Raw genomic sequence first — 142,126 nt, forward strand, 5'->3', positions numbered from 1 at the left:
TTGAAGTCTCTAAGCCTCTCTTTCCTCGGCCATAAACATGGATTGACGCTCCCACTTCCCTCTTGGGGTTTTGATTCAATGCTGTGAAACTTGTGGAGAGCCTAGAGCAGTGCCTCCTGCATAGAAAGCTACCTGTTATTATTCTTAGGATGAGAATTCCATCAACCAACTAAAAAAACAACCAAGTTGAAAAAAGTGTGCAAAGATGTAAACAGGTCGTTCAGAGAAGTGAAAATGGCTCATAAACATATGACTAATGCTCTAGGTACTAAAAAACAAAGGATGATAAATAAAAATGCTTATAGATGGCAAAAATGTGAAAAAATAGAGACAGTCTAGTGCTGGCGAGGGTCAAGGGGACTTGTGAGCCTAAATTGGTATCAATGAAAATGATAAAGGCACATACCTGCCCTGATCCTGAAATTCACCAGCTCTGGAAACACACATGTACACAAAGATACACACACACACACACACACACACATAAGGGTGTTACCGTGCAGTGTTGTTTGCAGTTGAGAAAGCTTAAAAATGACCTCAAGATATAGCAGGGACGGTGCTTTAGAAAATTATGGTGAATTTGTACTGTGGAATACTTTACGGCCATTTAAAAAGAAAGAAGTGAATCTATAGGTCCTGACATGGGAGGACATTTACAACATGCATTTAACTGGAAAATGGTTTCTGTGCGATATGTTTACTCTGATCCCATTTTTATACAGAAACAAACAGTTATATATGTGTGTGCACGTGTAGATGTGTTTCTGTGTTCATGGAAAGAGCATGGGAAAATACCAGGGAACTGTTAGTGGTAGTTTCATCTGGGGAGTAGAAATTGGGAGGGTGAAGGGGGACTGGTCCACATTTTCCTTTAAATACCTCTGTAGTTTTTAAAAAATATATTTTTAAACAAAGAAAACAAAAAAGAAAGCCCAAGAAAATGAAGAGCAAAGACTAATCTTTATAGCACAGGATTATTGAGAAGATGAAATGAGATCATGCTTGGCAAACATTTAACACAGTGCCTGATGATTACTAAGTACCCAATAAATGCTTCTGTCCTCCTGGCCCTCCCTCCATAGACTCTGGGCTACCCTGCCCCTCTGAGTCCATCCCGGTGTCTTCCCCAGACCGCGAGCTCAATAAACACGCAATGGTGATCACAGGCTGGACAGCACACCAGGCGCTGTGTGCGCCACCCCAGTGCCTGCCCTCATGGAGCCCCTGGTCTGGGGAACCCACCCTGTTTCATTTCCCAGCCGTTCCCTGGGTCCTTTCTTCTTGGTCTCCTTGTAAAAGGCTGCCTTCCTTCACTGGTTGCTGCCGGCCACACCTCCTGTCTCCCAGAAGGAGCCTCTCACCACCTCCCAGCGTGGGGCCGGCTTTGTCACCAAGCACATTCCAAGGGTGAATCTTATCATTTGGGTCAGGTCTGCTCACTGCTTTTGTTTCTTTTCTGTTGCCGCTCACGGCCAGGCCTTCCCACTCCCAGGCGGGTGTGTGGGCTTTCCTGGGTCCCTTCCCCCACTAGCTTCCACCTGGCTTTGATGAATTCCATCATGTCTGCTTAAAATCATTTCACTTCCAATTTGCTAATTTAATTCTAGTCTTACAGAATTTTGGCAACCCTGCCAAATTGGGTGCCAGATGCAGATTTAATGAGCATATTTTCAGTTCTTTTTTTTTCTTGTCTGCATGGAGATGCCGAAGAGAACGGGTTCTGGAACTAGTCCCCAGGGGGCTCCCTGGAACACCCCACCCAACGTTTGACCTTGAGGCCCCGGGCATGACCTTCCAGCCAGGTCTCTCCCAGTCTGACAGGCAGAGTTCATGTCTGCTCCCCTGGGAAGGGAGCTGTTATTGCATCATCCTCCCAGTCCTAGAAGCCTCAACCCAGTTCCCATCGTTTGGGCTTCACAGGAAGTGTATTTGGAGAAAATTACTTATTTCCTTCAGCCCATGTCTTCCAGCAGCCATGTGCAGCTCAACAGATGTTCACGGATTCGTCTCTTTTACAAACACATACCGAGCGTTTTCTAGAGTGATTTCTCAAAGTGTGGTCTGTTGACAACCTGCAATGGAATTCTGGGGTGGGGTGGGGGGAGGGGCGGGTAATGCATATTCCTGGACCCTCCCCACAGTTGTAGCATCGGTCTGGATTCCACCCCTGAGGGGATGCTCGTGCCTCCAGAAATTCCAAGTGTTACCTCATCTCAAACTCATACGGACCCCTTACGGAAACATTTTAATCTCCAAGAAAAAGACTCAGAGAAGTCAAACGGGTGGCTCAGGGCCCACAGTGGCAGGCGTCAAAGCTGGGACGTGGCGTGAGCCTTTCGGGTCTCAGTGTAGGGCTTTGGCCGTCTCTGGTCGCAGTGGCTCAGGGCTGAGAGCTGTTGTTCTCCATCCCAGCGGATTCACAGCAGGCCTGTGCCTGCCCTTGTGCATCCACACACACCCTGCTTCACGGACGAGGACACGGAGACCACGTTCCCACCGCCAAGCCGGCAAGTCTGCAGCGCTGTCAAAGCAGGGGCCACGACTCACACCACATCTGGTTCTGAATTCTGTGCCAAGAGACGCAGAGGGCTGGATGGTGGAAAATGGTTGTTCCCTCGAGGACCAGGAGAAATGGGCAGAGCTCTCCAGTTCCGGCACGGAGGCCTGCCCTGCTGCCGGGCGAGTCACATCTATCCCGAGCCTCGGGCTTGTCGCCAGTACAGGATAGGGTTGGCTACGGTCGGTGATTTCCAAACTTCTTTGGAAAGTTCTCACTTCTCTGTGGCCCCAATAAAATCTTGTACAGTATGTATAGAGAGACAAAACTGGAGAGGCCTGGACTGGTTCAGAGCTTTCCAGGAGGCAATTTGGAACATCTCATTTAGCATTAGCATGGGTCATCTGTGTGCATCCTCCGGCCACCCCGCCCCCCAACATGACAGGTGGCTACAGCCTAGCCTTGGGCTCTGGCACCTCGGGCTCCCGTCCGGGCCCTACCACTTTCTGGCTGTGTGAGCCTGGCAAGTTGTTTCCCTTCTTTGAGTCTCAGTTTCTTCCCTGTGAAATGGGGACCATAGCAAATGAGGTGAGGATGAAATGAACTAGTGCATGCAAAATACTTAGCACAGTGCCTCGCATGTATCAGTAGAAGGTATGGTGACTCTTGTTTTCCTTTGATGGGATAGGATGTAAAACATGAGAAGTTAACAGTCATGGCAGAGATTTCCCAGGGCCCTAGAAACACCATGTCGTATGAGTGAGTGCTGTGGACGGTGAGGCCCGGATATTTATGAGTCTATATATTTCAACAAATTTTTTAGCCCCTGCAGGGGGTGAGATCTTCTAAGAGAGAAACTCCCTGGTGGAGTGAGGGGCATGGTTTCGACCAAGATTCCCAGGTGGGAGTCCCAGAGTGGGAATTCAGAAGAGGCTGGCAGGGCTTACCTGGAGCAGAGGCAGGGCGGGGAGCAGCTGAGCTGCTGTGAGTGGGCCTCTGTCTGCTTGCTTCTGTGAGACCTGCTACCTCAGGGCAGGGCCCAGTCACAACCCAGAGGCCCAAGGACGGGGCAGGATCAGAGTATCACGGGCTTCAAGCCCACGGGGGTGCCCAGTGGTTCCCAGTGCTGGTGGCGAGAGGTCAGAGAAGGAAAGGTTGGGACACTGCAGGGACCTGCTGGAACCTCCCGTGCCCACAGTGCCACAGGGTTGGGGACAGTGAGAGTGAGAGAGTGAGTGGCACCGAGGAGGGGATGTTTTCCATCTCAGTGGGACTATTTCTGGCTCTGCTCCTGCAGTCACTGTGGAAACTGCACGTGCCCAGTTCAGTGTGGAAACATGACGAGTTTTTCAAGAGTGATGTACACTAAGCAGCCAGCCAGGAAGCTGCCGCCACTGCTGCTGGCAGGGTAAGAGTGTGTGTCTGCCCCCCCCCCCGCTCCCCCCCCCCCGCCCCCATCTCCTTCTCTCTCTGCCTGGGCTGCCTTTCTCCTGGAGCTGTATTTGGGGGAGATGTGTTCTGTTCAGCGTGGTGGGTAGGCAGAAAAACGGCCTTCAGAAGACGTCCCCATCCCCATTCCTAGAACCTGTGAATACATTACATGGCAAAGAGGAATTAAGATTGCAGATGGAATTATGGTTGCTAATTAGCTGAATTTTTTTTTTAATAAATTTATTTATTTATTTTTGGCTGTGTTGGGTCTTTGTTGCTGCGCACGGGCTTTCTCTAGTTGCAGCGAGCGGGGTCTACTCTTCATTGTGGTGTGCGGGCTTCTCATTGCAGTGGCTTCTCTTGTTGCGGGGCATGGGCTCCAGGCATGCGGGCTTCAGTAGCTGTGGCATGCGGGCTCAGTAGTTGTGGCTCGTGGGCTCTAGAGCACAGGCTCAGTAGTTATGGCACACGGGCTTAGTTGCTCCGCGGCATGTGGGATCTTCCCGGACCAGGGCTCGAACCCATGTCTCCTGCATTGGCAGGTAGATTCTTAACCGCTGTGCCAGCAGGGAAGTCCCTGGCTGACTTTTAAATAGGGAGATTATCCTGGATTGTCCACTTGAGCCCCGTGCAATCACAAAGAGCTTTAGATGTGGAAGGGGAAGGAGACTCAGCGTCAGGGATGTGACGTGAGGGAGGCTCCACTGCCATGGCTGGCTTTGAGGATGGAGGAGGGGGCCGTGAGCCCAGGAATGCAGGCAGCCCCAAGAAGCTGGAAATGGTGAGGAAATGGACTCTCCCTAGAACCTCCAGAAGAAACAGAACCCTGCCAGCACCTTGATTATTGCCCAGTGACCCGTTTCGGACTTGTGACCTCCAGAACTGTAAGAGAAGGCGCTTGAATTGTTTTAAGCCGCTGCGTTTGATGGTTGTGTGTTACAGCAGCAGCAGCAGGCAGTGACCGGGGAGGCTGAGACTATCATGGGGAGAGGTCCGCAGAGAGGAACGCTGCAGCCACGATCTTTTGTTTTCCTGAGGTCTGATCATTGCCTGTTGCCTCGCTCTGGACACGGGTCCCCTCTGGTCAGCTTGTTCTCTGAGTGGCCAAGTGACTGTGCCCTCTTTTTCCTCCAGGCTCCCTGTCCTGTCCCCTCTAAGTGACTTCTCATTCCTCTGACACTTGGTGCCACTCCTGGGGTTTGTCACTTGGGGACCTTGCGTTGTCTGCTTTAGCCACCAGCGTGCTGCTGCCCCTGCTCCCACACCCCTCCCCCCGACCCCACTCGCTGGGCATTGCCAGCACCTAGGGGGAGCATTAGTGACTTCTGCCTGTTGAAGTCGGTTGTGCTCCCAGCTGGTCGGAGCCACGCTCTGTGCTGTGTGCTGAAAGGGCCTGGACTTGAACACAGGGTGCCTGGGGTTCGGTCCTGGTAACTCCAGCCCTGGGCTGATCACGTCCCTCCTTCCTCATGGAGAGGCTGGAGGGAAACAGGATTGGTGTGAAAGCCTTTGACAGCACTGCTGTCCCGGTGAGCATGGCTGTCAGTGTTACTTTTCTCTCCCAGAGCTGAGTCCAGAAGTAATAGCTCCTCTTCCCACTGTGGCATATGTCACCACCCTGCCTGGAGCCCTTCTCCCCTTGTTTTAGACACTTCCCGCATGCCTAGACCTGGGGAAGCCTAGAGAAAATGTGGAGAACCAGGGCTGGGATGTGGGTGAGGCGAGTGAGGTGCCCAGGGTGCAAAATTTCAGGAGGTCCTCCCCCTCAGCGTCACGCAAACGTGGTAGGGAAGTCTAACCCCACACTCCCTTAATAGACGAGGAAACTGAGGCCTAGAGAGTGGAATGCCTTACTCCAGGGCACATGCGGGAGCTGGCGGTAGAGCTGGGACCAGAACCCAGGTCTCTCCCCTTCAGCTCCAGGACAGGCCCGCTCTTCTTCCAATTAAATGCATGAGTGAGTGGCTGAATGACTTTATTACTCCAGCATATATTTATGGAGTGCTTATTCTGTGTTAATAGTGTGCTAGGGACTGGGCTTCAGTTTGGGAACAAGGCAAGCAGGGTCTGGTCCTCACCTGAGAATTTATATTCTGTGAGGAAAGAACAAGTAATGAGGCAGTTCGTTCTTTAATTACAACGATGATGAATGCTATCCAGGGGTTGGAAGTCATGGGCTGTGAATGGTTGTTTAGGTTGTGCACTGCACAAGTGCATGTAGCAGTCCTATCGTGGGGCCTCCATTAAGGAGGTTACAGTACAATTTGGAAGACAGGACTAGTATATCCTTAAAGTACCAGTACAAAATCATGATTACTGGTTTTAACCACCATCATTGTGTTTAAAACAACAGGCTGGAAGGAGGGCCCAGAATTGCAGCCCTCGTTCCTTCTTCTCCAGGGCTCTGGGCCCTCACCTTCTTTCCCTCCCTGTTTGATAGTCAGATCACATGCAGTCAGCCCTCACTGGGAGTCTCAGAGGAGGAGCCCTGTAGCCAGAAGGGCCTGGGAGACCAGCAGGAATGAGGCATTGCCCTCTCTTGGGGGGCAGAGCGCCTGTTGTCCTGGACAGGGTTCAAAGGCAAGGAGTCCTGTGATGGCAGAATAGGCTGGAGTCTTCAGAAATAAAAGCTTCTCTGCCTGGACAAAGTCCAGCTCTCGGCATCACCTGTTTTCTAGAATGGTGGGCCTGGAAGGAGTCTGGCTTCTAGGAATTAGGTGTCTCCCTGCCACTAGTGCACTGCATGGCTTTGCACCCCGCGCATCTCCGGATGTTTCCACAGGCGTGGAGAAAGCGAATGGAAAAGCATGGGGAGGTGGGTGTTGCTTTACTAAAGTACCTTGCCTGTCTGTCAGGCAAGGCCAGCTCCTGGGCAGCCATGGTGTGATGTCCTGGGGGCCAGCAGCACCCCTCCCACACACTAGTTGGGGGACTTTAGCAAGCCCCTCACCTCCCTGAACCTCACTTTATCTGTAAGACAAGAGTGAGAAAGACCTATCTCACCCAACTGTTAAATTTGAAAAGAAGGTCCAGTGTGTGCAGGGGCGTTTTAAGTCTCTGGTTTATGAAATTGTCACCAAATGAGGGCATTCCTTCCAGAATCAAAAGGCCATCTAACTGAATAGATAAAGAAGATGTGGCACATGTATACAATGGAATATTACTCAGCCATAAAAAGAAACGAAATTGAGCTATTTGTAGTAAGCTGGATGGACCTGGAGTCTGTCATGCAGAGTGAAGTAAGTCAGAAAGAGAAAAACAAATACCGTATGCTAACACATATATATGGAATCTAAAAAAAAAAAAGGCTCTGAAGAACCTAGGGGCAGGACAGGAATAAAGACGCAGATGTAGAGAATGGACTTGAGGACACGGGAAGGGGAAGGGGAAGCTGGGACGAAGTGAGAGAGTGGCATGGACATATATACACTACCAAATGTAAAATAGAGAGCTAGTGGGAAGCAGCTGCATAGCACAGGGAGATCAGCCCGGTGCTTTGTGACCACCTAGAGGGGAGGGATAGGGAGGGTGGGAGGGAGGAGATATGGGGATATATGTATATGTATAGCTGAATCACTTGGTTATACAGCAGAAACTAACACAACATTGTAAAGCAATTATACTCCAATAAAGATGTTTTAAAAAAAAAGAATGCATTGTAGAGTTGCAATAAGTTGAAAACTTAATTATAAAGATTTAAATTCTTGAAAAAAAAAGAAAAAAGGCCATCTAACGTATTTCCTGAGTGAGAGATCCATCCTGGCTTTCAGGAGGAACAGAGAAAGGCACGTGGTACTCTGTTTGTTTCTTTTTAAATAAGGAAGAATTATTCTGACTGGTAAATAAATCAACTCCTTGGCAGGGAGTTTAAAGAGAAGGGGTCCTTAGAGATGGGATTGTTCTAGTCTCTGGTTTGACAGAAGGGGAAACTGAGAGCTAGAGGAGAACATGATTTGTCTTCGGTCACATGGCTGGTTAATGGCAGAGCTGGGGTCCTGCCCACTTCCTGTGCCACCCCACACCCTGCCCCATATTCTGGGAATTTAGCTATTTAAGGAACAGTAGGTAGAGACAACCTGTCAGGGAAACAGGAGGGTGACACTGGTGAGAGTAAAAGGATAGGAAGGTGGGCACAGTCTGGACAGGGGGTGAGCAGGGTGGGCAGGAGGGAGGCAACAGCATGGAAGGTCTTGGTTCCGAGTGGCCAGAGGTGGAACGCCCTTCAGATTCCCCTCCTCCTGGAACGGCCCGAAGCCTCAGCCCATCTCCGGGTTCCCAGGATGTGCAGCCGCCACAAAGGTAAGCCTCAGGCTGTTTGGGGTCCTAGGTTGCTGCACAAAGGGCAATGTTGGGGACCATGGACCTGCTGGTTTGGCAGAGTGACATGTTGCTTGTCCTGGAAAGTGAGTTCCTGAATGTGGTGATGTCAGGGGCAACACCCTGGAAGGCAGGCCAGTGGGGGTGTGTTTACTGGCTGTTACTCATCACTCATTCACTCCGCATGCCAAGCGCTGTGCTAACAAGCACCGGAGGTACACAGACGGTACACGTTGTTCTTGCCCCAAAGGTGCTCGCCGTCTGTGGGGAAGACGGACACACAGGAAGATAACTATCCCAGTGTGGTGGGGTCGGTGTTGCAGCAGAGCTCTGGCTGGAGGGTCAGGAGCAAGAGAGAAGGGGGTTCCAGCCCGGTCCCTGGTCAGTGGAGGGGCTGGGGGAGAAGGAGGAACTACCAGGGCCGAGCTTTCAAAGGATGGGTGGGAGTTCGCCTGGCAGAGAGGGGAGGGAGGATCTTCCTGAAGAAGGGTTTGGAACCTGGGAAGAAGGTGGCGTGTCCAGGTATTAGGTAGCTGAAGAGCAAGGAGTAAGGAAGAGTGTCAGGTGATGGGTGAATCTGGAAGGTCACGGTGGCCGTATGGGGAAGAGGCTCTGATACCCACTTAAGGAACCTGGATTTCTAAGGGCGGTCAGCAAGCACTGGAAGTGGTTATGGCGCACCGTGATACTTGCTTACTCTGGGATGCAGAAACATCCCTCTGCGTGGTGGGGAGAGTGGGCCCAGTGGCAGTGGGTGGACAGGAGTCCAGGGGCTTCAGAGACTCTTACGGAGCCAATTCCCTGAGAACCTGGGGACCTATGGAATGTAGGGGGTGCAGGAAAGGGAGCAGTCAGCCGCAGCTCCTGGACTTCTCAGCCACACCTCGGATGCTTTGCAAGGCCCCTATGCTGAGGTTCGGGGTTCCATCCTGGTGGTGGGCCGCTTACCTGGGACAGCAGTAGAGCCAGGGCTGGTCTGGGGCTGTGAGCCCCCTGAGGTCCTGACTGACACCCCATCTGCTGGTTCCCTCAAGGAGAGCTGAGAACATGTGGAGGCTCTGGAGCTGTTGACTCATCTTCACCAACACACCCACACTCAGGGGTGGTGAACTGAAAGAACTCAGAGTTTATCCCCTCGTTCATTGTCATGAATTACGCTCAAAGCTCTGTGAGTGATACAGAGATGTGTCACACACATCCTAGTCCTGTCCTCAAAGGTCATGTGGCTTGTCTGTGATGCTGACAAACATTTGCATAAGTATTATGTTCCACATACACAGGGGAGTAAAGGGAAAGGCCACAATAAAGAGACCACGTGCTATAAATGAGAGATCATTTCTGGCCAGAGAGGGGAGGGCACGGTGGGCTTCATGGAGGAGGTGGCATATGAGCTGAGCTCACATGGGTGGATGCGGTTGGATTTGGCCACAGTGAAATGGAGAAGAGCATTCCAGACAGGCAAAACTGCACAGAAGCAGGCCAACTGTGAGCATGGTAGTTTGGCAGGAGCAGGTGTTCTGTAGGGGAGCATTGATGTCAGGGGCAGCCTGGCTATTAGTAGAGGAGATCTCAAGTGTAGACTTTACTCTCCAGGAAGAACCACTGAAGAATTTGGTACAGGGAGGGGCATGGTGAGAGCTGAGTGTCAGTTTATCTGGCCTAGTGGAGAGGGTGACCTTTCAGACGCTGCTATGTACTGGTCCAGAGGAGGGGATGACTACTGAGGTCTTAGCAAGGGTGACGGAAAAAGAGGACTCTATCCATATTTATTGACGTTTATTGAGGCTTTAGGCCAGGCACTGTTCTAAGCACTTTACGTGGATGAACTGAGTCTCCCCAAGTCCAGCCATGCGGGTGCTACTGTTATTCCCATTTTACAAATTAGTTTACCGCAACCAGAGATGTTAGGTAAATAACCTGCCTAGGCAGGTCACACAGCTAGGAAGTGTAAGAGGCAGAGATTCGAACCCAGGGGCCTGTCCTCTTAACTTCCACCCTAGGAATGGCTTCCCAAGGGGACGGAGCAGATGAAAGGTGGCCCTGCCAGGGTTGGAATGGTTTCTCCCACCTGTCAGACCCCCCCGGAATGGTGGGGCTGTCTGGCTCTGAGGGCTGACCCTGGTGCTCTTCACCCCAATAAGCTGTGGGGGCCCCTCTGGGCCTGATTGGTTCACCGATTCAAAACAGCCTACATATAGGAGGTGACAATGTAAATAACTGATGCAATGGAAACTTTCTATGGAAAAAGGTACCCACTCAAACAGCTACAAAGTCCAAAAAAAGGAACAGCAGAGCAGACCCAGAGGGCTCTGTAGCAAACAGTTTCCTTTGGCACAGCCTTTTCTATCTGCCTGAGGCTCTGAGCTGGTGGGGGAGGAAGCCAACAGCACTGGACAGGTGGCGATCTAGACCAGAAGCTTGGCTGGATACCTGGAGGGCCCGGGGTCATCAGGCTTCCCCTCTTAGCTAAGGAGGTAGCCATGTGGGTGCAGAAAGCAATTCTTCCTCCAAACACACACCCTGGTTCTCAGTCTCCTCCGGAGGCCTTGATTGGGGCCCCTCCCCTCTGCGGACCAGTGGTTGAGGTTTTGCAGTCCCCAGTGTCTCCCAGGGCTTCAACCTGCTTTTTTTTCCCCCGTGCCCTCCCTGTCAATAAGTTGCATCAGTCTTGTTATGGGATCTGAAATCTTCTTATTTTAGCACACAAAATCATTGTAAATATAAGTAAAGCTAAAAGATCAAAAATAACCAAAAGAGGAAGAGGAGAAGGCCATTTTTTGGAAAGTTGACTCTGTATTATTTAATTCTTACACCGACCCAAGCTCTGCACTGTTGCTCCCATTTTAGAGATGAGAAGACTGAGACTTGAAGTGTTAAGTGACTTGCCTGAAGCCACACAGCAACAGAGACCAGTGGTGCCTGGTTTTATCTAACACTGAAGCCTGGGGCTCTCCTTCTGCTGTGCAAGGCTGTCCACATCTCTCTGTTTCCTCAGCTGTCAGATGGTAGCATCAGTGTGACAGTGCGATAATAGAAGGACAACGCTGGCACATGGTAGGCACTCAACAAATGTGGGTTTCCTTCCCTACCCCTCCCTTCTGCCTCTACAAACTGGGGAGATGTGCTGAGCCTTCTTGTGGGGAAATAGCCCAAGTTTGGAGATCCTTGGGAGGAAGGGAGGTAACCACTGATTTTCTGGCCCGTCTTCCCTACTTGATCGAGAACACCCTGTGGCAGGGGCCAGCCCTTCTTCACCTTTGCACCCTGGCGTCTAGCCCAGTGACAGGGAGTGTCTTGTCCAAGGTGGCTGGATGCAGCCGGACCTCAAAGAAGGACCAGTCCAGTGGGCTGTTTATTGCACCCGGCTGCAGGAGATTTCCGGTGAGAGAGGGCCATCACTAGGTGTGGCCTGGTATGGCAGGAAACAACAACTCCCTTCTACCCCTGGCAGCTGTCAGCACCTCAACCTCACGTGCAGGCCCTGGGGTTTCATCTGCACTTTCTCTTCCTGCCACCCTTTATTCTCTTAGACTCCTGGGCTAGGTGCCCTCTATGTGCATTCAGGGCCTTCCTCCCCGCTTCCCTGCAGTGTCTTAAAACCGTGGATGTTTCTCCTGCTAATCCCCATATAGAGTTTGGGGGACCGGATATTCTTGCCTATCACTAAACGGAATCCATTACTCTGCACTTGAAGTTCCTCTTTTTCTGTCCTCAATACAAATGGAAATATATCACCATCCCCTATTTTTAAAAACTCTGCTTTTACTGGAAAACATTTCCCAGGTCTTCTCAAAATATGTCCTGTCCATATCAAAGGCTCTGAGCTGCACTGCCTCTCTTTCTGCTCATCTTTCTTGTTTGGGACACCTCACTCACTACTCCATGGGAGAGAGCAGCTTCTTGTCTGGAGAATGGGGCGAGGAACCAGGAAGGATCCAGAAGCAGCCCGTGAGCTGTCCAGTGCTTGTGGCAGTGTTCTCAGACCGAAATGCAGAAACGAGGAGCAAAGGAGCGCATCCCAAGAAAGGAAGAGCCCGAAGCCTACCACAGGGAAGGAGGCAGGAAACCTTGCAGAGCCAACCCCAAAACAGGATCCAGAAAGAGGAGAAGTGGACGGAGGGAGGACGACTTGGATGGTCTCCCACTGTAACTGAAGAAGAGCACAGGCATTAACTGAGTGCCTTTTGTATGCTGGGTCCACGCTACATCTCTCACACACGTTGTCTCATCCAGTCCTCACAACAAACCCAGGGAGGGGTGATGCTCTTCACTTTTTACTCATGAGGAAAGAGGCTCAGAGAGGTTAAGTAATTTAGCTGAGGCCACACAGCTATTAATGGGTGAAACCAGGGTCTGAAACCAAGTTCCTGTGATATCAGGGCTGTCTCTCTGTGCTTTCCTGTGCTGCTTCCCTGGTGTTAGGTAAATGAGGTAGTAATTCTCCACATTTCCCCTCCCAATTGCTAAGTAGCCCCACATAATACCCCGAGATTATTCCATGTGATTCTGCCATGTGAGTCCCGGTGTCTTGGATTTTTGTGTTTTCTTATTGGTTTACAGGCCACCGTAACAGAAATAAAAATAAAAATTAGAAAGATCCGTCCCACAATTCCCTGCCCCAAGCAGATCAGACTCAGCTTATCCGTGTGCCAGCCCCATCTGCAGATGTCCCATTCACAGTGGAGGGACAGTCTGTGTGTCAGGAGCGCAGCCGTGGCCTCAGAGCGGGCCTTGTCTACTTTCTCTGGGATCAGGGTGTGAGGCCCCTTGCTGGAAACCCAAGCCCCCAAGCTCCCATGCCAGCCCTTAGAAAGCCACTCTGTTGTTACCCAGTGAGGCTGGCCCCTGCAGGCATCGGGGGTTTTCTTTAACCCTTCATCAGCTGAACTTCCCCTGCAGTGATACCAACCCCCAGTGCCCAGGCCGGATGTGAGGCACCCTCCACCTGCCAGTGGAGGCCGTGCTGTGATGCTTTGGTTCCACAAGGAGGGTGGGGAGGGGAGAGGACAGGCCTCCCTCCTTGTGGTTTTGGGTGGGGCCTGCAGAGGAGCTGGCCCTGGTCCTTCCTGCCCTGGGTGGATGTCACCTTGCAGATGGGCCCCTCTTGCTCTTGTAGGCCTTCCATGTTCAGCTGCTTTCTAAAAAGAAGACAGTTTTATATCATTTTAAAATTGAAATTTTTAAATTCTAAAAGTGATACATGCTTATTGTAAAAAAAAGAAGAAGAAGAAAAACAGTATAGAAATGTATAAAGAAGAAAAGGCCTGCTCTGAACCCCACTCACTGCACAGTCCCACCCCTAGGATGTGACTACTTAATCCTGCAGGTCCTTTGTGGCATTAAAAGCTACACAGATATGTGTGTGTCTGTGATGTTGCTTTTCCCCTTTTTTCACACCGTCCCATTGAGGGGAAGTGTGTATAGCAGCTAAGTGTGTAAGTGTGTAGGCTCCGGAGTCAGACAGGAACCAAGGTTCACCACGTGTCAGGTCTCTTCGCCTCACTAAGTCTCATGTGGAAAATGGGACCAGCAATAGTGCCTCCCATCGAGCAGGCTGTGAAAAGTAAGGGAGGTCACCGTGAGAAGTGTTGAACCCAATATTCAACACACAGATAAAGTCACAACAAATCTCTATTATTGGTAGGAGTATATATTTTTAATTAAGAAAAGTTATTGTCCCATTATTATACCATTGGGTGGATTTATCATCATTTACTTATTAGGCCAATTCCCTGCTGATGGGTATTAAGGGTGTTGCCATATTCACTGATAAAAATAATGCTGCAGCCATTGTGTGTGTGTGCATCTGTGCATATGTTGTGTAAGATGTGTGTGTATTTGTGTGTGTGCATTTGTGAAGCTGCTGGGTCAACATACATTTTGGTAAATCCTTCTCTTCAACACTGGATGGTTAGCAGTCATTTTCTTCTTTGCCAGTCAAATCGGGGGGAAAGGTGACATTGACTTTTAGCATATAGCCTTTAATTATTAATGAGGTCAAGCATCTTTGCATCTTTATTACACATTTTAATTTCTTGAGTAATGATCTGTTTATTGCCCCTCTCCATTTCATTAGCTGTGCATCTTTTCTTATTGTTTTGTGGGTGCTTTTTACGTATTATAGATATTGACCCTGTTTTATATATGTTGCAGATATTCATATCTAGTCTGTCATTTGCTTTGTAACTGTTAATGGGGTCTTTGTTGTATGTAGTGCTTAATTTTTTTATGTAGTCAGTTTTATTAATCTTCTCCTTTAAGAGCACTGAGATCTACTTCAGGCTTTGAACATTACTTTCCAACACTAAATTATGTAAATATTCGAATAGTTTTGGTGTTTTCATGGATTTGCTTATATGTTTTGTTTATATCTTTAATTGGAATAAATTTTGTTGTAAGTGTGGTACATGTACTCTATTTAAAATAGAATTCTACACCCTCCCTCACTCTGTATCCCATTTTATTGTCATGCCATTTATTATACCTGCATGTTTGTTTCCTGCTCATCTCCCCTGGCTTGACCCTCAGCTCTACAAAGGCAGAGACCCTTTCTGTTTTGTTCATTGCTGCATATCCAGTGCCCAGAATAGTGCCTAACATATAGTAGGCACTTAGTAAATATTTGTCAAATGAATATACAACCAGCCAGTTGTCACAGCTCTCTTTAAGTAATCCATTCTTTCTCACTAATTTGGAATTCTATGTTTGGTAGCCTTTTCTGTTTCTTCTCTTGTTATTGATCTATTCAGATTTTCCCCCTCTTCTTTAGTTTTACAATTTATGATTTTCTAGAAAATCATCAATTTTCAAATTCACCGACATCAAGTTATGTATCACATTCCCTTAAATTTAAAGGTGTTAATATACATGATTGCAATGCCTTTCTTAATGCTTATTTGTGATTTTGCTACTCACTGCTAGTCAGATTAGCCAGTGGCTTGTCCGTGTTGTTTGTCTCAGAGAACTAATTTCTTTTGCTGTGGTTGCTGTACTTTTCTCATTCATTCATTTTTGTTTTCAATTTTATTCATTTCCTCCTTCTAGATTTTTCTGGTTTATTTTATTCTTTTTCAGCTTCTTAGGTTAGACGCTTAATTCATTTAGCTTCAATCTTTCTTCTTTTATCATAAAAGCGTTTAAGGTTTGTATTTTCCTCTAAATGCAGCTTTGGTTATATTCCACAGGTTGTTAAAGTAGGATTCTCAATGTTGTACATTTATAAATATTCTACAGTTTCAGTTTTGCTGTCCTCTTTGACTCAAGCTTATTTAGAAAAGCATTTTTAAATTGTCCTGTGCACAGTTTCTTTTTTTTGGGGGGGGGGGTGTGTATTTCTTTGCTCCTTGTTAGTTGCCAATTCTCTTGTATTGAGAACTGAGCCTGTGATATCCATGTTGGAATTTGAGATTTTCTTGCTGTCTACTACAAAGACATTTGAGATAAAGGTGTTTTGTTTCTTGAATATAAATGAAGTTAAGCTTACTATCTTCAAATCCTCTGTATTTTTCTTATATAAGGTTACAGGTACCATCAAATTTTGAGTAATGAGCTCAAGATCTCAAGATGTTTCCTGGGTTTTTGGTTTGTTTTGCCTTCTTCTTGTCCTAAGAATGTGTTATTTCATATACTTTATGGTTCTGTTGTCCAGGGTGACGGTAAAGGTTCATGATTTTTGTCTCTCCTTGGAGAAACAGACGCATTGGCAATATAAAATGCCCCATTTATTCTGACAGTTTTGCATTTTGACTGATATTAATATTGACTTTCCTGCATTCTGTTTGTTACCATTTTGCCTATTGATGTCTCTTTGCCATTTCTTTGATTTCAACCTTTATCAATTTGTGTGTTACTTCCAAACAGCATATGGCTGGATTTTTTTTCCCCAATCTAGTCTGTCCTAGAGTAATTTCATTTGCTCACATTCTTGCATTTATGATATGTTTGGTCTTACTTTCATCGTCTTACTTTATGTCTTTTGTTTGTTATACTTTTCCCTTTCTTGTTTTCTTTTCCCTTTCCTAACTCTTGCTGGATAATTGAATTTCTTTGCTCCCCCCAACAGTGTTTTAAAAGGTCTGTATCTTAGTTTTCTTCAGAAATGGTTACCCTTAAATCAAAAATAAAACCCATACCTCTCTGTCGATGTCAAGAACTAAATGGTATCTAATTTCCAACAAGATGAGACCATTATTATCAACATTTGTTTAGATTTGACTTGCGTTTTTGTACTCTTAGTGTTCATCATTGTTTCCTGTGTATCCTGTCTTGACCTTTCTTGAATTACTTATTCTGATACAGTCTTTATTTTGTTGGAGTAATTCCTGGAGTAATTTTTTTTAAGACAAGATAAGTGGGTGGCGTCCTATTTTTAGTGCTTCTCTGTTTGGCTTTGAGACTCGGCTGAGTAAGGGATCTTGGGGCTTTAACCGTTTTGCCTCAGAGCTCTGTGGTCTTGGCTTTGTTGCTCTCTAGCCGTTAGTGATGCAGATGTCAAGTGCAAAGTCAATCTGATTCTCAGAATTTGCATAGAGACTGTCAGAGAGGACGCTGAGTTTATTGCTCACTGGGCAAGGGGGAACTTCACCTCCGTGGAGCCTGGGCGTATCTGGAGGAGCGAGGCGAGGTCAGGATTCGTTGAGGATTGGAAGTCTTTAAAATGGGTATGTCGGCATGGGGGTTGACTAGGATGGTGTAAGAAATACAATACAGCAGTCGCACACGGGTAGAAACAGTGAGGAGGAATTTTGAGGCAAGGCAAGGGATTCAAAGAGCTTACGGAGCCCTCAGCATGTTTCAGTAATGAACAGTCAAGCCATTTGCCAGGGCTAGGGTCTCGTGGAAGCACTAAGTAATCCTCAGGAAGACTGTAAGGTGTGTGGGCAGGTGGTTTCTGTCCCCCACCCCCCACCCCCACTTTGGTCTCTCTGGCACCTGAAGGATTCACTCATTATCCTTGGATATCAGGAATTCCATCCCTCCTGCTCTGCGCCAACTCTGCTGCCTCTGTGTGAGTTTCCTGGGTGTTTAGCAGGTGGGCCTCTCCCTTGCCCATGTTGCGTGAGGCTGGCTGAGCTCTGATTACACTCTCTGTCCCTCCCACTTGTCTGCTTTTCCTCAGACTTGCTGGCCAGCTGGTGCTACTATGGATGTGTTCTTACTTGTGCATTTCTCTTTGCATTTCAGTGGTGTCTGGGGGAGAAGAGGTAGACAGATGGGCGCAATTTGCCATACAGAACCTCAAGTGTGTGTCACATTCCTGGTGACCCCGATGCAGGTGTGTCCGCCGGGCTCTCCCACCTGCCACCAGAGGCTGGAGTGGCATTTAGGTTACGCCGAATGAAAGAGAGGAGAGCCGTGGCTCACTCCTCCCACCTCATCCCATCTTCTCCTCTGGCCACACCCCTGGGCCTGACCACATTACCTCACTGATTAAAACGGTTTGGTGACCTCACTCCCCTACAAGATCAAGTCCAGACTATCTCATATACCAAATTCTTTTCTTTATACTTTTTAAAATAGATTTATTTATTTTCATTTATTTATTTTTGGCTGCGTTGGGTCTTCATTGCTGCGCACAGGCTTTCTCTAGTTGTGGCGAGCGGGGGCTACTCTTCGTTGCGGCGCGCAGGCTTCTCATTGCGGTGGCTTCTCTTGTTGCAGAGCACGGGCTCTAGGCACGCGGGCTTTAGTAGTTGTGGCACGCAGGCTCAGTAGTTGTGGCTCGCGGGCTCTAGAGCTCAGGCTCAGTAGTCGTGGCGCACGGACTTAGTTGCTCTGCGGCATGTGGGATCTTCCCGGACCAGGGCTCGAACCCGTGTCCCCTGCGTTGGCACGTGGACTCTTCACCACTGTGCCACCAGGGAAGCCCTATTCCAAGTTCTTTCCCTGCCCAGCTCTTCCCTCATGAGCTATCACTGCCCGTTACCTCCAGCCATATGGACCGTGTGCAATTTCTCGAACCTTCGGTCAGTTTGGGATCTCCTGTCTATTTACACTGCTTCCTTTGTTTGAGATGCACTCTCTCCTTCTCACACATTCAGACACCCTCAGAAGTGACTGCTCTTTTCTTTATGCCTTCACCATGTAGCAGCTTAAATCCAGCGATGCTGGAATACATTCCTTTGATTTCTTGCCCCTCACCCATCCCTACCCCAACTGTGATCCCCTTGAAGGGAGGGAATAAATTTTTGCTGTCTTCTATCTCCAGGACCTACTACCCAGCCTGGCCCCAAGTAGGCACTGAACACACGTCTGTTAAATGAATGAACGGCCGAATTAGGTTCTAAAGAGGATTGTTCTGTGCTGTGTGTGACACACCATGCCTGGCTCTAGGGGCGGGGGGGATGAGTCAGACCAACCTGCCCCAGGTGTAGGCTGTCTACCGAGGCTTTAAGACTCCTGGAGTCTCTGCGCACAGGGGCTGCTGTTACTTACCCTGAGAGGCCAGCAGATGTGCTCCGGGCATTCTGGGGAAGCAGGACTTAAGTCCAGTTTGGCGGGAGCTGGCTGAGCCTCCTGAGGAAGGATGGGTAGGATGTGGCCAGGTAGACATGGTTATGGGGGGGAGGGGAGTAGCATGTGAGCAGAGGCTCAGAGGTGGGAAATTGTGGACTGTGTCTATAGAATAACATGTTCTGAGACATTGGTGTTTCTATACTCGGAGGGATAGAGCCAGCTGTTTTTATTAATAATTTGAGATCTGTTGGAGGGCATGAGGTCAGATCTGGAGATGATGGAAAAACATGGAGTGGTGAAAAGTTTGGGTGACTTGGACAACAGAATTGGGAAATCATAGACAGGAGCCACAGAGCAAGTTCAAGCATTCCGCTGTGTGGTGGTGCGATGCTGCCCTGGGGTGTGGGACAGGGCTGGCTGGATTTGAGAGCAGCAGGTATAGCAGGGAGGGGACAGCAGAGGGGCTTTGGTTAGCTGTGCATTTGTAGGAATCAGCAGTAGGATGTAGTTGCCAAAACGTTAACTTTTCCAAGACTGTGTCAATATAAAGCATGGTGCCCAAGAGAAGGAAGGTGACAGTGCCCCAGGCCTGCGTGCAGGTTACCCCAGACCTAGATCACTAGATGCACTGGAATGGTACCCATAGTATGACATGGGCTGAACCACGTGCCAGGCATGGGTCTGGGCCCTTTACATGTACTGAATCGTTAAAACCCTGGGAGGTACTTGCCATTCTTAGCCCCCCTCATCAGGCACAGCAAGGCTCAGCAACTTTCCAAAGCAGAGGTAATGAGGAGAAGGCCCAGGCTGGAACCCAGGTATCCCGGCATTAGGTGCCCTGTTCTCAGCCACCAGTCCACACCACCTCCAGCAGACACACCAGAGTACAGCTCAAGGCAGCAGCGTGGATGTGACATGCCATGCTAGATTCGACTAGAACAGCTCAGGCTTTCTAGATCATGAAGCATGTTCCTCTGTATTTTCTTGTTTGAGTCTTACCACAGCCTGATAAGTTGATTATTAAAAACTGGTGCGGTCAACGTTGTTGCCTCCCTTGGCCCTGAATGCTCTGTTTTGTTTCACGGTTTGGGGAATGCAATGCGCACTTATGTCTATTATTGCGTTTAATTCTCACCCAGGCCCCAATAGGGGTCAATTTTGCAGGTTGTCTTGGTTTTTCTCTTGCCATGGAACAAATTACTCCCAACACGGCGGCTTCAAACAACCCTCCTTTGTTAGCTCACAGTCCTGTAGGTCTGAAGTCGGGCACGGAGTGGCTGGGTTCTCTGCTCAGGGCTGAAATCAAGGTATCCGTAGGCTGAGTTCTCATCTGGAGGCTCGGGGGAAATGCCGCTTTTCCAGGCTCATTCGATTGCTGGAATCCAGGGCCTAGGTGGTTGCAGGGAGTCAGCAGGGGGTTGCCCTCAGCTCCAAGAGGCTGCCCTCAGGTCCTTTCCACACGGCCCCCTCCACCTGCAAGTCAGCAAGTGCACATGTCCAATCCTCCCCTTGATTCTAAGCCCTGTGACTTCCTCTTCTGTGACCAACCAGAGAGAAATCTGCTCTTAAAGGACTTTCTCAATTAGGTCAAGCCAGGGAATGATCTCCCTATTTTAAGGTCAAGTGCGCCCTATAACAGAACCTAATTGTGAGAGTAAAATCCATGATATTCACAGGCCTAAGGATTATGCGTGATGCATACACCAGGGGGGACAGGAAACCTAAGGGCCGTCTCAGAATTCTGCCTACTTACTGGTGAAAAAATAGCGACTTATAGAAGTTAGGTGCCAGGTACAAGGTAGAATATGGTAGGCGCCAGGGCCACCACGCCACACCGTCTCCCCAGGGATCACGGGGCTCTGGCCTGGAGCCAAGACAAGCAGCCTGGGAGGAGTTGGGGCCTGGGCTCCTGGGACCAGGCAGACACTGTTCTATGTCTAAAGAAGTTGACCAAACTCTTTGACCATGTTTTTCGACCGTCCCCTGCAGGATTCGGGGTACGAACCCGGCAGCCTCAAACTAGTTCATGGAGGAGCCTCAAGCGACACTGGCCAGGAGAGCTCTCCCTTCCAGAGGGAAGAGCAGAGCGTGAGAGGAGGCAGCTGCTGCAGGAGTGGACATGAACGCTGGTTTTCAAAGAGAGCAGCGTTTTAGTTTCGGTCATCGGAAGTGGTGGCTTCAGCACAGGTAGGAAACGGGCGGCCAGTGAATATGCTTGCTGGGCACTCCATGTGGTCTTTCTGTTTCCGTTGTTGTTTTTTGTTTTTGTTTTTGTTTTGCGGTACGCGGGCCTCTCACCGTTGCGGCCCCTCCCGTTGCGGAGCACAGGCTCCGGACGCGCAGGCTCGGCGGCCATGGTTCACGGGCCCAGCCGCTCCGCGGCATGTGGGATCTTCCCAGACCGGGGCACGAACCCGCGTCCCCTGCATCGGCAGGCGGAATCTCAACCACTGCGCCACCAGGGAAGCCCCATGTGGTCTTTCTTGCCCGAGCTTGCCAGAGTCCTTCCTCTTTCAAATGGATGATGATGGTGACGATGATTGCCTGGCTTGAGCCTCTGTGAAAGTTGGACGTCCTCGGGACTTCCTTGGTCAGGGGTAGAAACCTTGAGGGCCAACACTCTTTCACTGCCCCACACTGTCTCCCCCAAAATGCAGTCCTGTCTCCCCAGTCCCTCAGTTTCCATTCTGTCCTTGGCAACACCACCGCTTAAGGAACCACGGCCTCCCTACGTGCCACCCTCACCATGCCGTCCTGCTGGCCAACTCCACCCACTTCTCTGTGCCCCACCTCTGCCTCCCAGGATGGCTCTTGCCTAAAGAGGCCCTGCCACCCCCTCCCTAGTTAGAACATCACAGTGGGTATTGAAGACAGAGCAACATCTTTCAGGGCCCTCCCGGCTATGAAGAAATGAAAGGATGTTGGGTTCTCAGCCTGAGCTGCATATTAGAATCACCTGGAGTTTTTAAAAATTCCACTAGCAGGGTCCCATCTCCAGAGAGACTGCCTGAATGGCCCTGGGAGAGGGCCCCAGCATGGCTATATATAGGCCCATTTAATTTGTTTTTAGCTCTTCAGGTATGAGTTGTGGTTTCAGGTTAGAAGTTCAGGCTGTGATCCAGGTTAGGTGTGTGGTGTTAGAAGCTCTTTGGGTCAGGAATATGTCTTTGGATGTTTCGTGTGGCTGTGGAGTGCATCAGAATCACCCAGGGAGAAGGAGAGGGAGGGGGAGAGTGCCTCCGTTAAAACAAAATGGACTTCTTGGCCCACCCAGGCATGTTGTCTGGAGGTGGGGACACAGGCATCTGTGTTTTTATTCTGATGCAGCCAAGGTTTGGGTGCTCTGGGGCCTCCTTCTGGGGCCCCTGGAGATGCTTGTCCTGTGTTTGGGTCTGTGGGCTCAGCTGCGAGTCCCAGCGGGTGCTTCCCAGCCTGCTGTGCTGTGAGCAGCGCTCATTCCCTTCCTCCAAACAGAAGTGTTCTCACTTACAGAGGGGAGGACGGGGACTCAGGCAGCCCTCAGAGACAGCATCTCTGTAGCTGTCTGAACGGTCCGGTGGCTGGGCCTGGGCCTCTGTCCACAGCTCTGCCGTACCACGTGGACCCCCCTAGACCCAGGCCGTGATCAGGGTTCTCCGGAGGAGGTGGAGGAGTCACCCCCTGGACTCCGATGAAGGATGACTGGGCATTTGAGCCTCGGTTTGAGGGCGTGTTTGATGGGGTACCTAGTAGTGGAGGCTGTGAATCTTCCCAAGTTCAAATTCCAGTCCCAGCCTTTGCTGCTTTGGGAGGCAGATTGCTTAGACTCTCTGCCTCGTCTTTCTTCCTTGGAAAATGGGAGAGTCATGGCTCTTGCCTTACAGGGCTGCTGGCGAGATACAGGTGAGGCCCTGGGATGTTGCCAGACACGTAGCAAGGGCTCCCCAGCATAAGCAGCCCTCTGACTCATGCAGGCAGGTCGACCACCACTCCACCCTCCTCACTGCAGCCCTGTGCCACGTCTGCCATACTGTGCCATCTGGTCCCGGTACATGAGTCCCTAAGAGAGAGTCAGGGTGAAGTTAAGGGCTGATGCTGCACATGGGGCCTGGCGCTTTGCAGACAAGACTGAGTCCTGCAGAAACCACAGTGAGGCTGGTTCTGTTGCCTCTTTTGTATGGGAAACTGAGAACAGAGAGGTCCAGTAATTTAAAGACAGTCACACAGCTAGTAAAGAGCAGAACCTCTGGCTACAAAAGACCCAGTACTTTCTTCTCCACCAAGAGGCTTCCAAAAGAAAGGCAGTAACAGCTTCAAGGAGGACTTCTCCCCCAAGAGTATCTACCTTTTAATAGAAATCAGTAGCACCATAATACAAACGAATGGGTCCCCCTTCCTCGGCATCCTGGGGTACCTCGTTGTACCTCGATTTAGCATTTGTCTCCTTGTGCACATATCACAGTTAGCTGTACGTGGTCTCCTCCCCTAGCGGTCTCAGGGCAGGGTCTGAATTTATTCAGCTAGGTGTGCAGTTGATACTTGAACTATGCTGGAAGTAGAAACTTCTGAGGGTTGCAAGCAGAGAAATGGGGACACTGTCATGGGGAATACAGATGGGGGAATCCTCCCCAGACCTGGCGCTTGCCCTTCCCTACTTCCCTCTCAAACTCTCCTTTTTGTCCACGGGGGCCCTGGCAGCTGCATGGAAGCATCTGTAGGGGATGGGACCGGCCCAGAGGGAAATGAGCTGTCAGTTCCAGCGAGAACTCTGGTCCCCACCCCTTCCCGTGCTCCCTCTGAGGAATCCAAGCGTACGTGATTAATGGGGTGCTGACTCAGTGCTTCTGGAGTGTCCAGGCACTCAGGGCCCACTGCTGGCACAGCTGCCCCAGCCACCAGTGGGGAGGCTGGAATATATGGCATCTGAATGAGGTGGAGGGCTCGGGCCCAGGCAGGCAGGGGTGCCAGGTAGGAGCTGGCCGCGTGCCGGTCTTCCGCGGCCTTGCAGAATCCCCCGTGCCGGGGGGACCCATTAATACCATTTGAGGCTTGGGAACGGGTATGTTGGAATTATTTCAGAGCAAGGAGTTGTGGAGTCATGGCCCCTCGCCTTTAGTACAGGCCTGGACTGGGGCTCTCTCCAGAGTTAAGGTAATTTTTGAATAAGCGATTGGAAGATGAATCTAATTTAAAGATGCCTGTGAAAGCATTTTCTTAGTAGCAAAGCTTTCTGCTAGTAGTTTTCAAACATTTATAGTTTTAGAAACCATTTTAAAAAGTCAAATCCTGCGTGGAATGCGAAGTTAAAGTGGTAGTTTATTAACACACATTTATTTTCTAAGTTGAAAATGTTAACACCTATTTATTATGAGAATCCATTAACAGAGCAATGACTCAGCTTCGATGCATAAAAACATTGAAAGCTCAGGGTCTAGATCAAGCGTCAGCAAACTACAGCCCGTGGGCCTAACCCAGGCTGCCGCCTGATTTTTGTAAATGAAATTTTATTGGAACGCCGCTATGCCATTCGTTTCAACGTTATTTATGGCCGCTTTCCCACTCTAATGGCAGAGTTGAGTAGTTGTGACAGAGACTGTCTGTCCCACAAAGCCAAAAAGATTTACTATTTGGCCCTGTGTAGAAACAGTTTGCCGATCTCTGTTCTACATGATCATTGTATCGGAATATCAGCTGTAACATCCAGGATTGCTTCGTCATTTTTGTTTTGTTTGGCTCGGTTCCACGATATTAAGAAAATTCTAAATGAGACCATGTGAATTGGTAACAGATTTCTCATAGCTGAACTTGCAGCCCAGGATGATCTTCAGTTCAATGTTATGTAGACATCTAGGGAGGAGGAGAAGGGAATTCTGGTTTGCATCACTAACGGTGTCAAACATTTTCTTGGATTCCTTCTTACTACAGCACTCAGGAAGCACACAATCATTTATGACATCTTCATGAGAATCCGTTCTCATATCACTGAAAGCTTTAGCATGTACTTGTTCGTGTGGCTTTACAGAAGCGTGTATAGTCCTGAATTTTTAAAACAACAACATAAAGATACCCAGTTAGAAGCTCCAGTCTTTCTAGTTGAAGACACATCTCAATACTGAAGTTCAGGATCCACCCAGGCCTTAGTCCAAGGTCTGTACAAACCACGTTCAGCCGGCCGCCCCCGTTGGCTCGACTCCGTGTTACGGCGTGCCGTAGAGCATGTTGGGAAGTTCGGGTCCGTTTTCCGTAACAGTTTTAATAGGCGTCAGACTATATTTTTAGAATAAAATTCTCACACGACATTTGAAGAACCTCTGAAACACCTCTGCAGAGCACAGTTTGCAAACCGCCTCTTCGGCAAATATTAGTGGTTCTTGTTTCTGTGCTGAAGGATAACGGAGGAGCTAAGGATGCTGAGAGTTGGGGTTGGGAGGCAGAGGAGTAGGTCGTGAAAGACGGTGGAGGAGAGAAGTGAGGGGATGCTGTCCATGGTGGAAAGGGTCACGGGGCAGGGAGCAGCGGGGTGGTCAGTAGTGGGAAAAGTACTTGGGAAACACAAAGAAGCCCCAGGAGCTCCTGCCAAAGCTGGAGGTGTCTCCTAACAGCTGTTGGTGACTTAAACACAGCTCTCCGGAGCTGCTCTAATAACTTCCAGCCATGGGCTTGGAAGAAGAGGTCCAGAAGGTTAAAATATGCTCAAAGACATGGTGGGGGGAGAGTGTGGAAGGCTCTTACAAATGGCTTCTAATCGTCATGCCAAGGACCTCTGAGGCCACTCAGCAGATCTGGGCGGGGGAGAGGAAGAGGGATGGCCGAGGGGTCCTCTGGGTCAGCATGCCAAGCTGGTTTATGCAGGAGGAGTGCACGTGAGCGTGTGCAGTGCTTGTGAGTGACCTGGATGGGGACAGATGTCAAGGCCCCAAGGAGGTGGTGACTGGTGTTGGGCAGTGGCTTTGGGCATTCCAGGCAAAGCCCACACAGCCAGGAGTAAAACCCAGGAGTCTCGGCTCCCAGGCCCCCTGCCTTCCCCTCGGAGGGTGCAAGGAAGGGAGGGGCAGGCTGGTGGCTTCGGGAGGCTGTGGGCTGGAGAAGGCCTCTCGGGGATAAAAAAGCACAAGTTCTTTCTGAGGTTTTGCTGCTCACCCCATAGAAAAAGAACAGTGTTAGATTTTAAAAGGGTGACCTCATTTTTTTCTTATTTACATAGCCCTGTTTGTTTCTATAGCCCTTTAGAAATAGCAGACGTGTGCTAAGCTTAGTGCTTCCCCCACCACCAGCGGCAGAGCCACTGTGTGGGGAGAAACACCTTTTCATCTAAGAGAGGGGCAGCCTTGTTTCCGAGGACAGATGGGAGCAAAACAGGACAGGTAGGAAGTTTCGTGGTTTTTCGTGTCGCTTTTCCAAAATAGCCACATGCCTGCCTCCCACTTCCTGCCTGGCTCGACTCAGGGTAGATTTTCTCCTGCAGAGGACTTGTGTTCTGTGAATTCTCAGAGAAGCTTGAAGGGATCCGTCAACAAGCAAACAGGCTCGACCCTGGACACCTTGAGCTTGGCACTTTGCGTCCCGCCTCTGCTGCTTACCAGCTGTGTGACCTTGGGCAAGCCGCTTCACCTCTCTGTGCCTCATCTGTAAAATGGGGATAACAACACTACCTGCGGTGGCTGTGCAAATTAAATCAGCGAGTATGTGTGAAGGGCTTAGCCCGAGGCGGTCACACAGCAACTCTTAATAAATCTCTTAATCCACAGCAGCAATTGTGATGTCCATCCCCCACCTGGACAGTTAGTTATAGCAACCTCCCAGCCACCTTCCCTTCCTGCCGGCCTCTCTGCTCCAGCCCATCCCTATGTTGGCCCAAAATAATAGAAAAAGCACCAATCTGACCGTACTGTCTCTTCCTTAAAATCCGCCCAGAGCTGTCAAAGCCTGTGGCCAGGATGCACGAAACTTTCTTTCGAAATGGCCAGGTGTAAATCTTCTAAGCTTTGCCAGCCATGCAGTCTCTTGCAGCTACTCACCTCCATTGTTGCTACGGGAAAGCGGCCATGGACAGTGTGTAGAAGAACTGGCGTGCCTGTCTTCCAGTAAAACTTCATGGACAAAAACAGGCAGCAGGCTGGACTTGCCAAACTCTGACCTAGAGTCGAGCCCAACTCCTTAGCTCAGCATTCTTAGTCCAGCCGTTCCCATCATCTCCATCCCTCTTCTCCTCCTCCCAGGCTCCCGGGGAACTCCTCACACTTCAATCCTTTGCGCATTCTTTCTGGACTTTCCTCCTCCGCCTCCTGTGTGCCCCTCCCCCATGGCATTAGGAGACTTTGCTCTGGGACTCTGTGGTCCCCTATCTTTACTTCTACTCTGTCTTTACTGTTAGAGAGCGCCCCCAGGCAGGAATCCTGCCATCCTCCTATGACACTGCAGTGCATGTTTTGGTCTTTGTATCCTCCTATGACACTGCAGTGCATGTTTTGGTCTTTGTGTTTGTGATCAAACACAAAGATCTGCGAGAAGACGGTTGCCCTCAGGGAGCTTACGGGCTTGTTAGGAAGCTAGGATGTGAGCTGGTGAAAAGCCAGCCAGCAACCTAGGCAGGAAACGAGAGTGCGTGGATTTGTCGGGGGACCGATGACAGGTTGGAAGAAGGAGAAGGCATTTGAGTCGGACCTTACAGGATGGAAAAAAGACTATCAGAGAGAGGGAGGTCAGGAAGGCTTTCTGTGCTGGGGAAATGGCAAGAGAAGAGCAGACTCAGTTCTGGGTTCAGGGTGATGAATGGACAGACCCGTAGGGTGAGGGTCTGATTGGGGGTTGGGTGGGTGGTGAGGGAGTTTGGACTTTATCCTGCGAGCCAGAGTTTCTCTAAGTGTGATCCACAGCTCCCTCCGCTCCAACAGAATTGCCTGGGGTGTTTCTTTAAAATGTAGTTTCTGGGGCTCTGTCTCAGACTGGAGGCTAGGAGCTGCAGGGGGTTAAGGCCACGGTCTGTAAGAAGCTACAACATTGTTAGGGGTGATGATCATGAATATTCTTCAGATGGATGTCGCCTGCGGGCATCACAGCCAGGCTGGGGAGAGTTGAGGTAGGGATGCTTGATCTTCTCCCAAAGCAGATGAGGACACCCGAGCTCAGACATGGCAAGTGACTTGCCCAAGGTCACACTGCAAATTACTGGCAGTTATGGGCCTGACTAGTTCTGGAACAGGGCCTGGGGTGGTCCTGGAGGATCCACAGAGGGAGGAGGGACAAGCATGGTGACTGTCCCAGCGCCCAGAGCAGCCTGGTACACACTGGTACTTGGTTAGAAGGTGCTGAACAAATGAGGGAATGGGTGGGGTGGGTGGATGGATGGATAGCATGGGGGCAGAGGAGAGTGGAGGCAGTTTTGAGATAGTTCTGATGTTGCAAGCCTGAAGGTTTAGAAGAGCAGTGATACCAGAAGCATAGGAGAAGAAAAGATGAGTTTGGTGCTAAGCGTATTGAATTTGAGAGGCCAGCAGGATGGCCCAGCCAGGAGGTTGGCAGCTGGAAGGGCAGGGTTGGGGAGTTCCGGGGACAAGGCAGGTGATGTGTGCAGCTGTGGAAGCTGCGAGTAAGACAAGGTGAGAAACGTAGAGAGAGACAAGCAGGGGATTAAGGACCCAAACCTGAGGAACGAGCACAGGTATCCAGGAAAAAAAGGTTCGGGTGAAAGAGTCAGAGAAGTGCTCGGAGGGCCAGAAGAGGAGTCGGGACGGGCCGGGGCAGACGGAGAAAAGAGAGATTTCAACAGCCAGTCACCTGGGTAACTCAGCTTGGGCCCCTCTTCAGAATAAAACCAGCCAACCTCAAAGAAATTGTGCCATAGGCAAACAAAAACGTCAATCCAAAGAAAACCAAAATCACGAGTTTCTGTTTGCTTGGGATCTGTGCTCCCTGCCGGCAGAGCTGCAGGTGTGGGAGAGTGGGCGACTCCTGCAGCCGCCTGTCCCACCTGTCGGGACAAGCCCTGCTGTGTTGTCTCCGCCCGGTTCTGGTTGGCATGCTTGCTGGGGATCACTCTGTTGCTTGGGGCCTTCGTCTTCCTCTCCTGTGCCTCACTTTCCCCCTTCCCTTCCACCTCTCTCTCTATTCATCCAACAGATATTTATTATTGGTAATAAAGCTCTGTGCAGAGGAACTCAGCTGAGGCCCCTAAACACCGTGGGGCCTATAAGTCACCCACTGGAGAGATTTTTAAAAAAACATAGATTTCTGAACTTGCAAATTCAAGTTGCCTAAAAGTAAGAAGGAGCCAGAGATGCCTGGGTCCTCACAGCCCCATCTGGGCCGCTTCTGTGTGGCTGCCTCTGTGAATGAGCCATTCTGGATGAACTCTGCCTGGGCTGGGTCGGGGAGGCACTGAGGTCCAGGTGTCAGGGTGTTTCCCCCATAAGGCCCTAAAAATATAGCATCTGGGCCAGCTCTATCTGGCCTCCCTGGAGCTTTCAGAGTCTCTCCTTTCATTGATCCTGCTTGTGCCACCAAACTTGTCCCCTCCCTCCACCCCTAACACACACACACACACACACACACACACACGTGCGCGTGTGCACACTATGACACAGTGACACCAAGACCTCCGTCACCATCATCCATCCTCAAAGGGGTAGATCACCTTTAAAATCAGCCCTGCCTGAACAGATGGTAGTACCGCGCACCGTTTTAAGTGACAAAACACACACATTCCTGCCTCTGAATATATTGTCACCTTATCACATATTGTTTTGTGAGATATTAAAGATATGAACATATCTATAAAATAAATATAAAGGTATTATCTTTTACTTATATAAAGTATGTAGTAGATGACAAGATGACATCAGGAAAGGAAAGGAATCAGGCGGTTAGGGCGGGCCCACCAGAGAAGTGGCGTTTGAGCAAAGCCCTGAGGGTTGAGAGAGTGAGCCCTGGGGCACCTGGGGAAGAGTGTTCGGGCAGAGGCGGGATCCTGCCAGGCGGGAACAGCAAGGAGACCAGTGTGGCTGGAGGGGCAGGGGTGGGGGCGGAGGAGGAATATGGTGGCAGAGGGTGAGTGTGTGCAGATAATCGAGAAGCTGCTGGAGGTCCAAGCCCTGGAGTGGCCTGATCTGCCGAATGTTCTGGAAAGCCCAGCCAGCTGTGTGTGGAGACACTGCAGGAAGCCAGGGCAGCATGGGAGGCTGGTGTCAGCATCAGGAAGCGATAATGTCACAGACCAGGGTGGCAGCCGTGGAAAGTGGTGGGATTCTGGGTATAGTCTGAAGGCAGAGCGGACATGATCCACCAGCAGATGGGATGTGTAGTGTAAGAGAAAGAGATTAGGGACGAGAGCCCTGCTGGTCGTCACATTTGCTCACTCTGCTCTCAGGCTAGTCAACCTCTCTAAGCCTCAGTTTCCTCATCTGGAAAATGGGGCAGTTGGATCGATAACTTCCCAGATCTCTTCTGGCTTGAAAACTCACCCCTTCAGCTTAGGTCACTGGTGGCTGGCTTTAAGGATGTGGAGTGGAACTCGTGCTTTAAAAAGGGGGCTTAGACTAGACACAACTGACAGAGAAAGAAAAGGGAGAGGAGCATTGCAGGCAGAGGGAACGGCAGGAGCACAGACTAGGGTGCAGGGTCAAGAGGCCCAAGGGTGATGCTGAGGAGCAGTGAGCAGACTCCACGGCTGGGGCCGAGGACCTCGGGAGGAGGATGCCGGGGGCTACAGGGATGGGCCCACTACGCCCTTTGGAATAAACCAGCAGGTTCAGGGCCCGAGCATTTTTTGCAAATACTGAGGCCCTCAATTTTGAGCCTTTTCAGATGGATACGCTCAGGCAGGAAGGAACAAGGCTTGGCTGCTGTCCGGGGAGAGTTAACCTCCTGGCCCAGCATTGCATAACCGCAAAGCCTGCTGAGTGCAAGGAGACTCTTCTGTGTGGCAGCCAGAGTGGCAAGCCTGGTGGCTCTGGGCTCTGGCACCGTCCCGCAGCGAACAAACAGCCCTCCCTTCCTAGATAATGGCCCTCATTGAGCATTGTGTCCGTGGCCAGCACCCAGCGCAGGGCAGCTCAGCCTGGGTAAGTTTCCTCTCTCGGCTGCCTAGCAAAATGTTTACACTAAGCCTTTCTAGTAAGACGGTTCCTACGAACCAGCAGGCGGAGAAGCTAGAGAAAAGTGCCCCCCAGCGACCCTACTCCCGGCTCAGAGAAATGCTTTTGCACACCCCACGTGTGAACCTGGGTTGGTCATTGCCCTCCAGGACTCTTGTAAAATAAGGCATTGAGCTGGAAGATGCATGAAGGTCTGTCCGGCTCCAAAATTATTGGCATTTTCTCTAAGTGAAGAATGAGTCCATTTTCTCATTGGGTGGGGGTAGAATTAGTCTGTCCTTTAATATTTCACAAAGGGCCTTTTTCTCAGGAAGGCATGTGTGTGATTGGGGGGAGCTGAAGATAAGAACTCTGAACGCTACCGACTTGGATCTCTCCTACTGTGCCGTTGGCACCAGCAAAGATGCTGCGCCTCTGTGCGTGTGTCCTTCAATGGGGAGGAGGTCACCCCAGAGGATGCTGCACTTTAAGAGGTATCTGGACCAGCCGTAGGGGACACCAAACCATGTGGACAGAGGAACATTTGGGGAAACTGGAGTAGAGAGGACTGTCATCAACCATCCTAGGGGTCATCCTGGAGAAGAGGGGTCAGAGGTGTTCTGTGGGGTCCTCGGGACAGAATCAAAACCAGTGAGTGAAAATCGCATGGCTCATCCTTAGGAAGACGACTGGAACAATAGGCCCCATAATACTCCAGCCCAAAACACACATACCCTTTGACCCATGGTCCCACTTCTGGGAATCCGGCCTATGGAACAATAGCACCAGTCCGTAAAGATATGTGTACAAAGGATGTTTATTGCAAAATTCCAGTGGCAAAAAAATTAGAAAAAAGTATGAAACTCAACAGTAGGGAGGGCTCGAAGGTATTATATTCAACCCGTGGCCCATCATTCAGCTATTTAAAAAGAATGAGGGGATTCCCTGGCAGTCCAGTAGTTAGGACTCTGCGCTTTCACTGTTTCACTGCTGAGGGCCTGGGTTCAATCCCTGGTTGGGGAACTAAGATCCCATAAGCCAAGGTGTGTGGCGTGGCCGAAAAAAGAAAAAGAAAGAGAGAGAGACAACCCTGTCTCTGTTTAGAAAGGCAGTGGAGTGCAGTGGTTAGGAACACAGAGGCTGGAGGCAGACTGCCAGGGTTCAGATCCGGATCCCGCGAACTGTGTTACATGACTCTCTGACCATCAGTCTTCTCTTTGGTGAAGGAGGAATTATAATAGTGCCTGCCCTATAGGCTTGATGCAGGTGCCTGGTGTATAGGAACTGCTCAAAAAATGTTGGCCTTTGACCTAGAAAGATTGTCCGTGAGAAAAGCAAGGTATGGAGAAGTGTACACAGGGTGATTCCGTTTTTACAAAAATAAAAAAATGCTCCCCCCCACCCCCCCCTTGAAAAAAAAGAAGAGCAATTGCTGCTGCCCCAGGCCTCCTGAGAGCAGTCCCTAAGGGGAGGCTCACGTCGTGGGGAGGAGCGTGCGCCAGTGCTCTTGAAGGTCCCTTCCAACCCTGAGACTCTGAGACTCTGTGGGCCCATCTTGGCGATCTCAGTGTGCCTCCTTGCCTGGCGTTTGACCCCACCAAATAGTCTGCTGTGCGCAGTATGTATGCCAGGAAAGACTTGTCATTTTCACAGACGGGGAGCAAGGACTCGTTGGTGGCTTGGTTGTATAACAATGCTCATTGCCCCAGTGTGGGGCTCATCCGTGGGGCCCATCAGCTGGGACTCTCCAGGTGGGGCCCAGACCCCACTTGGCTTGTGTGAGCCACGCCAAGGATGCCATGGCCTGGGCTTGAGATGGACTCTGCCTCGGTCGGCCTCAGACATGCTCAGATCCACCCCCCAAGTGCCACAGGCTTCGGGAGTAGAGGGAGAGGTGGCAGGCTGAGAAGACCCCCAGCTGGGGTGTACCTGACGTGGAAATCAGAACCATTTCCTCCGCTCCAGTTAGAGCCCCTTGAGATGGGCACAGAGCGTTATATTAGCAGAGGGAAAGCACACTTGTTTAAAGGGCTAGTACTAAATTTATTCATGTATTTAACAAATACATTTAGACTTTTAAAAATATTTCAACCAAACAACGACAGCAAAATACACAATAATAGAACAAACAGTGGTAAACCCACTAACCCGCTTAAAAAAGACTTCAGCAAACACAGCAGAAGCCGCTGTGTAGCCTTCCATCATCGCAGGTCCCTCCCCGCGCCCCCCAGAGGTGACCAGCCTCCAGAACTTGCTGTGAACATCTCAGGGTTGTTCTCTGAACACCTCCTATGTGCCAGGCAGAGTGCTGGGTGCTGATTCACCCTGGGGAACAAAACAGACACGGTTCCCACCTTCATGGGACTGGTGGAGTTGGGTGAGACCCCGGTCCCTCTATTAGAGGCCTTCGGTGAGCGCCGGTCTTTGGTTACGTAAAGGGTCACCTGTCCATCTGGGGCAATGACAAAGGCGAGCCTGGAAGAAATCCTGACACCTGCCCTGTCACCAGCCTTGTGATGGGGGGCAAGTCTCCTGAGTGTCGGTCTGTCACACATGAGCTTTGAACTAGGTGACATTCAAGGGCCTTCCAGCTCCGTGATTATGGGGGGCGTGGGGGAGCCTAAACCACATCTGCCCAGGGACCCGCTCCATCACTCTGGCAGGCGGAGGGGGTGAGGGGGACCTTGGCTGTTCATGAAAAGGGGGGCACACCCTCGTGCATCCAAAGTGAAACGGTGGGGGGAGGCTTTTGTGCAGGACACAAACCGCTAGTAGAACATGAGGTGGTTTTAGGGGAACATGGGTGAAATCCATTTTTTTAAGAGTAATTTCTTACTATTAAAACAGTTAAATAAAAACCTAGAGTTGGCAGTTACACCCATGATCCCTACTGCTAAGATGAGGCTATATTTTAACAAGTCAAATTCAAGTCAATGTAAATTAAAGTTTTATATAAATAACCGTACAGATGGTATGTGTTTCTGGCGAAACGTGGCATGGTGGTCACCAAATGGCACAGCATTTCCCAAACGAGAGCTCATGATGTAAAGGGTGGGGCCCACCTGGCATCTTTAGAGGCCGGCAGAGCCAGCCTGGAACTGGCACGTCACAGCCCAAGAAGTATTGGAGGAATGACTTCATGAATGGCTCCCTCTTTGAAACAGCAGGAGAGAAATTCCCTTCAGATCTTAGTGCCAAGAAGAGCTGCGCTTTCTCTGAGAAACTGCTGTGCTTATCATCAGGACACTGAGAAGGTACGACTAACTGTGTTGTCCTTCCTTCTTTTACTGCCAGGAAGCCTTACCCTGAACCTAGGGCCCAAACAGCCACCACGTGGGGCTCCTAAGCTACTTCTCCATGGTCTTTTACCCCCTTCTGCTGTAGACCTTATATCTCCCATTTCCCCTGGGCTGATGCATCATTTTTAACTCAAGCTCCGATTTTGTTTGTGTAAACCATCTCAGGTCCTCTGTGGAATAAAGCAAGTTAAAATGGAAAAAAAAAAAAAAAGGGAAATTAATTAATTAATGAATGAATCAATTCCTGTACAAACTGCCTAAGACCAAAGCATGCTTGGCTCTACTTAGCCTGTTGGGATTTCCTGACAGGAGGTGCTGCTTCCCGGCTAATGTCTGGGTTAGACAGAGACGGTGGCCACTGTCGCTTCTGCACCCCTAGATCTGAACCAGCCAAGCGCTGGGGACCCACTCCTCCAGGAGTTGAACTTTGAGGCCACCTCAGAAATGGGACTCTCTCTCCAGACTCAGGGCTGGGCATGGCTCTCTCCCTACCAGAGAATCGGGTTTGCAGGCAGCTGTTCCCTTGGGCATTCCTGCTCTCAGTCCCCCTGTGTGATTGGTTCCTACCAGCTGGTTCTGCTGCTGGCCCCAGACTGCCCAGACTGTGACAACATCTTCTGTCTGACTCCCATACTGCCCAGTCCCGTACATCTGCTGCCAGGCCCTGTGCTGTCCTGAGGGCTCATAGCACCCACTCCAAACTTTATGATCTCCCTGGCATTATGGCCTCAGAACCTCTGGGGGCCAGGGTGCTCTCAGAAGCACCATGAAATACTAATACTTTTAAAGCAAATGAGTAAAAACATGATGCTAAGTGAAAGAAGCCAGACACGAAAGACCATGTATTGTATAGTTCCGTTTATATGAAATGTCCAGAATAGGCAAATTCGTAGAGACAGAAAGTAGATAAATTAACAGTTGCCAGGGGACGGGAATGTGGATTGACTGCTAAGGGGTGTGGGGTTTCTTTTGGGAATGATGAAAATGTTCTGGAATTACATAATGATGGTTGCACAATCTTGTGACTGTACTAAAAACCACTTTATCATATATCTAAAAGAGTGAAATTTATGATATGTGAATTATACTAGATAGCGTCTAATATAGCAGGTTCCAAAACGTTACGTTCATGAGACAGACACTCAAAGTTTAGAAAATTCTATTTATTAATAGATTAATATAGTCACTAGTCTTGAAAATGAATACACCCCCTTTTCCAGAAAGGAATCAAGGTGACTTCTGTAAACTATCCGTTAGCTAAGGTTTTCCACCATTAAAACTTCATTCATTCATTCGTTCTTTCACTCACAGACACCCATGAGTGCCTACCATGGGGCAGGCACACAGAACGTCAAGGGAGTTAAAAACACAGTTCTGGGGACTTCCCTGGTGGTCCAGTGGTTAAGACTTTGCCTTCCAGTGCAGGGGGTACAGGTTCGATCCCTGGTTGGGGAGCTGGGGTCCCGCATGCCTTGTGGCCAGAAGGCCAAAACACAAAACAGAAGCAATATTGTAACAAGTTCAATAAAGACTTTAAAAATGGTCCACATCAAAAAAAAAATTGTAAAAAAAACCCAAACAAACAGCTCTGCTCTATAAAATCTGTAGCTGGAGATACGATATGTGAAACCATCAGTACAGTGAGGGGTACGATAGAAACTGTCTTGAGCCCAGCATGTAATAGTAAGCATTCAAAAACTGGCAGCGGTCTTTGCCACAGGAGAGGGGAGCTATGAGTGACCTGGACAGGGAGATGGGTGTGATCCTGTTTGGGAAAGAGAAATCGCTCACTTGGGCCAAAACCCATTAGGAAACCCATTTGGAGAGGTTTGTGGCATGTTAGAAGGACTTAGAGTTCTTGGGAAGGGAGTGGGGAGTCCCTGCAGGCCAGTGAGCAGGGCTCTGCCTTGCCTGCCACCCAGGGAGGTGACTCAGCAGCCAGTGGTCCTGGCTGCCCTCCACCACTCCCTCCCCGGGGCATCCCTGTAGTTCCCCCTTCTAGGTGCCCCAGAGCCTCCCGGTCCGTGCCCTGGAAGGGGGCACCGTATTAATCCTGCCGGACTCGTGGGGACAACTAACAGAGGCCACCCACTTTCTGCATGACAAACAAGAAACACCATTGGGTCTCCTGAGTTTCTGGGTGAAGGAAAAAGAGACCAGGATTTCAGGCTCTCAAGGTCCCACCCCTGCCCACCTTCCAACCCCTGCCCTGCCCATCTTCCAACCCCTGCCCATGTGTCTTTTTGAATTATGGTTTTCTCTGGGTATATGCCCAGTAGTGGGATTGCTGGGTCACATGGTAGTTCTATTTTTAGTTTTTTAAGGAACCTCCATACTGTTCTCCATAGTGGCTGTATCAATTTAATTCCCACCAACAGTGCAAGAGGTTTCCCTCTTCTCCACACCTTCACCAGCATTTATTGTTTGTAGATTTTGTGATGTTGGCCATTCTGACAGGTGTGAGGTGATATCTCATTGTAGCTTTGATTTGCATTTCTCAAATAATTAGTGATGTTGAGCGTCTTTTCCCGGACAAAACCATAATTCAAAAAGACACATGTACCCCAGTGTTCATTGCAGCACTATTTACAATAACCAGGACATGGAAACAACCTAAATGTCCAGCAGCAGAGGAATGGATAAAGAAGATTGGTACATATATACGATGGAATATTACTCAGCCATAAAAAGGAACAAAATTGGGTCATTTGTAGAGACATGGATGGACCTAGAGACTGTCATACAGAGTGAAGTAAGTCAGAAATAGAAAAACAAATATCGTATTTTTTTTTTTTTTTTTTTTTTTTTTTGCGGTACGCGGGCCTCTCACTGCTGTGGCCTCTCCGGCCGCAGAGCACAGGCTCCGGACGCGCAGGCCCAGCGGCCACGGCCCACAGGCCCAGCCGCTCCGCGGCATGTGGGATCCTCCCAGACCGGGGCACGAACCCGCGTCCCCTGCATCGGCAGGCAGACTCCCAACCACTGCGCCACCAGGGAAGCCCCCAAATATCGTATATTAATGCATATATGAAGAATCTGAAAAAATTGGTATGGACGATCTTGTTTACAAAGCAAAACTAGGGACACAGACATAGAGAACAAACATATGGATACCAAGGGGGAAAGGGGTGGGTGGGATGAATTGGGTGATTGGGATGGACATGTATACACTACTGATACTATGTATAAAGTAGGTAACTAATGAGAACCTACTGTATAGCACAGGGAACTCTACTCAGTGCTCTGTGATGAATGCTCTGTGGTGACCTAAACGGGAGGGAAATCCAAAAGAGAGGGGATATATGTATATGTGAAGCAGCTGTACTCCAATAAAAATTTTTTTTATAAAAGGTGAAAGGTGGTGGTGGGGCTGGCCTCATAGGGCTCTGGAGGGGGGCACTTAGGAAGATGATTCTAGGCCCTGATGAATTAATTTTTCACATCAACGTACCGCTCCTGGTTCCTGAGTTCAGGATACCATGTTTGTCAGGGCTAAGGATGGGCCAGGAGCACAGAGTCAGATCCTGGGTGCAGATTCAGGGAGCAGGGTACCCTCGAAGAACGTTGGTCTGAGAATGAGGGGCCTGGGCTGTGGATCCCGCCTGGTTACGTTCCAGCCCTGTGTCTGGGGAGTCCCTCAGCCTCACTGAACCTCTGTCTCCTCATCTGCGAAATGAGATGATAAGGCCCTAACCAGAAGGCGGTCTTGAGGAACTTTTCAATTGTGAAGTGATGTTCAGACCTTGTGATTCCAATCTAAGGGGGCAGAGGGAGCACAAACAGTGGGTCGTCTCTGCAGGGAAGAACCAGGTAAAATTAGATGAGAGGATGACTATGAAAGCCTTTACTGAGCTGTAATCATGGCACCCGTACAAGGTAGCATTATTCATATCATTGTTATTATTTGAAATAGAGGTGTAAGCACAACCCAGAGGAAGGGGGAAATTGGTTCTGTCTGGGACACTGGAGGAGACCCCGGGGGGGACTGGCAGCATTGACAAGTAGGGTTTGGCCAGACAAAACAAAATGGAAGGAGGGGGACCAGGCAGCAGGGCCGAGGGAGGAGTTTGAACCCTGGCCAGGAGGCAAAAAGGGTGGGAGGAGTGGGACACAGGTGAGAGGGTGTGGGAGTAGGGGGCTGGGAAGCTGGAGAGGTGGAGGGCGTGGGGCCCAGGGTGGAGCATCACAGCCAGCAGGAGGGTCAGGTACTGTACAAGAAGCCTGGAATGTCCTGGGCGTGGGGTGGTCTGTATCCACTCAGGCCTCATCAGAAGGATTGTTTGAGGGCCAGACTCAGGCCTTCTGGGGGAGTGGGCCTCAGGGCAGCTGGGAAGACCCAGGCCAGGGAGCAGAAGCGTCCGGGGCGGTAAAGTCCTTAGAGCCCAGCGATGGTCAATACCCTCTTTTTCAAATACGGGAACAGGCAGCACAGATGGGGGACGACTTGCTCAGGGAGCCCAGTGAGGCGGGGCAAAGCCAAGTCTCTAGATCTCCAGGCCTGAGCAAAATTCACGCCTTAAGCAAAACTCCATGTTTTCCTATTTCCTCGATTAAATGTGCCGGTGCCATGCGTGGAGGTTATGTGGGGAGGTGGCTGCAAGCAGAGCACGCTCGGCAGCCACCTGCTTGCCTGGACTCCCAGTCCAGCCTTTATTGAATGTGTGCCCCTGGGCAAGTCACGTGACCGCGTGTGCCTTCCATGCCTCATCTGACCAGTGACCTGTGCTTAGAGCTTTGGGAAACACAGAGCCCTGATTCCCAAAGGGTTCACCTCCTGCCCTACACCCCCAGCCCATGACCTTCTGCCAGGTGGAATTTTCAAAATCATCTGGTTTGGATGGAGAAAAGGATGTGTGGAGTGCAAAAGCCTTTTTTTTTTTTTCCCCCTGTAATGCAGTCTTAGAAAATTATGCCTGACTATGTCTCCTTGCTTAGTGAGGACAGAGCACGAGAGATTTAGGGGGTGGGGGTTAGAGAAGGCTGAGAGTCGCTCCCCTCAAGGACACAACAGTGCCCCCCCAAGTGCTTGCAGAGTTCAGTTGTCATCAAAAAAGGAAGACCCAGATCAGGACCCAAAGTGAGACTTCCTAACAAGAAATTGAGGTTAGAATTCAGTGGGTATTAAATTAAACCCAGCTCCCTGGGGCCCGAGAAGCTGGGCTGGTTGTACGCTGGCATACGGGTTAACCTCCCCTAGGTTAGACTCACAGAGGCGCCCCCCCGCCCCACGCTCAGTGACCTGTATTTAGGAGTGGGGCTGAGCCTGGTTTTCAGGAACTAGTTATCGTGTCCCTCTCTGGCCTATCTTACAGGGTCTCTTTCAAGAGCCTGACCTGATCCCTTTATGCAGTAAGACTCCCCTAGGCCACTTGCTTTGACCCTCTCTTGTTCTCACTAATTTACCCACCCTTTGGCAAACATTAATTATTAAGCACCATTTATTTGTATGCCCGCTACTGTGCTAGGTGAATGAGTGAGGACCTTGGCCTAGAAGAAGTCTGTCTCATAGGGGGAGAAAAGCCCATAAAGAAATAAATTACAACATGGTGTGAGATGCACAGAAGTGTTTGACTGAATGCAAGAGGGTTGCAGAAAGCTTGCTGGGGGATTTGATGTTTGGGGTGATGTATTAGTGGGGCCTGTCCAGAGAAACAGAACCAACGGGACTTAAATATATATAGAAAGAGATTTATTTTAAGAAATCAGCTCACACAATTGTGGAGGCTTGGTAAGTCCCAAACCTGCAGGGTGGCTGGGAGGCTGCAGACTCAGGGGTGTTGCAGTTGGAGTCCTAAGGCTGTCTGCTGGCAGAGTTCCTTCTGTCTATGTTCTGTTAGGCCTTCAACTGATTGCATGAGGCCCACCCACATTATGGAGGGTAATCTGCTTGACTCAGAGTCTACAGCTTTAAATGTTAATCTCATCTGAAAAATAACTGCATCTAGAACAATGTTTGACCATACATCTGGGTACCATGGCCCAGCCAAGGTGCCATCACAGGTGGGTTTGGAGGACATTGAGACATTTGCCACATGTGAGGGAAGGACAGGGCATTTGGGGCAATGGGAATGGCATGTGTTCTGAGAACTCTTCAGCTCCCTGTGGCTAGAACACACATATTGGAGGGAGAAGGGAGAGAAGAGGCTGGAGACGCAGGCAGGAGCCCACTGAAAAGACCTTTAAAGCCACACCCTGGAGCCGAAACTATGTGGGGAGCCTAGAGGGTCTTGGGAAGGGGAGTAACTATGGACTAGAAACAGCCTCTGGAGCCCCTTCTTCCAGCACACTCAGTGTAGACAGCTCCATGGCTCTCAGCTCCTGGGTGACAGTGGGTGGCAGGGTACAAGGGTTGGCTAATTAGCTACCTCCAAAGGCTCTCCCCAGAATCTGAGAGAAAACAAAAGAGCATGCCAGGTGCCCATGCAATGGCTTGCAGACCTCTGAGACAGTCAGGTCATTGACACTACCTGAGGGGCCACCAGGCTGCCCAGGTGAACAGGACCAGCTGTTCCTGCCCTTCATGGAACCTCAGTGGGGAGGCTGGAGTTGGGAGCATTGAATGTGCTCTCTGCAAAACTGGACACTGTGGGACCCTCAGCTGGAAGGGCCCATCTTCCCCCTGTGTGTCAGACTCCTAGAAGGGCCATTGGCCTCTCTGCCGATGAGTCACAGCCCAAAGATTTCCTAACAGCTGGAGCACAAGTGTCCACCTCCACATGTACCCTGAGAATTATTAGATGGCAGAGAAAGCCCCATTTGAAAGGATGACATCGTAATATTGGAAAACAAGATAGAATGCCTTCCATGAACCAAAAATGTTGATAAGTCTTAGGAAGATAGGAAGCCCATGAGATGGGGTAGATGGAGAAATCAGAGCAGAAGACACTACAGCCAAGACTCTAGAAGCCTGAGTGATTTTTATCCCAGAGAAGCCAAGTATAGGTCAAGCCGAGAGCCAACAAAACAAAGAACAGGAATGGGCTGCCAGGGTTGCAGAGTCCCTTGAAGAGCTTTTCAGGAGAGGAATTCCAGTGCAACCCCTCTCACTTTCTACATGCAGAGGCAGGCAGCCAACGACAGGCCGAATCCCAAGAAATGCTCTCTAAGGAAAGTAGTGGGGCCAGGATCTAAGAGACAGGCCCAGCTGAGGGAGTTCCAGAACTCTCTAGCCAGCTCAGTGGTGTGGTCAGGGACAAGCAGGGAAATATGGCAGCTCTGCCTTGGAGTGGAGGATGTCACTGTGCCCAGTGTGGAGTAAAGCCCTTCTTTTGGCAATTGCAGGAGTCCACTGGCCAGCTTCCCCTCCACAGTCCTTACAAGGAGACTTGCCATCATAATGCTTTATTACTCTTTTATAAAGAACCCTAAATAGGATGGGTTCATGATTCCATCATCACATTCAAGGGCAAACCTGTCAGAAAAATAGACCAAAACCTCATAGGAAGCTCTAGCCAGTTCATTGTTTCACCAGTATCCTTTTTCGCTTCTTCTGCAGTAATGAAAATTTTATCAGGGTACATGGCCACCCAGCTAAAGACTACATTTCCTAGGCTTCCTTGCAGCTAGGTGTGGCTCTGTGGCGGCTGTGAACCCAAATCACAAGTACAACTCCCAGGCTTGCCCTCTCCTGTCTCTTTCCCTCTGAATAGGGTGTGGACAAAGGAGATGGAAAGCAAATGCTATGGGTCACAGAAGAGATAGATCAAAGATAGCCGCACTGTGAAGCCACCATATTAGCCCACAGCCACTTACACTCAGACTGTTACACAAGACACAAGTAAACTTCTCTCTTGTCTAAGCCACTCTTATAGTTGGATCCTTGTTACAGGGGCTAGAACCTGTATCCTAACATGTATACTATCTTCACAACATAGTTCTTCATTTATAAATATGTATGGACACCAAACATTAGAAGAAAACCAATAGCAGAAAAAAAAGGCCCAAAATGGAAAAAAAGAAGAGCTCACTCCAAAGGAAGGGAGTTCAAACATAAGTGAACCCTAAAATAAATTACCATTAGTATCCTTGGCAATAATTGAGAGATTATCTCATTTAATAGAAAGGAATCAGTATCTATGAAGATGGAGCAATCCAAGAAAAGGAAATAATTATTGAAAATTTAAAATGTGACTCCTAAAAAAATGCAGTGGGTGAACTGAATAACACAGTGAATATAGAGGAATACCAAATTGGTAATCTAGATGTTCAAACTAAGAAAATACCCCAGAATGTAGAGCAAAACATCAAGGAGAAAAAGTTGGTGGATAGATCCAGGAGGTTCAGTATCCATCAAATAGGAGATCTGGAAGCAGTGATGACAGACAGTGGCAGAGGGAGAGGGAGGCATGGAAATAGTCAAAGATGTACCAAAAGAAAATTTCCCTGGGTTGAAGAAACATGCACAGATTTTTAAATTGAAAAACCACACTGAATTCAGGACAGGAATCAGTGAAAAGGAACATTTAGACATTCAATCTTACTGAAACTTCAGAACATCAAGGATAAAAAATGAAAAGCTTCCAGAGAGAATCAAAACTTAACATCGGAATCTCTCATCAGTAACACAAGATGCCCAAGGACAGTGGACCAGTGCTTTCAAAATTCTGGAGGACAATGATTTTGAACTAAGAATTCTATCTCCTCAAACGTTGAAAGCAAAATAAAGACTTTTTATGTGTAAGAATTTAGAAAGTTCAGAAATTCCCTGGTGGTCCTGTGGTTAGGACTTGGTGCTTTCACTGCTGGGGCCCGGGTTCAGTTCCTGGTTGGGGAACTAAGATCCCGCAAGTTGTGTGGACAGAAAAAAGAAAGTTTATCATTCAGTCAGTCATTCATATTTCTGGAAGAAAAAGAAAAAAACCCTGGAGTTGTTTCTATCAATACAAAAAGGAATCCAAAAAGATGATGACAGAGAATTCAAGAAGTGAAGGAAGCCATAAATACTGTGTAGGAGCATTGCTTGGTTCTTAACTTGTGGAATACTTTTCTTCTTGCGACAAAGTCTTAGTCATGTGGAATTACATTTCTTTCTCTTGGGTCTATTCATATGAAGTGTTTCCCCAGGAAATGATCTCTTTACAATCATATTGTTTATTAGCTTCAATTTTTAGAATTAACCTATAGACTAGACTTAATTATAATATGGAAGAAAATGTAAACATTATGAAACTTGACAATATAAGAATACTGTAATAAATGTATAACTAACAGGAATTGAAAGGTGGACAGAAGAAAGGAGGTGGAAAGGTGGGAGAGTGCACAAATTTCTTCGTTGTTCATAGAAATGAATGGATCCTGTCTAAAGTTGACAGACCAGGAAATAGCAATTTAAGTATATTATTGGAAGATGTTAAAGGCAACTGCCAGAAGAACCAAAAATATATAATGGTGAGATGGTGTGGAAGGAAGTTGGGAGAGAGGGTAAATACAAAAAAAAAAAAAAAACCCAAAAACCCTCAGCCTTCACAGAGAGCCAGTACTGTAACTGAGTGAGGATGGTTTCTAATTCTGGGACCTGGAAGACACTGAACCAAAATTCGAAGTGAAATTAACAATTTTAGAAGAAACGGGCTGCACAGCCACACCGGGGCTGTATCTCATCAGTACGTGTTGCCATGCAAACATGCCGTGCCTGTGACTCCAGACATCAGATGTGTCGTGACTGTGGGAAGGCTCATTCATTCACTCAGCCAGTGTTTATAGGGAGCTCATTTAAATAAACAGATCTGAAGACTGACTTGATTCATATCTTCAGCTTCATGTCCCACCACTAAGCTCTACACCCCCGACCCTCTAGCCACACTGACCTACCTTCTCACACACTCAGGGTTTCCCCCAGCCTCATCCTGCCTTTGCTCACACTGGTCCCCTTTTCTGGTTGGTGAAATCCCGAGAGTCCTTTGGAGCCCAGTGTACCTTCTCTAAAGCCTCCCCTTCCTCCCCACCCCCAGCCTGTACTCAGAGCAGCCTCCTTCTATCATGGCATCTACCACACCTTATAATCTATTTTTGTTTGTGTCTCTCTTCTCATAGGTTTTGTATTTTTCATGTCTTTTTTAAAATTGCGACATAACATACATATAATTCTGAACACACGTCATAAGGTTACAACTCAAATAGTTTTTACGTATATACACTCATGTAATACATATGTAACCAAATCAAGATGTAGAACATTTCTAGCACCCCAGAAACTCCTACATGCCCCTTCCTAGCCAATACCTATGTGCCCCACCAGCGCTAACCACCATGCTGATTTCTAATACAATAATTAGTTTTGCTAAACTTTAATTAAATGGACTCATACGGTATTTAGCCTATTGTGTATGAACTCCTTTGCTTATTATTTTACCTGTGAGATCCATCTGTATTTTTGTCTGTAGCAGTACTTTGTTCTTTTTAATTACTGTGTGATAATCCTTGTATGAATATACCTCAACTTATTTATCTATTCTGTTCGTTGTTGGCATTTGGGTTGTTTCCAGTTCTTTGCTGTTTCATAACATAAATCTACTATGAACGTTCTTGTTTGCATTTTTGGGCAGACATTTACATGCATTTCTGTAGGAAACATTCTTAACAGTGGAATTTTTAGGTCATGGGATAGGTGTGGGTTTGGCTTTGAAGATTTTGCCAATCAATTGTCCAGATGGTTGTGTCTATTTACTTTCCCACCAGCAATGTACAAGAAGAGTTCCAGTTGCTCCACATTCTTGAGTTTGGTATCATTTTGTTTGTTTCACCTTAGCCATTCTGGTGAAAGTGTGGTGGATTTAATTTGTATTTTCCTAATGAGTAATGGTGTCGAACACCTTCTCATATGCTTGTTGACCATTTAGATAACCTCTTTTTTTTTTTTTTTTTTTGTGGTACGCGGGCCTCTCACTGTTGTGGCCTCTCCCGTTGCGGAGCGCAGGCTCCAGACGTGCAGGCCCAGCGGCCACGGCTCACGGGCCCAGCTGCTCCGCGGCATGTGGGATCTTCTCGGACTGGGGCATGAACCAGTGTCCCCTGCATCGGCAGGCGGACTCTCAACCACTGTGCCACCAGGGAAGCCCTAGATAACCTCTTTTTTTAAAGTACCTGTTCAAATCTTTTGCCATTTTAACAAAATCATGGTAAAATACACAAAACATAAAATTTACCATTTTAACCCTTTTTAAGTTCAGGAGTATTATTTTCACAGGGCTGTGCAATATCGGTGACTCTCCAGAACTCTTTTCATCTCTCAAAACTGAATCTCTGTACTCATTAAACAACAGATCTCCATTCCCCTTTCCCTGCCAGCCCCTGGTAACCACCATTCCTTTCTGTCTCTATGAAGGCAACTCTTCTAGGTACTTTGTGTAAGTGGAATCATATAGTATTTGTCTTTTTGTGACTGGTTTATTTCACTTTTAGCATAATATCCTTGGGGTTCAACCATATTGTAGCATGTGTCAAAATTTCCTTCCTTTTTAAGACTGGATAATATTCTATGCATGTATATACCACATTTTGTTTATTCATTCATCCATCAGTGGACACTTGGATTGTTTCTACCTTTGGGCTATTGTGAATAATGCTGCTTTGAACATGGGTGTACAAATATCTCTTTGAGACTCTGCTTTCAATTCTTTGGAGTACATACCCAGAAGTGGAATTGCTGGATCATATGGTAATTCTATTTTCATTTTTTTTGAGGAACCACCATACTGTTTTCCAAAGAGGCTGAACCATTTTGGATTCCCACCAACAGTGCATAAGGTTTCTCTCCATCCTTGCCAATTCATGTCATTTTCTGGGGTTTTTTTCTTTTTGTTTTTTTAGTAGCCCTTCTAATGTGCATGAGTTGGTTTCTCGTAGTTTTGATTTTTATTTCCCTAATGATCAGTGACGTTAAGCATCTTTTCATGTGTTTTTTGGCCATTTGTATATCTTCTTCGGAGAAATTCAAGTCTTTTGCTCATTTTTTAATCTGGTGGTTTGGTTTTTGTTCTTGAGTTGTAGGAGTTCTTTATATATTCTTCATATGACCCCTTATCACATATATGATTTGAAAATATTTTCTCCCATTCTGTAGACTGCCTTTTCACTCTGGATTGTGTCCTTTGGTACACAAAAGTGTTAAATTTTGATCAAGTCCAGTTTATCTATTTTTACATTGGTTTCCTGTGCTTTAGTCTCATATCCAAGAAATCATTGCTAAGTCCAGTGTCATGAAGCTTTTCCCCTATGTTTTCCTCTAAGAGTTGTACAGTTTAGCTCTTATGTTTAGACCTTTGATTCATTTTAACTTTGGCCATTTTTAATTGGGTGGTGTGCCTTCTTAAAATTTATTTTTAGGAATTTTTTATATTCTGGATGAGTCCTTTGTTGACTATGTATTGAAAATATCTCCTCCCAGTCTGTGGTTTGTCTTTTTACTCTATTATTGGTATCTTCTGATGAGCGGAAGTTTTTCATTTTAATGAAGCCCAATTTATCAACCCTTTCCTTTATGATTATGTGATTTTGCTTTTTGTGAACGGCGTAAGAAGTCTTTGCTGGCCCCAAGTTTATGAAGATATGTTCTTTTGTTTTTTCCTACAAACTTTATCGTTTAATCTTTTGTATTCAGGCCAGTCATCCTTTTCACATTAATTTTTGTGTATGCTGTAGACAAGGTTCATTCTTTTCCATATGGACGTCCAGTTGCATCAGTACCGTTTGTTGAAAAGGCTAACATTTCCCCCACCAAATGCAATCACACCTTAGTTATAAATCGGGTGACTGTATATGTGGGGGTCTGTCTTCTTACTCTGTTGTTTCCACTGATTTTTGTTGTTGTTCTCTCCCTTGTGTTGATACCACACTGTCTTGATTACTGTAGCTTTTTATAGTAAGATCTATAATGTATGTCTGTTTTCATATTACTGGCCTGGCATTGAGAAGGCCCATGTAATATTTGCAGACTGAGTGAATAAATGAAGAAATGAGTTGCAAAGCAATCATTGTAACTGCTGTATCGTTACTAGTATAGTTTATAGCCATCTTGCCACATGGGCAAGAATGGTGGAGACCATAGGTATTCCCTACTTTTGTCATTGTCCATTTTGGAATACACTTTGTATGTCACCCCGTCTCTCTGGTCATTTGTCCTTATAGAGTTTATGATGTGTGCATATATGTGTCATAGTGTGTTCTATATATTACCCTTTAGAGTGGACCAAAGGACCTTAACTACCTAGGAAGCTTGTAGGCAGGTGTGACTTTTGTACCATGGGCATTTGTATAGAAACAAAATGACATCAAAGGAACAGCTAGACCTGCTGGACACCCATGAGGGAGCAGGCCATTGGGACAAACGTGGAGTACAGGTGTTTCTTAGGACTGGCAGAATGCGAATGGCTAGAAGACAAGTCTGCCTGACTGTGCCCAGCTTTCATTTCGGGCCTTGTTCTTCCTTAGGCTCTTTTACCCACAAGTACTTCCTGGCCCATTTAAGATAAGCAGGTCGAGTTAAGTTCAGATGCTCACCAAGTTCTTACAGGTGTCCAGAAGCCTCTTTTAATCCTTACCGGAACAAGGCGGTTATAAATAAATAACGAAATAGGTGGGTGGATAGGTAACTAGATTTATAACAGTAGGTAACTTCATAAATTGATTAACTACAAGCATCTGGGTTTCACTGGGCCCTTGTTGAGTTCAGGCTACAGTTCCTGATCTTACTTCATTTTCAGTCTCAGTGGGAATAAGACTTAAACACAGTAGCTACCTTTTTTGGTGAAAGAGGGAAAAAAGAACTCTTCCCAAGGCCAGTCCACAGGATGGGAAGGAATGCTGCTAGGAACAGTATTTGGTTACCTGAAGTGTTAGGACTGTGATTCATATCTGAGTCCTGTCTGCAAGGCTGGCATGGCTCCAGCTGCCTTGAGGGTCTCCATGGCAGAAGTCACCCGATGACCCAAGTTTAGGTTCCAGCTCTGCCATTACCAGCTTTGTGATTTTGTGTCTCAGTTTCCTCATCTGTAAAATGCAGATGATAATGGTCCCTGCCTGATAGAATTATTGTGTAAAACACTAAGAATGGCCCTGACACATACTAAGAGTTCAGTTGTTTGGTCTAGACACGAGGCATTGGTGAGGACCATCTTTGCCTTACTTATCACAACCACAAATAATCAGGCTAAGTCTGGGCTTCTGAAGGTCTGGCAGAGTGGAGTTCTGGCTGCGTTGTTGTTTGGTCTTGACTGTAAAACCTGTTCCTGCTCTCCCGGAGATGTCTCTGGAGATGGCCCCTCCCCTGTGATGTTAATTCCACCTCGATCCCTGGGCTTTCTAACAGGAAGACAAACACCAGCCAGTTATAACTCACCCGGGATTACCTAGATTTCTCTTTGCTATGAATAGAATTTGCTTCTCGACCAGTGTGTACAAATTCCAAGCCTTGTCTGGGTCTTGGGGTTGGAAGGGAGGAGGGGAAGGGAAAGTAGGAACACAGAGACAGTCATCTAAGGGAAATGATTTGGGAGCTGCCCAGACAGTGAATAATCCATCACTCATTGTTGATAGAAAGCATTTATCAAGAAACTCAGCCCTGAGGTTAACAGGGTCATGCAGAGTGATTGCACATAGAGAGGAGAGTGGTGTAAGTGGAGATGGCTATGGTTAACTGGAAAGACTTCCTGGAGGAGCTGGGTGCTGGGAAAACAGGCAGAATCCACCCAGGGCCCTTCTGACCAAGGTCAATGCTCTTGGGGGTTTTCTAGGCAGTGGCCTGAACTCAGGGTTCACATCCTACCTCTGCCCTTTCTTGTATCATCTGAAGCAATTAGCTTCACCTCTTTGAGCCTCAGTGCTCTCAAAAGGGCATCTGTGTGAGGATCAATATGTTAATGTTTAGTATAGTTTGGGCACACAGTAGATGCTCATTTAACTAATTTTAAAATATTTGTAATATTTTACTCAGTGCTGGGTCCAGTGCCTGGCACTGAAATACAAAGGTGAATAAGGCCCAGCCACTGCCCAGTTCAGGAAGAGACAAGTTTCCCAGGAAGATACTGATGAACTGGTTAAGCCACAGGTCTGACCCAAGGCAGACATCTCAGGCTTCTCAGGGAAGCAGCACTATTGGACCTGTTGGACTAGTAGAAAACTTCTTCCCAACATAGGCAATCCATCAGACCCTAGGTGCTGCCTGTTTCCAGGCCAGAGGGTGTGAGGGGCTGGTCACCCTGGAAACCTGATCCAGCCCAGCATCACACCCTGGGCCACCCCATAGGACCAGACTGTGCCTTCTACCTGCTTTCTGAGGGTCAGTACTGACCCCAGCTCAGTTGGAAGATCTGTTTGGCAGAACTGAGCCTTCACAGTTTGGGGCTTTTTCTTGTCATTCTAGGACCTGGGAGGGAACTTTTGAAATCTTCTGCCCACACCCTGAACGGCCTGCACACGGGGCTCGGAAGCCCCAAAGCCCTGGAGGGGAGAGAGGCAGCAAACTCACCGTTCCCTGTGACCACATTCCGGCCTCGAGCACTGCATGTGTTGAACCTCCCCGCTACACTACAATCCTTTTCTTTCAAGTCTAACCATCAAGATTTTCGCCATATTTCAAGGCCTAGTTCAAGCACATGTGCTTTCAGGAAGCATTCCCTGACTCCTCTGTGAAATTAACCTCCAGACTCCTTTCTCTGTCTGTTCCCTGGGGACTGTGTTCAAGTAGAGAGGTCAAGAGCCTGTAGGTTAGAGTTAATGCAAAGTGAACGTGCTGGGTGGAGAGAGGAGGCTGGACAGGCTGGGTGGGGCCTGATTGTGAGGAAGCTGAAACACCATTGGCTCCATCTCCCTGCAGTTGGGAGCTATTGAGAGTTCTTGACAGAGGGAGGGGCCTGGTGAAGTTGGCAATTGAAGAGATTTCACTTTCCACAGTAAATGGTGGGGTGGGGTGGAGGAACATTGGGGGCCTAGAGGTAAGGTGATTAGTTACAGGAGGCAATTAGAGGAGTTTCATCAGTTTCCCCAAATATGGGGCTGTAGAAAAGTTTATGTCAGATTTTTACAAAGGGAGTTTCGTAAAAATGTAGATTCTGAGGCTGTTTTCCCAGAGATTCTGTTTCAGTGGATCTGGATGGGGCTAGAACCTTTGCTTTTAGAAGATGCCCCAGGACATTTCAGTGGAGTGAGGGTGGACTGTTCAATAATGGTGTTAGGACAACTGACTAGCTATATTGAAAAGACACTAAGCTTTATCTCTACCTCACTCCTTACACAAAAATAAATGCCAGATGGAGCCAAGATAGAAATGGAAAGGAAGGGAGGGAGGGAAGGACGGAAGGAGGAACAGAGGGGTGGAGGGACAGAGAGAGGGAAGAAATAAAAAAATCATAAAGGGACTAGAAGAAAAGTGGGCGACATTCTAAAGAATAATCTTGGACACGAAACCTATAAGTCATAAAAGGAAAGATTGATGATGCATTTGACGACAAAGAAACAAAATTTTTCTGTTCAGCAAAGTTAAAGACTAATAATAAATAGAGAAATATTTGCAGTTCATATAGAAAGGATTAATATCCCCAGTATCGAAAGAGTTTGTATAAACAAATAAATATATAATTCATTAGAAACGTACGCAAAGGATATGAAAAATAATTCCCTGAATGAAATAATTGTTTGATAAGCTTATGCACAGTTCTAAGCCTTGTTCTAGAGAACAAGAAATACAGATTTAAAAAATAATAAGCGGGCTTCCCTGGTGGCGCAGTGGTTGAGAGTCTGCCTGCCGATGCAGGGGACGTGGGTTCGTGCCCCGGTCCGGGAAGATCCCACATGCTGCGAAGCGACTGGGCCTGAGAGCCATGACCGCTGAGCCTGTGCGTCCGGAGCCTGTGCTCCGCAACAGGAAAGGCCACAACAGTGAGAGGCCCATGTACCGCAAAAAATAAATAAATAAAACATAATAATAAAAATAAATAAATAAGGTATCTCTGTGGTAAGCAGACTAATGATTACCAAAGATGTCCACATCCTAAGCCCTGGAACCTGTGAATTGGTTGCCTTTCATGACAGAAGGAACTTTGTAGATGAGATTAAATCAAGGATGTGGAGGCGGGGAGATTATTCTAGATTATCCAGGTGGGGACCAACATAATCACAAGAGCCCTTATAGGTGAAAGAGTGGCAGAGCAGTTAGTGTTGGAGTGAGTCGATGTGAGAAAGATGTGGCCAGCCACTGCTGGCTTTGAAGGTGGCAGGGGCCAGGATCCAAGGAGTGCAGGCGACCTCTAGCAGGTGGACAAAGCGAGAAAATGTTGACGATCACACAACAGAGCTGTGTCAGGGGCTTCCTGCTACAGGTGACTGGGTCCCATGCAGGCAGAGTGACTCCAGGCCTCTCCCACGGCCCTTGCTGGGGGAGACACACAGAGCCTGAGAAACAGGGTGGCCGCCTATGGTGAGGAGTCCAGGTGCTCTGCCCCCTGGCTCTCTTCAGGTGCCCTACCTGCCATCCTACCTGCAGCCCAGATCTGCCTTCTCCTGAGGAGCTCCCAGGGAAGCTGAATCAGAGTTAGGCAGTCCCTGCCATTCAGGGGAAATGGCCCCAAACAGAGAATTGGAGGACTCAGGAATTTTCTTCCATTTGGCCTGAACACCTCCTAGCTGGCTCTCCATGGGCAGGTCATGCCTCTCCTCTGGGCCTCAGTATCCTCCCAGAAGCAAGTTAAGATGATGGGTACAAAGTGCTGTGAGTCTGAGGACAGGGTATTCTCATGCAATTCATCCATTTGTCTGTAACGGAGGCCAGGATTCAGGCCCCTCTGAGAGCTGTCCTGCCCTGGGCCTCACCAACCGGGCACCATTTCACAGGAAGCCAGTGACCAAGAGGTACACTGGAGGCCCCAAAATCTCCAGCCTCAGTAGGAGAACCATCTAGTACAGCTTTCATGGAGGCAGCGGGATGGACCAGCCCATCTGGTCCATCTGTGTGCCAAGATTGCAATGACTTCATCCATGAGTATCTTCAGTTCTAGCTTGAGCCCTGGGTTGGTACGAAACATTCAATCTGAAAAGTGTCCCAGAAAATCAGGTCCATAAGACCTGTCACCACCTGATCACCTGCCTATGCTTTTGTCCCCACTGCTGTTACCACTTGGCCCTGCCCAGCTTGGGAACCAATACCTCTCTTGTCTGGGGGACTTAGAAAGGCTGTACCACTAGCTGAGTGGTTCAGCATTGTGTTGGCTTCTTTGGAGGCCCTGCTTTGACCTACAGATTCAACATCTGCTCTCATTTTTCGAGCACCAGCTGTGTACCAGACACAGGCATACCTTGAAGATGTTGTGGGTTTGGTTCCAGACCACCACAGTAAAGCGAGTCACACAAATGTACTGGTTTCCTAGTGCATATAGAAGTTATGTTTATACTATACTGTGGTCTACTAAGTACGCAATAGCATTATGTCTAAAAAAAGCAATGTATGTACCTTAATTAAAAAGTACTTGATTGCTAAAAAATGCTAACCCTCTTCTGAGCCTTCAGTGAGTCATAATCTTTTTGCTGGCGGAGGGTCTTGCCTCTGCTGATGGCTGCTGACTGATCAGGGAGGTGATTGCTGAAGGCTGGGGCAGCTGGGGCAGTTGATTAAAATAAGACAACAGTGCAGTTTGCCGCGTTCATTGACTGCTTCCTTTCACGAACAGTTTCTCTGTAGCATGCAATGCTGTTTGGTAGCAACTTACCCTCAGTAGAACTTATTTCAAAATTGGAGTCAATCCTCTCAGACCCTGCTGCTGCTTTATCAACTAAGTTTATGTAATATTCTAAATCTTTTGTCATTGTTTCACAAAATCATTTTGATTTCGTCTTCACAGAATCTTCACTAAGAGTAGATTCCATCTCAAGAAACCACTTTCTTTACTGATCCCTAGGAAGCAACTCCTCATCTGTTAAAATTTATCATGAGATTGCAGCAGTTCAGTCACATCTTCAGGCTTCACTTTTAATTCTCTGGCTATTTCTACCACATCTGCAGTTACTTCCTCCACTAAGGTCTTAAACCTCTCGAAGCCATCCATGAGGGCTGGAATCAACTTCTTCCAAACTCCTATTAACATTGATACTTCGACCTCTTCCCATGAAATCACACATGTTCTTAATGGTATTTTAATGGTGAATCCTTCCCAGAAGGTTTTCAATTTACTTTGCCCAGATCCATCAGAGGAATCCCTGTCTATGGCAGCTATAGCCTTATGAGATATATTTCTTAAATAATAAGACTTGAAAGTTGAAATTACTCCTTGACCTATGGACTGGAGAATGGATGCTGTGTTACCGGCGTGAAAACAACATTAATCTTGAACATCTCCATCAGAGCTCTTGGGTGACCAGGTGCATTGTCAATGAGCAGTAATAGTTTGGAAGGAATCTTTTTTTCTGAGCAGTAAGTCTCAACACTGGGCTTAAAATATTCAGTAAACCATGTTGTAAACAGATGTGCTGTCGTCTAGGCTTTGTTGTTCCATTTATAGAGCCCAGGCAGAGTAGGATTCAGCATAATCCTTAAGAACCCTGGGATTTTTCAGAATGGTTAAATGAGCATTGGCTTCAACTTGAAGTCACCAGCTGCGTTGACCCCTAACAAGAGAGTCAGCCTGTCCTTTGAAGCTTTGCAGCCAGGCAGTGACTTCTCCTCTTTAGCTATGGAAGTCCTAGATGGACTTCCATATAAGGCTGTTTTCTTCTTCCAGATAAGGCTGTTTCATCTACATTGAAAATCTGTTGTTTAGTGTAGCCACCATAATGAATTATCTTAGCTAGATCTTCTGGATAACTTGCTGCAGCTTCTACGTCAGCACTCGCTGCTTCACCTTGCACTTTGATGTCATGGAGACGGCTTCTTTCCTTAGACCTCTGCTCAACTTCAAAATTTTCTTGTGTAGCTTCCTCACCTCTCTCAGCCTTCATAGAATTGAAGAGAGTTAGGGCCTTGCCTTGGACTAGGCTTCAGTTTAAGGGAACATTATGGCTGGTTTGATCTTCTATCCAGACCACTCAAACTTTCTCCTTATCAGCAATAGGCTGTTTCGCTTTCTTATTCGTGTTTTCACTGGAGTAGCTCTTTTAATTTCCTTCAAGAACTTTTCCTTTGCAGTCACAGCTTGGCTAATTCTTTGGCACAAGAAGCCTAGCTTTTGACCTATCTCAGCTTTCAACATGCCTTCCTCACTAAGCTTAATCATTTCTACCTTTTGATTTAAAGTGAGAGATGTGTGACTGTTCCTGTCAGTTGAACACTTCAGAGGCCACTGTAGGGCTATGAATTGGCCTAATTTCAACATTGTTTTTGTCTCAGGGAATAAGGAGGCCCAAAAAGAGGGAGAGGGACGGTGAATGGCCTGTTGGGACAGTCAGAAAGAACACAGAGAACTTTGATCCATTAAGTCTGCCATCTTATACGGGCATGGTTCATGGAGCCACAAAACAATTGCAATAGTAACATCAGAGATCACTGATCACAGGTCATCATAACAAATGTAATAATAATTAAAAAGTTCGAAATATTATGAGAACTACCAAAATGTGACACATAGACAGGAAGCGAGCAAATGGTGTTGGAAAAATGGCACTGATAGACTTGCTCGATGCAGGGTTGCCACAAACCTTCAATTTGTAAAAAATGCATTGTCTGCAAAGTGCAGTAAAGCGAAGCACAGTTCAGTGAGTTACGCCTGTACTTCCTATACGTGATAATCACATTGAGTGCTCACAACAGTCTGCGGCCTAAAAGCAGCAGAGCCAGGATTGGCATCCAGGCCAGTTCTCTTTCCACAAGGCCAGGGCAGCCCCTCAAACAGAAAGACTTCCCCTGATAACAGTGGTGGCCATTATTTCTTGACTGTTTACTACATTCCAGGAGGTACTGTACTAAGCGTTGCATATGAAATAACTCAATTTAAACCACATGTGGTACTTTCATTGTCCCCATTTTATAGGTAGGGAGACTGAGGCTTAGAGAGGTTCCCAAAATTTCCAGTTAGGAGGTGGAGAAGCCAGGGTTCAAACACAAGCTGAGTTGCAAAGCTGCCTTTGGGGTCTCATGCTGTGTTGCCGTGTGTGTGGGCTTGGTGACTGGACACCTGCCCCTTCGCAAGAGCCCATCATGTCCTTTAAGCCTGGACACCGGTCTGTGTTGCTGCATTTCCCTGTATCCCAATGTTCCCAGGCCTGGGCTCTGTCAAGCTCTTATTAGACTCCCCAGGACTAATATTGCACTGCAACCGCCTGTGTGAGTTACTGTGTTTGTTTGACTGCTCTAAAAGGGACCGAGTAGATGTGGCTTAAGACGAGCTAGACAGTGTCGTTCTCTCATGGGGGCAGGCGACTCTGCTTCACGCCATCCCTTGAGGTCAGTTTCCCTTCCATGTGGTCAGAGTTGGCTCACCACAACCACTGCTTCCGTGTTCCTTCCTGAGAAAATGAGGACGTGGAGAGCAGACACCTTTCTTTCTGGCCATGACCTATGAGCTACATCTGTTGGCCAGAGCTAGTTGCAAGGGAAGCTGGTAGATACAGTCCAACTGGGTGACCACAGATCCAGCTGATACTCCGGGGCTTCAATTACAAAAAGAAAGGGGAGCGGCTAGTGGGAGACATTTTCAGTCTCTGCCACGTTCCCCATTCCCAGCCAGAGCTCCACCATTGGCCTTGGCCACTCTCTGTCCAGACTTCCTTCAGTGAGTCTCTGACAGCCCCTTCCGTTAGTCTCCAGACCCACATCTTCACACTCACCCTCTCTTGCCACCAGCTGAGGCCCCAGCCACTTTTACTTTTCTTTGCAGCAAAAGAATTCTGCCCCGTCTTGTACACACACACACACACACACACACACACACACAGTGTCACACACAGAGATTCTCAGAAGGGGCACTGGTTTTGGTGTTGGGTCCTTAAATAAAAACACTTACTGTTTGCCTCCTGTCCAGCCTGTGGCCTTCTGTGCTGGGTTTCAGCTTTGGAAAATAAGGGGAAGGCTTGCTTTCCCGGTGTTTTTAACATTGGTATGTTTTATTATTTATGGTCAGTAAAATTTTGACCAGATTTTGGCATATTGGGGTACATGCATGCATGTATATGTGTAACTAAATTATAAGAACTTTATGCTCCAAGTCTGGGGCAGATTGACCTAATAGCCCCTGGACATCAGGCTCCTGTCCCTGTCTTGTCTCAGTCTTCTCTAACTTGGCTGGTGACCCAAGCTCCCTAGTCAGGAGCCCGTGCAGATTCAAGTTGGCCCCCTGCCAGGACTGGTGGAATTGACCACCTGACAGAGCCCACCTCCCACCTCCCACCTCGCCTTTGGCCACGTTGTCCCTGCACCTTGGATACGAAAGTGGTTTCCAGTTTGGTTTCAGAGCTTCAGGCCCCCTTGCCTCGGCCCTGTTGGCTCCTCCCTCACTTCTCACTCCCCTGAGGCCTTTGTGACTCCAGCCCCAGCACCCTGCTGTCTGTCTCCCTTGTCGGGCTGTCCTAATAGCTAGACCTATGGGAGCTTCCAGAAGTGGGAGCCAAGTTGTCTGATATGCTAGCCAACTGGATCTTGAAACTCAGGTTCTCTTCATGGTTCTAAGCTGGCTTCTAAGCCAGAGCTCTGAAGGCTGTGGCCTCAGTGGCAGGCAACGTGGACCCCATAGCCATTCTGCCACCATCAGCAGAGGACATCCATCCTCCCTCTGGCCTGAGGCTCAGGCCCCTGTTGGCCCGGCTTCTGGGCCCTGTCAAGAAAACCCTCTACCTCTGACCTCATGCCACTGGTGACTTTTACAGGTGTGCTCACCAGTTCTCTGCAGAGGCAGCTTTTTCTTCTGTTACTTCAAGTTTATATTAAAACTTTACACAGACCTTCAGAAGCACAGAAGATAGAAAAGAGCCATCTTCTTAGTGTCACTTGGTCACAGTGATTGGAAACAGTCCTGCTAAAGGGACTAAAGAGTTAAGTAAACAAGTGATGATGCCAGCGTGAACGGTAATCCATTCCAAGGCCGAAGCCTTCTTCCCCCTCATAGGGTTGCCCCAGTCCTGCTGCCACCTTCCATTGCCTCTCGTATTAAGGACCTCTGGCCTGGCATGAGGTGTGGCAGCAGAGAGCACTGGCCCAGGAGCCCGAGGACCTGTGTGGCCTGAAATAGTCATGGCCCCCTGCAGCTCAGGTGCCCTCTATGCAGAATGAAGGGGTGGGCCTTTCGGCCCTCGGGCCTCACTGACCCACTCCTTCTGGGTCGCCGATGGTGCTGACGTGTCCTGGCTGCTCCTGCCCCAGAGGGTGCTGGCAGGAGGGCCCTCTTGGGAAGAGCCCTGAGCCCGGCTCACAGGTGCAGCCTGGATGCTGACCCCAGGCAGGTGGTGCTGGCCCAGTGAGTCACCTGATGACACAATAGTCACCTGTCTCCCTCATCCACCCCACCCCTCCTACCTGGCCTGGGAATCTCCCAACCCCAGCCTCTGGGCACTTCCCCACCTGCCCCTGGAGAGCCTGTGGCTCGGTGAAGGGAGAACCACAGGACTCGACGATGTAGAGTCCTCCTTGGCCAACCGACCCTCACCCAGACTGATCGTTCACCACCCAGTCATGTGAAGGGTCCCTTCCATCCACTGGAAGAAGCAAAGCTTACCACTAGCTAGTATTCTGGGGGTGCTTTGAGATCCTTGCATGAAAGGGTCACTAGAGGTACAGCCAAGCCCGGGAGTTACAGACCAGTCCGGAGCACAGTTCTCCATCTACACTGCAGATGCTGGCTGCCTCATCTGACTTTTCTATGACTCAGCACTTCGGCCCACATTAGCTTGGATAAAGGAGGCCTGGGGGTAATGCCACCAGGATGGACTCCCCAACCTCAGTCTGCTCCCCATTTTTCCTGTCCAGCAGCCACAGTGAGGTTAGGACGTACGTTGAAAGGCCCCTTTGATTGTTAAGCCTCTGGACACCCACTGATGCTCATTGCCAGGGATACAGTCACGTCCTGTGGGGCCAAGCTGGTACCTCCATAGAACAGGGAGCCACAGACTGCAGTGCCCATTGTGCCACAGTGGACCCAGGGGGGCATTTATTCACCGAGGTGGAGGTGAGCCCTGGCCACAGACTGCAGTTGTGCCACAGTGGACCCAGGGGGCATTTATTCACCGAGGTGGAGGTGAGCCCTGGCCACAGACTGCAGTTATGCCACAGTGGACCCAGGGAGCATTTATTCACCGAGGTGGAGGTGAGCCCTGGCCACAGACTGCAGTTGTGCCACAGTGGACCCAGGGGGCATTTATTCACCGAGGTGGAGATGAGCCCTGGCCAGAGGGTGGTCTGCCTCAGCTACCATCACTGTGCCATTTTTAGGGAAAATCACATCATCCTTCCAGGCCTCAGTTTCCTCATCTGTCAAGTGAGGGGATGAGACTAGGCAACCAGTCTCTAGGAATCCACAGGAGACCATGGTGTCATTTCAGTCCTCACAGCAAAGACCAAAAGTTTGTACCAGACCCCCAGAGATGGTACCTGTGCCTGGTTTGGGTCACAAGGTAAATATTGACTGTAAGGGTAACCATTTGTTCTGATTTGCCTGGGACAGCCCTGGTTTATTGCTGTTGCTCCCCCATAATTATTATTGTACCTCTTTCACTCTCAAAAGTGTCCTAGTTTGGATGATATCTTACATGGCCACCCTACTGACAGTAATATGATGAAATGAGATTTCCCTGCTTCAGGAGGATGCTCTCTGCCTGAGTCAAAGGAGGGCTTTGACTGCTCAAAGAATAGCCTTGGAGGGATGTCATTTGAAGACATGGGTGATCTCATGCATCATTCACTGCCCCTGTCTGAAGTACCACATGAAAAAGTTCTTTTCAATCAATTCTCTGCTTCCTGCAAGGAACTTACATATTTCTTCCTCTCTGGATATAAAGACTCTGTAATGGACCATATCTCTCTTTTCTCCTTGGCTGCCAGGAAGCTCAGATATAAGTGTATAGCTGAACTATAGAAGCACTGTAAGCCATTATGATTGTTATACCAATATCATTTCCATCCCACCAATCCTGACCTCCTGCCTTATTTACATTTTCCTTTGCTCTGATTTGTTATTCTTTTTTTTTTTTTTTCTTTTTTTTGCGGTACGTGGGCCTCTCACGGTTGTAGCCTCTCCCGTTGCGCAGCACAGGCTCTGGACGCGCAGGCTCAGCGGCCACAGCTCACGGGCCCAGCCGCTCCGCGGCATGCGGGATTTTCCCGGACCGGGGCAAGAACCTGTGTCCCCTGCATCAGCAGGCGGACTCTAAACCACTGCGCCACCAGGGAAGCCCTGTTATTCTTATTTACAACTTTCTTATATTTATTTATAGCTTCTCATTCTTTTAAAAATATTTATAAAATTTTGTTATAGTTACATTGAAGTCTCTATAGAACCAAGATGGAAAGAAACAAAAAAGGAATAAATTTATAGAATATAATTTTTAGTTGGTTATTGAACTACCTGCCCTTCTGTGGCATGTTACTATGTCTGAGGTCCTGCCATCTGAGCGAAAATTATTTGAGTCTTTCAGACTTGTTAACTTTCTGAGCACTCTGTGAAAGTAGAAGGAAACTTTTCAACACTGCATCAGCAAACACCCAATGAAAATAAAGGTGAGGTCATGAAGGGAGCCTGAGATCAGGATGCCAGGGGCAGAGCAAGCCTGCAGGAGAGGGAAGAAGGCTGCAGAGACACGGTCACCACCCCCCCCCCCCAGACCCTCACCCAGGGGACAGACACCTGAAGGTGATTGGGGAATAAAATCTGGCCGTGGGGAGCCTGAGTTCAAGGGCTGGCCCTGCCTCTTAGGAACATGGAACCTTAGCAGGCCACCCTCCCTCTGCAGTCCTTAGTTCTGTCCACTGGAAAGTAAGGTGGCTGGCAAGACAAAGTTCACAGTGACTTCCAGCTTTGAAATTCTCACCATGCTCCTGGGGAGAATGGCTCTGCAATGCCCTTGGAGCCCAGGAAGCCTAGGCTGCCCGACTTTTGGCTGGCCCTGGCAGGGCACACACACTTGGGGCTCTGCTCTGATCAGCTTTGCCCCTCAGTTTGGCAAGGACCCCCATTCTGAACTACTTCCAGGGTATCCCTGGGGCACTGACTAGACAAGGAAAGGTTGAATACCTGGAGGAAACTTCCAGAATGACCCTCCAGCTATTGCTTGGCAGATCTGGTGGTCACGCTGTGTTAGACTATGAGCTCCCACAGGCTGGGGCAGTGGTTTTAGCTTTTCTATGAAACACTGGTTTGGAAGGTGGGTTAGCAAGGGTTAGCAAAGCCATGAATGATGCCCTTCCTGGACACCCTCAGAACCCAGGGCCAGAGAGAAATACTAACCCGAGAACAGTCCCCCTCTTAGAAAGCTCATCTCCAAAGAACCCACCGGCCCCAACTCTTGCACCAGCCATGGGACCGGCCGGGGTTCCTCCTACAGCATCCACATCCATTTCCATGTTGGACCCCACCGCAGCCCGAGATGCAGTTGAGGCAGGAATTGCTGTTATCCCATTTCATAGATGAGGCAACTGAGGCTTAGGGAGCTGAAACCCACTTGGAGTCACTCTCTGAGCAGAGACCGGAGCCCAAGCCTCCCATCGCTAAGTGCCCTGAGGTTCCCAGAGCCCACCCTGCCTCCTGCTCCCAGCGCTCCACACAGCCACCGTCCTCAGAACCACAGTGGGCATCCCTGGGAATGCAGACAAGGGAGGCACCAGCAGTGCTTCGATGCACAGAGCCTGGAGCCCTGGGTTCAGGTCGGGTCTCCCTGGTTAACCTGTAGGGATCTCACCAGGTTGGAGCTGCCCGAGCTGTGGATGAGTCGCAGTAACTCTCTCTTCTCTTCTCTTCTCTTCTATTTCTGTGTGTGTGCTCTTGTCAAGTAGAAGAGCGTGAATTCCCCTCCGCGGCCGTTCATCTCCAACACGGGACAAAAGGGGAGAAGAGGCGGGACGGAGCTGCCCGCGGTGTCCAGCGTGGCTTCTCTCGTGCGGGGACCAGGGATGCCTGGGCCATGCACACAGCCGTCTCCAGCCGTCAACGGTTCACATAGCACACAGGGGACTTGTGGGGGGCCACTTGCCACTGCCAACTGAAACAATACAATGGCAACACTGACATCCTTCATGACGTTTCCACGACAGACATTCAGGCAGAAAGTGCTGGCGCGTTTTCTGTCTGCAAAGTAGAGGGCCATGCCTCACTGACGTGAATAGACTGGGCCCTGATGACCTGCTCTGAGTCCACTAGCACCCAGTGACACTTGCAAAAAAAACTCCCGAAACCATCTTGGGTTTGGCTTCCACAGCTCTTGACCAATGTGGCCCAAGCCAGACGTCTCCTTGGGACTCTTGGATTATTCGTGAATGCGGCCTGCCCCGACCTTCCCTGAATAGCATCTGAAGTCCCGTGGAGGTCATGGATCCTGAACAAAGTGTCAAGGGCACCAAGAAGGCTGAGGGAAGTCCCCGGAAGCGGCTGACCAAAGGAGAGGCCATTCAGACCAGTGTCTCATCCAGCGCCCCGTACCCAGGCAGCAGCACCGCTGCCACCCAGGAGGGCCCCTTCCAAGAGCTCCTAGCCCCACAGCCCTTCCCAGGCCCCTCATCGGTTCTTAGGGAAGGCTCTCAGGAGAAAGCAGGCCAGCCACAGAATCCCCCCAAGAGGTCCTCCATCGAAGCCTCGGTCCACATCTCGCAGATTCCGCAGCACCCTCTGACACCAGCATTCATGTCGCCTGGCAAACCCGAGCATCTCCTGGAGGGGTCCACGTGGCAGCTGGTTGACCCCATGAGACCCGGACCCTCAGGCTCTTTCGTGAGCCCTGGGCTCCATCCTCAGAGCCAGCTCCTCCCTTCCCATGCTTCCATCATTCCTCCCGAGGACCTGCCTGGCATCCCCAAAGTCTTTGTGCCCCGTCCCTCGCAGGTCTCCTTGAAGCCCACAGAAGAGGCACACAAGAAGGAGAGGAAACCACAGAAACCGGGCAAGTACATATGCCAATACTGCAGCCGCCCCTGTGCCAAGCCCAGCGTGCTCCAGAAACACATCCGCTCGCACACGGGTGAGAGGCCCTACCCCTGTGGCCCCTGCGGCTTCTCCTTCAAGACCAAGAGTAACCTCTACAAGCACAGGAAGTCCCACGCCCACCGCATCAAAGCCGGCCTGGCCTCGGGAATGGGCGGAGAGATGTACCCCCCAGGGCTGGAGATGGAGAGGATCCCTGGGGAAGAGTTTGAGGAACCCACTGAGGGGGAAAGCACAGATTCGGAAGAGGAAACCGGCGGCACGTCCACTCACCCCGCAGAGCTGTCGCCGAGGCCCAAGCACCCCCTGCTGTCCAGCGGTTTGTACAGCTCTGGGAGCCAGGGTTCCAGCCACGAACGCTGTTCCTTGTCCCAGTCCAGCTCAGCCCCGTCGCTCGAGGACCCTGCTCCCTTCGCAGAGGCCTCATCTGAACACCCCCTGAGCCATAAACCCGAAGACACCCACACGATAAAGCAGAAGCTGGCCCTCCGCTTGAGCGAGAGGAAGAAGGTGATCGACGAGCAGGCGTTCCTGAGCCCGGGCAGCAAAGGGAGCACTGAATCTGGGTATTTCTCACGCTCAGAGAGCGCCGAGCAGCAGGCCAGCCCCCCAAACACCAACGCCAGGTCCTACGCCGAGATCATCTTCGGCAAGTGTGGGCGGATCGGGCAGCGGACCGCCATGCTGACGGCCACCTCCACCCAGCCCCTCCTGCCCCTGCCCACCGAAGACAAGCCCAGCCTGGTGCCTCTGTCTGTGCCCCGGACGCAGGTGATCGAGCACATCACCAAGCTCATCACCATCAACGAGGCCGTGGTGGACACCAGCGAGATAGACAGCGTGAAGCCCAGGAGGAGCTCCCTGTCACGGCGGAGCAGCATGGAGTCGCCCAAGTCCAGCCTCTACCGGGAGCCCCTGTCCTCCCACAGCGAGAAAACGAAGCCCGAACAATCACTGCTGAGCCTCCAGCACCCGCCCAGCACCACCCCCCCTGTGCCTCTGCTGAGAAGCCACTCAATGCCTTCTGCCACCTGCACCCTCAGTACCCCCCCACACACCTTCCGAGGCAGCTACTCCTTCGACGACCACGTCGCCGACTCGGAAGCCCTGAGCCGCAGCAGTCAACTGTTTACCTCCCACCCCCGGATGCTCAAGCGTCAGCCGGCCATCGAACTACCTTTGGGCGGGGAGTACAGTTCCGAGGAGGCGGGGCCGAGCAGCAAAGAGGCAGCCTCCAAACCCGCAGATGAACCGGAACCCAGGGAAAGCGACCTCACCAAAAAGACCAAGAAGGGTTTGAAAACGAAAGGGGTGATCTATGAATGTAACATATGTGGTGCTCGGTACAAGAAAAGGGACAACTACGAAGCGCATAAAAAGTACTACTGCTCGGAGCTTCAGATGGCAAAGCCCGTCACCGCAGGTGCGCACGCGTCTCCGGAAGCCGAAAAGAGCCAGGCGGAGCACGAGCCCTGGTCCCAGATGATGCATTACAAACTGGGGACCACCTTGGAGCTCACTCCACTGAGGAAGAGGAGGAAAGAGAAGAGCCTCGGGGACGAGGAGGAGCCACCCGCCTTTGAGTCCACGGAGAGTCAGTTCAGCAGCCCCGGGCCATCGGAGGCTGCTCGGAACCTTCCCTTGGAATCCGCCAAGTCACCAGCAGAGCCGAGTAAGTCAGTGCCCTCCCTGGAGGGATCCGCCAGCTTCCAGCCAAGGACTCCCAAGCCAGGGTCCAGTTCAGAATCAGGGAAGGAGAGGAGAACCACGTCCAAAGAAATTTCTGTCATCCAGCACACCAGCTCCTTTGAGAAATCCGACTCTCTGGAGCAGCCCGGCGGCTTGGAAGGGGAAGACAGGTCTGCGGCCCCGTTCTCATCGCCCCCACCCGCCCCGCATGGACGCTCGGCTCACTCCCTGCAGCCCAGGTTGGTCCGTCAGCCCAACATTCAGGTTCCCGAGATCCTGGTGACCGAGGAGCCCAACCGTCCAGACACAGAACCGGAGCCGCCCCCTAAGGAGCCCGAGAAGACGGAGGAGTTCCAGTGGCCCCAGCGCAGCCAGACACTTGCCCAGCTCCCAGCAGAGAAGCTGCCACCCAAGAAGAAGAGACTGCGCCTGGCGGAGATGGCCCAGTCATCCGGGGAGTCCAGCTTCGAGTCCTCCATGCCTCTGTCTCGCAGCCCGAGCCAGGAGAGCGGTGTCTCTCTGAGCGGGTCCAGCCGCTCTGCCTCCTTCGAGAGGGACGACCACGGAAAAGCCGAGGCTGCCGGGCCCTCGTCCGACACACGCTCCAAACCCTCGGGCACCCACATGCTAACTGTCCCCAGCCACCACCCGCACACCCGCGAGATGCGGAGGTCAGCCTCAGAGCAGAGCCCCAATGTTTCCCACTCCACCCATATGACCGAGACACGCAGCAAATCCTTCGACTACGGCAGCTTGTCCTTGACAGGCCCTTCTGCACCAGCCCCAGCAGCTCCAGCAGCCCCAGCAGCCCCAGCAGCCCCAGCAGAGAGAAGGAAATGCTTTTTGGTGAGACAGGCCTCTCTGAGCAGGCCTCCCGAAACCGAGCCAGAGGCCACCCACAAGGGAAGACAGGAGAGTGAGGAACCAAAGCCCTCATCCAGTAAATCTTCGGCCAAAAGCCCATTGCCCCCGATTTCCTCTGCAGCCACCTCACACAGCGGGCACCCGGGAGGCAAGAGCCAGGCGCAGGACAGACCCCCGCTGGGGGCCACGCCACCCTACACAGAAGCACTGCAGGTGTTCCCCCACCCCATTGCTCAGCTCCCCTTGCAGGAGAAGCCGTACCTGCCCCCGCCCGTCTCCCTTTTCTCCTTCCAGCACCTCCTACAGCATGAGCCAGGGCAGTCTTCAGAGTTCTTCTCCACCCAGGCCATGTCCAGCCTGCTCTCCACACCGTACTCCATGCCCCCGCTTCCTCCCTCCTTATTTCAAGCCCCCCCACTTCCTCTCCAACCGACTGTTCTGCACCCAGGCCAACTCCACCTCCCCCAGCTCATGCCTCACCCAGCCAACATCCCCTTCCGGCAGCCCCCTTCGTTTCTCCCCATGCCTTACCCTGCCTCCTCAGCACTTTCTTCTGGGTTTTTCCTGCCTCTGCAATCCCAGTTCGCCCTTCAGCTCCCTGGTGATGTGGAAAGCCATGTACCCCAGGTCAAAACCAGCCTGGCCACACTGGCAACAGGAACCCCTGGCCTCTCCCCCAGCACAGAGTACAGCAGTGACATCCAGCTGCCCCCCGTGGCTCTGCCGTCCAGCTGCTCAGCACCCACGTCAGCCCCTCCGCTGGCCCTGCCTGCCTGTCCAGACACCATGGTGTCTCTGGTTGTGCCTGTCCGGATCCAGACCAACATGCCGTCCTATGGGAGCGCCATGTACACCACTCTTTCCCAGATCCTGGTCACCCAGTCCCAGGGCAGCTCAGCAACTGTGGCTCTTCCCAAGTTCGAGGAGCCCTCATGCAAGGGGACGACTGTGTGTGGGGCAGATGTGTACGAGGTTGGGCCCAGACCGGCTGGGGTAAGTGAAGAGCAAAGCAGAGGTTTCCCGACTCCATACCTGAGAGTGCCTGTGACATTACCTGAAAGAAAAGGCACTTCCCTGTCATCAGGGAGTGTCTTGAGCCTGGAGGGGAGTTCATCAACAGTGGGGGGAAGCAAACGTGTCCTTTCACCAGCTGGCAGCCTTGAACTTACCATGGAAACCCAGCAGCAAAAAAGAGTAAAGGAAGAGGAGGCTTCCAAGGCAGATGAGAAACTCGAGCTGGTGAAACCGTGCAGTGTGGTGCTTAGCAGCACCGAGGATAGCAGGAGACTAGAGAAGTCCCACTTGGGCAGCCAGGGCCAGGGCAGGAGGGAAGTAGAGACACTGTCCAGCCTGTCCTCAGATCCATCTGACCCAAAGGAAATTCCTCCCCTTCCTCCGCCCTCATTGCCCCGTGTGACAACCCCAGGCTCAGAGGCTATGAAGGAATATGCCCAGCCGTCTGGTAAACCTCACCGAAGAGGGTTGCTCCCCCTGAGTGTGAAGAAAGAAGATTCCAAGGAACAACCTGACCTCCCTCCACTGGCACCTCTCAGCTCACAGCCTCTGTCAGAAATGTCCCCCAGGCCAGCCAAGTTGCAAGAAGGTACGGACTCAAAGAAGGTACTGCAGTTCCCCAGCCTCCACACGACCACTAATGTCAGTTGGTGCTATTTAAACTACATTAAGCCAAATCACATCCAGCATGCAGATAGGAGGTCCTCTGTTTACGCTGGTTGGTGCATAAGTTTGTACAACCCCAACCTTCCAGGGGTTTCCACTAAAGCTGCTTTGTCCCTCCTGAGGTCTAAGCAGAAGGTGAGCAAAGAGACATACACCATGGCCACAGCTCCGCATCCTGAGACGGGAAGGCTTGTGCCATCCAGCTCCCGCAAGCCCCGCATGACAGAGGTGAGTTCAGCCTTGTTTTTCTTCTCCCCACTGATTTTAAAAGTCTTTGGTGAGCTTTTAAAGCCACATTCTCCTCAAGTTCCATTTGCAAAATGAGAGCCAACTGAGTGGGCAGATTTCCTCTCTATCAGCTGTGACTGATCACCTTATTTATTGGGTTTCTTTGTCAGTGTCCCTCATATCATTGGACTAGATACCTTTCAATAAAGTGAGCTCTAAAGCGATCCACTTTCCCATTAGCTTCTATTGAAAAATCAAAGACACAATCTCAGCCAAAAGACAGATGGAAAACTGCCACTCCAACATACATTTCTCCCTTATCTGGTTAGTCTTTTCCTGTTCTCACATCTACTATTTCTGTTCTCTGGTGCCACTTGAAATCTTCCCATTGTCAGAGAGTCTAGAATTGGACGCAAATGACTCCTGAAATATTCCTTCTTTCTTTTCTGTGAGTAGGAGAGCAAATAGAGCTTGGCTGCAGTATCCCTCTTTACCAGTAGGTGGCAATGTCACAGCTTGACTCATCTATGCTGGTGATAGCGCACAGCCCCGACCAAGGGCTCATGTTTACTCCATTGCCTCTGACTTGAGGCTGCATCAGGAGGCATAAAATGAACTGATCCCTGCAAGTTCAGGAAGATTGACATTTGATAATTCCAAGTTTGCTTCAGACCAGTGACACCTCCGTATCCTGACAAGGCCAGCATAAGGATTTAGGCCATGATGTGCTATGCTGACTTGATATTTGTGGAATAACCATTGGTCTTATTGGTTGCGTAGCCTCACTGTGCCAGGCATCGCTCTGTGCCCTTGAATCCAGTTGATACTCATCTCTACCTGTGAGGTAGCAGTATCATCTTCATTCTGTAGATGAGGGAACTGAGGGTCAGAGGGTGAGAGAGGTCGAGGTCACAGGGCAAATATTTGGCAAACCCAGAATTTGAACCCAAACCTGTCTGACTCCAGAGAGTCTATTTTTCTTCTTTCAGTTATTTGAGGAAAGAAAACCTTAAAAGTGACTGCAAGTTTAGAGATGTTCATTAGTGTGTCTTCAGATTCTTTGACCAAATAAGTCCCCTAAATTCCTATTGTAGATAAATGAACAAAACTATGTTCGATAACTTCTCCTATATTTGTATCCTGCTCTTTTATTGAGTGACTTTTGTGCATTGAATTTGTCCTTAGCTCTACTGGATATTCTTCACCAAACTGTTTCCTAAATTTATTCTCTAAATATCCTTGTCAGTCTACAGACATCCTTAAATGAGGTTTCCACTTTCGCCATAAACATCATGACTGATTTTCTCTCCAGTGTCTCTTACTGGCTATGGCTACTCCCAAGAAGCTGTTGTAATTATATTCACACTCAGAACTTATAGTGCACTTACTATGTACCAGGTGCTGTGCTCAGTGTTACTTTTATCCTCACAACCAACCTTGACAGGGTTCTATATCACTATGTGATTGATAAAGAGACAAAAGCATAAAGAAGTCAGGTGACTTGCACAAGACCCCACACACAGTAAATATCCTGGATTCAAAACTAGATCTCACTCCAAGGTTCTTCTGGATGCTCAGGACTGTCCTCTGTTTCAATGATTGAACACTGAAAGGTGGTTTAAGAAAAACAAAGAGTTAACTTGGCTTAACTGGGTTTGGCAAGCATTTGTTCAAAATGCTGCTTTCCTAAAATGAGCTGAACCGTGCACACTTTTTCCTGGAATATTCCATTTGATTCACTGGCATGTTTCCTACCAGAAGCTCACCAGTCTGGTCCGTTAATGTAACTGCATGGCCCACTGATTGATGCCTTTCTATAATTACACCTCTTTCTGGTCTCTGCTTGCATATTTCCAGTGACTGGGTGCTCAGAACCTCTTAGTAAAACCCAGCCCATCTTGGGACAGTGCTTTAAGAAAGGTCCCTATTATACTGAGCTGACATTTGTCATCCCATAGCTTCCATTCCCTGTCAGTAGCTCTGAAAAGGCCCTTTGGGCTATATCAGCATTTCAAAGCTCTTCCTAACCATCTTTGTGCAGGTCTAGGCCACCCAATCAGGTTTGAGTTTGGTCACATACATTTTTTTTTCAATTTTAAGCCCTGGAGAAACCCAAGCTTATACAAGAGTTCACTCTGCAGCCACATTTCATCCCCCAGGTTCCTCCTTCCTTTTTCTCTTTGGGGATCATTTTGACAACCACAGGCACTATTGCGAAGAAATTAAGAGCAAGGGCTTCAGTGCCAAGTTGCCCGAATTTGAATCCCACTATCTCACTTACTAATTGACCTTGGGCCAATTACTTAACCTCTCTGCACCTTGGTTTCCTCATCTATAAAATAGAGACAATAATAATTCTTGGCTCATAAGTCTGTAGAGGTAATTAAATGAGTTAAAATATGCAAAGTGTGTTTAGAACAGTGGTTGGCACATTGGCACTTGATCATCATTATCTGCAGTTATTCACATTATTATCATTAAAAGCTAAAGTGGATCCCTGCTCAATTCCAACAGTGTTTCCTGGTAGAGTGGCTCCTGCCACCAAAACCAGCCTCCTCTAGCTTGGCCCTGACATCACAGCTGGTTGTGAGACAGAAGTCATTCATCAGCCTGGGGGAGGCCTCTTTGTCCTTCCAAGGATGGCCCAGATGGCAGACTGAGATGGAAGTGAAAACAGCAATGCTCTGGAAATCCCTGGGTATTGCATAAAATCACCTGCCTTCTGCCAAAGCAGCAGTCCATAGCCTCACTTGGTTTCCACTCCCCATCTCCAATTCTGAAGAGATTTTTTTGGGGGGGGTCACTGAGTCATAGAAGTTGACCCTGGAATGAATCTCCAAGATGGTCTAATCCCCTCAGACTCTGAGGCCCAGAAAGGTGAAGTAATTCACCCAAGGGTGGCTCCGCATGCAGTGGCCTATGTGGGGCTAGAACTCAGATTTCCTGATTCCCAACCAGCTACCTTTCTGCTCAGCCCCAGCCCATCCTTGTAGGGGCAGGTGTGGTGACTGGCACAGGGACTTCTGTCCTTAGATTGCCCCAGCACCAGGAGACAGGGTTGCTCCTCCTGTGGGCTGTCAACAGTGCAGTTCCTCGTGACCTTAATGACAGTGACATGAAGTAGGATAAGAATCTCACTGCTGGCCCCAGCCCCCAGCCCAGCATCGCTGCTCCCTATTAAAGGGTGCACCCACCCCTGCCACCATCAGAGGATCTGGGGGACATGTTATCCAGCCAGCTCTCACCACCGAGGCCCTTATCTCTTGAAGAGAACAGCTTCCCTGAGATGCACACCCGCCAGGCCCATCAGTGGGCGGCACAGCTTCTCTGTGTCCGGCTCGGGGGTGGGGGGCTAGGGGGGTGCTATTGGTCAGGGCCTTCAGGAGACCTGCGTTCTGCTCCCAGCAATGCCCTTAACTTGCTGTGTGACCTTGACTTTCTCATCTCTAAAAGAGAATTGGGCTGGTTAATCTCCAAAGGTGGGGCCTTCATTGATGCATTCAGCATTCCTCAAATGCCTTCTCTGAGGCTGGTGTGACCGAGGAGACCAAGATGAGGACCTGTCCCCAGAAGCCCCTAGACTAGCGAGCAAACGCAGCTCTCATGGGAAGGCCTGGTCTTCCCCTGAAAAAGACCTGGTCAGAGTCCCAGTTCTGACTTCCCCTCTCTGAGGATCCGTTTCCCTCCTTCTGTAAAGTGGGGCTAAGAGCACCTCTTCACTGGGTAGAGGGAGGATGAAGTGTAGGTGTGCGATGCCATCGAAGGCATCATTCCGTGACCACCCGTTAACCAGCCATGATTTTGTCGTTCCTGCGGTGGGCCAGGTTCGCCTCCCTTCGCTGGTTCCCCCGGAAGGCCAGAAAGAGATAGCTAGAGTGGAGAAGGAAGAGGAGAAGCGAGGGAAGCCGGAGGAGGACGCTCCTGCCTCCAAGAGAGGGGAGCCGGCGAGGATCAAAATCTTCGAAGGAGGGTAAGAATCACCTTTGGTTTGCAATGTCTGCTTCCCATGCAGTAAGAACTCGCGCCCGCCCGAGGGCTGGGGGTGGTGTCATCTGCGTTCAGAGGTGGTGAGCATCTCAACGGGCAGGGCTGTGCCCACAGGAGCCCTGGGCTTCCGGCCTTCCAGGAGGTGACATCTTTGTGCGACTCGCTGACCACCTCTGTTAAGGAGTGTGGGCTCCTTGGTTGGGGGTGGGGTATGCCAGGTATGTGCTGGGGACTGGAGCCGCCTGGGTCTTCCCCCAGCCCCTCTTTCCTCACATGCTGGCTGGGTTCCTAGACCCCGCATTGGGATTGATAGTGATTCTCCCAGGTCCTGTCCGGACTGCTGTTAACCTTGGTGTATGTTCCCCAGAAGTCACCTCTGTCCTCTAAGCAGCCACCGTGGCAGGCCTGGTGTCCCACAGGGGGACTCGGGCTCTGCTGACAAGGCTGTTTACAGGGCTGATAGCGCACTGCACCTACCAGCTGTGTACACCGGTCTCTGTTCTGACTGGCTGGAGTCCAGGAGTCATTGGTTGGTAAACATTTAGAATAATACCCCTGGTTTTTCACCGTTGGTTCTTTGTCTTTGTAAACCTCATGATAGAAACATCTCAGAACTCTCAACTGTGGGGCTCACCGGGCTCCAGCAGGCTGCCTGGTTTCAGACCTGCTTTGTAGAAGTGTTGTGCAAGCTGTGTTCTTTGTGACCACGTGTGTGCTTCTCGGGACGTGGGTGTCTGTACGCAGGTCCCGTGGTGTCTGTCTCAGGGTCCTGTGTCTGTGTCCCCAGTGTGATCAATGCAGCCCTCGTCCTACCCAGTCCTGAGGGATAACAGCACGGAGGAGACCCTGCCTCCAAAGGAGGATGGTCCCCTTGAGCCCCAGCCAACACGGAACGTTATGGTACCTACAGTCCTCCAGCACCTGCAGGTGCCTAACTCACAAGGTCCAAGTGGGAGGTGCTGGATTCCTCTGTGGCGCTGGGAGAGCAGACACTACCCAGCTCCCCAAGGCCACCAGTGGGCATCCTCCGGTGGCACTGACCAGCAGGGGCTCTCAGGAGAGGGAGGGTTTGGAAACTGAACTTGGGGGTTTGGGTTGTCATAGTGACAGGGAGGGGGTCAGGGAGGGCAGACGTCCTGCAGTGGCAGGGACCCGACCCCTGGGGAGAGAAATATCCTTTTCAGAGTTCCAGTAACTGCTCCACTGAAACACTAGACCAGAGATTTTTCGAAATATGTGCCCTCTTTCCATCTGGGGACTGACGGGTATCCTCTTCTGCTACTTGGTTAGAGCGCCCCCGTGTGTCTCTGTGTTCTCACATCATTGGGGTCCTCCAAAGGCCACATAAGACTTCATCCTGGGATGGGTGCGTCCGTCACAGCCTTCTCCCAACAGTTTCAAGGACCATCTGTGGGGCCCCAGGGGGTGGCTGAGTGTTAGCGGCCATGAAGGAGGGGGTTTGCTTCTGCCCTGACAGGCAACGGTCCCCAGACTGGAGATCTGGTGCCAGGCGGCTCCCTGCTGCCCTCATTCCCCCCCGGGAAGCCTGAGCCCCGAAAGGGCAGTTGTCAGGAGCCTGTCCCCACCACAGTTAGTTCACAGCTTCAGCCACCAGAGTCTCTGCCACACGGTCTCCCTTCAGCTGAAAGGTGAAGGCCACACCTGAGTCCCCTTCTCCTCTTCCTACAGCCTAGGCAGTGGTCCTCACTGTAACCTACCCCCACCGTCCCACCCAGGTCATCACTTAATCCTACCCGCTCTGTTCAGAATCTCCCTCTCTTCCCAGGTCCAGCATCCCTGCCCCCGAGCAGCTCTCCCACTTACCTGTTCCACTCAGACCATCCCCTCCCCTCTCCAGCTCTGCTTCCCGTCTGTAAAAGGGGATCATGACATACTTTGTGGATGGTCGGGGGATCCTGTTGCCGCCCGGGTAAAGGCTGCAGTTCATGGTGCTGACAATGGGCAGCGGAGCATTTTTTCACCATTGTGTGCGTCGCTTTCATCCCCTCCAGGATAACCTCACTCTATCTGTCAGCTGCGAAGAACGTCACCCTCACTGCCTCTACTTGTCACATCTAATTTGAGCACTTTGGTGGGGGGTTATGTAAAGCCACCGGTCAGGTCATCTTCTCCTACAGCCCCGCTGTCCCATCTGGGCCCCCGCTGTACCTCCCACCCTCCCTTCTGGTGACCCCTCAACATTTACAGCTCTCTTGGGGCTGGTGTCACCCCCAGGAGGATTGGCAAATCTGGGCATGAGAGTGTGGGTTGCCACAGAACTGGGGGCGCCTCTGGCATTTCATGGACAGGGCTGGGTATGTGACCATCCTATCACCAACCACAGAACCACTTGTCCCACCCAAAATGCCAAGGGTGCCCCCACCCAGAAACACTGACTAGAACCTTCAGGCACACCCACCTGAGGTCACCAGGGCTTTGCCTTAGGCCCATTCCTTCCTCCCTCCCTTTTTTTCTTTCTTTCTTTTGTGTATTTTTTTAACACAGCAAGTGTTTGTACTTCACTCCAATACCTATTTGACGAGGGTCTGCAATGGGGTTCTGTTCCTGGGAGTCACTCAGAGATCCAGGCCAGCCAAGGCCGAGAGAGTAAGATGGGGCAGTGGTGCCTTGTGCACTGACTCTTCAGGCTTCCACCCAGAAGCTTCTGCTCCCATCTCATCTTCCAGGGCAAACTGCAGGCCTCACCCAGCTCCCTGAGAGTAGGGAAGCACAGCCCTGCCGTGCACAGGGGAGGACCAGGGCTCTTGGGTAGATAGCACTGACCACTCCAGAGGATTTACCGTACATCTGCAACTTGTTTCTACTCAGTGATGTTCTGAGATGTAGTCAGGTTGATCCATATAGATCTAATTCATGGCCATGAGTCAAGAGACCAGACAGCAAGAGTAGATGCTGGATGAGTCCAGCAGGCAGGAGTCTTCTCATCACTAGTCTCCTTGCTGTTCTTCTTGATCTCCAGCCCAGCACTTGATCAATCGCTCAGTCCATCCAGGAGGAGCTATTTATTCAGTGCCTTGTGGGTGCTCTGTGCCAGAAGATGCCCAGAGCCAAGGGGGTAAACTGGGGTTCTCCTCTCGAGGAGCCTGGTTCAGCTGCAGCACAAGGCCCGGTGCTGAGGTGTGGACCCCCAGTATTGAGATGCTCACAGCAGGCAAGGACTCCCGAGGCTGGAGTAGCCAGAGCTGGCCTCCTGGAGGGGGAGGGCTAGGCCTGGAGGGTTCGTGAGACTGGGACAGGCAGAGAGGAAAGGTGGGTCGGTAGTCAGTCTGGGTATGATGGTGACTCACGCACCTGGTCAGTCGGACTGGTTTCTTCTGGCCATGAGTGGTCTCCCTAGTCGCCGTCATCCACCTCCTTGGCTTCAAACCTCACTGTGCCAAGGACATTAAATCTGAGTGTCCAGCTGGGACCTCACTCCTGAACTATAGACCATTGCTTCTGATGCCTCACAGCCACCTCTGCCCGGGAGACCAGGGCACCTCGAACTCAGCGTGAGTTGGACCAAGCCCTCCAGTTGCCACCAACGACATCTCCTTCCACATCCAGAGCCCAGATGATGTGCCCACTTCACACTCAAAACCTTAGTGTCATCTTGGACACCTTCTTCTCCCCCAACCCTCCCCGTTCCAATTAGTCCCCAAAGTCTGGTGTCCACACCAAGTGGTCCATGACTCAGAGGTGGTCTCTCTGCACTCCCTGCACCACGGCTCTTACCCCCTCTCTCCAGGCCCCCATGTTGGTGCTATTGGGTGTCCTTGATCATGGTTCTGCCTGTGTCACACCTCTGCTCCAGGGCCTTCTGTGGCCGCCTTACCTGCCGGATCCAGTTGAAACTCAGGCTGGTCTTCCCGGCCCCACAGCCTCACTCACCCCTGTTGTGCTTCACCTTCTGTGCCTGCTGGGCTCTGCCCATTGCCAAATCCTAGCCACCTCCAAAGGGCAGTACTCAGCGCTCTCCTCCGATTAACCTCTCAGATCCCTCCATACTCCCTAGTTCTCTGCGTTACTTCTGGAATAACAGTGGTACTGAAATCCATTCCTGTCTCCCCTGCAAGTCCCCTCTTGCCTTGGGTCCTAGGGCCATGCTTTGTCCACGCTATGCATCCGTTCCTATTTACTGCATTGATTTCCGGCACACAGCCCCCGCCCTGCATTCCCCATCCCTTCCACACCCGAACACAGTCTGCATCTTTCAGGCAGCCTCCGGGAGTGCCCATCAAGAGCATGTTGACTTTCTCACCCAGCATCCCTGCATTTGCCTCGGTTGTTTTAGAAGGGCTCCTTTGTTACGAGAATGTTGACTTTACACCTACAAGGTTATACGGTTCATTGAGGGTAATGCCTGTGTTGTCCTAACTCAAGTTCACTTGTTGCAAGGAAAGCTGAGAGCTCAGCCCAAAGGGCTGGTGTGGAAGAAGAGGCTGGAATTGATAGGACCTACCTGGATGCCAAAAGTGCTCATCCAGGCCCAGCTGGGGGGGTGAGCGGGGGAGGGGTCGGTGCTTAGGCCTGAAGGGAATGATGGGATCAGAGGGTGAAACCATAGAGGTCAGGCCCAGCTGGGGTGGGGAGTCCTCAGAAAGGTGGCCGTTGTCAAGGGGCAAGGGGTGGGCTGGGTTTAGAGGGGCAGCCCAGCCTTAGCTTGGAACTGGAATACAGGGCAGGGGACAGAAGCCCAGCTGTGGGCTGGGCCAGTGAGCGTGGGTATGGTGACTCACAGGCATGGGGCTGTCCGGGGCTGCCCCCCAAGCCCTTCAGGCCTTCAGCAGAAGGCATCCACGCCAGACCCTGCCACTGCCAGTGGCAGGACTCAGCCATTGAGGGAGGGCCATCTGTGCTCCTGTCCAAGGGTACTGACTCCCATCTCTTCTCAGCTCCCCAGTACCGCCCAATACATCCCTCCAGCCACTGCCTCTCTCCTAGCCCATTCAGTTCCGTACATGCAAACTTAAAGTTTCCCGCCTTAACAACACCCCTTTGACTAAGGGCTTACTCGCCAGATTTTTCTGTTTTCCTCAGAAGGAAAACTCCGGAAAGCGCCGACTATAGTTGCTCACGCCTCACCTTTCCTCCCGTCCTCGCTCAGACTCATGCCAGTGGGGCGCTGGCCTCATCACACCTCAAAAGCTGCACTTACCAAGGTCCACAGTGACCTCCAACGCTGAGGAATTCCGTGGTCAGTTCTCATGTCTCTTCTTTCCTGAGCTACTGACAGCATTTGACACAGGTGACCCCTCCACCCTCCTCGAAACACTTTGTCCCCTGGCTTCCAGGCGGCCATCTTTCTTGACCCTCCTCTTCTTTGCCAGCAGCACTTTCTCGTCATCTTTGGTGATTTCCCACCATCTCCTGATCTCTAAACATTAGGGCCCCCAGGGCTCAGCCCCTGGGCTTCCCCTTTTCTCTGTGTAAACTCACTCCCAAGGTGGCTCTGTGTACCATCTATAGGCTGATGACTCCCAGACTCGCCTTTCCCGCCAGACTTCTCCCCGGAGCTCCGTGTCAGGTCTCAGCCATCTGTGTGATGGTCACCTGGGCGTTCAATGAACTCATCCTTAGAACACAGCACAGCAGACGCTGAAGAACCACTGCGACTCCTGGGGCTCTTGGTATATTTGTTAAAGAAATTATTTTGAAAGTTTGCTTAATTTGGTACAGTTCCACTTGAAGGAGTTATATTTTTAACAGGTGTGCTTTTCTATCTCATGTATTTTCATTTCTAATAGCTGAATTTATTTTTATTGAGGTCTAAGAGTTTATGCGGTATATCCACGTGTTGTTTATCGTGTACCTGTATTTTTAAAGCAAGCACACATGCGCACGCGTACGTGTGTGCGTATTTATGAAATAGTAGCTTGGAGAGAATAGTTTTAATTTTAAAAAATTTAAAGTTTGTTTGCTAAGAATTTTTCACAAACCCATTCCTTCTTGGACTTTGAAACCTAAAAGAAACCTAAAAGTGCAGCGTATTTTCTATCCTAATTTCTACTCTGTATAGCCCCATCTTACTGTGAACTCCAGATTAAGGACGTTGTTGAAGTATGCCTTTGGGAAGATTTGTTACCTCTATATTTATCGGGGAACAAATTGATTAAACTATGAATTACATACATCATAATAAGTTGGAGGTTTTGGGATAGGTGTAAAGAATAAACTCCGCAGGTAAACCGCTCTAAAAATCCAAACTGGAACAAAAAAAGCCCGCTACCAAAGCGTTCATAACGTAAAAGTTGTGATTTGTAAACATAGGCAGAGAAACTGTGTGCATTTGCTCATTCGCTGAATGTCTTTTTGAAAGTTTTTTTGAGTGGCCAAAGGAAAAAAGATATACTTTGAAAGAATGAAGCAAAACCACTTGTTCAAACTCTGCACAGGCAACTTCATTTTTCCTGTTGTCAGGCCCCAAATGGCTCTGTCTCACCTCCATTAACAAATCCTGTCAACTCACCCTGTGAAACCGTATCCAGAATCTGCCCATTTTTCCCACCTCCTGGGTCAGACCACTGCCAAGATTCATCTGGTTTGTCACAGTGTCCTGCTGTGATCTCCTGCTTCCACCCTTACCCACTACAGTGTATTCTCAACCCGGCAACCAGAATGACCCTGTTTAACACCAGCAGACCCTGGCACTCCCACTCTGCACCCTCCACAGCCCACAAGTGGCCTGTGTGTGCTGGCCCCAGGTCCTCCCTGACCTCTGCCTACCTCTCTACCCCTTGCTTCCTGTGCTCCAGCCGAGGATCTCTTTGTCAGACATGCTTCTGCCTCGGGGCCTTTGCACTTGCTGTGCCCGCTGCCTTGAACACTTTTTTTTTAATAAATTTATTTATTTTATTTATTTATTTTTGGCTGTGTTGGGTCTTAGCTGCTGCGCGCGGGCTGTGTTGGGGCGAGCGGGGCTACTCTTCGCCTCAGTGTGCGGGCTTCTCATTGTGGTGGCTTCTCTTGTTGTGGAGCACGGGCTCTAGGCACGTGGGCTTCAGTAGTTGTGGCACGTGGGCTCAGTAGTTGTGGCTCGTGGGCTCTAGAGTGCAGGCTCAGTAGCTGTGGCATATGGGCTTAGTTGCTCCGTGGCATGTGGGATCTTCCCGGACCAGGGCTCGAACCTGTGTCCCCTGCATTGGCAGGTGGATTCTTAACCACTGCGCCACCAGGGAAGCCTCTACCTTGAACACTTTTTCCAGGGTCCCGCAGCTCCTTCACTCACACTTTGGTGAAGCCTTCCCAGGCCACCCTCCCACATGTACCCTCCTCTAGCATTTCTTATCCCCCTTCCCTTCCCTGCTTTATTTTTCCCCAGAAAGTCACTAGTTTGTTTCTGTTTCCTCCACCAGAATGTACACCGTGTGAGAGGACAGGAACTATGCTTTATTCATTGCTGTATCCCCAGTGCTGAAAATGGTGCCTAGCAGTGCTAGAGAATGTTTATTCAGTGAAGGAATCTCCCTTTAACTGAGACCTCAGGTGAAGGACAGGATCCCTGACCTCAGCAGCTCTCAGAATCCGTGACAGGGTGGACGCTCTGGGTCTCAGGAAGGAGCAAGGACACAGAATCAGGGCCAAACCAGGCCAGACAGGACCAACCCACCAACCTGGAGTCAGGCTTGGTCTGGGAAGGTGAAGTCAGGTGGCCTCGGCTATGGGGCAAGCACCTGGGGCTGGGAGCCAAGGTCGTTTGCTTGCTGACCTGCCTTCAAGTGTTACAGGTAAAAATGAAACATGATTCCAAAAAGGACCGGCTCATGGGCTGCCAGCTCCTAGGCCAGTGCCTGCTCTGAGCAGATCCCTTGTGTCTTGGGGGCCGGGGAGAAGTGGTCTTCGGCACCCAACTCTGGATAGAGGCTGCTGTCCTTCCTGGGTGAGTCCAGGCTGCCAGGTCCCTGTCTTCTTCCTGATCCAGTGCCTTGGTTTCTCTTTAATTCTCAGACTTCTCCCTGGAAGTGTAGACAGGCAGCTCTGAGTGTGGCCCCAGTGGGCCTGGAGTGAATTGTCCAACCTCCATCACATGCGCCCACACTGGTTTTGTTCTCTTTCTGTTTCCCCCAAATCCCGTTGTTTCATCTCTCCTAGGGAATGTGACCTGAGCTTTGAGAAGGGGGTGGGAGTAGGGGAGGGTGGGATATTGCAGAGTCCAGGTGCGACATCCAGTGGCTCAGACCAGGGAGACCACATTAGAGATGGGGGTGGAGCTAGAGGACTTCTGGTGAATTGAATATGAAGGGTGAGGACAAGGAGCTTGGAATGTAGAGTGACTGCCATGTTCCTGGCTCGAGTAACAGCTGGATGGGTGGTGCTGCCATACACCGAGATGGGCAGGGATGGGGAAGACAGTAAGAAAGGGGCTCGGGGAAGGGGAGATCAGAGCTTGGTGGACATGTTCACTTTGAGATACCAGTCAGACATCCAAGTGTTCAGGGAGGCGTGTGGCAATTGGATATGTGAGCCTGGCCTTCAGGGGACAGGAAATACACCTTTGGGACATGCGTTTGTCAATGCGTAGATGCTGTTCAGGAGGATGGAATTGGATGGGGTCACTTAGGGAGAGGGGAGGAGAAAAAAAGAATAGGGCATCCAGGACTGAGCCGGAATATGCCAGCAGTCAGAGGGCAGGTAGAGAGGAAGCTGCAAGAGTCTGAGAAGGAGAAGCCAGAGGAGTGGCGGAGACCTGGCAGAGTGAGAAGTCATGGAAGCCAAGGGCAGAGGGAGTTCAAGGTCATCTGTGCTGAGGGCCGCTTACAGGCCCAGGACAGGGAGGCCAGGCAAGTGTCCACGGGATGTGGCCACATGTGGGTCACTGATGGGGCCTTGATGGGAGCTGTTTTGGGAGATGGAGTCCTGAAGGCAGCACATGTAAGTAAACCTGTCCCAAGAGGCTGCCTATGGAGGGAAGGAGGAAACAACGAGGGGGTGAGGGGTGGGACCGGGGTGAGTGTGTATGAGGCTGAGCAGGTGGGTGTTTACACAGAGAGATCCTCAGTGTGCTTGTGCTGCTGGGGGCGTGGAGGTGGTAGGCACAGATGACAGTGCCGGGAGAGAAGGGGCCGAGCGCAGGGCGGAGTTCTAGAAGAGGTGCAAGGGGTGGGGCTGAGCTGATGTGAAGGGGGTGCTTCTCCTAGAGTAACAGGAGGAAAGACAGATGTGGGTGTGCTGCAGGCAGACTGATGGTTTGGGCGGGGGAGTGGGGAGGGTTCTCTCAGCCCCCATCCAGACCTCTTCTCACTGTTCCTGGACAGCTACATTCCCAGCAATAGATGTGTGAATGGCTGTTTTGAAAACAAAAGCAGGAAATGTCTGTTCCTAGGAAGCCACTTAGATTCTTGGAAAAGTTATTCCTTTGTAAAGATTATCCTCCAAATAAACATCTCAGATGTTAAATTGTCTAGTTAGGTTGACTGTCTGCACTGGCCTAGCATCTTTCTCCTGAGCACTCAAAAGACTTCCCAGGGAACACTGGCTCCAGGCATTAGAGAAAGCTGATTATGTCACTATGAAACCCAAGTCACCAACAGTGAAAAAAAAAAAGAAAAGAAAAAAAGAAAAGACATATTGATCACGGGGCAGACTGAGTGTCTGAGTATGCTGGGGCCAGAGTCCCCAGAGCCCTGAGGATGGTCAGGGAAGACCTAAATGCATCCTATTAAAATTTAAAGGAGAATCCATTTCTCAAGAAGACACTGCCTCTGGTTGCTGTAGGGGGTCAAAGGCAGCAAGGGGCTCAGCCTGAGGGTTTGGGGTGTGGGAAGTGGAGTCCCCATGCCAGCAGGTGGTGGCCCCTGGCAGCTACAGCGAGGACCAGGCATCCCCTGGGCCTGGACAGCATCTGCCTGAGTCCCAGCCTCCTTCCTGTCCTGGGGAGTCAGCCTGGGCGCCCAGGAGGAAGCTGGCTTCTCCCCTTCTCTTCTGTAGGCGAAGCAGCCTCTTAGCTAACAGTGGCATGCGTCTCTCTCTCTCTCTCTCTCTCTCTGTTTCAGTTTTTATTTTTATCAAAATTGCACAGAGTTGAAAACGCCAAATTCTTCTACAAATTTCGTTATGGAAAACAGCAGCACCCTTCTTTCCCCCACATTTTCTGCCCGGCCCCCCACCCCCAGAAGCAATAACTTTCATCTCTTTTAGCTGACCTCCATATCTCTAAATAATGTGCCTGGGTTGCTACTACCAGGCGCTTCAGCTTAGGTATTAGCTAGTGACTCAAGAGCCTTTCCTGGTCCACATATGCCCCCTCATCCCCCCTCCTCTCATTAGACTGTACCATCTATCCTTCACAGCTATGTCACGTAATGAACTGTAGTTACTCTGGCTTTCCTGTACAGCTTTTATTTTCTCTAGGAATAAAAGTTGTGTATGCGTTAACTTCATTAGTTTTCTATATATGTATTGCTAATTCAACCCCCCCAATTCTCACCTCACCAACTCTCCCCTGCAGATGTTCAGATGCAGCGGGTCCTCTATAAACTCATCTTGCTGACACAGTCCCTCCCTGAGGGGTCCAGCTGGCCCCTGGCCCTTTGCCTGGGGCACAGCTGCCATCCCAGGGCTGCCTTCACTCTTCGCCCTGGAGATTCTCTTACCTATGTTGGATCTCCTCATCGACTTACGTCTTCCTTTTCCCCGGTTTACTTCCTCATTGTCACAGAGACCACCCTTCAGCATGGTCTTCTTGAGAAACGGCCCATGAGAGGTGAGCTTTTTGATGCGTCACATGACTGAGAATACTGGAATATTCAATTCCTCAGTTGATTGATGTGTCAAATTCCGGGTTGAAAGAGTTTTGAGAGCATTGCTCCCTTGTCCTCAAGCTTCCAGGTTGCTCTCAAGAGTTCCAGCTCCATTCTGATTTCCGCTCCGTCCTCTGCAACTGGCTAAGGCTCTTCTCTTCCTCCTTAGTGCAGTGACATTTCACAGGCATGAATCTCGGTGTGGGGCTGTTTGCATCACTCGGCGACTCTTTTAATCTGGCAAGTCAGGGACTTCTGCTTTAAAAAATCTTCTTGGTTTCTGTGATGATTTCCTCTTCTCCATTTTTCTGTCTCCTCTCTTTGGAACTCCTGTTATTCTGGTGTTGGACCTCCTGGCTCTTTTTTTTTTTTTTTTTTTTTGGCTGCATTGGGTCATCGTTGCTGTGCACGGGCTTCCTCTAGTTGAGGCGAGCAGGGGCTACTCTTCATTGCGGTGGGACTTCCTGGCTTGTTCCTCTAATTTTCACACCTCTCTGTCAGAATCCCCATCTCTTTGTATTTTTGCTCTACTTTCTGGGTACTTGTCTCCATTTTGTCTTCCAGCCACTCATGTTTTCATTTTTCAAGAGTGCTTTCTTTTCTCTGAACATTCCTTGTAATAATATCCTGTTCGTATTTGGTTGATTTCAGTATTTTCTCTCTCAGAGGCTATTAACTTTAGTTAGTTTTGTTTTGTTTTTAGTGTTCTTTTCCATTTGGTTTCTGTTTCCCTCAGGTTCCCTTCATCCTTGTGTTGTTTATTCTCTTCTCTCAGGTGTCTGATAACCTCTGCTGTCTTCCTGTGTTAAGAGTGGGAGGCTCAGAGACGGCTGGGCGCCTGGGTGTGAGAGCGAGGCTTCCCCGTGACTGCCCATCTGGGCTGTTCCACTGGGGAGGCCGCAGTGGCAGAGTCTTACGTCGTTCTTCTTGGGCGAAGACTCCAGTCTCACGCCTAAAGATGGCAGGGTTCATTTCCCATAGCCTGGGAGCCACAGAAAGGAAAAAGGTGGGAGGGGAAAGGGAGAGGAGTCTCAGCTTCCAGTGATGCATTCACTCCATCCCTTCACTTCTTTGTGATTCCCCTGCCCTGCCCTTACCTGGCCTGATGTCCCCCTCAAATGCCTTCCATCTCCCCCTTTGCAGAGAATAAACCTCCAGGCTTTCTCAGGGGTGATCTCCTGGCTGCTGGAGTTGAGGAAGGGATGGGGTCTGACTGCTTCTAACAAGACTTTCCACTAGTCATCCTTGTCTTGGTTCCCTCCATCCCCACCTGCAGAGTCCTTGAGGGGCCCTGTGGTGTAAATTGGGTTGGTTCTCACATTCCCTGCTGTCAACTTAGATTCCATTGTCTTGAGTCTGCAAAGTCCTTTTCACCCATCCATCTCTTTCCAGCTTCCACAATTTTATTGTCAGTCTCCTCTCCTGCTCTTTTCTGCTTTGTGGGTTTATTATGCCAAAAGAGAGAGAGAGAGAGAGGGAGGGAGGGAGGGAGGGAGGGAGAGACAGAGACAGAGACAGAGAGAGAGAGAGAGAGAGAGAGGGAGGGAGGGAGGGAGGGAGGGAGGGATGGAGGGAGAGAGGGAGGGAGAGAGAGACAGAGACAGAGAGGGAGAGAGAGAGAGAGAGAGAGAGAGAGAGAGAGAGAGAGAAAGAAAGAAAGAGAGAAAGAAAGAAAGAAAGAAAGAAAGAAAGAAAGAAAGAAAGAAAGAAAGAAAGAAAGAAAGAAAGAAAGAGAAAAAGAAAAAGAAGGAAAGGGAAGGGAAGGGAAAGGTAAATAAAGAATGTTTCCCCACCATCTGCAATAACAGACTCCTAGTAGGGTTGTTTTTAAATATGTTTTAGGCACAGAATTCATTCTTCCAAAGAAGTCTTCAGGGAAGGTCACCCTCTCAACCTCCCCCACAGGTTCCTGGGGCCCCTGTGGCACCTTCCTGAACTTCTAGGACTCAGAGGAACACGGAAAGGGCCAGTGTTGTAGGAAGTCTGGAAAGTCCTTGGGCATTGGCCTGAGACAGAATCAGATTCTAGGCCCACCTCCAGCAGTTACTGGCCAGTCCCTAAAGTAGGACAGTGGTATCTACTTCACAGGCTCCTTGTTAGAATTGAATGGTAAGATACTACGGGCTGTTTTCTCGGGTCTGGCTTAGAGGAAGTGCTCAGCAAAGAGACCACTTCCTTCCTTGCTTCCTTTCTTCACTGTCTTTACTTCCTTCCATCTTCTTTTCCTCCCACCCACTTCCCTCCGCCAGCATGACTGTAATCTTCCCCAGGCTCAGGTGGTCTTTCTTCCCAGTCAGTAGAAAGCCACTGAAGGTGTAAGCCAGGCTCTGTCTCTGATGGCTGTGTGCGGACAGCACATCAGGTGGGCAAGAGGTCGAGTGTGATCTATGGACAATAAAAATGAAATCAGAAAAGAAAAATAACACATGGGCTGGGCAGATGGAGAGTCTGACACTAGGGTCCACCTGAATTTTATTAGCTGCAAATCACAGGAAACTTTACCTTTTCCATCTTTGGGTGTTGTTTGAAATGAGGCCTCACGTGGAGGGAGGTAAGTGGGGTGAGTCCTGGAGCTGGAGACTTTGGGCAAATCATGTTTCCTCTCTGGATTGCAGTCTCTCCATTGGTAATTGGAGGATGTGGGAAAGGGCTTGGGCCTTGGAGTCCAGGGCTGGGGACTGTCCTGGCTCTGCCTTTACTAGAGCTGAGGCCTTGGGCAGGCCTTTGATCCTGGTGGACCCAGGTTTCTCATCTGTAGCATGAATGATGGCCATGTGGCTTGGGTGAACCGTCTCTGGCTCTTGTGATGTGCTGTGTGGGATCTTTCCAGCTCTTGTCAGTCGATGAGCCATTTCAGCTCTGCACCCAATACTTGAGGAAGCTGTTGCTCAGAGGCAGCTTACAGGGAAAGGTCTGGGCGAGGGGTCTGTGCGGGCTGGTTGCAAGCCCTTGTCTCTGCCTCAGAGAAGCTGCCTTTTCTAAAGGTCAGAGAATCTAAGCCAAGCTCATCTGCAGGTACCCCTTCCTGGGCAGGAGACCTTGACAGTGTGCCCCGTCCTGAGATAAGACATCTGTTGGGAAGAATTTCCTCTTGGAGCCCAGAGTTGGGTGTTGGGTATTGCTTGCCTGGACACAGGTGAGGAGATGAGGGGGGCAAAAGACATGCCAAATCTCCAGAACCCACTCGAAAAATGAGGAGCTTAAAAAAATAAGGAGAGAGTTGGTCTGCAGTCTCTTGGTCTCTTGGAGGAGGGGTCCCTGCTGTGATCTGTCCCCCCCAAGCATCAGCTGCACCTTGGTGCCCCAGGAGTGAAGGCCCAGTCCCAGGAGACACTGATACTCTCCAGCGGCCACATCCCACCTGCGCCTGCCCACCTGGGTGCCTTCAGTCATGCTTTTGGTGCCTCTCTGGAGGTGGAGATGCCTCTCGGTGCTGTTGTGAATGTTAAATAGAACCAGACGCGTGAATCAGCTGTCCAGGGTCTGGCATGCTCCATCCCAGCGCCCTGCCAATCAGAGGGGCTGAGTGGCATCCTTCACTCCCGCCCTCTGAGCAGAGCTCGTATCTCAGTTCAGCAGCAGAACATGATGAGAAAATCACGGCTTTGGTATCAGCCAGACCTAGGTTCAAATCCTGGCTGTGCTACTGATTAGAAAGTCACTTAACCTCTCTATGGCTCCGTTTTCTCATCTGAAAAATGGGAATAATAATAGTAACCTATTGATCAAATTTGTTGAGATGTAAAGGAAACGAAGATGTTGGTGTATAATGTACCCAGCACAGTGTCTTATTCTGCCATGAATGATCAATATTTCCTTACATGATTGTCTCTTCAAGTAAGGGGTCAACTAATGTCTCCCCCTTCTGCAAGCACATTGTGGCAGAGTGTAAACACTGAAGCCAAACCACCTGCGTGGGAATCCTGGCTCTGTCACGGCGACCAGCTGATCTTAAGTGAGTTATGTAATTGCTCTGTGCCTCAGTTTCCTCATCTGTAGGATGGAGACGATAATAGTAATTACATCTCAAAGAGTTCATATGAGGCTTAACTCATGTAAAGAATTTACAGTGCATGATGAATAATAAGCACTTAATAAAAGTCCACTGTTATCATTATTATGAAAGCGTCCCTAGAAATCATTTGATCCAAATTCCTCACTTTGCCAGTGAGGAAACCATGGCCCAGGGAGGCGTTAACACAGCACAGCAATGATAGAAGCCAGCCTCTTGGCCTTCACTCAAAACACACCAACAGGAGGAAGGGAGGAAGGCTGTGTGGTGAGTGTGTGCGAGGGTACTGGACCTGTGCCATTCTCACCGTGACTGTGGTGATGGGAGGGAGGTGGCATTGTGGTGAATCAGGCTGCGATTCTGAAGCACTTTCAGCTCCCGTGAAGAGAGACATTCAACTCCAGAGGATTCCTTGGGTTCAAGAGATAACAGGGTGGCCTGGTTGGGGAGCCAAAGCCAAGCAGGTTAAGGAGGGCCTCCCCTCAGGGGTGGACCCTGCACGGGGAGTTAGAGCCTGACCGGGCAGGGAGACCTGGCATGGCCTTGGATGGAAGCAACATACCCTAGAGAATTCAGGGGTGATGGTTCATGGGGTTGGCAATTTACGCTTAAGCAGTTCAGGAAAAAGAATTTTTTTTAAACTATACTTTCAGCTTTTCTGTATGTTTGTGATTGTTTCAAAATAAAAACTTAAAATAGAAAAGAGAGAGAACCAGTTTGGCTCAGAAGAAAGGAGACCAGGGAAGCCAGGAATTGAGGAGAGTTTAAAAGGGCAGAGGCTGCCAGGGGCCGCCGGGCAGATCTCTGGACAAGTGGGTCAGCCAAGGCCAAGAGAGGAAGCGAAAGGCGTCAGACCAAGGAAGGAGCGGGGCCTGAACTCCGCGCAGAAGTTTGGATCTGTGCTGTGAGCAGGCGTCATGTGTCACCATGGGTGGCTTGCAGACCAAAGAAGGGCAGCCCAGCTGGCGGGAGAGTTTGGGTCCCCAGGAGAGTGTGTCCCAGGGCACAGCAGCCAGCAGAAAGCAGATTGGGCTGGAGCCCGGGCAGCAGGGGGTGGGCGTGCTGGGCAGGCAGGCTCCCAGGAACAGAGTGGCAGCAGACAGGGCGGAAACAGGAGCCAAAGTGAACCTAAGGCAGCCAGGGAGAAGCCAGGCTGTGAGCAGGGTCTTGTAACCCGCTGGCGAGTGTGGCTGGCAGACTGGGGCCAGGAGGCCACCAGCCAGGGGCCAGGCTGGGCTTCTGGGGACTGAAGCCAGGAGCAGGCAGGGCGCCTCCCCAGGGAAGACGGCAAGGACTGGAGGCAGCTGGTGGGCCCGAGGGCAGGGAGGCTTGTCCACAGGCTGTGCTCTTCAGCCGGGGGCCGGACCTTTAGGGGCCAGGGAGGAAAGTGTGCTCGCCCAGGGGGGCCAGGTTGGATGCAGTCTGATTCAGGAGGAAGGGAAGCCATCCCCTAGTAGAGAGGAGGAGACCAGTTCCGGTAGACTTTCAAAGTGTCAGCAGATCTAGCAACTGGGCTGCCTCAAATCCGTCTCTCGGAAGTTTCTGGGACTCGGGAGGTCAGGTCCAGACTCTATAAACCATGATTTTCCTGAGCTTTGTAACCTCCTAGTGGCTGCCCTCTGGCGGCTCTGGTTTCACCGTCAAGCGGTAAACCCTTCCCGGGAGGAGGCAGCTGGGGACTTGTGTCCCCCTCCTTCATGGTCAGGAGTGAGGAGGGAGGAGCCCGTGGGGCAGAGTGGAGGTGGGGACTTGAATGGGTCTGGACCAGGGGAACAAAGTGTCCCCAGGGAGCCAGCCACGGGCTGAGCGGTGACCCAGGGGCTCCAGCTGGAGCTGAAGGAGGCAGCGGTGCCATGGATTCATACTGGGCAGGGGGCCGTCCCCCACCCGGACTCCAGCACGGTGCCCGTGGGGTCCAGTTGCTGCAAGAAAGGGCAGAGCAGTGACCACGGCTATCCGCACGCTGGTCCAGGCTCTCTTCCTTCCCCCTTCTAGGGGCCAGAGTGCCTTTAGTCAGCCAGCCCTTACCTGAGGCGGGGGAGGGGCTACTGTGAACGCGGGGGGCGGGGGGCTTTGCCTGGGCTCTAACAGCACTGGGCATCCATTGTGCTGGCTCAGATCCCCACGAAGCGTCCTCACCCTTCACCCTCTTCCTTGGGCCTCCTCTGCTCAGTGTGCCTGGAAGGGCCCTCCCAGCAGGGACAACACACTGAAAGTAGCCAGCTGGGCTCCCCCAGATGTCGGGCCAGCGCTGGCAGGAGCCCGGCCTCCTCACTTTTCTACCTAGTACAGCCATGAGATACCCGGATGAGGGTCAAGCACCTGGTCCCCGAAGGATGGAGTGAGGAGGCGGTCTGGTTTTCAGCAGGCTCTGCACGCACCCTGACCGTCCACCGTGGGGCCGGGCACCCTCTCAGCACCCCACCTGCTGCCCGGGCCTGGGTGCTATCCCTCTGCTCGCGAGGAATCAGGGTGATCGCGCCCGTATCATGCTGGGAAGGTTGCTTCCGTCCTTGCAGGAATCCCTCACGTGTCTCGTCCCCTCCTTGGACTCCTGGGCCTTTGGCTTCCATCCTCCCTGGCCCACTTCATACCAGGTGATCGTGCACCTGCTTACCCAGATGAGAGCCTCCTGCAGGCTGTGATGCAAACCGTCAGGTCGATTTCAGGCGGCACCTGGACAAACGCTCCTTATTACATTTGTCATGTTTTATTTTAATGTCTGTTAGGAATCTGTAACCTGCGCGTGCACCTGAGATTTTGTGACTCTGAGCCCTTGGGGTGAAGCTTCGCTGGGGCAGGAAGCTCAGGCTTCTGCTCAGGCAAGCCTGTCTCTGAGCTCAGACTCCTGGAAGGCCCGCGATGTGGGTCCCTGGTGTGGGTTTTGAAACGACTCTGAGGACCATCACCGCAGGCCTTTATGCAGTTCACGGGAAGCTCACTTCCTGGGGGGTCAGGTGTGGCGATAACCGGGAAGGAGGCTGGGCACGCCGGCCTGGGCTGTCTTCTATGGTCTCAGGGAAGACCACTGCGTCTGGAGTCTGACAGACCTGGGAGCCGCCCTGGCTCTGCCCTAACAGGCTGTGTGATGTGGGGCAGACTGTTAGCCCACCTGTGCAGCTGCTCCTGACCTGGAGGGTGATGGGAGCAGTGCCACCTCCTGGGGTTGAGGTGAGGACTAAATGAGAAGACGGCCTCGAACGCTCCGCCCCAGCGTTTGGAACCAGCATGTGTCTGGAGATGGAGCCTGGCATGCCTGGAAGGAAGCCGGCGGGGCAGGACAGAGGCAGGGATGGGTGGGGTCAGGAGCGTGGCCTCTGGGGCCGGGCCACCTGGGTTGAGTCCTCACGCCATCACTGCTGGGTATGTGACCTGGAGCAGGTTGTTCAGCCCTTCTGGGCCTCCCTTTCTCATCTGCAAAGTGGGGAGAGTACTGATGACACAGCCAGGGGCTGTTCTGGGGACTGAACGCTCAAAAACGGCAGCTTGGCGAGTCCCGCAGCTGCTCTCCTGCACCTCCTGGCTGGCTTTGCGCCTGTGTCCATTGACCAGGAGGGCTGGACAGTGCTCAGGAAACACCTCTGAGGACATAGCGGTGAGCTGAGCCTGAGGACGAGGGGCAGTTAACAAAGGCAGAAGGTGGGGGAGGAAAGATTGTTCCAGATGGACAAACTGGCCCAAGGCTGGAGGACCAGGGTGCTGGTGAGGCTGAGGCTGGAGGGGGAAGGAAGTGGCAGTGAGTGGGGGGCGGCCTGAGAGGACGAGAGAGGTGGGTAGGCTTGGAAGGGCCCTGGGATGGGGTCACAGGTGTCACTGGGGGATGGGGAAGGACCACTGTCCCTTTTCCATCAAATAAAAGAAGCTATATCATTCATCTCATGTTTTTCAAAGGGAAAGTGGGAATGCACAAATGAAAATAACTATAAATTGTAAACACTCCACGCATTTGGGGCTATTTTGAAATCCCCAAAGCCTGGTATTCCGATAACTCCACCAGACATTTGGCCTTAAAGCCGGCTCAGAAAGAGCCCTTACTAGCTCCCCAGGTCCTTCCAAAGCACGCTGTGGTCGATTAGGCCCCAGACCGTCTCCCTAGGCTCCTCTCTCGGCCCAGCCCGACCCTCTGTACATCCCAGGCTCCTCTGCTCTTGCTGTGACCTCCACCTGGAGGGACCTCTCCTCCTCTCCAGCTCCAGATCCCCACGGTGGACTGTCCTTAGAGCCCAGGTCAAATGTCCCCATTCCACGGAGTCTCCCAGACCTTTCCCCACCCTGCCACTGCCTGCCAGACATCGCCTCCCCTTCCGAAGCCCCCGGACCTGTTATCTCACCTTATCTTGACATTTATTATTTTCTGTTTGGTTCAGACAAATGGATGTTTCCCCTGATGGCCAACGTTAGAGCCCACGGGCAGGGGAAATCCATTTCATACAAAGCGTGTACCGTTTACCACGTGTAAATTTTTAAATGTAGGCGGTGGGCCGATCACCACGATCTGTGGCTTGCTGTGGTACCACTGACTAGCTGCGTGGCTGAGAGCAAGTCTCTGTGCAGCTCTGGGCTCAGTTTCTCCATCTCTGGAGCAGAGGCAGCTGTCTCCGCCTCCCAGGCTGTTGTGAGGCTGGAGGACACATACGGCATCTGCCTGCACTCTCAGCAAACACCGAGGAGATCTGCAGGAAGCCTCAGCAGGCTCTGTTCTCATTCAGCTGCTCCGAGCTGATTCTGCATCTCATCTGAACTTCATTCTAGCCGCGGGGTTGCCTTCTTGCCGCCGGTTGCTCTGAAAGGCCCTTCACCTTCACGTGCTGTAGATAGCGGTTGTAAGCGATGCTGCAGCCAGACAGGGCCAGCGCTGCTGGAGAGCTTCCCTCGGGCTTTCTGGAGACACGGTGTGCTGACTCAGTTCTCTGCTGGTACCGGGCCTGCTGCAGGGAGGTGCGTGGGGATGGAGTGGTCCTTTGTGAGGAGCTCACACCCAGAACCATCAGGCCCGGACCCAGGTTGGGGGCAGCAGACTCTGGCCTTCGTAGTCCTGGCTCTACTGTCCACGCCTGTGTACGTTTGAGGGGGGACCTCAGGCAACTTACTGACCTCTGGTGACCACTGATTGAGATGCAGCACATGGCCTCCTAGATGGAGCCCTGTCCCACCTGGCAGTCCCCTCGCCCTGCTGCCCCTACCCTTCCACCAACCTACCCTACCCTCCTTTGTAGTAACAGCAGCCGTTGTCTGTTGAGGGCCCGCTGTGCCCCAGGTACAGAACTCAGCGCTAAGCACTTCACAAATAGAATTTCTAATGCTCGTCATCCCCTGCTGAATAGCACTTATATGTATACACACACACACCCCCATTCTCCAGATGAGGGGTGGAGGCTCAGAGAAACGAAGGAACTTGACCATGGTCGCTCAGGTAGTGAGAAACAGAGCAGGGATTCAAACCCAGACCTCTGTGGCTCCAAATCCTGTGTTCTTTCCTTCACAGCCCCCTGCCACTAACTGGGGACCCTGCTTTCTGCATCCTCTGACTCTCAGCCACCTGCGGGGCAAACCCCAGCTGAACCCTGTTCTTACCCCTCCATGTGCCCGTGGCCAGGCCCTGAGTGGACCCCAGTGAATGCTTATGGATACAGATGATGATGATGGTGGTGCTTCCCCAGGGCCCGTGGTGTAGGACGGAGTTGGCAGGGGGAAGCGTCCTCTCCCCTCTCCCACTATCTCTCCACGTGCTGGAGAACATTCCTCCCGTCAGCAGCATCTTCTACAGCCAGAAGAGCCAGAAGGGTGCGTAATCCAAAAAGGAGCCTTGAGAGATTGGTGCTCACTGGCTGTGTGACCTCGGGCAAGTTACTTTACCTCTCTGAGCCTCCGTGTCCTCATCTGAAAAAGAGGAATGCCATTACCCACCTCACCGATTTCTAGTAAGGGATAAATGAAGTCCTATAATTTGGAAGATGTCCAGTAAGTGCTGAAGGATCACAGATGTTTGGTTTGTATTATTATCACTGCTGCTCTGTCCAGTGCAGAAAAGGGCTGAGCAATAGTGTCAAGTCCAGTAGCCAGAGGCAAAGGCATCATGGGCAACTCTGTGAGACTGGAGGCCTGATCATAAAGGTGACATGGAGCTCTGACCAATGAGAGTGTTGCTTCACACTCAGGCAGACCATAAAGAAGACCCTTCTGAGACTGTGTCAGAAGCTGTAATCTTTTGAGACTTGCAGCCCCAGGGTGAGCACTGGAATTAACAGAAACGAGGAAACCGGCTCGCAGAGGTGAAGGCTGTAAGGGGACTGAGGAGAGCAGAGCGTGACAAAGGCCACACAGGAGATGGCCCACTGTGTGAGGTGTAGTTCCCAGTCCATGAAAAATGTCTTCAAGGAGGTTCAGAAGCTTCTGCTTGCCCTGTACATCAGATGATTCCAAAAGGGCCATGTCCCTGGTGACCAGCACCTCATTTTCGCACTCTGGGTTTGCTCTCTCACGTCCGGCGCCTGGTCATGTCTGGTTCACTGCGCTGGGAACAGATGAAGTGTTCTCTGCTAAGCGGTCAGCACATCTGCTAATCTCTGGCAAGGCTTCATAGACGTGGCATTTCTGAAGGCTAACCCAGCCAGCAGTGGCAACAGTCTGATCTCAACATACGCGCTCCGGAAGCTTTCAACAGCCATGCCTCTCACCCTGTCTCCCTCTGTGCAAAGTATCCAGCCCTTCTGTCATGCTGAGAACTGTCCAAAGCATAGGAAGCTTTTAACTGAAGGGGAGATGAGATATGATCGGTCGGCAGGAGCTCACGTCGTCCGTGGGCCATTCCTGCTTGTGTCTGTGCCATGACCTCAACCCCACATTCCAGTGGTGAGGACGCTAAGTTGGCTGCAGCTTTGGTCAGTCACTTAAGGTGAGGGGTTGGTGAAAGGCTGCCTGTAGACATAAAGCTCATATGGTCCAGTCTACCAGCCCTCCCTGGGAAGTCTTGTCTCCTGTTTTTCAAGTGCAAATAACCAAATCCCTCTATCCTTAAACTTGGAGTTTCTTCTAAAGCTGCTCCCCATCTTGCACCTCTGTCATCCTGATATAAATCTGACAGTTCGGTTAACGTCACTGAGGCTTTCATGACCCCCGCATTTTCTTTATTGGGCCCTGATCCTTTGTCGTACTGATTTCCAGCTCAGTGACTGTGCTGTGTCCATTTAGATCCCAGCTAGACCTATTTGCCTGCAGCCCGGCCTGCCCCGCGCAGGAATCTGTTGCTATCTTGCCCCAAATCTTAGAGGCCATTCAGTCCGCACTTGCGCGCTGTCCGTGGCCGGGGCCGCCGCCCGAGCTTGCTTGGCCCCACGTTTTTTGCTCTGGGGTCGGAAAATTCTTTCTGAAAATGAGCCCAGACCTTCCTCCCTGTCTTGGTTCTGCTTGTGGACTGAGCTGCCTCCCAGGAGGCTGGCAGTGGCTGCACCTGTGACCTAAGGTATCTGCGGGCAGACTTTCCATGAGCCCGGTTTCTCTTCTGCTCCCAGCTGGTGCGGAGCAGACCCCCTCAGAGCAAAGGGCCAAGAAGGTGGCCGCCATCATGGGACGCTTAGAACGACCTCTCTTTCCTCTTCCCACAAGATTTGAGCCTGTAAGTCTGAGGCCCGAGCGCACAGCCCACTGTGTGTTCCGCAGATTGAAGCAGCCGATGATGCCAACCAGCCCCTTCTTGAGAAGGGGTCTGATGTGCCTTGCAGCAGCTACCCCAGTGCCTTCAGATGTCTGGGACAGCCTTGCCACGGCCATTACCTCACAAGTATTCCCCAGCACAGAAATGATACCTTGCATTTATGATGGGAATTTAATACAGTTCACGGCCTTTTCTCATCTTATTTGCTTCTCAAGGCACATGAATCTCTGAGCATCGAGGAAACACTGAGGCTTCCCAGGGTGTGGTGACACAGCAACTCATAGCCATTGGCCCACAGGCATTGATCAGGCACCCAGTGTCTACACATATTTCATCAGCTGCCACCACAGATGGCCTCAGTCAGGGTGCCCTCGAGCTGCTGTCGCACGCAGCCCCAGAGGGCTGCTTCCAGAGCAGGGCTGTAACTGAACACCTTCCCCATCCCCCTCTGCCCACAAGACACAGGCCAGGCTTTTGCGCCAGCCCCTGAGGTTTTTCTAAGCCAGCCTCCATTCTTGCTTCTTGCCATATAGAATCATGCCAAGGCTTCCACAGTATAATTCCTGTAACACACGCCTACCACAGAGTAAACACTCCACAAATACTAGCTGTTTCTTTTTCCATGACAAAAGAAACACCTCTGACCCTGGCTGACTTTCTTTTTAGTGTTTTTTTAGCAAAGAATAAGACATGCATTCAATCTCCAGGATCTGGTCACTTCCCCATTCTGGGCCTGTTTCCTGTCTGGGGAACAAGGAAGTGAAGCTGGGAAACTAGCCGACCATAGTCCTGCATCAGGCCGGGCTGGCTCCAGCCACAGTGGGTGCAGGGGTGGGGGGAGCAGTCTCTGGGTGCTCTGGGCCTTCCCGTCTTAAGAGGGACAACCTGGAGAGGTTGGGAAAGTCTGGGGAGGAATCTGGAATCCATCATGAGTGCGCCTGTTGGAGGCCTGGAGCAGAGAAATCTTGGGTAGAACAGCATCCTTTGGGCACTGTCGTGTGCAAAGAGGGGTTGCGCTAAACAGAACTCAGACTACAGAAGGTCAGCAACTCTAGCTTATTAGGGGGAGAGCTGCCCAGAGGTGGAAGGTGCTGCCTGGGACACCGAGGGACCCCAGGTGCCAGAGGTAGATGCGCCCATGGCGGGGTGTGGATGGGCTGCCCTGAGAATGACCACATCAGAGGATGCACGAGGCCCCTCCCACCCAGGAAGTCAGAGGTTTTAAGGTCCTTCCGAGCATGGTTGTGCTTTCGCAGTAGATTTCAAATTGATTTTAAATTCACAGAACTCTTTTTTACGAAGTTCGGTTTACATAGATGCCTATTCTGCAAAGCAGCGCAGTGTGGTGGGGCAGGTGAGGGCCCAGACCCTGCTGCTTGGTCTCCCCCGCCATGAATCCTGAGCACACTGTGAAAGTCATTGTTCTAGACCCTGCAGGTCAGGGCCTGCTGAAGGCTGGGGCACCCCCATGTAATGGGCACCTTTAAGAAGTCCACTCCTCCTCGGTAGTTTCATTTCTCTGAACACGACAGGCCCAGCTTCTGGCATCCTGTCTCCCTCCCTAATCTCGCTGTCTGGTCGGAAACGGGGCCTTGGCTGCATTCTTCGGACCTGAGCTGGCTTCAGCGCAGGTTGGCTGCCTGCTCGGTGGTTCTTGGGCTTCTGCACTTGGTCATGCACTGCACAGCGTCTCAGCTTTACAGTATCCATTTCTTTAGAATAAAAGTCACCTCCTCTCCTTAGACCGGTGCTGGGCATCAAGACCCCTGAGCTCCTGTCTTCCGGGTAGCTGATGCCGATTGCTGATGACCCCCTAGAATGAAAACTCACACCAGGAAAAGCGAGGAAAGGGCCCAGATGGCACACACGCAAACCTGCAAAATGGACGAAGGCTGGCCTCCGTGGTGGGAGTCCCGGAAGCTGTAAAAGAAGGCTCCTGACTGGCTCTCCCCTCCTGCCCCTGTCAGACAGCCCCAACTTCTCAAATCTGTGTCCTCTTTCCGCCCGCCCTTGCCTCTGCCGTGGCTGGGGCTCTAGACAACTACAACACCACTCCCCAGCTTCCAGGCCTGTCAGCCCACACCATCCTCCACCCTGCACCAGATGGGGGCTCCCAAAGCAGGAGTCTCACCAGTCAGACCCGACTCACCCGGAAAGACCGGGGTGAAAAGCATTTCTTCTGCAAAAGCCACCTAAGACCCACCCTGCTGGTCCTCCTCTGATCCTCCATGGCACTTGGTACGTTGTCTGGGTTACGGATTCTACCTCTTTGTTTTACAGTCCTTTAAGTAGCTGTTATTCACACTCAAGACTGAGGTCAGAGTCTCATTTAGCTTTGCGTTTCTGGGCCAGGCTCAGACCAGGTCTTAGTAAGTATTGTTGAGTAAATACAAAGAATACTGCTTAAAATAGACCCTCCGCTGGTGGGCTCTGAGCCCGTGCTTGTGTTACATATGTGCCGTGGAATTCCGGGCACAGCAGGCCTGTCCCTGGACAGCACATTAAATGCCCTCCATCCCGGATGTAGTGATGTGATACGATGTCTGCAGAACCCTGACAAAACGAGAGTCTGGGATGTGCCCAGAACCCGGCGTGAGCTTCCCCCATGACCCACAGCTCAGCCTCCCCAGTACATTTGTCACCAAGGGGTGTGTTCCCGACCTCTTGGCAACTGAATATTTTTAGCAAATACACAGCTCAGTGCCAACTGGCACTTGCTCCTCTTCCCACAGACATCCCTTCCTTTTTGAGCTTCACCCGGAGAGCAGCGCGTCACTGCAGACAAGCTGGTGGGCTCGCTGGGGCCGGACCTCCTGGGGGCCAGTGACCGCCAGGAGCCGACCCTGAGCCTCCCTTCATGGGACACAGGCTGCCCGCACAAGTGGCCCTCCGAGCAACAGTGTGGACGTTGCTGGCCGCGTCTTCCTCTTGCTTCGCATGATTATATCCGAGCTGTGTGCCCCTGGGGGAAGGCATATTTGACCACAAGATCATAATAAAAACAGACATTTGACAAGACTTTAAAATATCCAAATTTGGAGAAGAGGTGACAGTTTTATGATAAAATATTGATCTATGAAAACGTCGATAATATACATGCAGAACAGCCTCCTAGGAGCTCAGATTAGGAAGGTCACTCGGAGGTCATTGAGTTTATCCCCTCATGTAAGAGAAAAATGAAGCTTGTTGGAAAGAGAAGTCATGGGTTTGAAGGTCAGACAGGCATCTACTGGCCGCATGACCTTGGGGAAATCTCTTTGAGCCAGAAGTTTAGCTCTGGGCTATTTCTGCCTCTCGTGTTTTATTTGCCTTAAACTGTGTTTTTAAAAGAGGAGATTTTTTTATATATATATTTATTTATTTATTTTTGGCTGCGTCAGATCTTAGTTGCGGCATGCGGGATTTTTGTTGCAGCTTGTGGGCTCTTCGTTGCAGCGCGTGGGCTTAGTTGTCCTGCGGCATGCGGGATCTTAGTTCCCCAATCAGGGATCGAACCCATGTCCCCCTGCATTGAGAGGCGGATTCTTAACCACTGGACCACCAGGGAAGTCCCAAAAGAGGAGATTTTTAAGTCTTAGAATTTAATAGCAATTAAGCACCTGGTAACTTTGTAACACGTGACCTGGTTTCAAATTCTGACTCTGTTAACTTACCGGCTGTGTGACCTTTGGCAGGTTACTTAACCTCTCTGTGACTCCATTTTCTTATGTGTACATTGGGATGATTAGAGTCCCTGCATCAGGGGGCTGCCTTGTGCTTTAAATGAGGAAAGGTATGCAAAGCATTTAAAATACTGGTTGGCACACAGTAAGAGCTATATAAGTGTATGCTAATATTATTAGTTTTCTAAAAATCTGGATTTGTGGTTTTCTTGAAAACCTGGAAGATCTGACAGCCTCATACAACACTTGGCTGGAAAGGTGTATCCACTGTTCCTTTAGAGAGGGACTGTGCGCTGCCTTCCAGCTCACTTTAATCCCGACCCCTCCCCCCTCCTTATACCTCCTCTGTTTTGCACAGTCATGTGGCCAGCTCACCCCACCCTCCCATCTAGTGTCCTGAGCCTCCATTTGGTCAGGAATGAATATATCTATTTATATTTTTTGGATAAATATGGAATATTTGAAGGATAAATATATGCATTTTACAGCATTGTTTACAGGAGCAAACAGGCTAATAAGCTGAAAGCTGCCTCTATCAGTGAGCTGCCATAACCACTCATTCCCTCCTGCTCTAGGGCCTCCCAGCACTAGTGATGGGGAGCTCACTACCTCATAGAGCAGCTTCATTGCTGAGTCTTCGTCATATGCTGAGTCCAAGAACAACAACTCACCCATCATCTTGCCTGAAATGCCATTTAATTTCCACCGCATCCCCTCTTTTGGAATCTGGAGCAGAGGATGTGTCACCTCCTTTGGGAGCTGTGCTCTGAGTTCCCAAGTGCTGGGTGGAAGCTTCAGGTTTCAGAAATGCCTGCCAAGAGTCTAGAGCCACAACCCAAGGGGTCATGTGCTGAATGATCAAGAGTCAGGCAGCTCAGCATCTCCAGTTGCAGGATTGGAAGAGACGCGGCTGAAGGCAGGAGGGCAGACTGTGTCACGCATAAGAGCGCTGGGGTCAGACCTGGGTTCCAGTCCCTGCCTTGCCACTTTCTAGCTGCCTTGTGACTTTGGGCAAGACACACAACCTCTCTGTTTCTGTGTCCTTCTCCGTTAGATGAAAATAATAAGACCCTCCTGATTAAGGGGTTGTGCAAGATTCTTTTTTATTTTCCTTTGAGTCCGTGAGTCTTAGACCTACAGCATAAGAATGAAAAGAGATCCAGAAGATTCTGGCAGCTCCACACCCCTCCTGGCAGCCTCACTTACCTCCTGACCCAAGGCAGTGGAACAGAAAGCTGCTTCCATGGGAGGGTCCAGGACCCCTGGTGCTGCGTGACCTCAGGCAGTCAAGCTCAGGGCCCCTTTAACTAAGACATTCTGGAATCCACAGAAACAGCTCTTTTTTTTTTTTTTTTAAGAACAAAACCAAGCATTTTCCAGACTGTCTGACATCCCTGGCTTGTCAGATCAGCAGAAGACAGGCAGGTGGTGGGGCTCAAAGAGCCGTGAGTCAGCTGTGCCCAGGCGGTGAACTGTCTTGCAGGCTCAGAACAGGCAGGAGGCTTGGCGGGCGCTTCTTCACCGGGTGAAGGGCAACTTGTGGCACAGGCCTCCAAAGGGCAGCCTTGGGTGGAGGGTGGGGGGGCCAGCAGACCTAGGAGACAGGACCATGCCCCTGGGGTCCCCACCATGCTTTTCTGGCTTCCTTCCCTGGCTCTTTGCATGGCATTTTTCTGCAGCTGTCGACACCCTCGGTCCCACCCAGAGCTGGTGGCCTTTCAGGAAGGGCTGCAGGGAGAGTGATGCCGTTCTCATCTGTCTGTGGTGTTACAGGACCCTGAGAATGTCCATGAAGGAAGGTGCTAAGGAAATTGGTCAGCATCACCTAAAAGCATCCTTGCAGCGTCGGTGCGGGGACGGGGACAAGTGGAAAGATCGCTGATGGTGTGATCTTGGCCATGTCACTTGAACTCTTTGGGCCTTGGTTCACATTTCTATAAAGTGGAGACAATGGCAAAGGGCTGATGGGAGGACTGAATGACGTGAGGCATGTGGCGGTGGTTGGTGTATCTCAGGGCAAAGTTTGACTATTCCCAAGGGAGGGGAAATGACTTACCCAAGGTCACCCAGCAAGTTCACACAGGAGCCAGAACTCAGACCCAGGTCTCATGCTGACTTCTGCCTTCTGACTTCTAGCACAGTGGTTCCTACCAGGAAGTGGGGAGTGTCCAGCCAGCCAGTCCACCATGGTTACGGGGCACTGGCTGTGTGCTGCGTCCATGGGGAGCCCACGGTGTCAGGCTGAACTTGTGCTCAGGGACTCTTGGAGGGGGAGCGTCTCCGCTGAGAGTCTCTAGCAGACGCGAGGAAAGAAGGCCTTGGCTTGGCTTTCCTCCGTGCAGCGATGAGGACCGAGCACTTGCTGGGTACCAGGCACTGAGCTAGGCCCTGGGGATGCTCTAGTGAATGAGGCAGATGTGCCCTCCGCATGGGGTTCATGGGGACTCCATTGTGAGAGGCCACACAGTACACACAGCTTGACAGGCACCGTGAAGGAGGAGTGGCGGGACCCCAGGCCCAGGGGTGTGGGAGAGGGCTCCGAAGGAAGGGGCCTTTTGGCAAAGCCCTGAAGGAAAGAGGAGCTGGTCAGTAGCAGGCGGGGGGGAGGGAGAAGGCCAGAGGAAAGGGACTGGGAGGCACGGGATGATGTTCAGTGTTGTTGATGGGGAAGTGCAGGTAAGAGAACAGCTGGAGAGGTAGCTGGGCCAGGTGGTGCCCGGGGCCTTCTGCGCCCGTTGAGTGAGGGGCGGGGCTTTATCCTGAGAGCAGTGGGCGGAGCATTGGATGGTGGGCCCTGGGCTGGGAGGAGTGTATGTGGGGAGAGCCCTCTCTGGGTGTTTTGTGAGGAAAGGATGCTGCGGGTTAGGAGAGGGGATGGTGGCCTGGGCTAGTGGTGGCAAGGAGGTGGGCCTCCCTGGAGCATATGTGGGATGCGGCATTGACGGGCTGTGCTGATGGGTTGACAATGAAGACTGAAGGAAGTAGAGGCACCAGGGACGCTGGCCTGGCCACCATGGGATGCGCTGCCGTTTACTGACACGGGGACCCAGGAGGCGGTAGTACAGGTGGGGGGACATGGAAACATGGTTCAGGGCACGTGGGCTGTGAGGTGCCTCCAGACCACCAGGGAGATGCCGAGGGGGCAGTTGGATGCAGAGCAGAGGGGTCAGAGCTGGAGAGAGAGACAGGGGAGCCATCAGCATCCAGGTGGAAAGTCAGGCGTGTGCGGGGAAGCTCACCTGGGGGAAGGTGTGAGGGGAGAAGAGTGCAGGTTGGTGCCTGGGGAACACCAGCATGGGAGGCGGGGGTCAAAGAAGGAACTTGCAGAGGAGACCCGGTCACCAAGCCAACAGGTGTCTCCAGAGGGCGAGCAACAGGGCAATAACGCCTCTGCCACTTGGATTTAGCACCCTGTGTTGTTGGCAAGAACAGTCAGCAGGGAAGCTGGGCTGGGGCAGTGAGGAGGCGTGACTCTGCCAGCGTGACGGCCCCTTCCAGACTCGGGCTGAGAAGGGAAGCAGACAGAGCGGTCGCTGGAGCGGGCTGAGGTCCGGGGGACTTTGGGGTTGGTTGGTACCGAGAGAATTGAGCTTGCGTCCGTGTTGGTGAGATGTGTCTGAAGGCGGAGACCTAAAGCTGCTGGGGAGAGGGTGGGACCTTATAGAGAGGGGCCTTGCACAGGCTGGAGGGGCTGACCGTGAGCTGGGAAGGGGAAGAGGGTCCAGCTCACAGTGGACAGCTGCCCCATACCTGTCCCTGGACTTGGCCCTTTGAGAACCACAAAGCTGTACAACCCCAGTGGCCTTCAAGGGGCAGAGAAGTCAACAGGCTCCAGGCTGGCCAACCAGGACTGCTCTCTTCAAGTCTCAGGACCCGCAGTGGCCACCCTCCTCCAGATATCCACAACCTGGACCCTCCTGGCCGCCTCTTCCTCTAACCTCTTTTCTCTGGCTCCCAAATCACATTCTCTCCTGGTTTTCTACCAGGAGATCTCTGCTTGGGGTGGCTTTTAGTGCCATCTTTCCCCCTCCCTTACGTTTGGGTGCCTCCTGGGCCCTCTCATTGCCCTCTTCCTGTTCTCATACTCTCTTGATCTGAACCTACCTGCCCCAAAGCCCGTCCATCCCCCACAAGGGGTGACATGCACTAAAACAGTCTGCTAGGAGGCCACCCAGACACGCGTGTGAGGGGAGGGACGAGGGCTTCATCATTTCCCAGTCCTCAGAGTCTGGAAACCAGGGGCCCTGCACTCTCTCCCCCGTCCCATCTCCAGCCGAGCCGGAAGCTCTCAGGACCCAGATTCCAGCCACCTGGCCTCTCACATGGCCTCCAGGGATCACTTGGGGTCATAGCGGGCAGTGTCAATAGCTTTCAGGAGCCTCCTGGGGCGGCTGGCCCACCCGCTGGGCCTCAGCGCCAATCTACGTGTCCCATCCTGAGTCCCATGGATTTCCAGCTGTGTACTGGACATTTCCTCAACTCACACTCAGCCGTTAAGGACAAGGGTCCCGTATCGCTTCTCTCTAAGCTCGCGATGGTACCACCTGAGCTGGCCAAGCTGAAAACTTTCGATCTTTGTTACTCCTTCATGGTGGCCCCTGCGTCATCCAGGTGGCCACCAAGGCCTGTAGATTCTACGTCCAGAAGGACTTGAATCTCTGTCCTAGAACACGTGCCTCGTACCCAGATTCTAAGCCTCTCTTCTTCCAGACCATTCCCCATGGTGCCAAGGAAGCATCTTCTCTTTAGACTTTGTTTATCTTTAATAAAACTTTGATCAAGTCTCAGCTTCTTAGCATGGCATTCAAGGCCGATGGTGACCCAGCCTGTCCTGCCCCCCAAACACTCCAGGCCTCTTAGCACCCGTGCCTTTGCTTCTGGGGTCCCGGCCTGGGGCCCTCCCTTCCCGCCTCCGTCTCTCAGCATCCTCTCTGGCCCCTTCCAGCCCAGGCTCCTCCTTTGTGCTACCCAGCAGGTTGTGCAGGTTGTGGAGTGTGACAGAGTGGTATCTGGGGTTACATACATGCCTCCCCACCCCACCCCCAAGTCAGGGCACCACCCACAGAGGGTCAAGCAGAGTCCTTTCTCTGTGTGTGTGTGTGTCCATTCAGGTGACCGCAGGTGGTTTAAGCTCGCTGTGGAAGGGAGAACGAAGGGGCTGAGAACAGCCAAGGTAGACGGACCCTAATGCCTTCTTCTGAATTGGCGTAAGCACAGGGGGAATCCCACGTGTGGTAGAAGTCAGGGCGGCTGTGGGCCTGGGTAGGAGGGGGTGAAGGAAGGGGGACTCCGACAGCGCCATCATCGTTGGAAGTGGGGGGCTGTCATGGACCCGCCAAGCAGAGCCAAAGTGGAGGTTGGTGTCCAGTGCCAAGGGGAAACCAAGCCATTCTCGCTTCTTTCTTCTCCAGATGGGAAAAGGGCACCCCAGCTCAGACTGGGTCCCAGGGGGACAAAGGGACCTAGGAATTAAAACCCAGGTAGCTGGCTGAGGTCTGGGGGGCGTGCTGCGTGAGGGTGAACTGCTGGCACCGGGAGGCAAGACACCCCCTGCCTGCCCCCAGGGTGGTCTCCCTAAGAGCAAAATGAGTCCCTCTCCCCTTAGCCCCCCATGGCCTTCCACGCGTCCCCTTGAAAGCAAGACGGTGCTTTGTCCTGGATCAGGGCAGGAGCTGGCCCCAGCCTGAGGACTGGGCGCCTAACACTGGCCCATCGGGACCCGTAATAGGAAGAAACGGTGGTGTTAGACAACTTGAGAGGCACCGGTTGGCCAAAGCTGAGGCGATCCACTTGTGCTCTTGGAGAGCAGTCCGTGCGTGAGTGTGTGGGCACACGCGTGTGTGTGTGTGAGAGAGTGTGTGTCACTGTGTGGGTGGGGGTGAGTGTGCCAGTGTGTGTGTCAGTGTGAGTGTGATGCATGTGTTTGTGTGTGAGAGTGGGGAGGTGGTGTGTGTGTGAGTGTGTGTGTATGTGTGTTGGTGATCGCTGTGCCGCTGCCTGCCAGCTCCCTCCCTCAGAGTTCCCTCCTGCAAGCCCATCCTTGTGGCATCCTCTCAGCTGTAAGCTGATGGCCCCAGTGGAGCAGGACTGAGTCCCAGCCGCTGTCACGTCCTCACCTCCCCCCAAGCCTCTTCCTGCCTCTCTGCACCACCCCACCCCCGAGTTTGGGTGCCAACTCCTGGCCAGGGCCTGATGTGCGGGGTGCGTGTGGGCACAGGCAGGCTTCCTGCAGGCCAAGAGACCACACCTCCGCCAAGGCACCCGCGCCTTCAGATCCCCAGGCCTCGTGAGTCAGAAAGCTCTTCTCCTGGATATGCCAGGATCCCCTCCCTGGACCCCGTCGCAGCCTTCCGTGTCCCCATCGAGACACTCACACATCCACAGCATTAGACCAGCGTGGCATTTCGACAAGGAGGGTATCAAGTGAGCCTGTGAGACTCGTGGGTTCCTTCCGAGTGGAAATAAGAACATTCTGGTTCTGGGCCATGAGCGCAGTGGCGCTGAGGTCCAGCGGGTGGGCCAGCCGCCCCAGGAGGCTCCTGAAAGCTATTGACACTTCCCACTATGACCCCAAGTGATCCCTGGAGGCCATGTGAGAGGCCAGGTGGCTGGGATCTGGGTCCTGAGAGCTCTGGCTTGGCTGGAGATGGGACGGGGGAGAGAGTGCAGGGCCCCTGGTTTCCAGTCTGAGGACAGGGAAATGATGAAGCCCTCGTCCCTCCCCTCACACGCGTGTCTGGGTGGCCTCCTAGCAGACTGTTTCAGCGCGTGTCGCCCCTCGTGGGGTACGCACAGGCTTTGGGGCGGGCAGGTTCAGCTCAAGTTCTGTCCGTTTCTGGCTGTGGGAGCCTCCGGCTCTTAAGGGCTCTTCGTGGAGACTGTGATTGAATTCGGGCAACGTGCCCAACACAGAGTGAGCACTCCATCAGTGGCGGCTACCAGAGCTGTGGTCGTTGTCTGTTTTACTCTGTTACACGGTGGCCCAGAGCGGCTGCTCTTCGGGAGCAGAAGCCGGCACCGGGGCCGGGTCTGGACCAGAGGCCCTCTGTGCCCCTGCGGCTTCCCTCCTGGCAGGGAGCACCAGAGTCTGCCGCCTCCGAGGGAGAGAAGGGGGCAGACCCCCTGTGTGAGGGCAGGGCAGGTGCAGGGCTCCGTGGCGGATCCCCCCACCCGTGGTTCTCTCTGCTCCGCGTCTGCCTCTCCCGATGCCCCTAAGGGCTGGATGCAGCCAGGAAGCGCGCGCATCTTCTGAGGTGGGAACCTGCCTCTTCTCCTACTTTTTTGTTCCTTTACCATGACGCCTGTTGCTCATAGGTACAAATCAAACGAAGAGTATGTATATGTGCGAGGCCGCGGCCGAGGGAAATATGTTTGTGAGGAGTGTGGAATTCGCTGCAAGAAGCCCAGCATGCTGAAGAAACACATCCGCACCCACACTGACGTCCGGCCCTATGTGTGCAAGCACTGTCACTTTGCTTTTAAAACCAAAGGTAAGAGACGGTCAGCGGGGCACTGGCCCTGCCCGCTGCAGGGAGCTCCCCTCTGGGAGCCCCAGCACAGAGCCCGGGGTCCGGACCTCTCTGCCTGGGGCCTGGGCACCCCCGATTCCTGGGCTCCCCAGTGACAGAGCAGCCGCCTCCAGACTGGGCAGTGGCACCCCTCGGCTGCCCTGCCCGTGCTTTTGGATCCCACGCCGGCCCCTCCACCCTCCACCCGTGCGAATCCCACCACGGCCAAGCGGTGGCACTCTCGCACACAGTTCCTGGTTTTGTATTTGATCTCATCACCCCTTCCTTCTGCATGTCTCCTTAGCCCTTTATCCACCGACCCGATGAGCTCCAGCATCCACACTGGTCACTGCCGCTCTTGAGTTTGGAAATCCATTCCACCCCGAGCCACTTAACACACTCGCATGGTCACCTCTCATGCCACACTTTGCCCCTGCCTCCACCCCACCTCACCACTCAGACCACGTTCCTGCCCCGTCCAGCTTCTCTGCACCTCTTGACACAGGGCCGGGCTCTCCCCGACCCCCCGAACGGCAGCCCTGTCATTCCTGCCCCCGACACTGCACAGCAGGGTCAGCTCAGGCTCTGTGAAAGGAAGGAAGACTGGCCGGTGAGGGTACGCAACCAGAGCGCTGTGATGGGTGATGGAGGTGGCCAGGGCCACTGCAGCCACCCAGGACCCGGGTGTGGACCAGTGAGGCTGTGTCCACGAGACGCGGACCGAGCTCTTCTCTGCTCCTTCCATCGGCTGCTCCCACAGGGCAGGCAGGAAAGGCATCGCAACCCGCTTCTTCCTTCCTGGTAGCTGAGCAGACTGAGGTGCCTCAGAGGGAAGCCTGGGGCTCTCGAACCCCTGGTGGCTTCAGCCTGTCGTGCTTCGCAGTTTCCTGGCTCAGGGTTGGGCACGAGGGTCCTGCCTTCTCCTTTGGGCAAGCTGGGGGCCTCCACACCAGCCCCCACCAGAGCCACGTGGTTTTTCAGTAGCTGGAACTGGAGAGCTTTGACGCCTGTCGACCTTCCTTTTGTTGGCAAAGCTGCTCCCAGAAAGAGCAGTGGGCAGTGGCTCTGAGGAGGGCCCCTCCGGGTCTTTGAGCCTTCCTTACTTCCCCCTCCTCTTGCTGGTCCCTTCCGTTCTCTTGGTGCTAGGTCAGGGAGCAGTTTATCTCGTCCCCTCGCTCGTGGCCCCCTCTCTGACCGGGTGCCCATCTCTGGTCTCCTGACCCCGTTAGGCTGCCCTCCATTGTCCTCTCACCATCATTCTCAACTGGAGCTCAAACTTTCCCACCAAGGTTTCGGTTTGCATAGAGGTGAGCATCCTCCTTCCTCGCCCTGACCCTCTTCTTTCTTGGTGTCTCGTCAGCAGCATTCCAAAGGGCGTTCAGAGAGAACTGGTAGGCCTGGAGCCCTGCTGTGTCCAGGACAGCTCACCTAGCATGCCTCGGTCCTGCTCGTGGGCTCTGTCCCACGCACGCCCCCTACAACCCCGCTTTCTCTGGCCTTAGGCGGCCAGTTCGGACTTTATGGTGGAGAGAGATGGGAATAATCCACCAGCAGTTCAAATAACAGCCTTTGACTCTGAACACCAAAAACCTGTTTGTCCAAGCCCCACTTGACGGTGCAGAAAATGGGTCCCTCAAAACAGAAACGACTGTTAAAGCCGGAGCTGTAACTATAAGCCAGGACCCCTGCCTCCTGGGCATCACCCCCACCACCGTCCTCTCTGTGAGCACTTGCCCCCTTGTCTGGAAGGAGTGGCAAAATCAGGTGGCCAAGCAGGTGGCGCCCAGAGTGGATGACAGCTGCTGGCCCTATTCCCAGGGTGTGCCCAGGGGACCACACCATTCTGTTCTCAGCATGAAGAGCCTGGCCCTGAGAGTGCCTCACGCCAGGGCCGTGAAGAGCTGCCCGCCACCGTGGAGAACCGTCATCCTGCCACGTGAGACTGGAGAGCCCCACGGGGCTGAGTTCCCAGCCAGAGCAGTCTCCCAGAGCAATCCCTCTTCAATTCCCTCTGGCTTTATTGAGAGGAAAGGCCTGGTCTTTTTCTGTCAGGTCTGAGAGAGGCCTGGGTCCCTGGCAGGAGCACCCCTTTTCCAGGAGATTCCTGCATTGGAAGCCACATGCCGAGCTATCTGCCGTCCCTCCCCCGGTCCCTCTGAGCCAGCACACAGCCCTGGAGGGTCCAGAGCTCCTAACCTGAGGGGAGGGTCTGCAGGCCCTCTGAGTGCCCTGGGGGTGGAGCCTGGGGTGGAGCCCTGAAGGCCCCGCCCAAGAGGGTTTGCTCTCACCCTGTGATGGGGGGAGGGCTGAGCCCTCTGCAAATGCTCCTAGAGGCTTCTGGAAGATGACACCTTCCAGAGCCGGAGCAGTGAGCGCATCCGAAATCCTGGAACGTCAACCTCTGGGACTTAGAGGGGGGCCAGTAAGGGTGGTGGCAGGTGGATGCAGAACCAGCTCCCTCTTGGCTCTCTCTGAACAAGGCAGGGAGCGAGGGAAGCCTCAGGATACTGACACTCCTGTTTCTCCCTGGAGTCATGGACCCTTCAGCCACCAGCCCAGATGCCAAAGGTCCCCTCCTCTCAGGGCTCCTGCCTCCATACAGCTGCTTCCATCTCCTCCCTCCCCTCATCCTTGGGCTCAGGCCCAGCCAGGCTGCATGAGAGATGAGGCTGGGCAGGTGGTCCTCAGGGCCCTCCGTCACCACCACCTGGCTGCACCCAGCCCGGGAGCCCTTCCTGTCTGTCTCCGTCTGCCTGTCTGTGTCTCCGTCTCTGTGTTAGACATCGTGGCAGCAGCTCCGGCCCCTGGGCGCTAGCAAGGGGTTGTCTCGGTGGGTGCGGCCAGGAAAGGCCCACTGGGATGTCCCTGCGGGGGTCTGGGGTCCCATGTCATCTTCTCAGAAGGTTCCCAGAGGCCAGCAGAGTGGCTGTGCTGGGTACAGGCCGTTGCACCGATCGCCTCGGGACAGAGCTGGCAGCTTGGGGCAGGCCTCAGGGACCGAGGAAGGGTGGTTGGTCAAAGCCCAAAGCTGAATGGGGCAGGGTCACCAGCTGATGCCCTCAGTGGAGGGTACGCCTCTGTTCCAGACACCCATCATTTTCCATCCACCTGCCTTTCCTCCTTCATTCCAGGATTGTTGGGGTTTTGGTGGGGAGCTGGGACGACGGTGAGAAGCTGTGAACTCTGCTTGGCAAGCCCAGGCTTTGACCCTTGACAAGGAAATGGTGTCCAGGCCAAAGAAAGGCACCTGAGGTCATTTGGTACACCTCCCTCAATTCACAGAGGGGGAGGTAGGCCCACGGAGGGGAAACCAAAGAGGGCGCCGGATAACACTCGGGGCTGTGCATCCGGTCCTGTAACCCCGTGGCCTATCTGGGCAGCCACCCAGACTCCCACCTCCTCCCTGCAGCCTCCAAGGGCAGGGGCAGAGGAGAAGCTGGCGCCCAGGGCCTGCCCGGTGCCTCCTCCTGGGGGTTCCTCAGCCCAGACTGACTGGCAAAGCCAGCGACAACACGAGCATCACCTCAGCATCTCTCTCCTCCTCACCCCCGTGACTGTGGCAGCGTCCCCCGGGTGCTCAGTAAGAGCGATTACTTGGTTGGGGGGGCACACAGTGTGGGAAGGAAGGAGGTTCCACGTGGTGGGCATCTGCTGCCTGCGAGGCACACTCTGCTGTCACTCTCCATGTTTCCTCATCAGCTCCTCCCAGCGTCCCCGAGAGGTAGGTATTACTTTACAGTTGCAGAAACTGGGGCTCAGAAGGTTAAGAGACTTGCCCAGGAGCACACAGCTAGCAGGTGGAAGAGCCCAGACTCAAACCCAAGGCCATCAGCCTCCTACACATGCTGGTTCTGCTCTGCCAGCGTGGAGCGCGCAAGGTCTCTGGAGTCCTGAGACCTGGTCCCACGTGGGGCTCTGCACTAGCTAGCAGTGTGGCTTTGAATTGTTGGTTTGCCGTGTTGGTGAATGGGAGCCCTCCCACAGCATCCCGTCACCTGATCATGTCGTCTAATGGCATCATCAGCGCCAGGGCTGGGAGTTAGAACAGAAGCAGGAAGACCCTGGGCCTGGTGGGCGTGGATCACGTGGTCTGTGAGGTTCCTTCCAATACTTTGCTTCTGGGATGAGAAGAGCATTTCCCGCTCGTGGTTATTACGCACCTGTTGTGTGCTCATCATCTCACTCGGTTGAGTAGAGACCCGAACGTTCCAGGCCGAACAGGTACAACAATAATGTCATAGCCAGAATGAGCAGTGTGCATAGTCTCCTGGGGTCTGGGATAGTCAGGGGATGGCAGGCTGGTCTCAGAACCTCAGAGGATATTCAGTTTCTCTGGCCCGTGGAAGACCCCAGATGCCTTGACCACCCCCTTGACGTCCTGCTCAGGCTTAGCCTGCTCACAACAGTGAGGGCAGAGGCCCACAGTGCGGGACAGGGGATGTTGGGGACCCTCCGGCCCTGGAATGACTCGAAGTTATGGCTCTGCTCTCCATTTGGCCAGGAGCAGAAGATCCAGGTTTCTGTCTAGTTAAAGGAAGAAAATCTGACTTGGGAAGGATGGAGTCACAGACTAGGACTAAGGGAAGGAAAGAGGAAAGAAACAGCTTCTCTCCATCCTTGCCGCCCTAGGCCTGCACACCTCAGGCAATTCAGCTTAAGATTCCCTTTACCCTCTCAGCAAAACCCTAAGGTTCCTTAAAATTCTCAGAATGATTAAGAAGCACCCTTCGGTTCATCCATGGGCCCTCTCTCCCTATTCACCCATCTACCCACCCGTCTATCCTCCTGTTTATCCATTTCTCCCATCCTCCCATCCAAATAGTTTGTCTTCCTATCCATTTATCTTCCCATTTATTTTCTCATCTGTTCCTCCACCTCTCCCATTCGCCCTCCCACCAATCCATCCTTCCATTCACCTGCCCATTCTTTTATCCTCCTGTCTGCTTGTTCTCCCATGCATTTGTGTATGCTGCATCCAGCCAGCTATTCTCCCACTCACCCATGTCTCCTCCTTTCCCATTCTCCATCCTCTCATATGTTTATTGATCCATTTTCCATCTATCCTTCCGTTTATTTTTATCCTCCATCTGTCTATCCATCTGCTTATCTACTCATCCAGTGTCCCATCCATCTGTCCAGCTCCTTCCTGCTCATCCTGTTCATCACTCCATATTTCCTCTTATCCACTTATCCATCCATCCATCCATCCATCCATCCCTCCATCCATCCATCCCTCCATCTCTCTCTCTATGTGTCTGTTCTTGGAGTCCATTCTTCCCTCTTCCATCTATCTGCTCAAACTTGCTAACTGATAAGATTAGTGAGACAGAGTACCTGACTCAAAGAATTGACAATTCCTTGTATGAACTACCATATGGAAATTCAGCAACCTACAGAGCAACAGTGAGCACATCCCAGTTTGGAGATGATAGCTGAGCCCAAAGGAGCATCCTGAGGCATCTGGCCTGCATCCTTCTGGGGCCGGCTGGAGGCCCTCTGCTGCGCCTTCATAGAGCATACCTGCCCACAGGGCTTTGTGGCCTGGGAAGTGCTGTGCGCACGTGGGGGAGAACTGGTGTCGCTATCTTTCCCCTCATTCCACAGAGCGGCCACCTCTGCTCTTCAACCCACTGCGGACAGGGTCAGCCACACCCCGAGGGCTTCGTAGACTTGGGGAGGGGCAGAGCCTTAGTTCGGCCTTCCCTGCACGCACCACCACCCCCGGCCGTGTCTGCACGGCAGTGACCTTGGAGGTCCAGGAAGGGGACATGACTCTCTAAGGAAGTCAGGACTTGGGCCCCAGCCTTCTGGCCCCCAGGTCCGGATCTAGCAGATTTCTCTACGCCTTCTGCCCTCTCTCCATTTCTAACAGCAACTTTGTCCTGGTTCCTCTTCCCAAACCCTAAGCTTCTTCCCTGTGGGCTGCCCTAACAGTGTCCTCAGCCAGAAGGGCATCCTCAGTACCTATCCCCCATGCTGGGTTAATGGGAGCCCTGATGTCATCCCGGTATTTGAAATGGCCGGGAATCCTGTTTGATGAGCGTCACCAGCTCCTGGGCCCAGGGTTAAAGGCAGGAAAAACTTATTGCACGTGACTTGTCTTTTAATTTCTTTTTTGTTTGTCTTTTTAATCAGCATCTCACTTCTTCATTCTACCCTTTGTCCCCTCACACCCCTCACGCACCCTCCCCCAGCTCCTCAGTGCCATCCTGCACGGGGTCTGCGGCTGCGCATCCCACCTGAGCACCTGGGCGGAGCGACGTCCCAGCACCTGCCAGCCAGGCGCCACCCTGGGCCCCTGCCCTCCAGCCGAACCTGAGTCTGTTCTCATTCCTTTCCAGGGAATCTGACTAAGCATATGAAGTCGAAGGCCCACAGCAAAAAGTGCCAAGAGACGGGGGTGCTGGAGGAGCTGGAAGCCGAAGAAGGTAAATGAATTGCCAACTCCCGCCTCCCCCTTCTCCTCCTGTCCCCCTTGCCCTCCCCTTGCTTTCTGTCCTCCTCTCCTCTGCTCTGCCTCCTCTCCCTCTTCTGTGCCCTCTCCTCTAGTTTTCCCAACTGCAGGGCGACAGAGGTTAAATTCACAGGATGACCGCCCCCACCCCCTAGACTTACAGCGCATGCTGGGAGCCGTAGCTGTGGTGCATTCAGGTCTGCCAGGCAGGTGGAGCGCCCGGCACCCCGTGGGTGCTCAGTGAATGTATGGTGAATACATTAGCACATGAGTAATTACAGTCAACATTGATTGAGCACCCACTCTGTGTCAGGCATGCTCTAGACACGTGCCATGATTATCTTGGCAAATTCTCACGATGACGCTGTGAGGTACACACCCACACTCACACTTACACACTCTGGGCATGAGCCTGACGCCCGGGCCTTTTAGAGCTAGAGGTTTTCAGACAGACCTGACAGCCCCAGGTCACCTCCCAATCCCATCCCCTATCCCAGCACCGCACCCTGACCTCAGTCCCCCGTTAGCAAGATTAGAGCCACATTAGAGCCAGTTTCTGAGAAGACAAAGCAGTGTGTGTGGCTGTGCCCTGCCCAGCCTCAGCATCCAGGGAGGAGGCCAGAGGGGCTTTTTTGGCAGGTAGATGAGCGGCCAGAGGTACTCCTCCTGCACTGGGCAAACCTTTGACCAGATTCCCTAAAATCGGAATCAAGAATTACAGTGTGACAAGGAGAGGTGTGTGCGTCTGTGTCTCGTTTGTTTTTGTTTTTCTGATTTGGGAATGTATCTACAATCTTACAAAAGAGTTAGGTCGCATTTCCTTTTAGGTGAAACAAATCACCTTTATTGAACAGAACACAGTGAACTTGGGGCTGTACCCCCGAAAATGAGGATGTGGGGTTACCATTCTTATCAAAAAAGCACATCAGGCCATTTACAGATGTCTCACCGAGTCCTCATAACTGTGGTAGAAACTTGTGTTGCCCCGTTTTCAGTTGAAGACATTTAGTAAAGCTCAGACAGAAACGCTGGCTGCGGTGCCTGGCGGGCTGGATGGGCCAGCTGCACCCAAGCCCAGAGCCCTCCCTGGGTGGGAGGTGGGCGTTCCGACTAGCACTGCACCGGGGGTCCACTGAGGGACCCTGAGCTGTCCCTGCCCCTCTCCCAGCTTCATTTTCCCAATGAGGCCAAAAAGGATGACCTTATTTGAGGATGAAATCAATGCATTCATTCCAGAAATACTGAGCACCAGACCCGTTCTAAGACCTGTTCTAGGTGCTAGAGATTCTGCAATGAATAAAACATAGTTCCTGCCGTCGGGAAGCCTGCGTTCTAGAGGGGAGCTGGGCAATGAACAAATGTGGAATAGGGCAAGGGTGATGAGTATGAAGCAATACATCCTTGAGGGGGCTGGGAAGCGTGGGGAGTGGCCTCTCTGTTCGGTGGTGTGAACAGAGAACATGAGGCGAGGTGTCAGGAAGCCAAGTGGGGCCTGGAGAAGGGCTCTCCTTGCAAAGGGAACAGCCGGAGCAGAGCCCCTGAGGGCCAGAGTCGGGGGGAGATGAAGTCTGAGAGAGCCGTGGCTGTGAAGGCCAAGGGATGGACTTGGCCGCCTGGTGGAGCAACGCCCTGTGCCGTTCCCTGACTCCGTATGCAGAGGATGGCCGGTAGGGGACGCGGCTGGAGGCAGGGATCCAGGCTGAGCACGTGTTGGACTTGGGTGGGCCGAGGGAGGTGGGGAGACGTGGTCGGATTCTGGATACATTCCGCAAGTAGAGCCGAAGGGGTTTGCTGACGTAGTGGGGCGGGGGGCGGGGAAGCATGAGGGAACAAAATAGCCAAGGATGACTCTGAGGTTTATGGCCTAAGAAACTGGAAGGATGGAGTTGCCACTTCCTGCGATGAGGAAGGCTCGGGGAGGAGCTTGTCTGTTAGTCGCGAAGTGACGGTTGGGAGCACAGCTTAGGAAAGATTGCCTACGGGTGGCCGGGCGGGCGCCGCAGCCCCGCCCCTGAGGTTGAGGAGGTTGAGCACCAGCGCCACCGTGTGGCCGGACCCCCTCGGCGCCCCAGCGCGCTTCGTTCCTCCGGTCCCAGGCCACAGAAAGGCGGAGCTTTGTGGAGACTTGACAGTGAGGGGCGTTGGGAATGGGCCGTCCGGCTGGGGCATCCCATAGAGCCCTGAGCGAGTCCAGATGTGGGGGGCTTTGCGAACCCTGTGCTGGGCAAGGGACCCTTGGCTTCCATCACTCCTGCTGGGTGCCTGGGGCAGGCCACCGGCCCTCTCTGCCCATCAACTTCCTCATCTGTAAAAAGGGACATTAGGATCCTTCCTGGTGAATATCAGGACTCTGACTAGTAGCACCACCCCTCTGACCTTCAACCGCAAGATGAGATGCTCTCATTGCTGCCTGTCTGCTGAGGTTGTGAGGTACTTGAGATGAGAATAGCTGAGGTTTATTGGGTACTTACTGGGTGTCCGACCCTCACGGTCCTCCCAGCAGCTTCATGAGGTGGTGCTTATTAGTCTTACTCACATTTTACAGACAAGGAAACTGAATACAGAGAGAAAAACTAAGTTATTCAACATTATACAGCAAGGAAGGGGTGGAACTAAGGTTCAAACCCAGACCATTTCCTGCAAGGGTTGTAAACCTTAGTCCTGGACTCTCTGGGTGGTGTTGGGGAAGCACTTGCCTGCTCTGGGCCTGGATTTCTCCGCATGTAAATGAGAGGTGAGGCGAGGTGAGCTCCGCCCCCCACCCCCCACCCCAAAGTCTTAGGCGGGAAAGTAAATGCGTGGGGCAAAACTTAGAGATGTTTTGCATCCCCTCGCCAGCCCTATTCCTTTACCAATCCCCAGTCCCTTCCCCACTCTCACTGTTCTGCTCCTGGCTGCCAGGAGGCCATGCCTTTGGCCCCATGGCCCTCCCTTCACCTGCCAGCTCCAGCTCCACCCCATAGTTTTTGACCTACATCCTCTTGAATGCCGACTGTCATCCACTGCATGCATCTTACTGCTGTGTGTTGAGCCGTTGGGAGGCACAAGTGCTGGGCTTTCTACCCCCAGGGCAGCTCTGCATGGTGGGGTGCAGAAGCCTGGTTGCACCAGTGGCCTGAGTCAGCTTGTGTGTCCAGCTCTCCTGGTCAGTAGCTGAGTGGGTACTGACATGAGCTGAGTGTTGGGCCAGCAGGACCCAAACCCTCAGGAGCCTGCCAGGTGGGCTAGATGTTAGCGGAGCTCCCCATGGAGTCCTGATTGCTGCCGATTTCATAGATCCCCAAACTAGGCCTGTGTCCTGTTAGTGGTGACCCAGCTGGTTGGGCTGCCCCACCAAAAGCCAGACCAGGAGGCTGGTATTTCAGAGCTCCATTACCCCCCAGCTGGGAGCACCAGGGGTTCTGCAAAGACAGTACCTTCTCTAGACATGAGTGGCTGGGATGAGGTCCTGCTCTGCAGCCAGCCTGAGGCCAGCTTAGCCAAACCCCCGGAGAGGCCAGGGCCTGCCACCTGCCAGATACCATTGTATCAGCCAGCAGCAGCCTAGCTGCAGTGGCAGACGTGTACGTAAACTGACCATGCCCAGCGCTGCTGGACTGGCCAGCGAGGCTGCTGTGTCCCAGAGTCATAGATTTCTTCATGGATGTATTAAGAGTGACTATAATTATTTGAGTCCTTGCTGTGTGTCAGGAGTGTGTTTCCTCCGCCTAGCAAACCCTGTGAGGTGAGACTGTCAAGTTCATTTGACAGAGGAGGACACACTGAGGCACAACAGGGTCACTTAACTTGCTCATGGTGGAGCCAGCACTGAAATACTAATGAAAAAAAAAACAAAGAAAAGACCTATCTTGTTTGCTATGGTTCAGTCCCAGCCATACTACTTACCTTACCTGGACAAGTGACTTCAACTCTCTCACCTTGGTTCCCTGTCTATAACGCGAAGATAAGAATAGTGCCGACCTAGCGGGATTATTTGAGGACTAAGTGAATTAACACATGCAGGCCCTAGAACTGAACCTGGCACATGGTAGATACAAGGTAATTTTTGCTGTGGTTATTTACAAAGCATTCCCATCCTCTCAATGATCTTGTGCCACTGCCGTGGCTGTCAGGCCCAGTTTGCAGACTGGGACTCTGGGGCTTAGAGCAGAGCAGCCTGGGGCTGGCTCTGACCTCGGGTCTCCTGTGTCTGCCCCTCAGGAACAAGCGATGACCCGTTCCAGGACTCGGAAGGGCGAGAGGGCACAGAGGCCGTGGCGGAGCACCAGTTTTCAGACCTGGACGACTCGGACTCAGACTCGGACCTGGACGAAGATGAGGATGAAGACGAGGAGGAGAGCCAGGACGAGCCATCAGGACCGTCCTCGGAGGCACCCCCGCCCGGCCCGCCCGCCACGCTGCCGGCAGACTCCTCACCTGTTCAGGGCCCCCAGCCCCCAGATGCCACCTCTGGCAGCCAGGCCACCAGGAGCAGCTCAGTCTCAGAAGCCGAGCGCTTGGCAGCCAGCAGCTGCTTCATGTCCAGCCAAAGCATCCTGTGCCTCCCCCGGCTGGGACCGGCCCCACCGGGCCCCATGGAGAAGGACACAGGCTCGGCCCTGAGCTCCAAGGCCGTGTCCCCAAGGAGGCTGTGGTCCCCGAGCAAAGAAGCAGGCAGCCGCCCACCACTCGCCCCAAAACACTCACTAACCAAAAGCGACTCGTCTCCCCGGCGACATTCACCTGCCCGAGAGCCACCGGCCTCGGCCCCGAGCCCACCTGGCCCCCAGACGGGCCCTCTCCCCCGTGGGTCTCCGAGACTCGAGCTGTCTCCTCTCACCCCCCACCCCCTGGGTAGGGAACTGCCCCCTGAATGCGAGGGCGCCACAGACCCAGGCCCGCACAGACACTCGCCCACGAGGAGATGGTCTCCAGGCCAGGCCGAGTCACCGCCACGGTCAGCGCTGCCAGGGAAGTGGGCCTTGGCGGGGCCGGGCAGCCCCTCGGCGGGCGAGCGCGGCCCAGGCTCAGGGCTGGCCCCAAGGGCTCTCTACCCACCCGCGCCTCTACCTCACAAGCTGCTCGCCAGAAGCCCAGCGGAGACCTGCACCTCCACGTGGGTGAGTTCCCATCCCCGGGGTGGCTGGGCCGCTTCTCGCCGGCAGGTGGGGGGCTGTAAGCTCACGCCTCCCTGAGGCCTCAGACCTGGAGCTACACGCCTGCCAGCTCAGCGGTTACCAAGAAGACGTGTACTGGGCACCTCCTGTGCCAGGCACTGTGCAGGGTGCCTGAAACCAGTTAGTTTAGTGTCCGAAGCAGCAGAGCACGGACTCTGGAGCTGGACTACTCAGGATTAAAACCAGGTTCTGCCACTTATAAGCTGTGTGGCCTTGGATGGGAGTGTAAATACTTGTGCCATTTCCTCCCCCCGCAGCCCCATCGCCATTCCCACGTATTCTTTGAGCAGATGGCAGAGCTCAACCAAAATCATCACATCTCCAGCATGACTGCCACCAGCACCCTCAGAGTCACTGCAGCCAACACCCTCCCTGTCATACCGTCAGCACTGTCACTGTCACATCACCACTGCCATCTGCCATCATTACACTCCAGCCACCCCATCAGCTTGATCACGGCTGTCACAGTATCACCGCTGTCATGATCGCCAGCACTGATATCATTATCATCGTCAACTCACCTTTCCCCTCCCAACACCTCTTCTGTCACCAGATTGTCATAACCCAGCACCGCTGCTCACCACCAGCAGAGATTCAAGCTCCAGGGGAACACGAGCTAGGAATCTTAACTTGGTTTTTAATTTTGCGGTCGTGTGCAAATTCCTGGAGGTGGGAGAAGGCCAAGAGACTGGAGTGGGAACTCATGTTCTAGGGTTAGGTTGGGTCAGTATCATTTGAGGAACAAGAGAAGCCACAGAACCGAGACAGAGGGCCAGGTGCATAGGGGCCAACCAGGCAGCCCCGTCCTCGGAAGACAGACAAGCTGGTTGGAGGCGGGGGACCATGTCCTGAGTGTACCCATGGTCACCGTTCCAGAGAGGGCGCCCACACAGGGCAACACCGTAGGCAGGGGTTGGGACTCGGTTCTGGGCCAGCTCAGCCAGGACTTGCTCTGTGATCTCAGCGAGTCCCCCCCTCACTCTAGGCCTTGGGGTCTCCATGTGCCCAGCACATAATCCTCGCCTTACTCTGTCTTATTTTCTGACCCCAGCAGAAGGCCGAGTCGCCAAGTCCCTCCTGTTCACCTGGCCCTGCTCATCCTCTCTTCTCCCGACCCTTCTCCACCCCCCATGACTTCCACGGCCACACCCCGGCCCGGACAGAGGAGAACGTCTTCAGCCACCTGCCTCTGCACTCGCAGCACTTGACCCGCGCCCCGTGCCCCCTGATTCCCATCGGCGGGATCCAGATGGTACAGGCCCGGCCGGGGGCCCACCCCACCCTGCTCCCCGGGCCCAGCACGGCCTGGGTCAGCGGCTTCTCAGGGGGTGGCAGCGACCTGACGGGGGCCCGGGAGGCCCAGGAGAGAGCCCGCCGGAGTCCCACCGAGAGCTCATCGGCCTCCGTGTCCCCCGTGGCTAAGGTCTCCAAATTCACACTCTCCTCGGAGCTGGAGGCCAGGGACTACCCCAAGGAGAGGGGCAGGACGAGCAGGGGCCTGGGCAGACCTCCCGACTGGGAGCCCCGCGCAGCCGAGGTGCCCGCAGAGCCCGTGCCCACGCACAGTCCCTGCACCCCACCCGAGGCCTCGCCCCGGCCACCCCAGGGCCGCCGGGCAGGGTCCCGGAGCCCCCGCCTGGAGTCACCGCGTGCGCCGGCCAACCCCTCGGCCTCCGCCACCCCGCCGCTGGACCGCAGCAGTTCCGTGGGCTGCCTGGCCGAGGCCTCCGCTCGCTTCCCAGCCCGGAGGAGGAACCTCTCCGGGGAACCCAGGACCAGTCAGGGCTCCCCCGAGCCCTCGGGAAGTGGGGGGCCCGGGGCACCCCCACAGCAGCCCGAGGACCGGGGGCCCCGGAGCACTTAGCCTCTCCCCGACCACTTCAGCAACTGGCTTCCGGTGTTTGGCCACAGACGTTTCCAGCCGACTTCCTCGAATCATCTTGCTGTCACGGGCTCCCTGTCCCATCTGTTGTTCTGTCCAAGAAGCTTCTGCTCAGCCCCCGTCTGTCTTATCTTCCCACCATGTATGCAGTTACCTGTGCCTTTTTCTGTGACCTTTTGTTGCTTGAAAAGATACAAACAACACACACACACACACACACACACACACACACATGAAAAACCCCACGAGGTATTTGAGGCTGTGAACATTTAGGTGGGGCTGCACCTTGGGCCACTGTGGTCAGCAGCTACCCCCCCCCCAAGGCTGGCAAGAGGCGGTCAGTTGCTAAGAGAAAGGGGAATGCACTGAAGCAGAGAGAGAGAGAACAAGAAACTTTAAAGATATATATAATTAAATGTAAAAGCAAGCTCTCCTATGTACAGTTGTTTATGGTTCCTATTTATTGCTGCTTTATTCCACCCCAGCTAGTGGCCTCCCCCGGCTCCCGGCAGAAGGGCCAGCAGCCCGAGGCAGAGGGACGGGCAGGGAGACTCCACGGGCAGGCCCAGAAAACTCCGACTTTCTTTTTCCTAGGACTTCGACACAAAATATTTGGAACGGGTAGAAGGTAGGAGCTGGTTGCTTCCCCAGGACTCCCAGAGGTCCAGGTGGCCTACGTCACGATCCCGTCCTGGCACTTGACCGGTAGACAAATCCGCCTGCCCCCTGGCCCAGCACCTCTGCTCCTCACTGCACCCTCCCCCTCTGTCTGGGCTGGGAAAGGAGTTCCTGACCATCTCCACTGGTTCCTGAGCACCTGACCTCGGCCTTGCTCTCAGGGTCCCAGCCACTGGCTGCCATCCTTGTTCTAGAAACTACCCACAAGGCTGAAGTGACAGGGCCCAACCCCTGGGGGTCAAGATCCAAGGTGCGTTGCCTCGCCATTCCTGAGGCCAGGCTTGGGCTTCATTTTACATTTGGTCCCTGGGGTACAAAGGGCCCTATTTCCTCCATGGCTGGGCTTTTCCTGTGCTCAGCACTGGACGTTTGCAAGGACTCATTTCTGGACCACTTTGCAGCACGACTGGTCCCCCTGTCCCCGTCCCACACACCGTCAGGTCTCCACTACCCCCAGGAAGTACCCAAAACCATGACTGGTGGGAACTGCCCAGGCCTCCTATTGGTTGGTTTAAATCTCTTTTAAAAAATAAAATTAAATATATATATATATATAAACCTGGTGTTTGATATTTCCCCTAGCCTCCTATTGTCCAAGGTCATTTGAATTCTTCTCCAAAGCAATCAGTAAGAGCTAGTGCCTCTTTCCTCATCCCCATCTCCTCCTTTACGAAGCTGCCCCGTGTTTCCTGGTGCAAAAGCCTGCTTTGTTTAAAAAAAAAAAAAAAAAAAAAAAGACTAGAAATTAAAATCCCGAGTTGAAATATGGAACTTGAACTCTAGCATGTTTACCCAGCCCTGGGATGGGTGGGGTTTTCCACAACATTCTGAAATCATTTTCTTTAGTTTCTACCAGGGGGAGAAAGCATGGGGACCACAGTCATGGCCCAGCCAGGCTAGGTGCTAACGCTGCAGAGCAGAGACCTCCTTGGCCAGTCCCCATTCCTCAGGCAGGCTGCATGAATCGTGTGGCCATAAGGGGCTCCTGAGCTGTTGTTTAGACGGGACACCATAAGGTGCATAGGGCTGGGGCACTTCTGTGAGCTCCCCGCCCTCCGGCATAATTCCCTCCTCTGCCCATTCAGGACCTTTCCCTGCTTGGCCTCTGCTGCCAGGACAAACCAGCCACAGGTCAGCCTCCAGCCAGACCACCTAGTTCATTTCCCTTTGGCTAAGACAAAAAGGGGACAATAGGGAAGGGCCTACCTGGGGGTCTGCTGGGCTCCAGGGTACAGGGGGTGGGGTTAGCCAGCACCTCCTGGCTGTCTGACCCAGAGTCTGGGGCTCCCGGCCCCCCTGGAAGAAGGCCAACGAGCCCAGCCTTTGCTGTACTGGCACTGGTCAGGTCTGGCAGCAGGTGGGAAGGAGCCTGAGCCCCAGTCACAGCCTAGGCCAGAGGCCGGGGCTTTCCTCATCATTACCTTCCGGCCCCACCCCAGGGGGCTGCCCAAGGACTGGAGACTTCAAGCACTGAGGCCTGGGAGCTGGATAAAGGGCATTGCTTCAGCCCAGGCTTGAAATATTCCTGGGCCAGATCTTCCAGCCCCAGACCTACAGAGCAGCAGACTGGGCTCTGCTAGACTAGCCCGTGACCTTGGGGGTGGCTGGGCCCCTCCCCCAAGCCCTGCGCCCCAGCTCTCCTGGGCGTCACTCCCCCCTGTATTCAGACAGCCCAGCTGCCAAGGTTTCCTTTCTGGAGGCCTGTGTGGCCAGCAGGGGAGAGTCCTCACCGCCACTGGGGCTCACAGGCACAGGCAGAGGGGATGGGGGCCGGGAGTCACTGGAGAGCCATTTCTCAATGACAGAGACACACTGTGCAAGCAATCTGGCCAAAGGGCTACTGCCCTACACAGGTGCCCAGAGAAATGGAATTGATGCCACCAGCCCTGGCCGTGTGTCACTGAGCATGGCTCTAAGCCCCTCTGCCAGCCTCTCTTCCGGCTCCCCCAAGCACAGAGCTCCCAGCCCACACGCCCACCCTCATAATGTAGGGAAGACTCTCACTCCGCACTCTCCCCCACCCCCTACCCCGGGACCCACTGCCCTGCTCCCAACCACTTGCACATTTACAGCTTGCCTGTGACCCTGTTGTCCCTGTTAAGGGACACGGTAAAGAAAGCAGTGCTGATCTGTTGGCACGGACACCCGTCATGTGCTCTGCTGAAATGTGCCGGATGGCCATTCCTTGATACAGGCCTGCTGTGGTCCTCGGGTGTCGGCAGGGTTGGGGGGTGTGGGCCAACTTGCCGAGGTTTCAGAGCCAGCCTTGTCTTGGGGATTCCAAGCCACCTGCCCCCCAGGGCTACCCTCCAGGATGCCCTTCACCCTCAGCAAGCTCAGGGCCATTTTGGGTACTAACCTTGCTCCTCTCCAAGGCGCCTTTTTACAAGCCTAATCTCTCTCCCCCGCCAAAGCCCCGACCACTACGACCCTCCAGGAGGCTGACAGCAGTGAACTTCCCACTCTCCCACCTCCATCAACTCCAACTTCCAGACCCAGCAGTCCCTCCTCGAAAAAATCTGAAAGAATTAGTTTCCGGACCCCTCTAACTCATGCTCCATCCTCACCCGGCCCTTTTGAATAGGAACAAGCAAGATAACAGAGCTGAATTGCTCTCTAGTCCTTTCTTCAGGCAAATCTTTAAAGCAAAAGTCCTCCCTGGGCAGCCATTCATGGAGACAGATCCACAGCAGTGACCAAGGGGAGAAGGTTCCTAAAGACCTGTCCCACCAGGTCTGCTTCTGCATTGAGAATCCCCTCCGCTTGCCATTGGAAAACCGCTTCGGCACTTATGATCACTTTACTAAACCTAGTGTTGAAAAAGGAAGAAAAAAGAAACCGAAAAGAGAAACGTATAGGCAAATGTAAGATACACGCTCTCTGTAAGATAAAAATTCGCCTTTTTTTTTCTAAAAGGTGTACGTATTCTGTATGTGAAATTGTCTGTAGAGAGTTTCTATGTTCTTAAATGGCAATACATTCCAAAAATCGTACTGTAGATATGTACAGCAACCACACTGGGATAGGGTAGTTTTGCCTGTAATTTTATTTAAACTCCAGTTTCTCCACTTGCATCTTGCAATGTTGGTATGGTATATATCAGTGCAAAAGAAAAAAAAAAAAATCTCAACAAAAAATCCTGCAGGTCTAAAGCACAGAGTCTGATGTACAAAAGGAAAAAACTGCTCAGTATTGATGTGTGTGACCTTTGTTGTAAATTACATCTGTACTGTGAATGAGAAGTTTTTACAAGTATAATAATTGCCTTTATTACAGCTCCGGCTGAGTGTTCAGCCTGAGGGTATTTTTTAAAAAAAACAGCACCTTGGAATAAATTTGAAAATCCCAACAGAGGCCTGCTTGCCCGGCTCATGGTTTTTCTTAGGGTTGTAGAATGGAGGGACACCTGGAGTCCCAAGTGCTTCTTTTGCTACAGAGAATCAGGCCCAGAGAAGGCAAGTGAGCAGGCCATAGCCACACAGCCTGGATTCAAGGGGGCCCCTCCCTTCCCGGCTTGGCAGGAGGCACAGGTCCATTGCCACGTGGTTTGGGGTCTATATTCATTTCCTAGGGCTGCCGTAACAAATTAACAAACTAAGTGGCTTAAAACAGGAGAAAGTTATTCTCTCACATTTCTGGAGGCCAGAAGTCTGACGTCAAGGTGGTAGTTCCTTCCGGAGGCTCTGGAGGAGAATCCGTTTTATGCCTCCCTCCTCGCTTCCGGTGGCAGCAGGCGATCTTTGGCCTTTGGTTTGTAGCCACATCACTCTCATCTCTGCCTCTGCCTTCGTATTGCTGCCTTCTCTGTGTGTCTCTTCTAAGGATACTCGTCATTGGATTTGGGGCCCACCCTAATTCAGTATGATCGCATCTTGATCTAAATAAGTTCACACTCACAGGTTCCAGGGGTTAAGATATAACTGTGAGCCAGGCTATATCAGTCACACTTAATTTTGAGGGGTCACCGTTCAGCTCACTACAAGGTAAGACCTGGAAACTGATCATGACACAGCTATTTACTGCCTGTGTGATATTGGGCGAGTTACACAACCTCTCTGGGCTTCTGTTTCCTAATCTGTAAAGTGGAGGGTTGTTGTGAGCATTAACTGAGACAGTGTATACAGCATGGCTAACAGAACCTTGAACATAGTAAGCCTTCGACAAATATCCTCTGAGCGGACCTTGCACAGGGTGCTGGGGTCACAGAGATGAAAAAGACAGGTATAGGTCCCCACCTGTTGTATTCAACGATGACTCGCTGAGTGCCAGTGCGGGACTAATCATCAGATAGAACAGTGAGCAAAACAGACAGTCCTGCCCTCAAAGAGCTTACATTCTAACAGGAGAGGCCATCCTTAAGCAAATAATGACATCATGAATTACTCAATGGCAGTGGCCATAATTGCTGTTGTGGGAGAGAGCAAAGCTCTAGTCCAGAGTGAGTCAGACATCTGGAGACCTTTCCTGGAAAACTCTTGAGGGTCCGGGGGTCGGGGGGGTGGGGAGATGGTGGGGGGGATGGGGTGGGGGCGGGGGTGAGGGGGATGGTGGGGGTGGGGGCGGGGTGGGGGGATGGTGGGGGTGGGGGCAGGGTGGGGGGATGGTGGAGGGTCGTGGCAGCGGGGGTGGGGGGAGTCCAGGAGAAGGAGCAGAGGAAGAGGTAGATGGACAATCAAGAGAGGTCCTCAGGGTAAAATGCCGCCCACAAGTTCAGCACTAAGAACCTAAGAGGGCCTGCTTGTTTCAGCAGCAGGGAGATCATTGCTGACTTAGGGAAAAGTCGGCCTAGCCCAGCGCCTGGCCCACGGGAGGCCCTTGGTAGACACTGCCGAGTGTTGAATGAATGGTGGAGGCCCGGGGTGGTGGCTGGGGAGTGAGGAGAAGGGGGCAGTGGGGACAGCAGATCCAGACACCCTCCCAGGAGCCTGCAGTGGAGGGCAGGGGACAGCTGGGGCAGCAGCTGGAGGGGTGTACGGAGTCCAGGAAAGAAAGACGTTGAGTGTGGGAAGGAGATGGTGAGACCCCAGCCTGCTTGATTAGGAGGAGATGCAGACACCTCTCCCAGCCTGACCCAAGGGAAGAGGCGCAAGTGACGTCCGCGACAGAAGTTGAGGACATTTTCTCTGTGCAATGGAGTAAGGTCACCTGCTGAGAGGGGAGGAGGCAGCTGCAGGTGGGGGAAGTTTGGAGACTTGAGAAGGTGTGAATGGCCTTTGAGGGGAGTGGGAGAAAGCCGGTGTGGTACCACTCCTGCTCAACGTGTGGTTTGTCCAGCAGTGTTCAGAGGCCACGCTGTGAGCGTGGAGAAGGTGGCCAGGTAGATTCATTCCGGGGGGTGGGGGGTTGCCCGGCCACGGGACAGAAGGAGTGGGGTATGGGAGGTAAGAGAATTGGCCAGTGAAGAGGTGACGTTATGGACCCCTGAAGTCACGGGCTCGGAAGGAAGCAAACAGGGGTGGCTTCCACAGAGCAAGTCCAGTGGTCAAGTGACTGGGGATTTGGATGAGAACAGAGAAGAAAAGGCTGGGAATTGTCTTAGGTCATTTTTCCAGAGGCAGGACAATTGTGGATGAAGGTGGTGTGGACCACATGTGTGGGTGCTGAGCTGGAAGGAAAGAGGACACGACTGGAGATGAAGACGCTGGGAAGCGAGTGTCCAGGATGCCAAGTGGGTCGTGCAAGTGGCCTGTGCAGTCATCTCCGGTGATTGCAGCGCTGGGCTGGAGACCTGAGCTGTGAGCCAGGCTACATCAATCAGCATGGGGGCTGTCACGCTGCAGAAACAAGCAACCCAGAAGCTCAGGAGCTGAAAACAATGAAAGCTGAGGTTTTCCCTTCTGCTATGTGTCTGAGGTGGGTCGGCCGCAGAACTGTACTCTTCCTCATCACTCAGAGACCTATAGGCTGACGGAGGCTTTATCCCGTGCTCCCGTGACCTCAGAGGCAGAAAAAAGGAGACAGCTGTGAAACATTGCATTGACAACTAAATGCTCTACCTGGGAACAAACATTCCTCCTTTCACATTTCATCAGCCAAAGCAAGTCACACGGCTGTGCCTAGCGGAAGAGACGAGGGATATATGGATACAGCACTAATGACAATCACACGAGGCTAGGACATAGTGTCAGAAGTGCCTAAGCGCTGAGCAGATGTCAGCAATGGGACAGGGGAGGGGCAGGGCCTGATGGCATTGGCCTCAAAGGTGCTGGGTTTTTACAGCGAGTGAAAAAACTAATGGCGCGGAAGGAGGCCTGGAAGCGAAGATGGTACCTGGCGCTGCCATCATGGGATGTGGAAGGCAAGGAGCAGCTGCCTGGGAGCAAGTCCTCGGCGAGAGCCCAGGTCTCAGTCGAGACCAGTGGGAAAGTGGAATCCCAGCAGGCCCAGAAGAAGAAGGGCGCAGTGTCCGCCAGGCCCTGCCTTCAGCATTTACAAGCCCTATTTCCAGTCCTCACCACAGCCCAGGGAGGTGAGAGTTACTGTCCCCATTTCTACAGAAGTTCCAAAAGGCCCCCACCAGCCAAAGGTGCAGGGCTAGCCAGAGGCAGCGTGAGGACTGCCTCTAGTCCGGCTCCAACGCAGCGCCTCCGAGGACCCCAAGTTCCTCCCTCTGCTCTCCAGCCTGCGCTCTGGCCCCAAGGGGAGCCCTGGGTCTTCACCTCCTTCTGCCCAGGCACCAGTGGGACCAGGCGGGCCCTGGCCAGAGCTCCTTCCCGGCAGCTGCCCGACGGCTCAGCAGTGCCGTCTGGTAGCCACGTGGATCCCCGGGTCTGAGGCTGCAGGCACAGGGATGCGCTAGCAGACCCCGGGGCTGGGGATCCGGTGCTTGAGAGCGTGGAAAGCGGATGTGAATTCTCTGAAGAACCAGACTCCACAGCAAGCTGCGGGGCCCAAGGCCCACCAGTCGCTCACACCAGGCCTCCCACAGCCGCTCTGGAGTTCACGAAGCAGTTTCCCTTTCGGAACGAGGCAGGTTGGGCCACATGTCCCCACTTCACAGAAGAAGAGAGCCCAAGATCATACCCTGACAAGTGGCAGGGCCACCAACCCGGGTTACACTTGACCCAGAGCCTCAGGAAGCCTTGGGCTGCTGCCTGTTGCCGCCGAGGCCTCAGCCAGGCCTTGCTGCTCCCCCTTGGGCCCTCACCCTAGGCCTGGACGCTCCCCCTTGGGCCCTCACCCTAGGCCTGGACGCTCTATGGGCTCAGGACCCGGAGGTCACGCTCGGTGCTAGAGACTCCCAGGGACAGACCGTTGCCGGCAGGGTGGGCTCAGAGGGCAGGCCAGTCTGAGATGGGCGTGAGCAGAGAGAAACAGGAAGCAGCAAGAGTCAGGCGAGGACAGGGGACGACTGAGGAGGGAGCAGAAGGGGGCTACACCACATGGGGCTCATCACGGCCACCTGCTCAGGAGCCCCTGGTCCACGGACAGACTTATCACCTCATCACCTTGCAGACGAGGAAGACAGGGGCTCAGACGGGTGACGCTGCTCCCAAGGTCACAGTGGTAAGGGGCCGGGCAGAGACTTAAAACCAGGCCCCCACATTCAGGAGTGGTTGGTTTCCTATGGAAAGAGAACCTGGGCCTCTTTTCTACCTAGTAGTCCTCAAACCGAGGTTGGGGGACCCCAGCGGACATATCCCCCAATCTTGTCATAGCATCAGCCACTTTAGGGAGACCCAGCTACTAACCTCCCCTTTTTAGAGATGAGAAAACTGATGTCTGGAGCCCGGAAGAGCTTGGCCCAAGGCCAGGGCCGGGATTCCTGAATCCTCAGCAGAGGCACGTGCACCACTCCGCCCACCCCTCCTCTACCCCAGGCCCAAGTTCACCTGCCCGGCTCTGCCTTTTTAGGAAAGGAAAAGAGCAGCCCTGGTGGTGGGCAGGTGGGCAGGTAGGTGGCCGTGCTAATCCACCGGCTCCCGGCGGCTCTGGTTACCATGGTTTGGGGCCTGGGCAGCCCTGGCTGGGAGCGCCAGCCCAGCCAATGGGTGCTGCCGCTGAGCTTCTCCGCCAGAGCCATACAAGGCTTTGCTGTAGCCCAGTCCCGAGCCGGCACAGGGCAGCCCCAGCGCCGGCAGCCGCCCCGCCCGTGAGCCTGCCAAGCCGGCACGTCCTCAGACTCTGCCTAATCCAACCTGGAAGCAGGCAGGGCTGCGGTGCACGTGCACCACGCCCAGGGTTTCCCCAAGGTCAGGAAGGTAGCACTGCCAGGGCAGAGGCCAGAGTCAGGGCAAAGACTTAGCCAACCATGGTGATCCCAGCTGGGTTCAGGGGTGGTGGAGCCCAGGTCCGGTCCAGGCTGAGCCATCCCTCAATAAGATGACCTTCTGTTCCCATCACCCCTTGGCCTGAATGGCCACTCGTCCTTCCCCATTCACCTCTGGGAAGGGTCTCAGCAAAGTGAGCATCTGGTTCCTTCTGGGGTCTTCTCAGGGTCCAAGCTTCAACTCATCTTATCCATCCTGGGTCTAAGGCTGCATGCACCTCTTGGAATTGGGGTGTCCATTACTGAGGGCACGTTGTGAGAGTCAGGTATGCATAGGTCCCCTTGTGGGCCTATTGTGGGTCCACTGTCCCTGCCATGGGTCTGGGCCTGGGATGGTGGAAGCAGGTGGAGACAGGCAACCCCTGCCCACCAAAGCCCATCCCATCTGTCAACTCATAACACCTCTGACTTAATGCTCACAAGATACCTGGGGAGGGGCTTCCCTGGTGGCGCAGTGGTTGAGAGTCCACCTGCCGATGCAGGGGACACGGGTTCGTGCCCTGGTCCGGGAAGATCCCACGTGCCGCGGAGCGGCTGGGCCCCAGAGCCATGGCCGCTGAGCCTGCGCGTCCGGAGCCTGTGCTCCGCAACGGGAGAGGCCACAACAGTGAGAGGCCCACGTATCGCAAAAAAAAAAAATTTTTTAATTTAAAAATTAAAAAAAACAAAGATACCTCGGGAGTGGGAACTATTGGCCCCATTTGACAAGCAAGGAAACCAAGTCATAGAGAGGTTATTTGCCCAAGGTCAGGGTGCCAGGATTCAATCCCAGAGTGGTCTGACTCTAGACCTCTGTAGCTTGCAGACTTCCTCCTCTAGGAATTTCAGATCCTGGAGGGACAGGGGACTGCCATTTAGACCAAAGTGTGAATGGAGGAGCGAAAATCATTGTCCGAAATAAGAGGGTCCTTTGCTCCTGAGCGGGGTAGGGCTTTTCCCAGGCCAGGCCCCCAGTGCACCGCCATTGCCCAGGCCATGGTCACGGCTGTGCACGTGTGCAGCAGCCCCTGTGGAGCTTCCCAGGCCATCACTGACAGTCAGGTTTGTCATGGAAGCCACTGGGTTCAAGCATCCTTGTGTGTCCTATGTGGGCCAAGCTGAGCTCAGGGCCACGACTGCGGTACTCCCCAGGGCCACCCAGCAGGTGAGGGAAACGTGCCGGCACTAGGGGGTGGCAGGCCAGGCTGGCATCGGGCTCTGTTTGCTCACCCAAGAAAGGAGGAGATAAATATAGACACAGGATTACTCAGACACAGCCAGGGAAAACCGGCTCTGAGCCTCCACTTCAGCCCTGGCCCAGTCTCACCTTCACCTGCCTGCCCACCTGGTGCCTGCTGCCAGGCCTGCCCTGCCTGCTCCCAGGACTCCCTGTCTGCAAACTTGGGGACAGCCCTTCCTACCTGCTCTCTGGGGGCAGGGAAGAAACTGAAACCCAGAGAGAATAGGACCTTTGCCTCAAATCCCACAGTAAGTTGGGAGTGGGTGAAGCTAGATCTGCACCTGCCATCAGGAGTCAACTTTTCAGGCCCAGGCACTACAGCAGCCCAGACTCAGTTTCCCCATCTGTGAGATGGGGGCCTGGTACACCCAGCCCTCAACTTCCTTGAGCCTGCATGGAGGATCGAGTTGGAGACCGCCCAGCAGAAAGGGGATGAGACTGGGGTCTCAAGCACTAGGAGATACTGGCCCGAGCGGCACGTGTAGGGCTTGGGCACTGGGACTCTGGAGCCGGACAGCATGGGCTCAAATCCCCGCTCTGCCATTTTCAGCTATGAGATTTTGGGGAAGTTACTTAACACATTGGTGCTGAAGTTTCCTCACCTCTAATTTGAGAATAATAAAAATTATTATTCTATACTATGATACAAATATTATATATAGTATTATTTACATATAGTATAATAATAATAGCCTAACAATAGCACTGGTCTCCAGAGTGTTGTTGAGGATTAAATGAGATGAGATTAGTGCAAAGCACTTACCCAGGACCTGGCACAGAGCAACGACTCCATGCATGTTTATTATGATATATCCAGCCAGAGTAGGTTGGGGGCCAGGTACAAGAGGCCTGGGTGGGTAGCTCGAAGTCCCCACCCTCCAAGGGAACAGCCCAGCCCTGAGCTGAACGGTACACTGGTCTCTTCTGTGCTGTGGCCCCTGCAGCAGCTCCCTGCCCTCTGTGCCTGGCCTGAAAGCTTCAAGAGTCAGGCAGACATGGATTTGAACACTGGCTCCACCACTTACAGGCTGTGTGACCTTGGGCAAGGGACTGGCCCTCTCCAAGCCTCAAATCCCACTTTTATCCCTCCTGGGATTGGTGTGAGGGTTAAATAGGGGAACCTGTGGGAAACACGCAGCTGAGCCAGGCAGATGGACTCTCCACACTTGAGCTCACCCTGAGCCCCTTCTCTTGTTTCCTCCGGCTTCTTTCAGTGGCTATGAGCTCGGCCCGGGAGAGGCCACCTCTAGGCGCACGACCCTCACACATGCAAGGCCCTCGGGTGTGGGGAACATGCGCCACTCCCCACGTCATGCAGGAGTGCAGGTCCCTCCCCATGGGTCCTGGGGACCTATAAGTTCCCCCTGCACCCCTCATGCACTTATGCATGTCCACACAGGTGTCTGTACCCCTTCCCCACATACCTGCACACACACACATGCATGCATATGTGGACACACAGGGCACAACTCTGCACGAGCTCAGAGAAGCAGGTGTGCACAGGTGTGTCCCTGCGCACCTCACCAGCACGCACGCTCCCACAGTCAGGGGTATCCCAGCCAGGCCCGGCCCTGAAGTGGCTGTCTTCAAAACAGAGAAATGCAGACAGCCGGGGAAACTCTGCCAGCGGACGTGAGGGAGGGGCCCAGGGGAAACCACACGGGCAGGAATCCGGGCAGGTGTGCCAAGCCGAGGCGGGGCCTTAGGGTGCCAGGAAGTGTGTCGGGGGGCGGGGCATGTGCAGACACTGGCTCACTCTAGTCTCCTCTCTCATCACTCCCTGTCCTCAGCCTCTGAGACTTGGAGGCCAAAGGGTCTCACAGACCACCATCCTCTACCCAAGGCAGGCAGCAAGCAGGTTCTACCTGCACAGCCTTGCTGCATGTCAGGGCACTGTGTCTCTGGGCTTCAGTGGCCTGGTCTAGGCTGTGAGGGGCCACACTGGGGAGTCTTACTCACTGGGGACTCAGAAGAATCTATGACCACAGAGATCGACAAGAGGAGGAGTGTTGTCATTGACTCAAGTCAGAGATGACAGAGACAATGTGGAAGTCACTAGAACGCTTCAGGTAGGATTCAGGCTGACTCAACAGCCACTGTGTGTTATGTAAGGCACTTGCATCTATCAACTCCCTGAATGCTTACAAGGGGACCCTGCTCCCCTTTACAGATGGGGAATCTGAGGAGCAGACGTGGCATAACCTCCTCAGGTCCCAGAAGTGGCTGATTCCAGATACCAGTCTCTAATCACCGTGCTGTGTGACCTCTGCTGCAGGGCACATCTCACACCCTGGTGGAGTGGTTTGCAAGTGAGGCCTAAACACTGCAGACAGCATGAAAGTCACTGTCCCAAATGTAGGGATCTCTGGCCCAGGTGGCAGCGAGGCCTTCTCAGGCCCCTGCAGCATCAGCCTTCTCCAGGTCGCAGCTGCAGGCAGGGGAGGGGGGCAGGCTGAGAGCCATCTGGGGGTTTTGGCCTCTTCTGCCAGCATCCGTCCCTGGAGACCAGCTGAGGCTGGGTGGGGGCCTTGTCAGTGTTCCAAGAGAGGACAGGCACTAAGGTGGGGACATGGCCACTGCAAGTTCAACCCTGGGGTGGAGAGAGGTCATCCTCCAACTTCTTTGTATAGAAAACATGGTCTAAGAGGGACCAGAAGCCACAGAGTTCCCGAAGAGACTGAGCGGGGGAGGGGCTAGCGAGGGCCCCAGCGAGGACCTGCCCAACTGCTGAGTCTCTGAGGTCAGGGCTGACGCTGGTGGCCTCCTGCGAAAGGCCCCCAGGCCAACTAGGAACCCCACACTCCAGATCTGTCTATTTGCTGGGTGGGACTATGGGGGAAGGGCGGGCTATGCCCTGATCTCCAGGACCTCAGGATAAGGAAAGGAAGAAAGGAGTCAGTGCATGAAAAAACTCCATCTGGGGACCTTCCCTACACCCCAGCAGCCACTCTGCTTGCCTCCTGCAGGTTCTATTCACAGACTTGGCCATTTACTTCCTAGGGGAGCTAAAATGGGGAAATGACAGTGCAGTCATGGGAGGACCAGAAGGCAAGTGACATGCCCAAGGCCACACAGGGCAGAAAGATTCTGACTCCAGTCACGACTGCTCCTTCTGGGGACAACCAGACGGACAACCTCAAGGCTTCCTGCTGCACTCACCAGGGCTGGCCACAACAGCAGCTCCTGGAAGCCTGGGGAGCCCTGCCTGGCCCTCCAGCCCAGGAAGAGGGTCCACACTCTCAGGAATAAGGGTGGCCGAGTCGCACTGCCTCGGGTTCCCACCCGCTCTGCAGTACCAGAGTGTGGCCTGGGGCAGATGACTTCGCTTCTCTGAGCCTCCAGTTCTTATAAACAGCAATGCCTACCACTCAAGGTTGCTCTGATCATTAGATGACATCGCACTTAGAACGGTCAAAGCATGGCCCGGCATGGCACACAAAAGGCCTCCCTGTAGCCCCCTGTAGTTTCCAAAGATTTCTCAAGGCCCCTGCAATCCTTTCCAAAGCACATCTAGAGACCTCATTACCCAGCACAGGACTTTGGGGAAAAGCAAGACAGACAGTGTCATCCCACTTGTCAGCTGGACAGACCCAGGCCCAGAGAAGGGGAGTGACTTGGGGGAGACACACAGCAAGGTGTCAGGGCTTGGAGGCCTCCTGCCCTGCTTCCTTCTCCCACACCAGCTTCATGTAGAGAAAGGGCCCGGACCCCAAATAGTGTCTCCAGGGCACCCTGAGGGTCTTGCTGTGGCTAAGCGACCTCTCGACCTCTCTGTTCCACCCACTGGCGCTTCCTCCCCCCACCCCCCCCCCCCCCCCCCCCCCCGCCCCGCGGCTGCTGCCCTCTGATCCACACAGGGCGCTTGGGCTGCCAGGACCTTTTAGAGGCAGAGCCGCTGAGATTTGGGGAGGGGACCGGCCTCCCCGAGGTCTCCTGGGGTCCCCAGCGGGGGAGCTGAGACCGGGTCCCGGGGCGGCACGTGGCAGCGCTGCCCGCTCAGTGAAGTCAAGCCCCGCCGCGCCCCAGGCCCGGCACGTTTGTTGGCAGAGCCGGGAACAAAGCGTCCTGCGCATTCCTGAGCGCTGACTCATCGCCTGCACGTAGCGCCCGCTGCCGCCGCTGCTTTGCCCAAAATTGGTCGCGAGGCGAGGGCGGGCCGAGCACAGCCGCTGCAGGTCCTCCGCTCGCTTGCCTGCTCCGCGCTGGCTGCGGGGGCCCCCAGTCCTAGGATTTCCTGAAACAGGCAGGAGAGGGAGAGATACCGGGGCCCCCGCTGGTCCCCGCGATGGCCGGGCAGGGTCAGGCAGTGGGACCACCTCGTGGGAGTGAGGAGGGTGATAGGGCGCAGGTGGCGGGCTGGGGATGAATTCCGGCCCGAGGGCACTGCTTATCTTTGAGCCTCAATTTCCCCATCTGCCAAATGGGGATGTGCCAGGCATGGTTGCAAGCACTTGGTATGAATTATCTTCCGGAATTCGTACATCAACCCAATGCGGAGGTTCTATTATTATCACCGTTTTACAGGTAGGGAACCTGAGGCATGGACACTGATTTACACGAGGTCAGGTGCCAGTGAGCTGCAAAGCTAGGATTTGAACCCGGATTGTAAGGTTTCGGAATCTGCACGTATCCTCTTTACGCTAAAGTGCAGATCACAGTGTCTGGCGCGCAGCGGGTGTCCTCCCCGACCCCTGTCCCTTGGTGGTTGAGACCAGGTCCCTCACTCCACCTCACTAAACCTCCATTCCCTCACCTGTAAAGTGGGTGCCTGCGGAAGGGCGCCCTCAAGGGGTTGCCAGGGAAATTACAAGTGAACATCCAAGTGTGTTCTGCAAAAGAAAAGACAGATTTGGCTCCACAAGACTTCCAACCTACCAAATGTAAGGTAGATAGCTAGTGGGAAGCAGCCGCATAGCACAGGGAGATCAGCTCGGTGCTTTGTGACCTCCTGGAGGGGTGGGATAGGGAGGGTGGGAGGGAGGGAGACACAAGAGGGAAGAGATATGGGAATATATGTATATTTATAACTGATTCATTTTGTTGTAAAGCAGAAACTAACACACCATTGTAAAGCAATTATACTCCAATAAAGATGTTAAAAAAAAAAAAAAACTTCCAACCACCGGTTCCTGTGGTCATCTGAGCCAACACGAAAGTACAGAGAGGAGCCGAGCTATGCCCGGGGTCACCAGCCAGGCCAGGCTGCACTGGGCTGGGCCTCCTTAGGGTGCCCAGGAGGCTGGGGAGCACGGAGTTGCCTGTACCCCTTGGGAAAATGAGGCAGTGGGAGGATCCCTGCCATGATCCCTCTGCCATCCTGGCCTCTTTCCTCATTGCAACCTGGTTTCAGAGAAAGTGGAGCTCTTTGGACCTGTGGGATGTCGGGGTCAGAGACCTGCCCAGATTTTGCAGGAATGAGGTGGCCACCAGGTGGCTTTGTTCTCAGGTGCAGAAATAGACTGGGCAGCTCTTCCCCCGGCTGTGATGCCCCACCTGGGGCTTGTCTGATAGTCCAGGTAAGGCCCTAGAAGGAAGTCCCCCCCACAAGCCAGGACTGGTTTGAGTCCCAGTGGGCCTGGGCCACCACGGCGCAGATGTGAGCTGACTCCGCTTTGAACTCAGAAAGAGGTCAGCTCCAGTGGGACGTGCAAAGCCTATAGGCAGGCCTCCAAGCTCCTCTCCTCCCTGGGTCCCTTAAAGTGTTTGCAGCAGCTCCTAGGACATGCCATGCTCTTTCAGACCTCCCAGACTTTCCCCATGCCGTTCCCCTTGCCTGGAATGCTTCTCTGCCTTCAAAGCCTCACTCGGATGTCTCTTCTGCTGGAAAGCCGTCCTGACCCTCCCGGCAGAGGCAGGCACTCACTCCTCTGGGGTCTGGTAGCTTCTTGTCTGTCCTTTCCTTTTGGCCAACACAAAGCCAGACACAGAGCACACACTGGCGCTTAGGGCCAGGGCCGTCATCACAGACACTCCCAGGTCCCTATTCCAGGGAAATGCCTTCAGGGCTCCTTTCCCCAAATCCCAGCTGGGCCAGAAACCCACAGAACCAGCCCAGGTCTGACAGAGCAGGCTCAGCCTGTCTACTGCATGATGGCAGAGGGCACGGCCTTGGGACCTGAAGACCCTTCTCTTCTGCTCCTGCCTGTGTGACCTTGGGCAGCTCGTGCAGCTTCTCTGAACCTCACTCCCTGGCCCTGCCCTGCCTGCTTCCCAGGCCTGTTTGGAAGATCAGATGAATGAAGGCAGAGAGAATGCTTGGCATGTGGGCACAGCTTCCCACACAGCTGTCACTATTACAGACCTGCCTTGTGCCTGGGGCCTGGGTTCCAAGGCTGGGTGGCAGACGGGCAGGCAGGCAATGAACTCAGAAGCAGCAGCAGCCCCGGGCTGACTCAGGCTGAGGAGGCCCTGGGAGAAGTGGTTGCTTTATGGTCAGCCTGAGCCAGCCCAGCTCTGGCCCTCCCCAGGCGTCACCCAAATCTGAGGCCGCAAGGCCTCCCAGGCCCATTCAGGGTCTCTCATCTGGGGAGATAAAGGCCCCCTCCCCTTGGATGCTGGATCCATTCAGCTGGCTTCTGTGTGACCCTGGCAACCCTCACCCTCTCTGGACCAGCCTTGGGGAGTTCAGGGCCAGGGGCAGGCAGCGGCCTCCCAAGGCTCTCAGGCATGTCTTCTAGGCAGGCATGGTTGGGGGGGAGGACGCCCCCACTGCTTCTGGGCCCCAGAGAAATGGCTCCTGCTCTTTCCCTCCCTGATACCTGCCCCAAGATGGTGATGAGAGCTCCCAGCATCCTCCCGAGAGTCTGGGGTGATTATTTTTATTTGACACATGAGGAAACTGAGTCCTGGAGAGGGGAAGGCCCTCACCCAAGGCTGCACAGCCAATAGTCAGGACACTGGTGTGTGGCTCTGCAGCCAGAGTCTTCAGGGACCATCTACTGCAATCCTCCATCCTCTTGTGGGCTCCTGGCTGGTGACGGCTGCCTCCCTCCCCCCTCCCCCCGCCCTGCCCCCCAACACCCTAGGACAACAGCTCTGTGCCAGGGTTTGGACAACAATCACCAGCTTATGAGATCCTCACATGAATACAAAATGAAGGAGGAGGTAAGACCTCAGAGAACTGCACTTGCTTGGCCCAGGCCACACAGCACAGCGGGGGAGTGAGACTCAGTTTCCCATATCTCTGCTCTGTGGCCTATACCAGCTGCTTTCCCAGTCTGGAAGGGGTTCAGGGTTCCAGCAACACCAGACCTCAGGGAGCCTGCAGGGAAGCCCTCTGGTCTCCAGACACCCCCTGGCTACGGAGAGGAGGTGTGCCTGTCCTGCCAGGGTGGGCCCACCAGGCCCATCTGGGCCTGAGGCTCCTTGCCAGCTCAGATGAAAGCATGAGGTCATGGGGCCATCTCAGCTCCCTGTCAGATCTCGCTGCTGTGACTCGGCTCTGCCTTCCCCAAACCTCCTCCTCCAGGGAACTCCAGCAATGGTCTGGCCTGGCCTGGGCTGCTCCCACTGCCTGCCTGCCCACCCGCTCAGGGCCTCCCACCGCGAGCCACCGCTCACTCACCACCCAGCACAATGCTCACTGCGTAAACAGACTACTCTCCTCCCCCAAGCTCCCAGGGTTCCGCTGCCTGCAGCCCAGGAGCTAGGCTGAGGCATGGGGGCATTTTCCTGCTGCCCTCAGACTCAGGCCCTGAGGTCAACCCCCAGGACCTGCTTCTGGGGACTCTCTGGCCTTGACAGGAAAACCTAGAATTGAGATTGAGGCCTCAGGCCAAGGGCTCAGACTGACCTGAGTTCAAATCCCAGCTCCTTCCTTGCTAGATGGGTGACCTCCAACAAGACACCTCAGTTTACCTATCTGAAAAAGGAGGGCAAAGATAATTAGCTGCATCCCATGAAGATTCCATATGGTATCCCGATGCCAGGGTAGTGTTTAAATGTGCAGGCAGATCTAGATAAACAGTAGCTGTAATTAATTCTTAAAGTGCCGGGCACTAGTGATCCCAGGATGTGTCCAATGAATGACGGGGAGATGGGGAGAGAAGGTCTGGCTCTTCCTTTGATGATGGAGTAGCGTCAGGGAAGGGCTTCCTGGGTTGGAAAGCTCCAGAGTCCCTTCTGCAGGCTGAGCACCCAGCTCCCCTCAGTGGGTCCAGAGGCTCTCCGAAGAGGTCTTTCTGGACTGTGGCTGGCCTCACACTTTACAGTGTCCAGGCACCCAAGAAGCACCTCATTTCATGGAGGGCAAAGCCGAGGCTCAGATGAGAGAAGGGGCTTATCTGCAGCCCCCCAGCTGGAAGCTGAGCCCCAGCCTGCAGCTCCATGTCCCCCTCGCCCCAGCCCAGGAGCTGCCTCCTGGACCAGGGACACCCTCACTGCCCAGTCTCAGAGAGCACTCTGGGAGATTCACAGAGCTCATCTGCGCACTGGAGGCTCTTAGTGGCCCTGCTGGAAACCCAGTTTCCCAAACTCATTTGGTAATGTAGTCCAACCTGCTACCAGTGTTTTCCTTGGAACGCAGGGCAGGAAACTGGGTTCTGCAGCCATCAGCCCAGGAAGCCTTTGTCTTTATCTTCTCCCATTATGCTTGGGAGGCAGCTGCCTGAGCCACGGGGAGCCAGCAGGCCGGGGCTGCAGACAGTGGAAGAAGAGTGGACCCAGGAAAAACTTCTCTAACCTCCCCATTTCCAATTCAATGGGTATCTATTGAGCATGTGATCTGAAGGAGGGGGCAGAGGCTAGGGAGGTCACGTAAGTGAAGGGCAGGGGGAGTAGAAATAGCACTGACCCTGCGGTCAGACAGACCTGGATTTGAACCCTGACCATTACAGGTCAAGCTCTCCAACTTCTCAGAGTCTGAAGTTGTGTCTGAAAATGGACACACTGACACACCTGGAAAGGTTATAGTGTAAGGATGAAGTGACAGCAAGAGCCTGACCAGGTTCTGTAAAAAGCTGTGGTCAGTCATAATTATGATGACCACTGATGGAGCCCTTCCTCATTTAATCCTTACATAGCCATGGTACCGTGATTATACCCATTTTACAGATGAGGAAACTGGGGTTCAAAGAAGGAGGAAAGGCACATGCGATGAGAGGCAGGCCTGACACCAGAATCAGAGCCCTTAGCCATTAGCCTGACCTCGGAGACACAAGATAAGGCCTAGCCAGAGGTGGCTATAGTTGAGAATAATGTGGGTGTTCAAAGGTGGGTTAGGACTCATGTCTTGGATGGATTTGGGAAGGCTTCCTGGAGGAGGCAACATTTGTGATGGGTCTTGAGGATGGGCAGAATAAATCAAGTAAGACTGGAAGGAGGAGAGGAGGCCCCACCTTGCACAGAGGCAGGGAGGCAAGAAAGTGTGCAGCGTATCCAGGGAGTGACAAGCCCAGTGGGCTGGTAGGCCAAAGCCACGGATACCCAGGTCAGCACTGGTGGGAGAAGGAAGGCAAGATATCTCCAAGTCAGATCCCAAGCGGGCCTGATGCCAGGGTGGGCATTTGGGCTTCACAAGATGCTTCACCCTGATGCCAGGCCAGGTCCTGGCTGCAGAAGCCTGGTTTCCATAGGAAGGCAGCGTTGATCCAAATCTCAACACACCTCATGTCAGGTGTGGCACCACGTGGTGTCCAAAGCAAACGTGGGTGAGTGGAGCAAGCCAGGCTGGCCTCAGGTGCTTGGAGGTACTGTGTGACCCGCGGCAGAGTAAGGGCCACTCATGCTGCCTCTGGCCCGTGGCGTGAAGACGGCACAGTTTCTACTAACATCCCGCCGACACAGTCACGCACACACCACCACTCCTTTCCAGGAGTGTGTCCGCACCAAGAGGGCCTCACACGCCCTGCAGCCCGGGGTGAGGAAGGGAGGGCAGATGCTGGCCAAGAGAACCCCCCGCGCCAGGCAACGGGCCCAACCTTCCATGGGCTCTGCCACAAAGCCTCCCAGCAGCTGGAAGATAGGATTTTTCTTCTTAGACGCCTCTGATGGATGTGGCCTCTGACACTCAGGAAGATTAAGCAGTGGTGCGCCCTCGGTCACAGGGTCAGTGAGTAACAAAACCAGAGCCCAGACTGGCCGCCCCTGCCCTGCACTACTTCTGGCCTGACACAGTGCTGGGCACTTGTCCACGGGGGGAAGGGGGGAGATTGGAGCCTGAGTCACAGGGCTTTGAAGCTGGCAGCCAGAACCTCAGAGATTCCAGGGTGGGCTGGCCCCTGACTCACCCCCATACCCTGAGCCGGCCCCAGGCAGCGGCTTCAGCTCCTGGCCGCCCTCCTGCCTGCCGGAGCCCAGCTGTGCCCCTACTGGGTCGTTCATGGCTCAGGATTCCCAAGAGCTGGGCGGGCAGGCCGAGGCCTTTAGGCGAGGAAGTATCCCAGGCCCATCTCTGCTCAGGAATGTCGGCCTAGAATCACAGCGGGAACCCCGGGCCTTGCCATCCTGATGATGAGGCACTAGGCACTTATATTAAGCTAACATTTAAACGAAGAACAAAATACTGTATTTCTGCGTGGACCAGCCTCCTGGTGGCTCACCCCTTCCCAGAGGGAAGACAGCCTCCTGGTCGGGCACTGGGTGTGCCCTAGAAAATATGGGTTCCAGGCAACAGGGTGGGTGTGACTCTGAAAAACTATTAGCTGCATGTCTTGGCTGGTGGTGGTGGATGGAGGAGAAGACTGGGGTTCCAGCCCCTCCAAGTGCAGGGCCTAGGCCTCAGAGAGAAGAGTGCAGGCATTCTGAGTTCCCAGGATACAGGTCTGGTAGGGTGACCTCTGGCAGGCTGTTCCTCCGCCCTGGACCTCAGTTTCCTCGCCTAGGTATAGGCCAAGGGCCTTTCCCTCTCTGGCTGCCTGTCTTTTTCTCTTAAAGATGATGTCAAGTGTTCATCCACAGAGCATTTTGAAGATGGTATTAGGCAGAAAAAGGGACCTAAATCTTCTTCATCAGAAGGGGTGTCTCTGCAAGAGCAGGGTTTGTCTGGTGAGATCAAGTCATCCTGTACATTCACTCCAGCGCTGGGCACAGACCATGTGCCCAAGCCGGTGTGCTGGGCCCTGGGGTGGGGATTCCAGAGCAGACTCTGTCTCGGTGAGCTCATCGGCTCAGCGGGGTCACACCTCTCCCCAGGAAATAACCAGACGTTTCCAGGACAAGTTTAACACACCATTCAAAGCTCTTTGACCTTTCTAATTTCTCTAACCACATCTGTCATGAAGGAAGATGGATGCGTGGGAGATTGGTTGTGTAGATGTATAGATGGAAGGATGGCTAAAAGGTTAGATAATGGATAAACGGATGGATCAATACAAGGAAGGATGGGTGGAAGGATGGGTGGGTGGGCGGATGGATGGTTGGATGGATGGGTGGGTAGGTGAATAGATGGGAGGATCATTGCATATGTGTGATATAGGCTGTTGGCCCCATAGCAGATAAGTATAAGGGAAAAAGGTCTAGCCCTGCCTCTTGTTCATTGTGTGACCCTAAGTCACTTCTTTATCTGTAAAGTGAGAATCTTACCTGGAAAGACCTCATCTGTCAAGTGAAGAGTCATGAGCCCAGTCTGCCTCCTGGTTCTGTTTTGGGTATCCAGTGAAATAGGTGTGGACCGCCCACGCCTACCTAGCGGCTGTGACCAGGCCTCGGCCACTGGCCTCGCAGGCATAGGCAACGTGCTGTTTTAGCTGTGGGAGTGATGCACCCCTCACCCCCCATGGATGCAGGCCTATTCCTGGGTTTCCCACTTCCCCAGGCTGCACAGGGCGCTCTGCCGGGTTAGGAGAAAAGAGGTGACCTCCGGAGAAGAGTTGCTGCCAGAGGGCTCCGCGTGGGCTGTATTTTTAAAGGAATAACTGATGTGTCCTGTTTGTTATTAATCTAAGTGTAAACAGAACAGGGTCCGCGAAGGGAGCACACAGGCCTGAGGGTTAGGGCTTTGGGGTTCCACAGTGTTGGCTCTGCCACTTCCCAGCTGTGTGACGTTGGGCGAGGCATGAGCCTCAGGTTCCTCAGTTATAAAATAGGAACTAGTTATAGTACCCACCCCTCAGGTATGTTATGACAATTAATGGAGATAAATGTATGTAAATCCCCTAACACAGAGCCTGGAATATATATATATATTTTACATCTTTATTGGAGTACAATTGCTTTACATTGTTGTGTTAGTTTCTGCTGTACAACAAAGTGAATCAACTATCCGTATACATATATCCCCATATCTCCTCCCTCTTGCGTCTCCCTCCCACCCTCCTTATCCCACCCCTCTAGGAGGTCACAAAGCACCGAGCTGATCACCCTGTGCTATGTGCAGAGCCTGGAATACATTAAAAGCTCACGAAATGCACACCTACCCCAGTGGGGAATTGGGCCCTTAGCATTTTGGAGGTAACTCCAAAACTTCAAGTGCAAAGATTTCCATCCTGGATGCTGAGTCCCTGGGTTTGTTTTCTTATTTCAGAAAGTCCAGCGGGACTCACATGCCTCTTGACAAGGGAGCCTTTACTGAACAGTGTCTGTTTTTAGCTGAAATTCCAGCAGTTCCATGGGCCTCGCTGACCCTGTTCTGATTACCCTCAGATTAATAACAGACAGGGCACATGAATGATTCCTTTAAAAGTAGTTTATGTGGGACCTATAAATCTTTCCAATGGGCTGAGCTGGAGGGAGGAGGAGAATTAGGAAGGGGGTGTCCTCTGAGGGAAGAGGCAGAGACCAGGGGAGCTGGCCCCACAGGGCCGAGGCCGCGCTTGCAGGGACCGAGCGTGGGGACGATGCTGTGGGTGGTGGCAGGCCCTGCTGGCTCAGGGTGAGCTCTGGCCGATGGCAGGAGGCCCAGACCACCCACCGGAAAGACGCCCTGAGGCTGAGTGGCCCCAGGCTTAAGTGGGGGCGGTCCTGACCCACAGCCAAGGGAACACAGCTTGGGGGCAGGCCATGATGGGAATGTCTTACTTCCCTCAGTCCCTAAATCCCCAACTCAGGGTGGCTCCAGAGCCAAACCCTCCCCAGCCCCCCATTCCCTGTAGGCTCCGGACATCTCCCCCTGGCCAGCCCCTCTGCCCTGCTGCTTACTCTGCTAAGCTGCCTGCACGGTATGTGCCTGCAGCTGAGACACTGTGTCCCTTCTGCTGGGGCTGCAAACAGAACTTCCTGAAACCTGGTGGGACCAGGTGGCAACAGGAGAGTGACCGGTTTTCTAGAAGGTGAGAGAGCGAAGGGTTCCAAGCTGGGAGCGAGAGCGAAAGTGATGCAGTTACAGCCTCTGCAGGGCTTGCATTTGGGGAGCTGGAAACTCAGGGCAGGTTGATTCTGCCTGCTGTAGGCTGTCAGAGCTGAGAACGCACCCCGCGGTCACTGGGAAGGGAGGAAAGCTGTCCAGGGAAGCCAGGGAAGGGACAGGACTTGCCCACACAGCATGAAGAGCAAAGCTGGGGCCGCTCCTGCAACACCAGGCACCTGCTGCAGCCCTTTCCTGCCCTGTTGGACGTCACCACAAGGACGTTTAATCCTCACTCCTGCGCATCCTCCATCCCACTCAGCTGGACAGCTGTTCGATGGGACCAAATTTACTACTAGTGCAGGGGTGATCGAGGGAACTTTGGGATCCATGGGAAGGTAGCCTAGACCCGTCCCAGTGCCCCAGTCTTCCTGAGATCCCAGTGGGATCCTTCTTGACAGTCCTTCTCAAAGGGACCCAGGGTCTTGGGCTCGGCTTGGACCCCTGGGAGCTTCACTGCTGTGCAGGAAAGGGTGGGGCTGGATTAGCAGCCGAGAGAACATGTCCAGCCCATCACTGTCCTGAGCAAGTTGCTCCTCCTGTCGGACCTCAGTTTTCTCATCTGCCAAATGGGAGTGAAGCGCAGAGACGATTTCTAGAGGGCAGTTCCTAGCACGGTGTCTCACCCAGAAATACACCTCTTCTGCCAGCCTGCCCTCTCCTTCTTGGATTAGGCTGGTGCCAAGCATACGTGGAGCAAATTATTTTGTGTGCAAAACAACTCCCTCCAACTTCTGACAGGGTGACCTTCCGTGAACCCCTGCTCCTCCACCTGTAGACTTTACCAGTCCAGTCAGGTAGCGGGGCCAGGTGAGAGTTGAGGCAGTGCTGCAGAGCAGCTGGCTGGGGCAGATGGAAGGAGCCAGGGCAATGGGATTGGGGGTTCCGTGCAGCCACACCAGCCAGGAGGCATAGAGGTGACTGTCAGGGCCCAGGCCAAGAGACATAGGGGGATGGGTCTGGCTTTTTTTTTTTTTTTTTTTTTTTGCGGTACACGGGCCTCTCACTGTTGTGGCCTCTCCCGTTGCGGAGCACAGGCTCCGGACGCGCAGGCTCAGCGGCCATGGCTCACGGGCCCAGCCG

General features: G+C 52.5%; 1 protein-coding gene across 2 annotated transcripts; it reads left to right on the forward strand.

Moving 5' to 3' along the window:
- Window positions 1-61,474: 61,474 nt before the first annotated feature.
- HIVEP3 (HIVEP zinc finger 3) lies at window positions 61,475-117,580 on the forward strand (the record flags this gene model as incomplete). Of its 2 annotated transcripts, none has more annotated exons than XM_082834384.1 (6): window positions 61,475-66,544; window positions 70,369-70,514; window positions 103,913-104,088; window positions 110,448-110,534; window positions 114,761-115,659; window positions 116,768-117,580. In XM_082834384.1, the coding sequence occupies 6 exons, from the start codon at window positions 61,475-61,477 to the stop codon at window positions 117,578-117,580; spliced, it is 7,191 nt and encodes a 2,396-aa protein (XP_082690510.1). The 2 variants fall into 2 exon arrangements, with proteins under 2 accessions (XP_082690510.1, XP_082690511.1); XM_082834385.1 differs by having other exon boundaries at window positions 116,771-117,580.
- Between the last annotated feature and the right edge of the window lie 24,546 nt (window positions 117,581-142,126).

This window comes from Leucopleurus acutus, assembly GCF_964270905.1.
Source record: "Leucopleurus acutus genome assembly, chromosome: 2".
NCBI lineage: Eukaryota > Metazoa > Chordata > Mammalia > Artiodactyla > Delphinidae > Leucopleurus > Leucopleurus acutus.